General features: G+C 45.8%; 6 protein-coding genes and 1 pseudogene across 8 annotated transcripts; 1 reads left to right on the top strand and 6 right to left on the bottom strand.

Moving 5' to 3' along the window:
- Positions 1-8,090: 8,090 nt before the first annotated feature.
- On the bottom strand, positions 8,091-12,360 carry RRP8 (ribosomal RNA processing 8). Its single transcript, XM_024569338.4, has 7 exons — positions 12,149-12,360; positions 10,620-10,986; positions 9,951-10,404; positions 9,731-9,860; positions 9,474-9,580; positions 9,299-9,395; positions 8,091-9,076 (listed from the first exon to the last, which is right to left on the bottom strand). Exons 1-7 carry the CDS (start codon positions 12,245-12,247, stop codon positions 8,957-8,959), a joined length of 1,374 nt encoding a protein of 457 aa, XP_024425106.2. The 5' UTR covers positions 12,248-12,360; the 3' UTR covers positions 8,091-8,956.
- A 22-nt stretch (positions 12,361-12,382) lies between these two features.
- ILK (integrin linked kinase) lies at positions 12,383-19,245 on the top strand. 2 transcript variants are annotated; one of them, XM_024569339.3, is made up of 13 exons: positions 12,383-12,535; positions 12,953-13,087; positions 16,406-16,571; positions 16,753-16,848; positions 17,049-17,145; positions 17,245-17,328; positions 17,428-17,513; positions 17,668-17,777; positions 17,890-18,017; positions 18,103-18,224; positions 18,320-18,419; positions 18,525-18,655; positions 18,836-19,245. In XM_024569339.3, exons 2-13 carry the CDS (start codon positions 12,999-13,001, stop codon positions 18,983-18,985), a joined length of 1,359 nt encoding a protein of 452 aa, XP_024425107.1. In that variant the 5' UTR covers positions 12,383-12,535; positions 12,953-12,998; the 3' UTR covers positions 18,986-19,245. The 2 variants fall into 2 exon arrangements, with proteins under 2 accessions (XP_024425107.1, XP_045058779.1); XM_045202844.1 differs by lacking the exon at positions 12,383-12,535 and having other exon boundaries at positions 12,952-13,087; positions 16,377-16,571.
- On the bottom strand, positions 19,220-20,650 carry TAF10 (TATA-box binding protein associated factor 10). The gene is made up of 5 exons (XM_053924032.2): positions 20,380-20,650; positions 20,085-20,239; positions 19,789-19,853; positions 19,586-19,700; positions 19,220-19,384 (listed from the first exon to the last, which is right to left on the bottom strand). Exons 1-5 carry the CDS (start codon positions 20,603-20,605, stop codon positions 19,295-19,297), a joined length of 651 nt encoding a protein of 216 aa, XP_053780007.1. The 5' UTR covers positions 20,606-20,650; the 3' UTR covers positions 19,220-19,294.
- Positions 20,651-21,175: 525 nt separating this feature from the next.
- On the bottom strand, positions 21,176-28,184 carry TPP1 (tripeptidyl peptidase 1). Of its 2 annotated transcripts, XM_024569357.3 has the most exons (13): positions 28,121-28,184; positions 27,934-28,005; positions 27,540-27,679; positions 26,007-26,157; positions 25,673-25,800; positions 25,345-25,523; positions 25,002-25,200; positions 24,667-24,855; positions 24,378-24,447; positions 23,835-23,955; positions 23,586-23,744; positions 23,304-23,429; positions 21,176-23,131 (listed from the first exon to the last, which is right to left on the bottom strand). In XM_024569357.3, exons 1-13 carry the CDS (start codon positions 28,135-28,137, stop codon positions 22,991-22,993), a joined length of 1,692 nt encoding a protein of 563 aa, XP_024425125.1. In that variant the 5' UTR covers positions 28,138-28,184; the 3' UTR covers positions 21,176-22,990. The 2 variants fall into 2 exon arrangements, with proteins under 2 accessions (XP_024425125.1, XP_024425124.1); XM_024569356.3 differs by lacking the exon at positions 28,121-28,184 and having other exon boundaries at positions 27,934-28,114.
- Positions 28,185-28,940: 756 nt separating this feature from the next.
- On the bottom strand, positions 28,941-67,422 carry DCHS1 (dachsous cadherin-related 1). The gene is made up of 21 exons (XM_053924916.2): positions 67,171-67,422; positions 46,851-48,758; positions 41,745-41,933; positions 41,428-41,659; positions 41,064-41,300; positions 39,706-40,731; positions 39,287-39,480; positions 38,980-39,076; positions 38,722-38,879; positions 37,668-38,532; positions 37,340-37,579; positions 37,103-37,228; positions 36,246-36,455; positions 34,386-35,264; positions 34,150-34,263; positions 33,779-33,990; positions 33,536-33,690; positions 33,220-33,350; positions 32,826-33,109; positions 32,346-32,484; positions 28,941-32,012 (listed from the first exon to the last, which is right to left on the bottom strand). Exons 2-21 carry the CDS (start codon positions 48,636-48,638, stop codon positions 29,401-29,403), a joined length of 9,888 nt encoding a protein of 3,295 aa, XP_053780891.1. The 5' UTR covers positions 48,639-48,758; positions 67,171-67,422; the 3' UTR covers positions 28,941-29,400.
- Positions 67,423-85,580: 18,158 nt separating this feature from the next.
- LOC123480633 (phosphatidylinositol N-acetylglucosaminyltransferase subunit Y-like) lies at positions 85,581-96,062 on the bottom strand (annotated as a pseudogene).
- A 1,716-nt stretch (positions 96,063-97,778) lies between these two features.
- MRPL17 (mitochondrial ribosomal protein L17) lies at positions 97,779-99,284 on the bottom strand. The gene is made up of 3 exons (XM_024569341.4): positions 99,044-99,284; positions 98,682-98,750; positions 97,779-98,346 (listed from the first exon to the last, which is right to left on the bottom strand). The coding sequence occupies exons 1-3, from the start codon at positions 99,215-99,217 to the stop codon at positions 98,071-98,073; spliced, it is 519 nt and encodes a 172-aa protein (XP_024425109.2). The 5' UTR covers positions 99,218-99,284; the 3' UTR covers positions 97,779-98,070.
- Between the last annotated feature and the right edge of the window lie 19,130 nt (positions 99,285-118,414).

The raw sequence follows: 118,414 nt of genomic DNA, 5'->3' as shown, positions 1-118,414 counted from the left end.
GCCTCAGACTGCGATCATGGACTTGTCTATTTCTCCTTTTAGTCATATCAGTTCTCATGTGTTTTGCACCCTGCTCTAGCATTGTTATTCCTTCACGCCGCACTGACCTATCGTTATATAATGTCCTTCTCTGACAAAATCTTTTCCTCTGAAGTCGACTTTATCTGATTTAATATAAGCACTCCTGTTTTCCTTGGAGCAATGTTTGCATTATGTATCTTTTGCATCCTCTTCCCATTTGCCCATACTGTTATATTTAAAGTGAACTTCCTGTGGACAATATCTAGTTAGGTTGCTTTTTACTATTCTGCCCAATTCTGTTGTTTAATTGATGTATTCAGATCATTAAATATACTGTAATTGTTATGTTAGGGAATAAGTCAGCCATTTTATTTTTTGTTTGCTCTGATTGTCATTTTCTCTTTTCTGCCTTCCTAAGGATCAATTAAATATTTTGTAATTTCATTTTGAGTTAACTATAGTGTTTTTGAGCTTATATCCTTGTGTAGCTTTTTAGTGGTTGCTCTATGTGTCTATATATAACCTTAACATGGTCTACAGGTGTTATGTTACCAGTTCAAGTGAAGTAGAGAAAACTTACATCTTCTTTATCATTCTGTATTTATAATGTAATTGTCTTAAATAGTTCTTTTACATACATTTAGAACCACAGCACAGTGTTATGGTTTTTGCTTCAACCATCAAACACAATTCAGGAGAGCTAGTTGTATTTGCACGTTTTTGTTTACTGTGCTCTTTCACCCTTCTCGATATTCTCAGATTCATCATTTCCTTTGTTTAGGCAAGTTCTTCTAGCCCTTTTTTTTAGGGTAGGTCATCTGGTGACAAATTCTACTTTTCCTTCTACTGAGAACGTCCACATTTCCCCCTTCATTCCTTCAGGATATTTTCACTGGGTGTGATTCTGGGTTAACAGTTTTATTTGAAAACCTGAAAAATATTGTGCCATTTTTCTATAGCTTCCATGGTTTCTGATGAAAAGAACTCTGTTGTCTTTCAAATTGTTCTTCCTCCTTTAGGTACAGCATCACTTTTCTTTAGCTTTCAATATTCTTTAGTTTTCATAAGTTTAATGATGTTTTGATATGGACTTCTTCATGTTTACCCTGTTTAGAGGTTGTTCACTCTGCTTCTTGAGTCCATAGGTTTTTTTGTCTCTTACCCAATTTAGAGATATTTCAGCTAGTTTTTCACCAGGTGCTTTCTCAGCTCCATCCTCTGTCTTGTCTTCTGGGATGTTGATGACACATTAGGTCCTTTGTTATAGTGCCACAGGTTCATGAGGCCCTGTCCATTTCTTTCAGTCAATTTCCTGTTGTTCAAGTTGAGTACTTTACATGTCTTCTTTTCTTTTTAGTTCTAGAATTTCCATTTGATTCCTTTTTATAGCTTCTGTGTCTCTGGCAAAGTTCCTCCCTCCTCTGTCTATTCCTTGAGCGGTATTTTCCTTGAATTTCTTATACTTTCCTTTCATTATTTGAACACATCAGAAACAGCTACTTTAAAATATTTGACAGCCAAATCCAATACCTGAGCTCACTGGAGTCAGTTATTATTGTCTTTTATTCTGAGTAAAACGTACTGTTTATAGTTTTATAATTATTACAGGATTATCATTTCCTCTTTCTGTGTGGTAATTTTGTTGAAACCTGAATATTATGGATATAAGTTTTCATTTTGTTATGTTGTGAAGATCTGTTGTTGGCGTTACAGTGGGCATTTTGGGGAGGGGGGTGGGTTCAGTTTGTGAACTGCCTAGTGATCACTTTGTGGTTCCTACAAATAGTGCTGCTGTGAACAATCTTGCAAATGCCTCTTGTACAGGTGCACACATTTCTGTTGGAAATACAACTAGGGGTAGAACTGTCCGGTTACAAAGTGTGTATACCCTTAACTTTAGTTGAAATGCCAGTCTGTTTCCAAAATTTTCCGTTTATACTCCCTTACCAGGGATATGAGAATTTTCACGTAATCCACACGAGAATTCACTTTACTTCACATCTTTGTATCTGATGGCATCCCCCCCCCCAGTTCCAGTGTATGTGTAATGTTGTGTCATTTGGTGTTACTTTGCATTTCTCTGATTCCTAATGGGAATGACCTTTTCATGTGTATACTGGCTGTTTAAAAATCCGCTTCTATAAGGTGCCAGTTCCAATCTCCTGCCCATTTTTTTTCTGTTGGCTTCTATCTTGTTGCTGTTGATTTTTGGAGTTTCTATATAAATATATACTGAATTAAATGAGTTATTGACAGGCTGCTCAGACATGAGAAGGGGTGGGGGAGAGAATTAAACGTTTGAAATGTTAATATTTTAGATTAGTCTCAGCTGTTGTAGGGAATAATGGAGCATATTTGCACCAATGTATTAACAATGTAGAAGGACCCTTGAAGAGGATAAAGACCATGGCAATCAGTGAGACTCCCAAGAGGAGTATAGTAAATAGTACATTGGGTATCTCTGCTTAACCAAGAACACATCACCTTGTGAACAAGAGAATCAGGAGACCAAGAGAATGACAGAGACCTAACGGCTAAATCCTTGATTTCCCAAATCAAATGCCCATAGCCACCCACCATCAGGTATTTTCATTCATTAGTGGGATTCTTTGTCATAATCAAAATGTAACTGGTAAAATAAGCATCTCAACTTCCCGATTTTGGCATCCCACCTCCCTCCCCCAATTAAGATTAAAATTCATGGGACCGGTGGTGTTGACCAGCACCTGGTAAGATAATTAAATGTTTAAAGCACCAAAATGAAACAAAAAGCCTTTTGTGATCAAGAGTAAGGTAAGGGGGATAGGATACCCAGAGGAGATACATTAGCCAGGATATATAATGCTAACTGCCCTAAATCTCCCCCAACAGGCTAGCTTATTGCAATAGAAGTTTATTCCTTGTTCAAAGTTCAATGTGGATGTTATTAGTCAAGCAGCTTTCCTCCCAAGTAGTTGACTCAGGTATCCAGACTTTCTATGTTTTTACTCCGTCACCTTCAAAATATGTGCTTCAAGGTCACCCTAGAAGGTGGAGGAGGCAGGTAGAAGAATAAGGAGAAGGTTCATCTGCTCTCTAACTGCCTTGGTCTGGTAGTGAAACATCACTTCTACTCCCTTTCCATTGATGAGGACTACTTACATAGCCCCACCTTGATGTAAGGAGTTGGGAAATGGAGTTTAATTGTCCAGGAAAAGGACATTTTGGTGAGCACCTAGCCAGTTTCTTCCACAGAAAAGGTGATGTTGGTGTAAAGACCTAGAAGATGAACATGAGGTCATCAGGGAAAAAGTACTCTAGGAAGATGGAGCAGCATGTAGAAAACCCCGAAGCAGAATTGGCTTAGAATGCTGGAGAATGAAAAAACCCCTCCGTGGCTGGAGTTTTGTGAGGAAGAAGTGGGTTAAGATGCAGTTGAAGAGGGAGGCCTGGGCTAGATCACACAGGGCCTGGGAAAGAGGTTGTCTTTTGTTTTCAGAGCAATGAGAATCCATTGAAGAATTTTAAGCAGAGAAGTGACAAACCTGATTTACATTTTAAAAAGATCCCTTGGCTGTGTGCAAAACGAATTGCTTTGTGGGGCAGGAGTGATTGCGATTAGACCAATAAGGTGCTTAGTGCAGCTGTCAAATATCCTCGAACCAGGTGACCAGTCTGAGAAGTCACCTGGGAAGGAGGACAACCTGGGGACTAAAAGCTCTAATTACAGGTCTCTAAAAAGCTATAAAGGGCTTTGTGCAATTACAGAAATGGCTGAGTGTTTGGAGCTGAGCTGTGTCTCTGCCAAGATCATGTTTTTCCTTTTGGAATTGTATTCCTTTAGGACTGTGTTACAGGAACAAAAGCAGAGGTTCACCAGTAACAGCAGAAGCAGTAAGTCTCTAAAGGGTATGCTAACAAGCATGAGGCATAGAATGCTATCCAAATCCAACTTTATTCTTGTCTCTCACCACCACTCCAAACTTTTTTCATTCGGGGGTACTCTTCCCCTGCTGTGGAAAAAAATTGCAGCAAGCCTGTGACTTTTCAGCTCATTCTTAGTTCATAGTTTTATACTCATTTTAAGATACAGTCTCAAGTGATTAGAATGTTTAATCCTATGTAACAATAATCTGCACCTGTTGTAGCTTTTACTATTTTTCCCTCCCAGCTCTGCTCCACTTAAGTCAAAGAGCCTGCAATGAGGAAGGGAGGAGTAATCTGTATGCTCTCTGCTCTTCTCACCTCCCTTCCACCTAATAGCTGCTGGCTGCTCTGGCCCAAAGTGCAGAGAAGTCAGGGAATAAAAGTTCTTGCTTGACTGGGTGGTTCTGTGCCCTGAGGTCCAGGCAGAACTTTAAAGAGAGCATTCCTGTTGTTCCCCTGACCCTGATGAATGCAACTAATTAGGGGTGTCCAACCTGCAGCCCACAGGCCGCATGCAGCCCAGGATGGCTGTGAATGCAGCCCGAAGCAAAATTGTAAATGTACTTAAAACATGAGATTTTTTTGTGATTACATGTCACAATGTTTTTCATGTGTGGCCCAAGACAGCACTTCTTCTTCCAGTGTGGCCCAGAGATGCCAAAAGATTGGACACCCTTGTTAAAATCTGGGAGTCTACTGCAACTTCCTCTTCAGTCCACAGGGCACGCACACTCCTAGTTTCTTTGTGTTGAGGTCTCCTTGCCTCTTCAAATGGTTCTACCGGACAGGACCTAAGACCACCCACCCTTCTTTGTCTCCTGGAAAGGCGAGTAGGACATACCGATACATTAGGTGCTATGGCAAATTCTGGAAATGCAGGCCAATGCATAAGCAGCAGCCTTTATCTGGCTCCACCATCGAAACAGTCAGTGAACTTCTGCTTGCCTTCTACGTTTCCAGAGCAGGAGTCAGACTCCAGGCGTATCATTCCTTGGCTGTGGGATTAAATACTTCAAGTGTCCCCAAGGTCCCAGTGGAGTCCCCAGTTAGACTTGAGGTAAAAGGTCAGAAACCAGCCCACCCCTCAAGAAGTGAGCAGGTCCTGACAGTCCAGCTATACTGTCTCACAGTGACAAGCTCTCTAAGAAAGCCGTCTTACACTGGTCTCCAGTTCAATCCTCTGACCTTAAACCTTAAGTGTGCTACCAATACTACTAGCAATCGTACTCACTGTACTTTCCTAATTCATTCATTCTTGCTCCTAGAAACAATATTCATGTTCTCCTCTCCTTAAAACTCCAGCCCCTTTCCCCCTATTCTCACTCTCAACCAGAAGTCTATTTCCTGCTTCACTGAGAAAAATCAAAGCAACCAGAAAAAAACTTTCCAAACCCTATCTTGATCTTCTGAATCAGAAACTGGGGGAGGGCTTAGCAATCTGCATTATAACAAGCCTTCCAGACAATTCTATGGTAAACTTTGAGAACCACTGCCTTTCACAGTGGGGCAGCCTCTCCCAATCCCATTTGCCTTTTATTAAATTTCTTGCCACTCCTTCAATCTGTTTTCAACTTGTTCCTTAAGCTGGTCTCATTGTTCTTTAAATAGTTTCCATGCTGTTATTCCTCAAAAGAATATATGTTCTTTCTACAGTCTAGGCTCTCAACATTAGACGCTGAAGTCCAAGCAGGGACTTGAACAAAAGCTTGTCCTGAAGCTGATGACAGGGCAGGGAGGACCCAGATCCGGCTCAGGAGAGTGCTGCTCTCAGATCCGGGTGACTGATGGAGCCACTAGTGGGTGCCGGGCTGAGATAGACTGAGCTTGGGGCCTGAGTCACACTCAGAGAGATATTTACTCAGGTGGCTGGGGCTAGAATAGGCCAAGGAAGAATCCAAACTATAAGGGGGAAAGCAAAAGAAGGAGGAGAGCAGACGCCAGCTATTCTGCTAAGAATGTTAAAAATTCTCTTTGTCTGCAAATCTCCTGGATTTGTTCTCTCCCTCAGGAGGTTGGCACCTGTTCCATGCCAGTTTCTACCACCATCCTGGACAACTGGAAAGTGCATGAAGACAACAGCTCACATCCTACACAACATAATACCTGAGCTCTCAGTCCATTATCCAGTCTCTAGGCAACCTCCCTTGAATGCCTTTCAGGCACTCACCCCTGTAGCTGTACTCTAGACTTTGCCAATCACCTGCAGCTGCTCTGCTTCCAATATTTGTAATTCAAGTATTCCAATTTCTGACCACAGCCTCCCATCCTCTCAGGTCAATTGTTCAATTACTACCAGTGTAACAACCTCACTTACTTACAAATCGTTTGAAACTCCTTCGTTTGCTTTCATTTCTTTTGCAAGTCAAGGTTTCAACTCTGAATGATTGCTTAGTGCTCAGTTTCTCCAGCTACATAGATCCCTGAGTACGCAGATAGCCATACCACTGGGCTGACCGGTATAACTATAAATTCATGAATAATACCTATATTCAAAAAGGCCATCAATATTACTCAGCAATCTTCATCCCTCCACAATCAGATTTCTCTCTCACCTTAATAGATCTCTCAACATTTGACAGCTGGCAACCCTCCCATCCTTCCATATTAAAAAATCCACTCTCCTGCTTTGGCTGGGTGGCTCATTTGGTTACACAGGTGTCTCGTACACCAAAAGGCTGCAGGTTTAGTTCCCAGTAAGGGCACATACCAAGGCTGTAAATTTGATCCCCGGTTGGGGCAGGTACGGGAAGCAACCCATCGACATTTAATGTGTTTCTTTTCTCCTTTTCTTTCTCTCTAAAATCAATAAACACATCCTTGGGTTACATACATACATACATACATACATACATACATAAAATCCATTTTCCTGGCTTTACCTCTCCATCTTTAGCCCAACCTTTTCATCCTGTCTCCCTCCTTACTGGCTCATTTTCCCTTATGCATCCAATTAAATGCTCCTCAGAGATCCATTAGAGGCATTTTCTCCTCTCATTATCTTATTCTGGATATCTTATCTATTCCTATGATTTTAATTACTACCTCTTGGGCTGCTGATTCCCAAATCCCTAGCACAGATCTCTCCTGAGGCTTTTATGTACCACTTCCAAATGGCATCACCAGCTTACCCAGTTGCCCAAACCAGAAACCAGACTCACTTCAGATTCCTTTCTCTCACCAATCCTCAACATCTACCAGTCCTACCTACTGATTCTCCCGTATGCCTACTTCTTTCATCGTCACTAGTCCACAGTGGCCTTCTCATGTGCCCCAAACTGGGGTTCCTGCAACACCCCTGCTCCCATCAATCCCACTCCGCTGGACCGTCATTCCTTATCATCTGCTTAGGTAAACTCAAGTTACAAGCTCTGGGACTACCAAGATCAAAGTGACTTAAGACTGCACCCTAAAGCACACAGCAATCACAGTGCAGCATTTAAATGCTGAAGCTGCACACTTTAGGGAGTGCTTTTAGAGTGCAGATGAAGACAGTCAGTCTGCTTTGGGCCTGATGGAGTAGGAAACAACTAGGCTGTTTGGAATCATGAGTAAGACTGCCAGTCAGTCGAGTACTCAGCAGACAGAAGAGTACATGCAAAGGCCCTATGCAGCCTCCACACGTGCCCTCTGGCCGACAGCCTGCCTCAGAACCTACATCCCCTTCTGGAGGCATCCAACTGGCTCAGAACCCTGAAACCTGTGTCGCAGTGGTCACGCTCAGTTCTTTTCTCGGAAATAGGTAAAAAAGGTAGTATCTTTATACCTGGGATCATGGCAGATTCCGTTTAGGAACAGCCAAAGATCTATCAACCCACTTCATTTTCTCCCAGCGCTAACCTTTCCTGAGTACAGCTTTCCTAGAACATGCTGACCTGGGCCCACTGCTAGGCAGAAATGACAGACCCTTTTGCCAATAAACAGCCCAATAACCATTAACTGATGGTTATTTATGAATAGACCCAATTTCCTCACCAACCCTGTCCAAAGACAGCTCAGATTCTACCAAGAATCTCTAAATGCCCTATTGAATGAGCCTGATCAAAGGCTTACATTAAGCTGAGTCTTCCTCAGTCAACAAATCTATTCTTTATCCTTCAACCTCCAACCCAGCCTCAAGAAGGTCCTTAGAGAACAATGAGGCTGACAAGACACAACAGCCACAATAACAGTTTATTGAGCATCTCCTCAGTACCCAGCCGTGGCTATCGATTTCCTCGGGTGGCCCACACAACAATCCCACGAGACAGGAATCCTACCATTTTCCAAATGAGGAATGTGACATTCAAAGATTAAATGATTCTCAGCAGTAAGTGGCAGGCCAGGATTTGAACCCAGGCCCACCTGATTCCAAAATCTGTGCTCTCAGCCAGACAAAGACCAAGGCTACACAGGACAATAAATGCTGTAAGTTGTCTGGACCATGTGGTTCCAATGATGGAGAAGGGGACAGAGAAAGAAGTGCTTAATACAGAGACAAACACAGTCCCGACACAGAAAGCGATTGATGTGTTGAGCCAGGATGTTAGTGGGCCACCAGCTTTCCCAGAGCCAAGAAGCAATGCCTGCCTGTCTGAAGCCTTGAAGACCTGAGCAGACCAAAGATGAAGGAGTATAGATACGAGTAAGCAGAGGGAGCTGGTCTGCAAACAGGTCAGAAGGGAAGAGAATGGAGATGCCAGGACAAAAAGACCATGTAGCTCCTGAGAGATGGAAAAAGGAATCAAACCCAGAGATGCCTTGAATTCCAAACCATCTAGTTTCCATGACACCTAGGGGATCCATAATTTCCGGACGGCCCCATGTTCTTACAAGAAACTCCTTATTCTTTAGCCAGTCTAAGTGATTTAATGCTTCTTGCAACCAAGAATCCTTCATTAGAGAAGGGCCGAGCCAGGAGTTTCATCGCACTCTGTTCCGGGGCCAGAGGAAGGGTGGCATCAGGTCCTGGGGCATAGCCTGGCTGGTTACAGTCTTCACAGTTTTGAACCTGGAGTTCAAGACTTGTCTCCCCTTTCAAGGAGTCCAGAGATCACCTGCGCTTATAGAGACATGGCTGAAGCTTCAGGCCTGAGAGTTGAGCCTTGGGCCCTACCCGAGGGGGCCCAGTCTTTTCAAAATCAAACAAGAAGAAGTGGCTGTTGGTCATGTCCTAGGGCAGAAAAGACCCAGTGAGCCCCACATCGTCAACCCATTCTTCAAAACATTTCAATCTATGTCCCACCCCGTCTCAGAAAGCTTCCCAGGGCTTTCCCATGAGTTGTGCCTTCAAGTAGCAAATGTCTGTGCCTAAGGCCTCCTTCCTGATCACCATTACCCTGAAGAGGGCCACACATGAGACAAAAATAGGGACAAAACTTTGTGGGGCCCTCACCTTGGAGATGACCTTGAAGCCCAGTTTGGTCACAGCTCCCAGAAAGGTCCGAACATCTTCAAAGCGGCTGCTAACTTCTGCCACTTTCAGGAGACCACTGAGAAAAATGGGAAGTTCCGTGTAAGTAGACATGTATGGGCACACATCCATGCATCTGTGTCCTGCAGGCTCTTACCCTGTCTTCAGCACTCGATTTGCCTCCTCTAGGAAGTCCCTGATGTTGGTTCCCATTAGTGAAAGGCAGAACACAGCCACATCTACAGACTCATCCTCCAGAGGCACCTGCGGGTAGTGAGGTTGTCGTATGAGGCACAGAATATGGGAAGGAGAAACAATAGGATGAGGGTGTGGGGGAAGGAAGGAGAGAGTGTTAAGAGATTAGCACATGCAGGCTGGGCCTAGAGCATAGGCCAGATACATAAAGGGGTTTACCTGGGCCATGTCACACACAGTGACCCTGGGGTCCAGCGAAGCCAAGTCAAAGCAGTGCACAGGGTTCCGGATACTTGAAGCCAGGCGGCAGTCCCCACAGCCAAAGTCAGCTACCACCAGGGATGCAGGCCTGGGAGTGGAGGGGAGGGATCACTCACTGCTCTAGTCTGAGCCCCTGACTGACCAACATTGCTTCTCACGGTGCCCAACCCCCATTCACCGCTGGCGAAGATCCCTGGCGATGCGGTCCACTGGCTGTAGTGGCCACTTCTTGACTTGGCTCTGGAAGCCACGGTGGTAAAGGAGAAAGGCCTCAGGGTCTTCCTGGAAGAGGCGTTGTGCAGCACTGCTGGGCCCTGAATACAGCTGTTCGTTGAGGTAGCGAAATCGAGCACCATCCAGCCGCTGTGCCATGCGGGCTCGCAGAGCTCCTGCCCGAGTCTCTTGGCTGTCTTGAATGGGAGCAGAAGGCACCTCTGTCTCCTCTGTGGGGGCTGTGGCTAGAGCCAAGTCTGGTGGCTGAGGTGGCCGAAACTTGTTCTTGTGTCTACGCTTGTTCTTCTGTCTGTTCCGCCACTGCTTGCGACTCAAGGTACGGGAGGGTTGGGGAGAAGTGGTCGCAGAGCTTGACTTGGGTGGGTCATCTGTACCACTACTCTTCCAAGCTTTGAGACCTGTAGGGAGGGAGATGGGAAGGTATATCTGGGGCAAGACCCGCTGAATTCAGAGTCTCGGTAAATTCATCCTGGACAAAATAGAGACTGTGGCCCGGATGAAAGTACTTCTAATTGCATAATCCCAAACCTAATGGCGGCAAGTAACCTCTGTCATATGTATGAACAGATGATCCCCCTCCCTGTCCCACATGTTTACACACATCCACTAATACCTGTTTGGTCAACAGTGTCCAGGTGCTGAGCTGGGTTTGAAGGGGCCTGTTTCTGGCATTTCCCCTTTCTTTTCTCTTCTGCAGCAGAGTCACTGCCACGAAGAGCCCCTTTGTGACATTTCTTCTTTTCTACTTCCTTTTCCTCAGAGTCACTGCCAGGTAGGCGCTGTTTTTTACGCTGCTTCTTCCTTTTCTTCTCTACTTCAGTAGAAACACTGGCAAATGAGGCCTTTCTTGGACGTTTCTTCTTCCTTTCTACCACCTCCTCCTCCTCGGAGTCACTGCCAGGCAGGCTGGGAGGTTGCTGGGAAAGAGATGCTGCCTCCAGGGCCCGTAGTGTGGCCAAGAGCTGGCGGCACTTGGAGCCCTGGGGGAAAACAAGGGATGAAAGCAGGGGTGAGAAGAATGGATGGGACCCAGGGAATAAGGAGGCAGAGATGGGGACCTGATTCAGATGCTGGCAGAGGGGGTTCTATTCCTAGCTTGTCATGAAGCATGCCAGACCCTGAACAACTTCCCAATCATCGTTCTAACCTTTGGGAGGCAGGACGGCAGAGAAACCACCCATCCACCCCATTCTCTTCAATGTTCAGAGGAGGCACTGGGATTCCCCAGAAGAACGTGGTAAGACCATGCACAACAGGACCAAGGCCAGAGACCAGGAGTTCCAACCCTTCCAGCTGATAAAAAGTAGGACAGTTTCTGAGATCAAGAGTGACAGGACAGCATGTGCGTATTTCAAATGACTCAAGCTGCAGTGTAGAAAACAAACTGAAGGGCAGAAACTGCAGACAAAGGGGCCAGTGGCCTGGATTGTAGCAATGGGTTAAGGAAATGAAAAGGAGGCATAAAGCAGACATACTTCATGTTGGAAGGTCATAGAGGGTAGGAAGAGCCTGAGGAACTACAGCAGCCTTCACATCAACAAAGGCTTAAGGAGGCCTTCTGGGCTGAAGTGGTACTGGGCCGTCCTAGAGCAGTATTTAACTGAGAGGTTCTTAGTACTCTCTACACACCACCTTTTGAAATGGTAGTACTTACACCCTTTATTGTCACTCCCTTTTGCTCTCTGAAATCCAATCTCCACACTGCAATTCTGAAGGTATCCTTCCCCTGCTAAAACACTTCATTGGCTTCAGTCTTTCCTTAAAATATGTAAAACCACTAATTTACCTCTCCAACTTCAACGGCATCCCCTCTCATTCTCTGTGCTCCAATGACAAGGATTATTTTGTGTGTAACCCTAACACGACATGCGTGCTCTTTCGACCTAGGACGTTTATCCACGTGCTTTTCTTGTCCAACAAGAGACCCTATTCGCACCACTAACTTCCACTTACCGATGCTCAGATCCAATGTCATTTTTCTTTCGAAAGTTCTTAGATTCTCGTTCTCAGTCGGCCGCAGCGCGCGCGCGCACAGACACACACACACACGAGGAGTGCACGCGCGGCGCGTCCAACGCTGTGATCCACCAGGACCCGCTCCAAGGCCTGAAACAGCTCCCAGTGCCATGCGGGACCACTCACCTTGATTTGCGAGGCTGCCGCTGGCCGAGGCCATGACGCTACAGGCCGGAGGCACGCAGCTATTGGGGTCTCCTCGGCCCACTCCGGCTCCTCAAACATGCGGATGGCGCGGGGTGAGGTCGCGGAGTCACCGCGCCTCTTCACGTGCAGAGGGCGTCTCCAGAAATCCGAGCACAGCGAGCCGCCGGAACAGAACCGGAAACCAAGGCGGATAGAGCGGCCCCCGCCGCGCCGAAAACCATCGAGTTTACACACTGGGTGGGCTAGAAAGGCAAGGAAGAGGGAGGAAGGGAGGCCCGCGTGGCCCCGGAGGGCCAGGGGTGGGGCCAGGAGGCGGGTGCGGCCGGACGGGAGTTCCCCGGAGAAGGCACCTACGTCCGAGTCCCGGTGAGTGCGTGGAAACCTGTGCCCCCTCCCCCAAGTCGCGAGCCCTGCTGGCCCGTCACCCCTAACTCAGCCTTAAGTTCCGAGATGGGAACGAGGGCCACCCCCAGGAAAGACCACTGATCTCCTCCCCCAGGGAATAGGGATCCTGAACTTCCTCCCCCAGCTCTGCTAGCGGATTGGGTTCCAGTGCTTGCTCGCTGACAACCCTTCACTGGGGACTACCTTCTAATCACCCACTACCTCGCCTGGACTTGTCTTTCGCTTACACGGTTTGGGATCATCCCGTTGCCCTGAACTCCTTCGCAGACCTCCACTAACTGGGGACGCAGCACCCAGACCCCCATCCCAACACAAACACTTCTCTGCTTCAGGGGACAAAGTTTGGGGCTCACTCCCGTTCCCTGGATCTCTTCACAGTCCCCAGGCTTCCCCAATCCAGGGGACTCAGGGCCGGGACGCTGCTATGGACGACATTTTCACTCAGTGCCGGGAGGGCAACGCCGTTGCCGTTCGCCTGTGGCTGGACAACACGGAGAATGACCTCAACCAGGGGTGAGCTGAGGTGGGGGGTGGGTGAGAGGAAGAGCAAAGACATTCTCCTCTCGGTGATGTGAGGTGCTCATGTCTGGTGGAGCGGCTGACTTTCCTAACCAGGGTGATGAGTGCCCAGCACAGCCTGTGTACGGTGGTGGTGGTGGTGGTGGTGGTAGCAGCAGCACAGGTCACCACAGAGGGAGCTTGTTTGAGCAGAATCTTGACCGCAAAATAAGAGTTTTATTGGCAGAGGCTGCAGAGAGTTTTCTGGCCTCGGTGAATTGCATGGGCGAGGAGGCAGGACAGAGCAGAGTGCCTGGAAAGTGTCCAGAGTTTCATATGGCTGGAGGATAGAAATCCTCTTTGGGCTTCTGTGGCCTGAAGCGTTCAGTACAAGTGGAGGAAGACAGGAGACTGGAAAAGTCTGCAAGGGTCAGCCAGATCATGCAAGGATATTTATTCAGGCTATATTAAGGTTTTTATTCTAAGGAGCAGGGTTTAAAGCCATGTAGTGACATGAGATTGCCCACTTGTGACGTGTCCTCTTGGATGCCTTTTGAAGTGCGATGTGAAGAGAGGCTATTGCATAGTTCATTCCCAGAAGTGGTGGTGGCTTGGACTAGAATGCGGGTGGGTGAAAAAGAAAGATCAGATTCCTGAAATCTTTATGATAAAGGATTGGTGAAAATGTCAGGGGAAACACTTTGTAAAATATATGATTGTCCAATCACTATGCTGTATAGCTGAAACTAATACACAATAATATTGAACTATCATTGGAAACTGTAATTGTAAAAAAAAATAAAGAAAGATTTGGTGAGGCTTGGTGTGGGAAGTGAGGAAGGCCAAAGACAGTGACCAGGGTTTTGGCTTGGGTACTTGGGTAGATGGTGGTTCCTTTTATTGAGATGGGCAAGACTGAAGGATGATGAGCTCCACTCTAGACATGTTAGAGTGACAGGACAGTGAAGTAGAAATGTTTAGTATGTTGTTGGTCATGCAGATGAGTGCCCGGCACAGCCTGTGTGGTGGTGGTGGTGGTGGTGGTGGTGGCAGGTTTAGATTTCAGGAGGGAGGTCTGACTTGGAGACCAAGATTTGGGAGATATTAGCATATAGATGATACCTGAAGATATGGGTGTGAAGGAGAGGAGAGAGGAGAAACCTGTGAGAGTTAAATGGAACAACTGGAGGTTGAAGGAGAAACAGGAGAATGTTGGTGAAGCTTAGAGAAGTGAATGTTTCAATGAAGGGGGAGTGGTCAACAGTAGTATAGGCTCCTGAGAGCTCAAAGAATTAGAACACTTTGAGGTAAACATTGAATTTACAATTAATTAATGATATATTTGATGATCTCTGTGAGGGCTATTTCAGAGGAAAACAGGCAAAGAATCCAGATTACACTAGGTTCCTTCATTTAAGGAACTCTACTAAAATGAAGGCTGGGAGCTAGAGGCAGGGAATCAGACCTAATGCCTGACCTCAAGGCAGGGGCCTTGTGCCAGGTTATACGAGGTTGGCTGAGATGGGAAGGCAAGAAAAGCGGCAGTGATGTTGACTCAGGATGATGAATTTTAATTTTTTTATTTTAAAATTTTATTTTTTAAGGTTGGCAGAGTTGAGTTTTTAGGTTTGAGAGGTAAGAATCGCCTGTCATCTTCATCCAGGCTCCTATTAGGCTCACTGGTTCCCATTAGGCTCTGTAGTCCTCCATAATTCCCAGTCACTTGTTCCATTATGCATGTAATTCCTTACAGGGTGCTTTCATAGTGGGCACTGCTACTCTTCTGCTGGTGGTGTTATAAAGGCTTAGGCGAGGGTGTCCAGTGGGTGTCATATCTAGACTCTGCTGCCAAAAGGTGAAGGGGTGGCATTGGTGACCCTGGAAGGCTTTGTTGGTTTGAGGGGATAGGTTTTGGGGGACCAAGCTGGCCATATGATGGAGTAGAGGTAGAGATGAATTCCCTGCTGGCCTCTGGGATTAAAGTCTAGGCCCTGAGGTGACAGGCAGCCTGACAGTGGGCAGAATCCTACCCATACTTTTTGCCTTAGGGCTCTGGCCTGCTCTGGGGCCATAGGCTGGGGTGGGAGGTGGGGGTGGGGGAGACTGTTAAGCCAAGGCATAAATTAAAAAACTGACTGATAAGCAGGGGGAGGAAATTGCTTTGGGGAGGAGGAGGATCCCTACATCCCAGGAAAGCTTTTGGCTATCTCTGTGAGCAAATGAAGGCAGCTGTGGAAGGAAGTCATTTAAGTTAAGGGCCATGCCCCCCACCCTCATTAGCTGTTGGGGCATCTGGGTGGCCTGTGGTGGCCAGACCCCTGATCAGCTCCAGGCTCTGTCTAGAGCTCCCACACGGGAAGTGACCACAGCACTAAGGCATCCGGAGGCAGCCTGCCCAAACCACAGACCACCCCTTGCTCCGCCCCTTGGATCTGCCTCCTGGACTGGAGGGAATTTCCTTTTATGGCCCCAGGCTGTCAGGCAGGCCCAGCTCCCACCCAATTGTTTGGGGTTTTTTTGTATACTTCCTTTACTTTATAAAATACACATCCTTGGGGGCAAAAAAAAAAAAAAAAAAAAAAAGTCAGGTACAGTTTCATTTCTACAGAAGCCATTCTTATTTTCTCATTTTCTGTACCCTGGATCACATAGAGGAATCCTGTTTTATGTGCAGATGTGCGGGTTGATATCTGCCTCATCAGTAATGACTTATCAAAAGCATTTGTTTTTCATTACAATCCCTTCCAAAATGTCATTTTAATTCCATTACATTTTTAGATTTTAGTTTCAGTACCAGAGCCAATCAGTAAGTTTGCTCCCTCTCCCCTGAGTTGTGGCTTTCCTTCTCCAAGACCACACCCCTCAGCAGGTACCGAATGCCTCCCGTCAGTCCATTCTCTCAAGAAGCTTACAGTCTGACAAGACAGCATGTTAATGAAGTTTTACAATCCAGTGTAATAAGTACTATAGTAGGGGGACGTACAAGATGCAGTGGAAAACAGAAAGGACCAACAGATGTTGCAAAAGGGATACAGAGGACACCAGATGAAGAATGCTACCATTTAATGAGATAGGGCATGCCAGGGAAGAAAGGCTGGTGGTAGATGGTGTTGAAAACCAAGAATCATGGACTTGTTGCGGGCTGGAACTGAAGCTTGGGGAAGGTCTGAATAGGACAGCTTTGGGAGTTGTTGGCAAGAATAAGAATTAAAGTCCTGCAGAGGTAAGGTTTCCCAGGGTAAGTAAAGCAGAGGGACTGTCAGTTTTTCCTATACTAAGGCCCTTGCTCCCATTCCACCTCCAGATAAATGACCATTGCCCCTTCCTTCAAAGGGACGATCATGGCTTCTCCCCCTTGCACTGGGCCTGCCGAGAGGGCCGCTCTGCTATAGTTGAGATGCTGATCATGCGCGGGGCACGAATCAATGTGATGAACCGTGGGGATGACACCCCCCTGCACCTGGCAGCCAGCCATGGACACCGTGATATTGTACAGAAGGTATATATGATCCCCTTCATTCCCTACATTCATGTACATTCCTAGAAGTCAGTCACAGGCACTATAACATAACTGGGGAAAGCATGTGTACTCTTCCCTCCTTATATGCCTCACCACCCATCTCTCCTTTGGGACTGACTGTGCCTTCTGTCTCTTCTGTCTGTCTGGCTGTGGGGATCAGTTGCTGCAGTACAAAGCTGACATCAATGCAGTGAATGAACATGGGAATGTGCCCCTGCACTATGCCTGTTTTTGGGGTCAAGATCAGGTAGCAGAGGTAAGTACTTAGGCCCCAAGCCCTGGGGTGGGTGGGAAGTAAAGCCCAAGCCTCAGTAAAGTCAAGTCTGGAATCTTGAACCTATCCTGTGAGCACTACCAAGTATATGACACAGGGTTTGTATTGCATCTGTGTTCATGGTTGGTTGTGACTCTGAGGGAGGTAGTAGGGCCCTTATCACAACCACCTTTTTGTTCCAGGACCTGGTGGCTAATGGCGCCCTCGTCAGCATCTGCAATAAGTATGGAGAAATGCCTGTGGACAAAGCCAAGGCACCTCTGAGAGAGCTGCTCCGAGGTCTGTCCTCCACCCTTCAGCTGTGTTCTCTTGTCCTGTCCCTGCTTGTCTCCTCCTGTATCACAGCTGAGGCCAAGATCGTTTGTCTTTCTTCCCCAGAGCGGGCAGAGAAGATGGGCCAGAATCTCAACCGTATACCATACAAGGACACATTCTGGAAGGGGACCACCCGCACTCGGCCCAGTGAGTCAGTTGTGAGGGGAGGGGTGGTTATAGGGAATAATCCTGGGCTCTTTGGGCTGGGTTGGGAAGCTGGGTATCTGACCCACTCAACTTTCTCAGGAAATGGGACTCTCAACAAACATTCCGGCATTGACTTCAAACAGCTCAACTTCCTGGCGAAGCTCAATGAGAATCACTCTGGAGAGGTGACCCCTGCCTTTCATGCTCCTCCCTCCCCAAACCCCCGCAGATTATATGCTCTGCACCACCTTTTGCACCATTTTTAAGTTTCTATTGCAGTTAGTGGGCACAAAAGTGATAGTCTTAGTTAAAGCCTCCTAATCCTTACCTGTCCCTCAGCTATGGAAGGGCCGCTGGCAGGGCAATGACATCGTGGTGAAGGTGCTGAAGGTTCGAGACTGGAGTACGAGGAAGAGCAGGGACTTCAATGAGGAGTGTCCCCGACTCAGGTGGGGCAAGGCCTAGACCGGGAGCTGCTGCTTCCAAGGAAACCTGACTAGTACCCAAGAGGGAGATGTTTTATGCTGGGTCTCAGCCAGGGACACTCTCTTCCTCTCCCAGGATTTTCTCGCATCCGAATGTGCTCCCAGTGCTAGGTTTCTGTCAGTCTCCACCTGCTCCTCACCCGACCCTCATCACACACTGGATGCCATATGGATCCCTGTACAATGTACTACATGAAGGCACCAGTGAGTAGGGGATGCCACATCTCTGAAGTGGGGAAGAGGGTGTGTGAGCCTCTCCAAACTACTTGACTCTTGCCTCCTCTCCTAGATTTTGTCGTGGACCAGAGCCAGGCTGTGAAGTTTGCACTGGATATGGCAAGGGGCATGGCCTTCCTACATACACTAGAGCCCCTCATCCCACGACATGCACTAAATAGCCGTAGCGTAATGGTGAGGTCACAACTTCACTCTGGGCTGTCCCCCAGAAGACCATTCCCTACCTAGAATAGAACCTACCTCCTTCCACATATCTGCCTTCTCCTCAGATTGATGAGGACATGACTGCCCGAATCAGCATGGCTGACGTCAAGTTCTCCTTCCAATGCCCTGGGCGCATGTATGCACCTGCCTGGGTGGCCCCTGAAGGTGAGTGAGGGCATGTAGGTGGAGGAGGGCCAGCTCAGTAGCAGTGGAAGGAGGCAGGGACAGGACAGGACGGGAAGCTGGAACAGATAAGTCCTGTCCCTCCAGCTCTGCAGAAGAAGCCCGAAGACACAAACAGACGCTCAGCAGACATGTGGAGTTTTGCAGTGCTTCTATGGGAACTGGTGACACGGGAAGTACCCTTTGCTGATCTCTCCAACATGGAGATTGGAATGAAGGTGAGAGCATACTTGTCTTGGGGAAATGGCAGTGGTAGAAACAATAATTGTGGAGGGGCTGGGCTTTTCCCACATTTTGTTGAAATATACATACAGTAATCCCATCCTGAGGGCTGGAGGTCTCTTCCCTACGTAAGACTCAAGTTCTGAGACCCATCTTGTTTTTCCATGTATTTACAGGTGGCACTAGAAGGCCTTCGGCCTACCATCCCCCCGGGCATTTCCCCTCATGTGTGTAAGCTCATGAAGATCTGCATGAATGAAGACCCTGCTAAGCGACCCAAGTTTGACATGATTGTGCCTATCCTGGAGAAGATGCAGGACAAGTAGGGCTGGAAAGTCCTTGCCTAAACTTCAGAGGTGTGGGGACATAGTTAGGGGAGTGCACCTCCCCAAAGCAGCAGGCCTCTGGTTGCCCCCTGCCTCCAGTCATGGTACTACCCCAGCCATGGGGCCCATTCCCTGCCCTCATCCCTACCACTGTGGCCCCAAAAGAGGTTGGGCCCAGAGCTTTGTCACTTGCCACACGGTGTCTCCCGGCATGGGAGGGATCAACCCTGCCTGTCACAATAAAGTTTATTATGAAAACAGGCTGGTGTGGGGACGAGGGAACAGAAAAGTACATATAGGTTGGGTGGCTCAGGTGAAATAGTGCGGCTTCTTCACATTGATGCCATATTCGCTGAGGGCAGGGGTCAAGTCCTCCATGGTTAGAGTGTACTTCCGGTCCTGAGGGAAAAGGGAAGAATACCGCTGAACACAGGAATCCTGATTTCAATCCTAGGTGGGTGACCCTGAATAGGGTTTTTCCTTTGGTTTGTTTTTTTGGTTACCTCCCCTAGGGCTTACTTTCCCCAAAGGGGTTTCAGGATACTTAAGCCTCCACTGTTGTAGGAGGTAATAACTGATTCAATGAGCCTCCCCTCACACCTTGCTCTTGCTTCGGGAGCTGCCAGAGGCTGTGCCCTTCATTTTGCAGTGCTGTAGTGCATCGTTGGCAATATCTGAGATGAATTTCTGGGCAGCTAGGGAGATGAGCCGAATTCTAGAGAAAGAAACAAACTGGTATAAAGAGATGGACGGCAAACTCCACACAAACACCCAAGGTTCTAACCTGTTTAGAATTCACTCACATGCGAGGGTCTGAGGCCTCAAAACCAGCGCGGTTCAGGTAGTAACCAGTCACTGCATCTGGAATCTGAGAAATCAAGTAGAGAACTGTCAGGGTCAGCTTTATGCACTGCTGGGCTGAGACTGACAGGGTGAGGGCACGCGAACAAGCCTGGCTGTCAGGAACTTCAGACTTTGGGTGGGTGGAAGGGATACATCACCAGAGCTAGTAGGGGAACAAATACAAGAAAAGGACGCTGGTGGTGTGGCAGAAAGCTTGCGGGACAGTCCAATAGCCGTGTTCAGGCAGGAAGCCCACCGTAGGTGTATAATCCTCCAGCTGCATCAGGAAGTCCACCAGAGGCGTGCTGGACACCACCGGCTTCACGTCTCCGTTGGCCGCACTCGGCAGCACATACACCCCGTTAGACATGGCCCCCTCTGGGGGCGCCGCGCCGCCCGCCGACACCGGAGCTGGAGGAGAACCAGAAAACTGAGACACACAGGAGGCAGGCGCAGGGCCGCAGCTTGGTCTGCCTTATACCCTCTGCCCTTCCCCGCCGATGGGCACAGCCCAGGGTGCTGCCCTCACCCTCACCCGTCCCGGACCTCACCCGCCCCACGCCGCTCGGCTGCCTCCCCGGCCCGCGCCGCCACGGGTCCCGTGCCCCCTGCCGCGGCTCCAGAGCCCCCTGCTGTTCCCGCGGGGCTGGCCTTGTTCTCCGTAGCGGTGCCGGCGGGCACCGCCGCGGGGGCCGAGACCGCGGGGGCAGGGCCCGGGGCCGAGGCGGCGCAGGCCGGCGCCGCCTCGGGGTCCGCGCCGGAGCCGCTGCAGCTCATCAGGCCGGTGGGAGAGGCGGCGAACAGAGCCGCTTCCGCTTCCGTTCACGTTACGCACACACCAGGGTGACGTCACACACCTCGCGCTGCCCCCCTTCCTCGTAGTGATCACTTTCTCCCTGGGGCTTCTGGCCTCCGGGTGCCGAATTACTGAGCTAGGTGACACAGACTGAGGGGTGGAGACCAAATCTTGGAGAACCGCGCCGGCCTAGGACGTTCCACCTCCCGACCCGCTGTCCTAGGTGCCTCCTGGGAACCCCTGGAATGTCGAGTGCTGTCTTTTATGGGCCTGGGACCTTCATTCAGCCTGACTCCTAAAGACCTTGCTTTGGACTTTACGGGCCGACACCGCTCGACCACCGGTTGCCTGCCAGGCTGCATCCTTTGTAGTTCCCCTGTTCAGCCTTTTAAGGGTTCGTAGTGGAGGTGGGAAGCCTCCGTCCCCGCCAGCTGCCGAGAGAAGTGAGGGCTACAGGAAAGTGCACGCAGTGCTGCTGTTAGATGGGGAGAAAGGTACCGGTATTTCAGCCTGAGTAAACAACATATGCAAAATCACAGTGAGTGCAAGAGTGAGGTTTTCAATGTAGCAGATATTTATTCAATTCCTATTTGCCGATCCTGGGCCTGGGAATACAAAGTTAGGTAAAACAAAATTCTAATCCTCTAGGCACCAAAGGTCTTGGAAAAGGAGGCAAACAGATCAGCTGGCAATTTCAATACTACATGGGAGTTACAATACTAGAGGTAGACACGGAGTGTGCAGTGCAAAAAAAAAAAATTAAGGGAATTAACATCTGCAGCCTACTTCTGTGTATCAGGCACTCTGTCACCTTTATTCCATTTAATTGTTCACTGATTATTATGAGAGGCATAGATATCTCCACTTAACAAATGAGGAGTAGGCTCAGGGAGATAGACTTAGTTGCCCAAGATTCTCCACTAGTTTGGGTCAAGGGCTAGTTTGTATTAGAAACAAGAATCAAATAGGTTTGGTTTCAAAAATCTAGGATTTTTGTGCCATATCAAAATAAACTAGCTTCAGGGAGCCAAAAGGTTCAGAACAGAAAGTGGCTTCTGAGCTGAGTCTGGAAAGAATCCTGGAAATCAACCCAGCAAAGGGGAGTCAGGGGTAGTGGTAAGGGCACAGTATATCTTGAGCAAAAGTGAAATATGTTTGAAGGGAAAGCAGGGGAGGATAAACAATTGTTATTACCCAGAAACAAATAGCAAGGAAGGGATCAGGTTTGTGAGTCATGATAAAAAGCCTGAACTGTATCCAATAATCTTTAAAGGGTCTTAAGTAAATGGCTTGATGAGATTTTCATCTTACTCTGGAACATGGTTTAGGGAAGGGCAGGAACAAAGGTCATTTTTTCCAAGAGCATCCTACAATTCAGAGGAGAATATGGCTTTAAGCTAATTTAGTAGCAGTGGAGATAGATGATTTCTAGATATACATGGTGAATATAATTGGCAGGACTTGTGGATTGATAAAGATATTTTTTAGAGGTAAGTCAGTAGGGCTTGTTAATTGAAGGGGAGAGGTGAAGGAAATGGGAGTCTAGAATGACTTAGCTCTCTGACTTGATTGGAAGAATCATAATATCGTTTAGCAAGGAGAAATGAGGGAATAGTCTGGGATTGGGAAGGAGGAAGGGAGATGAAGTGTTGAGAACTGCACATCTTGCATTTGAGGTATCAATCACTGTTGGATAGAAAGTCTGATTTAGTGAGATGGTGATGGCTGTAGATGACAATGATTGATTTGCTCTAGGGGACAATTAGGAGAGTGAGAAGAGCAAAAGACTAAGGTTGCAGTAATGAAGTACACCAACATTCAATGAGGAAGCAGAGGAAGATGGAATGGCCAGAAAAGAACGTACGCCCTAGAAGCTAAGGAAGGAGAGGGAGTGGGCAACTATGACAGAGGGCCATAAAGCAAAGATTGGGAAGTGTGCACTTGATGAAGCAGCAGGGAGGCCATTGTTTCTGAGTCAGGGGAGGAAAGAGTAAAAAAGTGAGAGCAGAAGTCCTATTGCAATGAATTGAGGAGCAAACACAAAGTAAAATCATGTTCACAGTGTAGATAACCCTTTGGAAAAGCCTGGTTGCAAAAAGAAAGGAATGGGGCTGGGGAGGGGGATGCTCCCAAACAGTGCTGGTTATAGCATAGCTCAGAGGAACTGAGGTGGGAGTAGGGAGACCTGAGTATCATGGAAAAGGGTAGGGTTGGGAGTCAAGTCACACGAGTAGTACTTCAGGGTTAGGGAGATAAGCTTGTCTGCAGCAGGTGAGGATTCAGCAGGGCTTCCAACTGTGCAGAATGAGGAAACAAGCTACCAGCTGTGGGGCCAGGGATAGGCCCACTCTCCTAGCAGGAAAGGGTCAAGGGTTGACTAATGTCTTCAGCAGAGCTGGGAAGTTGGGTGTTCCCCAGCCTGTCACAGGATCCCAGCCAGGGCCAGAGCAGAAACCCTGACCCTGCACCTCTTCATCCAGACAGGACTCATGGCAGCCACGGGTTACCTAGGAATAAGATGGGCATCAGATCTGGACCTGCTGGTTCCAGTACTAACAGTACCCCCTCACCCTGTATTCACATCCCAGAGGCTATCATACCCCATCAGGACTGCTCTCAAATTTTCTTAGCATTCTCCATACTCATGGAAATGTCCACACCCCTCCCTTTCACACTCACATCAAAGAGTCCAGCCCCGTGCTTCTGGTAGAGCCTTGGGTTGAGAAAGCCAAGAGGAGGGCGGCCACTGAGAATTCTGTGTTCATTTATCAGGGATAGGATCCCTCCAAACACTGGAGTAGAGGCCTGCAAGGGTGAGGGTACAAGTAGAGGTTAGGGGTTCAGAATAATTGGACTTTTGGGGAGGGATGTTTGAAAGGATCAAAGGTCTCTGAGGAGTCAGGGGTTCAGGATACAGGCTAAGGGTAGTTCCTGAAGGTTTGAGGCCAGGCTGATTCTCACCGAGGTGCCAGACACCCATGGAATAGGAACATGGTTGCTGACCACCCAATAGCCATCAGAGAGTGCAGCCACATCTGGGTAGGCACGGCCACTGGCATTGAAGTAACTGGATGGTGGCAAGTGGGGGCTGGAGCTCAGGAACTGGGCTACAGCTTCCTCCTGAAAGGCATTGTTGAGTGAGTATGTCTCTTGAATGGAGGATTCCTGACTCCCCACCTCCCCAATCCATCCTCATAAACAACCACATACCTGATATGAAGGCCGTGGGAACACATTGCTGAAGCCTCCACCACTGATATAGTCAACAATCTCATTTGTGACTTGGAAAGGATTCTGGAAGGATGTGCCTCCCACTGTGGTGACATAAGGACTGAGGGCAGAAGACAGCACTTAGACGGTAGTTGTCCTACAGATTTCTCCAAAATGAGTGAGGGTGGGTGGGTATGGTCTGTGGGTTGCTGGAGGGGCTGGGCTCTGTGGCGAAGCATGTACATGGCAATGACTAAGGTTTTGAGCCCTGAAGGCTTGGCCTGAGGTCACTGTATACTTTTCCTACAGAACACCCACCAAATCTGCCATTAAAATGCCTAGGGACTGACACTGGGAGCTCTGTCCTACTCAGGAGACTTGGGGCCTGAGACCTACAAGAAGAGGGGAGTGCAGCAACCAGGGCATGTAAAGCTAAGGCTGAGCCATAGGGGCACCTGGTGGGGTCAAGGCTAAAGTTCCAGATCATGAGGTCACAGATGAAAGGTTGGTGGTCAGAGATAAGTGGTGAGCTGGGGCGCTTGCCTGGAGGCTGGGAAGCTGGGACGGAATTGGTGTCTTCCAGAGGCAGACCAACACCCAGCCCCACTGTCACCTGGGAGAGAGACCAAGTTTAGTACTCAGATTAATCGGTCAGAGCTTGGTGTGTAGATTCAGCTGTCAGAGAGAAAATTCAATTGTTAGTCATTACTGCAAGAGGTCAGATTTTAGAGGTCAGGTGAGTGGTCCCTGTTAAATTCAGATTATGATTCAGAGATCAGGATTAGGGGTCACTGTGGGGTCAAAGGTCCCAGGTTGGGTGAGGGGAGGTCACCTGAGGCAAAGAGCAGGGTAAGACCCCGAGTGGCAGCCTTCATGAACTCGGTGTTGACCCTCTGCATGTAAGCACTGCTGAGGGAGTCCTCGTCATCTCCGTAGCTCACAGTGTGCACAGGAGGCAAGGCTGACTCGTTACTGAGCAGTAGGAGCCACTGCAGGAAGGGTTCCTGTGTTTCATGCCGGCCTGGATTTTTTGTGGGGAGGAGGGGCACAGGCAGTCATCTGGGGGTTTGTCAGAACCTCCCTCTAGTTCATGGGATTCTCTTGGGGGAGCAAGGATCAGCACCGACCCCTACCCCTCTCCCCACCAACCAGCCCCTTGGGCAGTACCAGGGTTACTGTAGACCCAGGTAGAGATGTTGGCACCAGCACTCATCAGGTACTCCACATCTAGACTGGCCTCAATCCCGGCCCGGCCCCGGCCCTGTTGTCCAACCACACGGGCTACTGATGCCTGATGTGCAAAGTTTCCACCAAAGAGACGCATGAATTGAGCCAGGTCTGAGTCATGGAAGTACTGCTCCAGGAACTACGGACAGAGTCAGAGCAAATATCATGGGTCAGAGGACATAGCCCCAGGTGTCATGACAGGAAATACTATCCCAGATCACAGGATAGGGGATAAGAGCACACCCTTGGCTGGTCAGAGTCTCGGGGCTCCTGTATGGCTCACCTGGGCACAGGCTTGGCTGTTGTTGGTTGTGCCAGAGCCCACATCTTGTGCTGTCAAGTTGTATCGCTTACGGATCACGGATGGGGTCACCCCCAGGTGCAAGCCAACAGCCCCTGCCACCTGTGGCTCAGGGCGCTCCCTCAGAGATGATGTGGGGGGAAAGCGGTGCAGACCCCCCACTGTGGGAAGGAGATCAGGTTTAAGGAGGAGATCTTTTAGACTCCAACCCGCACTTTACTATTGATCTTCCCTACTTTCCCATGGCATCTAAACTTTTCCAGCTCCTGACTCTGCCTGCCCCAACCCCACCAACCCTACTGGGTGTTACCAAAGTCCACATGGGGGGCCAAGGCCTTCGGGAGCCGGTAAGGATGTAGGGACCTTACAACATAGGTCTTTGCAGGTCCCCCCACATAGCGATGAAACTCAGACCCAGAGAGTAGCAGCTCTGCCTGTCTGGAGGTCAGAGATTAGAGAACAGAGGTCAGAAGGCATGGAACAACGCAGAGGAGGCTGTGTGAGCATCACTGGGCAGTTAGTTGTCTCCCCATGCATTAGCTCTCACCCACAGCCCCCAGCAAGCTCTCAACTCCCTCCCATTGGGGTGACTAGTGTTGCTGATGGGGTGACTGGTACCCTCCATGGGGCAATCATTCTCTCACCGGACACTCATCCAGCAGGTCAGAAAGTCCTGTGTGGTCACTGAGTGGCAGTTCCGGACTCCAGCAGCCAAGAGCCATTTTTGGACTGTGTGGAGGGTCAGTGGTGATGGCTGGACCAGTTCAGCCACATCCTCTAGAGTCAGGTATTTCCCTGCAGGAATTCAGTAGAGGCTCTTGACTTCATTCATTGCTTTTCCAGCTTTCCCAAGCTCGAGAGACTTGGAATGCCAGGGCCAGGCATATGGGTTTACCCTAACGGCTACTGGGTTGCAGATGCTGCCCCACAGCATGCACTGCCGTGATTATGAAAAACAGATGAGGTTCATAAACTAAAACTTATCTTATTTTAAACTTATCTCCAATAAAAGTTTTCAAAATTTTCAGAGCCAATTATAAGGTGACATCTAATTCAGCTCAAATTTTCATCCTTGTTGATTTTAAGGTTAACGTGATGGAGTGACTGTTTTTCTGCATGGAGCCATGCACACTAGTCCTTGCCTTCTGGGTGCATCTGAGACTGCTCCCCACCCCCATTCCTCTACACACTTTGAAGGGCTGCAAGCAGGGAAAGGACACAAACCAGCCTGAAAATTGGAGGAAAACACTGACTGTTTTGGAGCAGAGTGTGGAGGAGAGTGGAGAGTGGGGTGGAGGGGAAGGGACAGCCAGGGGGCTGGGCAGCAGCCAGGTGAGAAGATAAACAAATGAGTTTGTGGCAACAAGGGATGATGAGAAGTGAACTCCTCCAAAGGCTACTTCAGAGTTAGAAGTAGCAGCCTTAGTATGTGAGCGGAGGAGTAAATGGAAGTGGATTTGAGGAACTTGAGTTGATGAGGACCTAGATACACAGACAGTCCCTGACTTACGATTTTTCGACTTTACGATGGTGCAAGACTGATATGCATTCAGTAGACACCGTGCTTTGAATTCTGAGTTATGATACTCTCTCCTGATGCTGGGCAGTGGCGGGAAGCCACACCTCCCACTCAGGCACAAGATGGTGAGAGTAAACAACTGGTGCTCCACCAGTTTTTGGATGTTGTGTTCTGAGCATATTTAAGGCAGGCTAGGCTAAGCTATGATGTTTGGTAGGTTAGGTGTATTAAAAGCATTTTTGACCTAATAATATTTTCAACTTATGATGGGTTTACTGGACATAACCCCTCTTGTAAGTCAAGGAGCATCTGTACTAGAAGCTACTTCCCCATTTGTCTGGTAGCTGGCAAGCAGCAGAGTCATAATTTGAATCCCGATCTGATCACAAAGCCTGTGCTCTTTACTGATACCCGCTTTTAGGTTTCTTGCCTGACAAACAAAGGTGGAAAGGTTTGGGGGAATGTAGTTTTGGACAGTTTAGCTTCAGTTCACTTTTTTATTCAGAAACTCTTCAGCGAGAGCCACTGCCATTCATCTGCCCTATGTCACTTCCTCGAAGGCCCTGAGACCCTGACATAACCTGCACTGTTCCAGGCTCAGCCCAGCCCTGTGTCCCTGCACTGCATCCCACATCCTGTCCCCAGTCCCGACAGGCACCGTATCGAGGAGAGCCAGGGTCCGACACAGCCTGCACCAGCTCAGACAGTCTTTCCAGGTTCTGCTGTCTTAGGGCAAAGGTGAGACTCAGCTCTTCCTCAGGGTCCACACGGCCCAGGGAAGCCCAGCCTGGGGGCAGCCTGTGGGGTGAGGAACATGGTCTTTGTTAGAGTGGCAATAGGAAATAGTGACGGAAGATTCAGAATTAGTGGCTGAGACTTTGGGTAGGATCCCAGCAGCACACGTGGCTCATAGAAGTGGATGATAGACAACTGAGCCTGGGAACCTAGGGATGAGACTATGGAGTGAGTACCAGGAGCTTGTTAGGTGGTGAGGGAGGCTAGGTGTAGGACAGGGCATGGGGAAGGGGGTGGTCAGTGCTAAATCAACTCACGTCCGCTGTTGGTCAGGCTCCGGGGTGTAACTGCATGTGCCCGCGACGAGGAGGGCTAGGAGCCCTAGGAAGCTGCAGGGGTGGCAGGTGGGTTTCAGCAGAAGCGGGGTTGTCATTTTGTCCCCACCCTCCAACATGTATTCCCTTCAATGTGATCCCCTTCTCCCAACGCCTCTTAATCCCTCACCAGGATCGTAGTCCCATTCTGTCCTCAGCAGATCTGCTGTCATGTGACAGATCACATGAACCCCCTTCCCCCATCACAGTACTACCTTTCTGCCTAGAAACTAGTGACGGTGCTGGCTCCTCCCTCAAGTGGGTGGTCCTGAATGCCGGTTGAGGCTGCCACTTGGATTCTCCCTCTGGCCCATCAAGCCCTGGAATAAGCCTAGGGTTCCTTCCCTACTGCCAGAGTCCAGCCAGGACTCACCAGAGGGGATAGGGGGTGTTAAGAAAGGAGCCCCAGAGGCCCACAGACCCAACACCCGGGTTCCTCCTAGCAGTATATCAGGAAATACACTTAATCTCTCAGAGCCCAGGTTTCTTCATTTAGAATACACAGTAATATTAAAAGGGGTCTGTCTTATAGTTGCAGTGAAAATGTACAGATAAAACATGCAAATTGCTCATCAGAGTCTGACAGCAAAGGCTCAACAAATCTGAGCTCCTATTGCATGTGCATATATAGTGGCCCCAAGAAACACATATAAACTACCTGGCTGTTCCTGTATCCACCTCCCACCTCCTTGAAGACCCTAAAGCCTAGAACTAGTCATCCCTAAGATCTCTCCTCACCCAACCAGTCTCTCTGCCGGTCACTGCCTGCCTTCTCCTGGCCTCCTGCCTGTGTGAGGGAAAGGCCGATTGCAGAGATGGCTCCCAGTGACATCCCCATCCTAGATGCCCATGTCCACCACCCCTCTGTGCCTACTGAGATGTCCACAATGTGCCAGGTGTCTTCCAATCACCCCCCCATTCCTCTGGCCCCCACAGAACTGAGCCAGACGCTGGATACAAACTGCAGTTTATTAAGGCTCCAGAGTGAGAATTGGCACTTGGTTCTGGGCAGGGGCAGGGACATCAGTGGAACCCAAGGAGCTGGGCCCCAAAAGGTTGGAGGGCTTCCTCCACACCCCTACCCCCCAATAAATAAAGTCTCAGCTCCATCTCAGGGTGCTGTCACAGGACAGGAAGCCCTCACTGAGGAGAACCCAGGGCTACTGCCTCCTTCATATTTCTTCCCACATTGGACCTGGCCACAGGTCATCGCCCACAGGGCCTCCGTGGTACTGGTGCTCTGATAAGGCCGGGGTGAGATGCAGCTTGCCCTCACTGGAGGAGTTTGGGATGGGTAGCTGGCTTCCCCTGTGGCCAATCAAGGTCTGAGGCTGCCCAGGGCAGGCTCAGATGGGGCCTGCATTGGGGACACTATACGCGTCCCAGGTCAGGGCCCAGCCCGGGCCACAGCTAGATGTGCAGCTCTGTGTCATCGGGTGGCTCCAGGCCAGACTCTGCGCTGAGTGCTGAGGCTGAGGGGCCCTGGGCCACCCCAAATGGTGAGACAACAGGTGAGCGAGCAGCCAGAGGAGACAGTGAGGGTGAGAAGCTGGGGGACATGGCAGCTGACGACAGGGAGCCTTCGTGACTGATGGGGGAGCGGTGAGAAGCCGGTGGGAAGATGGCCCGGGTTGCAGCTGTGCTGGCTGGCTTGGGGGGCACAGACTTGGCTCCTGGGTGGGCCACGGCAGTGATGAGGGGTGGTGGGTCAATACGGGGAGCCGGGGGACATGGCCGTGCTTCGTCCTTGAGCCGAGCGATCTCTGTGAACACGCTGGCCAGTGGCTGAAACTGAGGGCACCAGCTCAGTAGGTAGTCCCAGTTATAGCTGCCACGGAGCTCTTCTTCACCAGCTACAATGGCCGTCAGTGCACCTGCCACACATGGCTTGCCATCTGCTGGGAAGCCATAGTCCCCGGTGGGTGCAGGGCTCAGGCCACAGCCCCCCAGGAAGGCCGTGGCAGTGGCTGGAGGGCCCTCTTCTCGGTACAGAGTGGCTCCTGCACCTGGCAACAGGAGCCCTGCCTTTCGGCCCTTATACCAGGTATCAGGGGCAGGTGGTTCACAAGATGTGTCACTCAGTCCATCTGCATCCTGCTGGATGCCTGAATCGGGGCCACGGGCAGCCAGGGAAGAGGCCACACTGGCCACACGGGGAAACTCGTTGATCATGCGGATCTCGTCATCCTCCGCAGCCTCTGCTGAGCCTCGGCCGCTTGAATGGGAAGGGTCCAGGGAGCCACCCCGGGGATAGGGGCCTCCAGCTCCTGGCCCACCATAGCTGGGGAGAGTCTGGTGATATAGGTGCTCTGAGGGGGGTGGGCTGGGTGGCTCCCGGCCCAGCTTCTGCAGGGAGCCACTGGCCAGGGGTGCTGCCTGTGACATCGGGCCAGGTGCTGCCTCCGCTTTGCGGCTACGAGCCCGCACCAGCCCGAGGACCAGGGCTGCCACTGCAAGCACCACCACCACTCCCAGGGAAGCTGCCACAGCCCCCACCAACAGCAGGTTGAGGTCAGGTGCCAGACCCAGCGCAGTGTGGGTGATATCCACAGTCACAGGCACTGTGGCACTCCTTGAACCAGGCAGAGGACCCCGTGCCACCACTTCCAGCCTCAGCTCCCGAGGTGCCTCTCGCCGGGTCCGGCCCCCACCTCCAGAGGGGCCTGTCCCACTGCCTGGTGCCCGGCTGTCCACACGCAGGTACAGGGCACCTGTAGTCTGGTTGATACCAAAGTAGGGAGAAGAGGTGGCAAGGGAATAGAGCACCAGGCCATCAGCACCTCCATCCTCGTCTGTGGCCTGCACGTGACCCAGGCTGTGGCCACGCCGGGCACCTTCTGGCACTTGGAAGTGGAAAGCTGGAGCCAGGAATACCGGGTCATACTCATCCTCACCAGTCACCAGCACTGACACAGTGACTGAGGCTGAGAGATTCCCAGCATCGGCAGCACCCACCAGCAGCTGGAAGCTTCCAGTGTGCTCATAGTCAAAGGCCACTCGTGCCCGCAGCTCCCCGGTTGAGCTGTTCAGTGCAAATACCTCACGTCCCTCAGGCCCTGGCCCGGCCTCCAACAGGCTGTAGTGCAGCCTGCCGAAAGCCCCGGCATCCCCATCAACTGCATGCAGAGTAGTCACAAGAGTGCCCGGAGGCTGGTTCTCTGCCAGGCTGGTGCTGAGCAATCTCAGTGGGAAGGCTGGGGCATGGTCATTCACATCCTGGACCTCAATGGTCACTGGTGCCAGAGCAAAGTGTGCCCCCACAGGATCGGCAGCTTGCACCACAAGCTGATGTCGAGCCTGGGTCTCACAGTCCAAAGGTCGGGCCAGTCGCAAGGCACCTGAGTCCTCGTCCAGTTCGAAGAGACCAGAGGGGTCACCCGAGCTGAGGGTGAAACGTATGAGGCCATGAGGGCCCGGGTCAGCATCAGAAGCCTCCACATGCAGCAGCTCAGCTCCAACAGGCGTGTCCTCGGATACTGCCACACGGTAGGCTGCTTGGGTGAAGACGGGTGGGTTGTCGTTGACATCCAGCACAGTGATGGTGACCGGCACAGCTGAGCTGCGGGGTGGCTGTCCCCGGTCAGCTGCAGTCACAGTTAGATTGTACTGGGTTAAACTTTCAAAATCTAGAGGCTCAAGTAACACCAGGCATCCCAGCGCCTGGGGGCCTAGTCCACCACTCTCCCCAGCTTCAGCAAGCCGGGGCTCCAGCTGGAAGACTCGGCCCCGGTTGCCACTGATGATGCTATAGTCCACAGTGGCATGGGAGCGGCTTCCATCAGCATCTGTGGCCTCCAGGGTGAGCAGGGTGGAGCCAGGGGGCAGATCCTCAGTCACAGCCACGCGGTAGTGTGGCAATGTGAAGCTTGGAGTGTGGTCATTCTGGTCCTGCAGCTGCACATGCACTGTGGCTCGGGCTGCCCGGCCTGGCATCCCTTGATCTCGGGCTTCCAGCACCACATCCACCACTCCTAGCCCCTCATGGCCCAAGGCCACTGTTCCCACTGTCGTGAACAAGGTCCCTGAGATGAGAAGGGAATGGAGAGAAACATGCATTCAGCAGAGACTATGGGTGAGCAGAGGAAGTAACCCTTCAGGGCCCAGGAAATGGCCTCAGAAGTCAGACTCCAGGGAATAGCCTGTGTGCTGGGAGATTATGGGATGGCCTCCAGGATTCAGGGAACAGCTTCTAGACATGCAGCCAGGACAGGCCTTAAAATAGAGATAAAGGAGGAAAAACATCTTCCCTGGGTTAGAGATCCAAGAGTTAAGAGTTCGGGCAGGAAATTGCAGGAACGAGGTCAGAACATGGCCCACAGTCAAAGATAAGGGGTCAGATCCCAGGAAGGACGCACCATTGTTGGGGTCAACACTGAAGCCTTCGGCAGGGGAAGCCAGGTGGTAGGAGATGTGACCGTTGGCACCCGAGTCCCGATCAGTGGCAGAGACGGAGAGAATGGCACTGCCTGGGAGTGTGTGCTCAAGCAGCGTCACCTGGGGTGTGAGCACAAATGTTTATGGCCATGCTGCCCTGCTATCCATTCAGCCTGTGCTCTGGAGATTGGTCCCATGAGCCCTACTTGGCATCCATTCCAGCATGGAGCCCATACTTCCTAGTATTAGAATTGCCCACCTTCCCCCATTTTGGGGCATGGGACAAAAAACCTGGGTACAGTTCCCAGGAATTGCAAGACTGGTGTGAGATGGGACATCCCACCCCCAGAGCTCCATCCTCAGGTCAGTTCTAAAGTCCAGCCCATCTCAGACTCTTCTAGCCTCCTCGCTTCTCTCCAACATGAACAACCCTGGGTTCAGATGTGGGGACTTCTAGGTACCTGGTAGAGGCTCTGTGAGAAGACAGGGGCATTGTCATTGACGTCCTCCACAAACACTGTGAGGTTGGCACGGCCCTCGTGAGGCCCATCATGTGCCAGCAGCTGCAAGTGGTAGCGGTCACGCTGCTCAAAGTCCAGGGGCCCTGTGAGGGAGACACGGCCTCCATAGCGGCCTATGCTGAAAGGATCCTGGGGTCCAGATGAGCTCAGCACATACCACAGCACGGGTCCAGAGTCCACGTCGTTCCCCGTGACCTGTGCAATCTCTGAGCCCAAGAGTGCATCTGCAATACACAGGACAAATGTGTTCGGCATGGTCCAAGACACCTCTGGAGCCCCAGAATGCTGAACAGTGCTGCCCTACCACCCGTTGCACCTCTTGCGCAGCCCTCACCTTCAGATACTCGGAGCTCCCAGGGCTGGGGGATGGTGGGGTGATTGTCATTGGTGTCGATGACCATCACCGTGAGGGTAGCTGAGCCCACCAGAGGTGGGCTTCCTCTGTCTGTGGCCATGAGTACCAGCCTGGACACAATCAGGGGGAGCACAATCAAGGGAGGAGTCTGGGGATAAGGACGAACACTGGGCAGGGCTAGGGTGATTCAGGATGTGGTCTAGACTGAGGGGGACTCAAGGCAGGGTCCCTTGCTGGGGCTTGAAGCTGGATGGACCCAGAAAGGGGTCGTGGGGTCTGTAGAGCCAGGGCTCACCATGTTTCTGCCCAGATCTCACGGTCCAGGATGGCTGTGGTAGTGATAGTGCCTGTGGCTGGGTCTACATGGAACAATCCCCGTGCTGGCTGGGATGCAGCCAGACTATAGGAGATCTGTCCACTGGGGCCTTGATCCAGGTCATCTGCCTCCACCTGGTGAAAGTAGGAGGCTTCTGGCACTGACCTGGGCACAGACAAGTCTGATCAGTCCTGCCCCCCATCTTCCCATCATATCCCATACCTGCAGCAGGGGCCCATCCAACGGCCTGGACTCGGGCAGGAAGGCCACATAGTGGGGCTGCAAGAAGCGGGGAGCATTGTCATTGGCATCTTGCAGGGTTAGGGTCAGTACGGAGAAAGCAAAGGCTCCTCCACTCTCTGCCTGCAGCACCAGTCGTAGCCGTGGATTTGCCTCAAAGTCCAGCCCCTCTGCTGAGCGAACTGTGATGGCACCTAGGAGGAGGCAAAATGCATCTTCCTTGCCCTGGAGCCTCCCTCTCTGAGGCCTCTTACTCAAGGGCAATCCTTCCCCCACCAGAGCCTCCTTAAGCCCAAAGGGGAGCTCCCCCAGGAGTCTGCCCCTTCATAGAGCTCCCTGTTCCTGCCCCTCACCTGTGCTAGGCTGGATAGAGAATGTCCCTTTCTCGTTCCCACTGAGAATGCTGTAGGTAATCGGTCCACTTGAGCCCCCTGCATGGACAGCCTTGGGGGAGGCGATGGGAGTCCCTGCAGAAAGAATGGTATTGGTTGGACTGTGAGCACTAGACTGAGGGAGTTTGGGGTCATTTTTAGTGAGAAAGCCAGCCCATGCAGAGATATAAAGCTAGGAGACATGGTTGGAGACCCACCTGGAGGTGCATTCTCACGGAGCACAGCTTCGCTACTAGCACGGGGAAAGCGGGGTCCACGCTCAGACTCCCCCTGAAGCCCAACAATGACCACACCGGTGGCAGAGCGAGCAGGTCGGCCAAGGTCAGTGGCCACAATGAAGAGAACACGATCCCGGGGGCCCAGGGATACAGGGGAGCGGGCCACACGGATTTCACCAGTGTAGGAGTCCACAGTGGTGCCAGGAGGGGGTGTGCCGGCCAGCCGATAGAGGATGGAGGCATTGGCACCAGCGTCACGGTCTTCGGCTCGCAGAGTGGCCAGAGGCAGGGTCGGGGTGCTGAGGCTGGGGCCTGGACGGGGCAGGCGCAGCCTCAGGGGACTGGTGGGGAAGGTGGGTGTATGGTCATTGACATCACGCACTGTGATGGTGACAGGCACCGTGGTGCTTAGGGGCCCAGCAGCTGCACCATCTACTGCATTCACAGAAAAGGCATAGCTGGGACACTGCTCTCTATCTAGGGCTGCAGCTGTGCGCAATTCCCCAGAGCTGGGCTCCAGCAGGAAGATTCCTGCTGCACCTGCACCAAGGTAGTAGGTCACATGGCCATTGGCCCCAGCATCAGGGTCATGAGCCTGTAGCTGCAGCAGGACAGTCCCTGAAGGTGCATCCTCAGGCACTTCCACAGAGTAGGCAGGCACAGGAAAGGCTGGGGCATGGTCATTGGCATCCAACACTGTCACTGTCACAAGCAGAGTGGCACTGAGAGCTGGCTGGCCTCCATCCCGGGCTTCTATCCGCAGCTGGAATGCTGGTTCCACCTCCCGATCCAGCGGTCTCATGGTGCCAAACTCCCCAGAGGCTAGATCTAGGATAAAGGCTCCTGATGGGTCTCCATCTGCAGAGGAGGGCAGGAACACATAAACATACATGTATCAGCCCATGGGAATGCAGCTGATTTACAGGCAATAGCAAAGAATGAGATAGAGGGGAGGGAAGGGAGAGGAAGGAGAGGGGAACATAAAGAGACGGAGAAATAAACTGTGAGAAAGGCAGAGAAACAAAGCAAAACACTGAAGGTAAAGACACTATAAAGCAGCTGATCTTCGAGTGTGGTCAGGGAACTCCTGGGAGTCCCCTGACACCCTTTCAAGGGAGTACATAAGATCAAAACTATTTTTATAGCCATACTAAGACATTACACGCCTTCTTCATTCTCATTATATCACAAACGTACGGTGGAGTCCAGATGGTATGAGACATGTGATGACATCATCACTTGGATGGTTAATGGAATGTGTGCATATACATTCTTGTATTTTCTAGAATATTCTTGGTAGAAAGTTTAGAACATAAATATGTTCAGAGATTCGTTCAGTTTTTGCTGGCTTACCTTCAGTTACACCTGCTATAATCTTGGCAACCTCATTACTATGCAACAAATTGTTATTTGAAACCCTAACATAGTATACTTCATTGGCTTGCTTTGCAATCTTTTATAATCTACTCAACTTCAATATCTAATATGGTAAATATTTATATACTGATATATTATGTATTTATTACAATGTTATAACACACTATTATATAAACAAAAGCTCTTCAGATATCTCAAAAATTAAGAATGTTAAGGGTTCCTGAGACCAAAAAATTTGAGAACAACTGCTCTACAGGGAGAGACAAGAATGAAAAAGAAACAAAATTTAAAAACGGAGACACAGAAGATGATAATGACCTGGAGAAACACAGGAGACTCTCAGAGTCACAGATATATACATGAAAGAAAAAGAGGAATACATAAAGAGAAGGAAAAGGAGACCCTGACACACTGACGGATGAGGAGTAGAGCTGGGCATGTGGGTACTGGGAAGGTGCTCACCCAGGATGCGGTACTGCAACCGCCCATTGGCTCCCACATCTGGGTCAGACGCCCGCAGTGTGGTAAGGGTCTGGGGGTCCTGGCCCTCAGGCACTTCCAAGGAGAGATGGGCACTTCCAAAGGTTGGGGCATGGTCATTCTCATCCTCTACAGCCACACGCACTGTGACATGGGTCAACAGCGGGGGTGATCCTCTGTCCCGGGCATACACTATGAAGAAGCAAAATCAATGAGCTCTAGCCTGCTCCCATCCCCTGGAGAAGTCCACACCACACAGTGTCCATATGTGTTCAACAGGTGCTCACAGAAAACATAAAATGTCCATCTCTCCACACCCCGCAAGTGCACAGGTACCTACATGTGGACATGCACACATAAATACACAGGTGTCAGAGATGTTATTTTCTTCCCACCTCCCCTGCTTGATGCATGCAAGATGTACCTTGGATTAGTAGTAGTGTGACAGAAAAGGCATTAAATGAGGTATCAAAAGGTCTGGGTTCAAGTTCCAGCTTTGCCACTGTCAAGCTGTGTTAGCTTAAGCAAGTCACTTCACCTCTCAGGTACTCAATAATGATATGCTCCTCTGTTAAATGTCTGCAGTATAATCTCAGTCAGTCCTACAGGGCATAGTTGTGACATTATGCATTTAAGAGTTAGTGTGATCCCACTGGTGACAGCCTAGAAATCAGATAACTTTGCCCTCTGCCAAACTGTTGACTCCCCAAAAGGATCCAAAAATGTAACAGAAGCTGTGTTGTAATGGGTGGAAGCTTCTAGAGGTAATTGGTGTTTCGGCCTATGCAACACTGAGCTGACAACACCTCTCAGGCTTTCAGGGTCCTGTCAGTGTGTACCTGTCAGGTTGATCTCCTCCTGTTCCTCTCGATCCAGGGCTCGAAGAGTTGTGAGAACACCAGTGTCTGGGTCCAGGGAGAAGCTTTCACCAGAGATACCTCCATAGGTCACTTGCCCATTAGCCCCTGAGAAGGGGCAGCATGGAGGGTGATCAGATGATATATATATACACATACAGTCCTTTCTTGCCCCAGTACATCCCTCTCTCATCTCCCCACCTCCACTCAAGGTCTTACCCAGGTCAGGGTCGGTTGCCCGCAGAGTTAGAAGAGAGGTGCCAGGTGGGCTGTTCTCCCGCAAGATGACGCTGTACTCCTGCTGCTGGAAAGTAGGTGCCTCATCATTGATGTCGATGACACTGACAGTCAGGAGCTGCGTGGCTGAGCGCGGAGGGGAGCCGTGGTCGGAGGCCACCACCGTCAGAACGTGCTCAGCTCGCTGTTCACGGTCCAGGGGACGCACCACGGACAAAGCTCCTAGGTGGGTAGGGCAGGATGGAAGAAAACCTCCTTACTCCCTCCACATTCACACCCTCCTTGTCCCCAGCCACCAGACCTAACTCACCAGTGCTAGAGTGTAGCCGGAAGTAACCGTCCCCGCCAGCTGCAAGGCGATAGGTCACCCTTGCGGCCTCACCCAGGTCTGGGTCCCAGGCTACCACGTGCAGTGCCACCAGCCCAGATGGCTGATCTTCCGGGAGGCGCACACGTGAGGGCGAGGCGAAGACGGGTGCATTGTCATTCTCATCCGTGACAAAGACACGAGCGGAAACACGCGCTGTGCGGCGGCGGCTGGCATTAGCAGGCCGGTCAGTGGCTTCCACGAGCAGTAGCATCGCAGGTGTGGTCTCGCGGTCCAGGCCCCGCGGGGCGCTGAGCGCCCCGGTGCGCGCGTCCAGACGCAGCGCAGGCGCAGGCGGCTCCTGGCGCAGCAGGCGGTAGCGCACGTCGCTGTTGGGGCCTGGACCATCGGCGTCCGACGCGCGGAAAGTGTATAGCGCTGCTCCTGGCTCCGGGTTCTCCGGCAGCGCCAGCGCCAGCGGGTCTCGGGGGAAGGCCGGCGCGTGCTCGTTCTCGTCTTGCACGCGCACCTGTACGCGCAGCAGTCGCGCGCCCGCGCCTCCCAGTCCCTCGGCACGCACTGTGAGTGCGCGCCACGCCGGGCCGGCCTCGAAGTCCAGCGGCCGGGCCAGGTATAGGCGCCCTGAGGCTGCGTCCAGCGCGAAGGTGCCTTCTGGGTCTGCGCCGCCCACCAGAGTGTAGGTGAGTGTTCCCACCCCCACTGGCTCTGGCTGCGCCACCGAGCCCAACAGGGAGCCGGGCTGCAACCCCTCGGCTGCTGTCACTGTCAGCACGACAGGCACCGGTGCTGCGGGGTCTGGCTCTGAAAGATCTGGCGGGGGCTCAGCCAAGTGAGTTGAGGGCAGCACCTGTTATGGACCGAGGCAAGAGGAAGAAATCGGGGACCCACGTAAAAGGGGGCCTGGACTGGCCCGGTGGGTAGTAGGGATGGTGCTCAGAGTAGCCTAGGAAGAGGGGGAAAGGACCCACTGGAGGTGGAGCTATTGGAGAAGGCCCACAGCAGTGGCCAAGTGGACAGATCTGGGGGGCAGCCATACCTGCACCAGCAACTGGAGGCTGGAGCTCCGAGGAGGGCTGCCTTGGTCGTGAGCACTCAGCATCAGCACATAGTGGGGCCGTTCTGCCCGGATCAGGGGTGCTGCAGTGAGCAGCTCCCCTGAGTGAGGGTGCAGAGAGAAGAGCTCTGAGCCAGGACCTGGGGACAGGCAGTGGAAGGGTGAGGGCCTGGGTCCCAGAGTGGGGCAGGTCATGAGGGTGTGCCACACCCATCAATTCCCTTCTCTCCACCCCCTTACCAGTCAGAGTGTACAGGATGGTCCCATTCTCCCCCTCATCTGGATCCTTGGCCTGCAAAGTGGTCACCAGGGTTCCTGGAGGCACACGATCTGGCACCTGTGGGGACACACAACTCATCTACAGTTGTCTCTTCCCTGTTCTTGAGACAACTCAGGATGGAGTTCCCCTCACCCATGTGCAGGCAGAGCCCCTTTTTTGCTCTCACACCTGTTCCAAAAAGCAGTCTCTTACCCACACCTACATCTGTATGGAGAAATGCCCATTCCCTCTTACTTCTTCAGAGCAGGGTTCTTCCACCTCATATACCTGTACAGGAAGGCCCCCGCCAGCAGCCCCTGAAGCCTGCAGGAAGGTGGGGCTGTTGTCGTTGAGGTCCAGCACTGCGATGTGCACGGTGCCTGTGGTACTGCGGGGTGGGCTCCCCCCATCCTGCACCTGCACCAGGAGCTGGTAGCTGCTCTGCCGCTCGCGGTCCAGGGTTTGGAGTGTGGTCACTTCTCCTGCGTGTACAGGAAAGGGATCACATATGAGATAGCTAGGGATGCAAGGCCAGAGGCCTCTGACTGAGAAGCTGGGGTTTGGAGAGTGAGGGAGGGAATCCCAGGGTGAAACTCCAGGTTCAGTCCTGGTCTTTGTGACCAGGCTCTGGGAGTCCTGCCTGGGTGTTCATCAATCTGAGGATGAGGCAGTGGGGTCTCAGAATTTATCTGGGTGCCAGTACTCACCAGTCTGGGGTTGGATGCGGAAGGCCTTGCTGTCTTCTGACATCTGTCGTAGGCTGTAGGCCAGCCGTCCATTGGGTCCCGAGTCCCGGTCAGTGGCAAAGACCCGGCCCACACTGGTCCCTGGGGGCTGGTTCTCTGCCACAGCCAGGAAAGTGGGCTCCTCAGACAAGCGGGGACTGTGGTCATTCTGGTTGAGGATGCTGACCCTTATGGTGGCTGTGCCTGTTTGCTGCCCCAACTCAGCTTTGGACCCAGACACTGCCATTACTTTCAGTGTGTACAACTCCTGGGCTTCACGATCCAGTGCTGTCCTCACCCATAGCCACCCACTCTGTGGCTCTAGGCCAAAAGGGCTACTTGGCCCATCTCCTGAAAGGTGGTAGGTGATGGAGCCCCCATCAGGTGCTCGAGCCTGCACTTGCAAGACCTGAGTTCCAGGGGTGGTGCCTGAGGGCAGGTCCACACGATAGCTAGGGCTGTCGAAATGGGGAGCCAGCCCACGGATCCCCAAGTCCTGTACCACCACCTGTAGTCGAAAGTGGCTGGTGCGGGGTGGGGAGCCCCCATCCCGAGCTTCCAGGTCCAGCTCATGCGCTGGCCCCCCTGGGGACCCCAGAGGTCCCATAAGTCGTACATGGCCCGTGGTGGGGTCCACAGTGAAGACCCCACCACCTCCAGCAAGAAGGTTAAAAGTGACTCGACTGTTAATGCCTGAGTCAGGGTCCAGAGCACGCAGCGTATAGATGATGGTCCCTGGGGCAGTGCTTGGTGGCAGCAACACTGTGTCTTCAGGTGCAGGGAAGGCAGGGGAGTTGTCATTCACATCATCCAGCAGCACACGCACCCGAGCTACGGCGAAAGCTGGGGGCACTCCACTGCCTGCCTGCACCTCCAGCTCCAGCACTGGCCCCAGCAGCTCCCGGTCCAGAGGGTGAAGTGTTTGTAACAGCCCTGAGGCCCCATCTAGGGAGAAGAGTCCTCGGGGATCTCCACCTGATAGGGCCATGGTCACAGGCCCCAGGCGACCTAGGGAGGAGGAGGGAACAGGAAAGAGATGGAGGGGCACCTATTGAGTTGGTGTCAGACTCTGATCCCAAGACGGGTTACACAATGCTCACACCTGTGTCTTTCAAAGGACTGGGGGGAGGGGTAGCTGTTGGCAGAGAAGCTAGGTGGCACTAGGTGATATTCATGTGCCTGGGGGTGAAGCAGAGGAGCGCCTGCACAGGCCCAAGGAGTTGTCGGAACTGGAACCAGAGTTTTGTATTGGGGCTATTTGGGGTACTCTGAGATGTAGCTTGAGGGTTATATTGGGGTGGTTTGGTATGGCACCAAGTGGGTATAATGAAAAATGATACCTGGTGGGTTGTGTGCCCGGACTATGCCCACGCTGGTGCCTGGGGCCACATCCTCTGGCACAGAAAAGACATACTGTAGTTGTTCAAATATGGGTGGTATGGGGGTTCCAGGCACAATGCTGATGTTGACTCGGGCACGGGGCTCTGCCTGCAGGCCCCCTCCATCCTGAGCCCCAATCTCCAGCTGCACCACAGAGTTGGCCTGTCTGGCCAAGGGCCAGGCTACTGTCAACAGCCCTGGGAGGAGGGAGAGAGCAGAGATGTATAAGAAAACAATAGAGTTGGAAGGAAGGCAGTACTTCATTTAGGCAGGTGGGCAGGGGGTAGGGTGGGAGACAGATTCTGGATATAGCAGGATCCTCACCTGAGTGCTCATCCAAGGCAAAGAGTGGGGGACTACTGCCAGCCAGGATATGGTAGGAGAGTCGCCCGTGGGGCCCCTGGTCAGGGTCATGGGCACGCACCCTCAGCACAGCGGTGCCTGGTGGACTCTGGGCACTCAAGCTGGCAGAATACTCCCGTGGATAGAACTGAGGTGGGTTGTCATTCTCATCTGACACAAACACCTTCACATACACAATGGACTTGAGACCTCCCTGGTGAGATATGTAGCCAAAGTCAGGTGGGCCTTGTCTCGCCCTGGTGAATGCCCTACCCCAACATCCCAAGCTGCCCACTCACCCCATCCACAGCCGTCACTGTGAAGTCGAAGCTTGAGGGCCCCTGGTCACGGTCCAGGATCTGCGTCGTGCATACGTCACCACTGTGGGCATCAATGCGGAAAGGGGGAGACCCCGAGGCCCCAAGTCCAGCACCCAAGGAATAGGAGAGGAGGCCAAATGTGCCACTGTCTGCGTCTGTGGCTGTTACCTACGGAGAGGCTGGGGTGAGTGATGCCCCATCTTTTTGGCCAGGAAAGCCAGAGCTACATGGCGATTAGAAGGAGCAGACCCTGGCCCAGCTGGGGCTCAGAGTCTCTGGATGGCGGACACACAGAGGGGCCTAGTAGGACATACATCAAAACCCAAGCCTAGTCCAGACCTCGTCACCTGTGTTATATTCCTGTAAGCCTCTCATCACAACATATTTGTCAACTGGTCAATACATGACCTTGTTTTAGGTGTGTTTCTGTTGAAAGACACCTGATTTAACATATATTTTTGCTTCATTAACATTGAACTCATGGCTAATGGCATTACAACTCTTATCTGAATGAAGTGCATCTAAACACACACACAAGGGTGGGCAAAGTAGGCTCACAGTTGTGAGTATGTGGAACGCAGAGCTTATTCTTGTGTTACGGTATTATTTATTCAACCCGCATGTCTTTGCTGCACGAATGACTGTAAACCTACTTTTGCCCATGCCTGCATTTTCTCCATAAGGCATATCACAACCTTCTTGTTCTCAGGAACACTAGACAGTGTTTCAGCACCACACTTGGGGACCATTTTTAAACAGCAAAATCGCCAGTGAAAAGCACATAAATGTAAAAAAACGTGGCACTCAACAGACTGTATAAAGGGCCCTTGTTTATAGTATAAGAGCTAAAACATGAAGGCAGAGCCTTGCCACGTTCGACCTCAGCTGGGAATGTGCGTTAGGTGACTTATCGCTCTACACGTGTCTGAAAGTAACTGCAGAAGTTCCCTGAGTATTGATTTTTGGGTTACACATAAATTTTAGAAAGTCAGCAAATTCACAAATAGAGAATCTACAAAGAATGAGGACCAACTGTATTTATAAAGAGTGCTAAAGAACAGTGACCATAAATTCTTGGTGGATCACAGGGAGTTAATAACCCTCACTAAATCACTCCAAGTAGAAAAACTGGCTGACTGATAGAATTATAGAGGCTAGTGTCAGAGGGCCTACTCTTTATTGAGATTGGTCATTACAGAGTGAGATCTGATTGATACTGGAATCTGATCACTGGAGTGATCGGGGTCTGCTCTACGGATTTGTGGATGTGACTCATGCACCTTTAGCATCCCTTCACCTCTCAAGCCCACCTCACTGGGAGTAGGAGGGGGAGAATTGCAGGTCTATATCGCAGGTCCAATACTGAGGTCTTTCAGTTGTGGGGGCTTCCCCAAACTAAGGAATAGGGGAAGGCTTTCCTGGTTAATTCTTGGGCATCTCCCTGACTGGTTCAGAAAAAGTTGAGTGATTAGACACCAATATCAGGAGCCTCTGGACATTTCAGAGCCAGATCAGCAGGATACACCATTCTGGGAGCTCCTGAGCCTGGGACAGGGCCACGCACACCCTAGGTCCTCTATGTGTATTTGTTCATTGAGTAAACGGACACTCTGATTGCCCTGTCTTACAACAAAAACTTCTTTCAAACTGAGTTTTATACCATCCATGCACATTAGGGCCTCCATAGTGGGTTAGCTGGTGCTGACTGCTGTAGCCTGTGACAAAGTGCTCTTTGTGGATACAAGGGCCTCAGGGTCATAATATGCTGTAAAAGGAACCTGGAGAGTTCCCCTTTCGGAGCCAGAAAATGTTGCTCAGGGAGAAGGCTGGCCAAGGACTGCTAATGGTTGCCCAGGCCCTTGACAGAAGTGATTTGTGCCATTGTTTACCCTCCCGAGAGACACTATGACCCTGCCATGGCTGGACCCTGGAAACAGCTCCCGCTGCAACTCTACTGTGGCTGTGGGCCCGGATATCCCAGGAGACAAACTTCCCCTGCATTAAGCCTGCAGGCTGCAGCACAGCTGTGGAACCATCTCCAGAAGCTGTTACAGACCTTTGCCCTCTGACTCGCTGCAGGGAGAAAGCAATAAATAGTGGTCAGGGGAAGTTGTCAGGAACCGGCCCCAAAAGGCGCAGAGGCCATTGACTGGAAAGGACCAAGGCAGAATTGAATTTCCCAACCTATATGCAGCCCCTGCTCAGAGGTTCCGATGGAAATGCAGAGTCTCCATTTCAGCAGGCTGTCTGCCCTGCTGCACAGTCCAACCGTGTTAGCAACCTCTACCAAAAGCCATAACTAACCTCATCTCTCTCCTCTTGTCGCCCCCACATCCCTAGCTCTCAGCAAATGCACTATTTCGAGGAGAAATTAAAGACTCTTATCTGTGAACTCTAAACTTCTGAACAGACCACAAACACTGCAGTAGCCCCATCCTGACTTCCTTCCCTGGTGTTTCTCCCACTTTGACTTCTTGACATTATTCTCTCCTGCTTCCCCCTCACGCCCCAGTCTTCCTTTGCCTCTCCTTACTCTGTCTGGTCTCACACATTTTTGTTCCCTGGGATCTCTTCTTGGCCTTTTTTTGCTGTACACACTCGCCCAGGGCCCTCTCTTCCACTTCCGCAGCTTTGACCGTCATTCCTCTTTGACCCAGTCATTCCTCTGAGCTCCAAACTTGTACATACAGATGCCTGCTCAACATCTCCACTTGGACATCCCACAGGCACCTCAAATCCAACCTGTCCAAAACTGAAGTTGTGAACACTCCAAACCCCTCTCTAATGTCTCTTCCATCCACGCAGTTGCTCAAGCCGGAAATGTGTTCTTCCCTTTTCCTCTCCCGGTATATCAATCAACCGGGGACTAAGTAAATCCTCATTATCTCTCCTGTTTGTCTATTTCTTTCCACCACTATTATCACTGTCCTGACCCAGGCCTGAGTGGTCTCCCCCTGGACTGTTACAATTCCCTTTTCATAGCTGCCTGACCCTCCCATCCTTCCTCCACACCAGGATTTCCCAATCTCAGCACGACCGACATTTCGGACCAGACAGTTCTTTGCTGTGGTGCTGTCGTGTGCATTACAGGATCCCTGGTGTCTCCCCACTCGATACAAGTTGTGACCATCAAAACTGTCTCTGGGCATTGCCAAAAGTCCCCTCCAGAGGGCAAAACCGCCTCCAGCTGTGAACCACTGTTCTACGCTGATTGTCAAAAGCATTTTTTGAGAAAACAAATAGGATCATGTTACTCCTCAGAAAGCTTCAATGTTCCTTAAAGAAAAAGCTCAAACCTGTTGGCTTGGCTGGACTTTCCACTGTCTGTCCCCTCCCTGTGCACAGTCTCATCTCCCACCTTAAACTCCACGAAGTCACTGTAGGCCCTCAAACAAATCAGGCTTTCCCACGCCTGTGTGCATGCCACTTCTGCTTGATCCTGTCTGGTCTCCTCATAAACTCCTGCGTATCCTTTAAGTCTGAGCTCAAGGCTCCTTTCCTTTGGGAAGACATTCCTATTGCCTAACTGTACTTCACATGTACTTCACCCCATCATGGAAGTTTTCTTATTGCAGTAAAACTGTTTCTTTGCACATGAATCTCCCCCTTAGAGTATAAACTCTATGAAGCATGCGTGTGTATTGAGGGAGGGGGTGACTAATTCATTACTGTATTTGTATTCTGTGTCCTTAATATTAGATACTCTAAATGTATATTGAGTGAATCAAATACTAAGACTTCTTTTTTTTTATCCTCACCTGAGGATATGTTTATTGATTTTATGTGAGAGGAAGGGGTGGGGAGAGGGAGAGAAAGAGAGAAAGAGAAAACCATTGACTGGCCCCATCTAGTACATGTCCCAACAAGGGATTGAACCCAGGTATGTGCCCTGACCAGGATTGAACCTTTTGGTTTACAGGACAATGCTCCAACCAACTGACCCATCTGGCCAGGGCTATTAAAATGACTTCTTGTAACCATTATGAATACCCACTGGTTATTTTTAACCCTGTTTCCCTATGGTTACTAAGTGAAAACTCCAGGAAACCACCTGGAGAGTTGCCCTCTTGCTTCAGGCACTAGTGAGGAGGAAGAAGTTTGGAAGCCATAGCCCGCTGGTCCTGGGCCAAGAAGCACAGTAAACACATGAGAGTGGGTGGCAACTGGACAGCAGCAAGCAGGCAAAAACCCAGAGTCTGGCCAGAAGGGAAGGGTTCAGCCAGGCCCAGGCACTGGCCTGGAAATCTAAGCCAACAGAGAGCCCCCGAGAAGGTGTTCAGGGGTCTGGTGGACTTCTGAGACATAAAGACTCCAAGCACTGGTCTCCTAAGAGGCCTCCCTGCCTCCAGTCTCCCCTTGTGCATCCATACTCCATGGTGCAGCCAAAGCAATCTTTCCAAAAGACATATCAGATTTCCGGGAGTCCCTCATTGGGTCCCTGTGATTTTTAAAACAAAGTCAAAGCTTGGATTCTCGTCTGTCTACTATCCTGTCTCATCTCCCCTGGGCTCTTTCTCATCAGCACAGCCGAGGCCAACCTGAACAATGCAGTCCCCCGAACAAGTCATGGTGTTCTGCAGCTCTTTCTGTAGGCCTGGGGTCCCTGTCCACACACCCCGTATTATCCACTTGACAAAATCTCACTAGTTTTCCAAAGCCTTGTCCTCTGGGCTCCCACAGCAGCTCACATGCCGCCTGCTATGGCAGTAGTTACTGGAGTGTCTCTCCACCTAGATTAGGGCCTGCCTGGAAACAAGCTTGTCCCCTTTCTTTGTTCCCAGGGCCCAGCACAGTGCAGGACTTACAGAAGGTGAGTTGATTCTTGATACCACAGACACATTTTCTCTAGACCCAATCTTAATTCCCTCAACTTCCAAGATTATCTGGTCCAGCTCTTGTGTCTGCTCTCTCATCTTTTCACTAACCCTCACACTCTGCACTGACTTTGGAGCTCACAAGATAGGACTAAATGCTCTGGCGTAAGTCACCATCAGTAGGTGCCTGGTTCTTGCTCTGAGCTCCCCCGTGGCCCTCTGATCCACTCCTGCCCATAGCAGCATCCCTCTGTGTGCAGGGCTTACCTACCTGTAGGAAGCAGGTTCCAGGCTGGGTGCCCTCAGGCAGTGAGGCATTGTAGAAAGTCCTCTGGAACTGAGGCTCGTTATCATTCACGTCTTGTAGGGCCACACTTACTGTGGCAGAGGAGGCAAGAGGGGGCAAGCCGCCATCTGTGGCCACCACAATCAGCTGTGGCTGGGGTTCTAACTCATAGTCCAGGGAGGCAGCCGTGGTGATGATGCCTGAAGTGGGGTCGATGGAGAACCAGTTGGTATGGGTGCCTGGGGCCAGGCTATAGGTGACCTGGCCATTGGTGCCCTGGTCAGGATCCCGGGCCATTACCCGCACCACGAAGCTGCCAGGCAGTGCGACCTCAGGCAGGGGTTCCGGTCGGTAAAGCTGGTGGTCAAAGGCAGGTGCGTTGTCATTGACATCAGTGACATGCAACACAAAGGCAGCCTCGGCCCGCAGAGGGGGTGAGCCTGAGTCTGTGGCGGTAACCCGCAAGTTATAGGCATCACGCTCCTCCCGATCCAGCTGTCGAGCCACACACACCAGATAGATGACGCTGTCCTGGGTGCTTAAGGCAAAGTGACCCTCTCCACCCTCCAGGGACACATTGACGTGGGCAAAGTCACCATCATCTGGGTCTGACACAGAGATTCGAGCAACAAGCTGGCCAGGCGGGGCAGCCTCGGATACTCGGGGGGAGCCATCAGCACTGAGGAAGATGACAGTCATGGAGGGTTGATTGTCATTGGCATCTCGGACGTGCACAGTCACAAAGGCTGAGCCCAGCTCAGGGTGAGCCCCACCATCCCGGGCCTGTACCACCAGTTCATGGACCCGCCGCTGCTCGAAGTCCAGTGGCCGCTCCAACCGTAGCAGCCCCGTGTGTGCATCGATGGAGAAGGGTCCATCACCCTCGCTCTGCCTGCGGTTGATCTCATAAGTCACAGCCCCATTGGCATCAGCATCAGCATCAGATGCATACACTTGCAAGACTGGGCTGCCGAGGGCCAGGCTCTCGGACACCACAGCGTGATAGCGGCTCTGATTGAAAGCTGGGGCATGGTCATTGATGTCCAGCAGTGTCACGTCCAGCAGGGCCTGGGCCCTCCGGGGCGGTGAACCACCGTCGTAGGCCTCCAGGTGCAGCATATAGTGTGAGCGGTTCTCTCGGTCCAGCTCCCCGGTGACTACCAGCTCCGGCACTGGGGCCCCATCTGGACCAGGGCGTGTCTCCAGCCGGAAGGTCTCTCCAGCCCCATCACCAGACAGTGCATAGCCCTGGGTTCCTAGGCGGCCAGCATCTGCATCACGAGCAGGCTCCAGCGGATAGCGGGTGCCAAGAGCTGTATGCTCAGGTATCTGCAGGGCAGTATGAGCCTGCGGGAAGGCTGGAGCATGGTCATTGATGTCAGCCACTCGCACAGTAACTTCCACAGTAGCACCGTCAGGAGTGACTGCAGTGAAGCGGTAGCGATCCCGCCGCTCGCGGTCCAGGACACGGGCTGTACGGACCACCCCACTGTGTTCGTCGATGGCCAGGTCTGTGCCCACACCGCTGCCCTCCTGCGCGGAAATGAAGTACATGGGGGGTGCTGCCGTGCCTGCCGGAAGCCCTGCACTAATGTCCCCGATAAGTGTGCCTGCCGGCTGCTCCTCATCAATCTGCAGGTCCAAGCTCCCCGCCTGACCCCAGGCACCTGGCCCCCTGGCCCCCAGCAGCAGTAGCAGCAGTGGGAACAGGCGGAGGGGTCTGGGGCTCTGCATGCCAGTGCAGGAAGGCGCAGTGCCTGGCTCCTTCTGCATGACAGGCGCAGTCCAGATGTGTCTTGAGCTCCAGCTCCAGGCCAGGCTCTGGGCCCAGCCTGATCTCAGGCTTTGGATCAGGTCCAACTTGGGCCCCGGCTCCAGCACAGGCTCCCTGACCTGGGAGAAAAGCAGAAGTTAAAAGGTCATGACACGGGAGTGATCAACAATTCAGGGAGACTGGGGTCTAGACCTTGTGCTGCCTCACACCCACCTTGGGCCCAGGAAACTGCACTTCAGGACTCCTCGGGCCCCAATCCAGTCTTTTCCTGGCAGATGTCCAATCCCACCCTGACCCCCCTTCTCAACAGATTGTTTTGTTCCTATTGTTCAGGTCTGACTGCCCTCAGACTCCCTTCCTTCCATCTCTAGACTTTAAAATATGGCCAGTCCTTTCTCATTTTTCTTCTTATTCAGAACCAACACTCACCTCAATAACCATATGCTTGAGAACCTCACGCAATTGTCAACCATTTCCTCTATGCTGAAGACTTCTATCAGCATTAAAATATGCCAAAGTCTCTCCATATATGTGTATATATAGTGTATACAGTATATATATTATATTCCCTTAGTCTCATTTTCCTCCCCATTCAACAAGAGATTGAGCATATACTATGTGGAGGCATTGGGGACACATCCATGAATAAAGAAAACATACCTGACTGGTGTGGCTCAATGGGTTGGGCATTGTCACACAAAGTGAAAGGTCAATGGTTCAGTTCTCAGTCAGCACACATGCTTGGGTTGCGGGTTCAGTCCCCAGCTGGGGCGTGTGCAAAAGGCAACCAATCGATGCTTCTCTCTTACATTAATGCTTCTCTCCCTCTCTTCCTCCCTCCCCCACCCCAAAGATACATAAATAAAATCTTAGAAAAAATAGTCCCTGGCTTCACAGGGTTTACAGTTCAGGAACTGGAGAAGTGATTACAAGTGTTTGATAAGGACTGTGAGGAAAAGTACAGGGCGCTATGAGGGCATAAGAGGGATTTAACACAGGGTGTCGGGGAGAGCTTCCGAGGAAGAGACAGTCAAATTGGGATCTACTTAATGAGTAACTGTCAGCTAGGCAATGGTGGACAGAGAAGAGGTTATAGGAAGGAGAGAAGAGTATTTGGAAGAGGGAAAAGACTGAAAAGGCTTACAGTCCAAATCAAGAAGAGGCTGAGTGTTTGGGGGATGGTTAGGGGACAATGTGTGTGAAGTGTAGAGTGTTAGGGGTGACAGTATAACATGGGGCAGAGATCCATAAGCCATACTGATGCTTTTGACATCCTAAAAGCAAATGGAAGCCACCAAAGTATTTTGAGAAGGGGTGTGCTAAGATATAGCCTATATTTTGTGAAGATCACGATCAGTCACATTGGGAAAATAAGGGCGTGCAGATAGGACAGTTATTTTAGAACAGTACTTGTAACACACTTGTGGGAGTCCAGGCGATGGCACTGCTTTGATGATGACTTTGATGAATGTTAGCAATGCAAACGACCAAGGTGGATAGGGCTGCAAGAGGTTTAGGAGGTAGAATAGACAGGGCTTGATGACTATTTGAAGGCAGGGGATAAGGTAATAGGAGAAGTCAAGTATCATGGGTAATTTTCTGGCATGAACCATGAGCTGGACAAAGGTATCCTTAAATGGCCAGAGAGAGAGACAGACAGACAAAAAACCAGAGAGGGGAGCTGCCTCTGAGGCTAAGGGGAGCCGGGGTTTCAAACACTGCTGAGTTCAATGAAGGAGGAAGCCTTATGAAGACATTTAGTGAGTAAAGGAGAGCAACCCTCTTTGAAAGGTTGATTCATTTCCTCCAGTTTCTCACTCTCACAGCCTCCCACCCTTTATGAAGTGAGGCTTCCTCTCCCATACACTACTTTCACTCAGCGTCCAATCATTTCTATGTTCTACATCAAATGGATGCTTTAAAAAAAATCCTCCTCTTACTGTATTGTTCTGGAACATGGGCTTACTGATCATTGACTCCTTGAAGCCTACTTGTCTTGGCTTCACATGGTCACACCCCACTTCTTGCTTCCCTTGTACTTCTCCGTCTACTTCTTACTCTCCTGTGCAAGTTCCCCCACCCATCCTTTAAAAATTGGTGCTCTTCAGAGGATCCAAAATGGTAGCAAATTAGGCGGAAGCTACACGAAACCCCTTCCAGGACCAAACTGGAATTACAACTAAATTATAGAAAAATCATCCTGAATAACCAACTGAAGACTAGCTGTAGAGAAGCCTTATACCAAGGACTTAGAGAAGAAACAACATCACCATAACAAGATTAGTAGGAAGTGCGGAGGCGCGAGTGGGCTGGCTGGGCTCCCATGGGAAGTTCCAGAGGGACTGGAGGGCCGTTTCCCCTGAGTTGTATGAGGTCTAAACCCCAAGCTGGGCTCCCCAGCCTAAAGCACCAGCACTGGGAAAGGCGCCCACAGCATCTGGCTGTGAAAAGCAGCAGGGTTTCTGTCTACCACAAGAGAGGGCTAGAGGTACACACACCCTTTTAAAGGGCCAATGCACAAAACTGAGTTTGTAACCAGTTTCCCTGGGCTCTGGTATAGGGAGGGCAGAGCAGACTAGAGCCGTGTGAGGAAACTCTGAGGTTGGTGGCTCTGAGGAGGGAGCTAAAGGGTCAGCCGCCAGGATACCTGTATTGCAGAAGCCATCTTTCTTGGGCAGAACACACCCTTCCATGTGGTATCAGCCTTGGGGGAAGCAATAGGCCCACCAGCAGGAATCCCTCTTGCCCCACCCTGTGGAGCTTAAGCCCTGCTGAGGAGTACAGTGGGAGGCTCTTTCAGGCAACCTACAGGCAGAAGCTGATCTCTGGGTACTTTGAAACTTTAGCTGACCCTCACCCTGACCCGGTGCTGGTAAAAGCCAGCATTGGTGTTCAGCTTAGTTCTTTCAGCAACCATCCAGGTCCAGCAGTGGGAGCCACAAGCTGTGGATCTCTGATAGCTTCAAACAGGTTGCTCAGAGCCAGTCACAGGCAGCATCTGACATGACTGCAAGAGTCTTTCCAGATCTATCTAGTACATAGAAACAAACACAAAGAGGCAGCCAGAATGGGAAGACAAAGAAACAAATCTCAAATGAAAGTACAAGAGAATTTTTCAGAAGAAAAGCTAAGTGAAATGGAGGCAAGCAATTTATCAGATATAGAGTTCAGAGTAATGATTATAAGCATGCTCAACAGCATGAAAAAAAAACATAGAAAACATAAAAAAGGACAAGTGATAAATAATGCAATATCTGAACTAAATAATACACTGGAAGGAATAAACAGTAGGCTAGATGAAGCAGAGGATGAAATCAGCAATTTGGAAAACAAGGTAGAAAAACAACACCCAATTGGAGCAGCAAAAAGAAAAAAAAATTAAATGAGGACATTTTAAGGGACCTTTGGGAGAATATGAAACTTCTGGTATCCCTATGATGTTAATAACATCCACATCATAGGGATACCAAAAGGAGAAGAGAAAAAACAAGGGATTGAGAACCTATTTGAAGAAATAATGAGTGAAAACTTCCCTAGACTGGTGAAGGAAAAAGACACATGAGTCCAGGAAACTCAGAAATGGACCCAAAGAGACGTACACCAAGACACATCATAATTAAAATGGCAAAGCTTAAAGACAAGGAGAGAATCTTAAAAGCGGCAAAAGAAAAGCAGGCACTTACCTACAAGGGAGCCCTCATAAGATTTTCATATGATTTCTCAACAGAAATATTTCAGGTCAGAAGGGACTGGCATGAAATATTCAGTCATGAAAAGCAAGGACCTACAACCAAGATTACTCTACCCAGCAAAGCTATCATTTAGAATTAAAGGACAGATAAAGAGCTTCCCAGACAAGAAAAAGCTAAACGAGTTCATCACCATCAAACCAGTATTATGTGAAGACCAGTATTAAACGGTCTTCTTTAAGAAGAAGATAAAAATTATGAATAATAAAATGGCAATAAATACCTATCAACAATTGAATCTGAAAAACAAAACAAACAGAACAGAAACAGAATTATAGATACACAGAATGTTTTGACGGTTGCCAGATGGGAAGGCCCTCTGGGGAATGGGCGAAAAAGTGAAGGGATTAAGAAGTAAAAACTGGTAGTTACAGGATACTCATGGGGATGTAAAATACAGCATAGGGAATATAGTAGCCAAAGAATATGCCCTATTTTGTTGTGTATAATGAGCATTATTTTGCCCAAATTTTTGAGAGAAAAATAAGGATCTGCATTATACATGGGTAGTACTAATTCCATATCTATATAAATGTTTTTAATTATTTTATTTGTGCTTATACATTAAAAGTGTAACTCTAGAAAGCAATAATGACATCTGTATGCAAAATAATACCTTGAAATATGATAATCAGTTTTGTTTCTAAATATAAATAGATTAATAAATAATTGATTAAAAATTAAAACAAAAGATTTTTTTCCTGAAAGTTTGGGCCAAAAACATGGGTGTGCATTATACATGGAAAAATATAGTATATGCATGGCCCATGGACATGGACAGTGGTGTAGGGATTGCCTGAGGGAGTTGGGGATGGATGGTGAGGGCAAAGGGGGAAAAATTGGGACAACTGTAATAGCATAAACAATAAGATATAATTTTAAAAATTTAGGAACAGCAAGAATAAAAATAAAATTGAAGAAGTAACAAAGAGCTTCCCAGAGAAGAAAAAGCTAAAGGAGTTTGTTACCACCAAACCAGTAGTACAACAAATGTTAAAGGGCTTGCTTGAAGGAGGAGGAGGAAGAGAAGGAGGAGAAACAACAACAGAAGAACATAGTTAAAAAAATAAAATGGCAATAAATACACATCTATCAATAATCACTTTAAATGTAAATGGCTTAAATGCTCCAATCAAAAGACATAGGGCAGCGGAATGGATAAGAAAACAAGACTCACATATATGCTGTTCAAGAGATCATCTCAGAACGAAAGATACACACAGACTAAAAGTAAAGGGATGGAAAAAGATACTTTATGCAAATGAAAAGGAAAAGAAGCTGGGGTAGCAATACTTATATCTGACAAAATAGACTTTAAAACCAAAGTTACAGTAAAAGACAAAGAAGGACTCTATATTATGATAAAAAAAAAACCAATCCAACAAGAGGATATAACCCTGGTAAACATGAATGCACCCAACACAGGAGCACCTAAATATGTAAAGCAAATCTTAATGGACATAAAGGGAGAGACTGAAAGAAATACACTCATAGTAGGGGGTTGTAACACCCCATTAACTTCAGTGGGTAGATCTTCTAGACAGAAAATCAACAAGGAGATGGCAGTCTTAAATGACACGCTAGATTAACCACTGTGGAAAGCAGTATGGAGCTACCTCAAAAAATTAAAAATGGAACTGCCTTATGACTAAGCAATTCCACTTCTGGGAAGTTATCTGAAGAAACTAATTAGTATCCCAAACACTAATTCAGAAGAATATATGCACCCTTATGATCATTGCAACATTATTTACAATAGCCAAAATTTGGCAGCTGCCCAAGTGGCCACCAGTAGATGGGTGGATAAAACAGCTTTGGTACATTTACACAATAGAATACACTTGGCCATAAAAAAGAAGAAGATTTTACCCTTTGCGACTACATAGATGGACCTGGAGAACATTATGTCAAGTGAAATAAGCCAGTCCGAGAAGGACAAACACTATATGATTTCACTCACATGTGGAATCTAATGAACAAACTGAACTAAGCAGCAAAACAGAGACAGACTTACAGAGAGAGAGCAGACTAACAGCTCTCGGGATAGTGTTGGGGTAGAAATTGAGCAAAAAGAAAAAACTCATGGACATAGACAACAGTGTGGGGATTGTGTGGGGAAGAACAGTGGATGGAGGTGGAAGGGGGTATGGCGAGCATAAATGATAATGGAAAACAGAACAATAAAAAATGCTCTTTCTTTAAAAAAAAACTTAGTGCTCTTCAGCCTTGGCCAGTATGGCTCCGTTGGTTGGAGCATTGTCCGTGACCAAAAGGTTGCGTGTTCAATTCCTGGTCAGGGCACATATTTAGGTTGCAGGTTGAATCCCTAGTCCAGATGCATACGGGAAGCAACCAATCAGCTTCTCTTTCACATCAATGTTTCTCTCTCTCTCTAAGCAGTGATAAAATGTCCTCATGTGAGGATAAAAAAAATAAAATAAGTAAATAAATAAAATAAAAATTGGTGCTCTTCAGGACTTAATCCTGGCCACATATTTCCCACTCTCCACACTGCCTGAGGTCTTATCCACTCTTAAGCCTTCAATTCAAATGTATCAGTCAGTCAATTTTTAATGTACCATCTATTTGTTGATGACTTTCCAATCTCCATTTCCAGCTCTGGAGAGCCCTGGAGACATGTATCCAGCCATATACTGGACTTCCTTCACAGCACATCCCCAACCTCAAGCTGATTTTCTTCCTCCATTCCCTTTCCTGTGAACAGCACCACCACTTATCCAAAAGTGTCCAAGCCAGAAATGTAGAAGCTCTCCTGGCTTCCTTGCTTCTTTTTGGTCTGGTTTCCAATTAGTCATCCAAACCTAACCATCTCAACTAGAGGTATCTCAAATGTGCCCTTTCCTCTCTTTCCCACTGCTGCTGTCCTAGTGTAAACTTTGTCGTCTCTCCTTTTGATTCTACTACTCCTTACTCGTCCCCCAGCCTCCTGGCTTGGACCCCCCGATCCACAGAGCTATCCACACAGCTCTCAAAAAACCACTCCTGACAAAAGGCTTCCATTGGTTCCCCATTATTTACGGCAGAAAACTGCTGCCTCTCTAGGGGAAAAAAATACAGGAACACATACGCACAAACTGTGCCTGCAGTTTAAAGGGTTCATGGACACTAGGTATGGGATTTCTGGCTCACAATGTAAAGTCTAACTCCTTAATATATCTTCCTGACCTGAGCCCTGCCAACCTCTCTAGCATGCAGCCTCTTTCCTTTTTCCGGCATACCCTGCATTCCAACACCAAACCCATTACCGTGTTCCTTCTCAATTCTGCCTTGTATCAACTATTCCCTTGATCTGAGATATCCTCTATAAATCCTCTCCAAGTGGCCATCTGCTACTCAGACTTCAAGATGCAGTTCAAATGTCCTGTGTTCTGTGGAATCTTCCACGTCTTCCTCACCCCCTGCAGAACAAACTGCCTCTACTGGGCGCCCACTTCTTTTGGTGCACACTGACAATAAATTGCACAGAAGCCCTGATTTGTTCATGTGTCAGCCCCACTGCAGAATTGGAGGCTTCTTGAGGGAGCAACTTGACAGTCTGACTTAGTCTCTGAATGTCTTGCATTTAGTAGAGGTATAGCATCAGCAGGCCACCAGTGCTGAATGAATGCTCAGAGCCTCAGAACTACACACTGCCACACCCACTGACACAGAGAAACATCCATGTACATACCAACTAAGATGACATACACAAACACGTGTGAGTGCATGCCCTTGAGGCACAATGGTCAGTCCTTTGGCCACATAAGTGTGTCCTTGGGTCTTTACAGATTTGCTCTGCTCTAGGACTTCCTGTCCTCCGAAGGGAGTTGAGTTTCTGACCCCTCTCTTACACTTTCCAACCCCATCTCTCCCATGCGTGTGTGTCAATAAAAAGAGCAGGGACTCCCGAGTTTGAACTGGATTTGAGTCCCAATCTCTGTTATTATCCTGATCTATAAAATGGTTATGGTAATTCCTACCTTGTGGGGTTTTATGAGAATTAGAGACAATGGGAGTAAGGAGGCCAGAGCTGGGTGTTTGGTAGATGCTCTCTCATCAGTTCCCAGCACCGTTCCTGATGGGCACCCTCATCCTAGCTTCCGAGTTCTGGGATTTTATATATGCACTAAGATCCTCAGGGCTCAAGTCTGAGGAGCCCATGGAGCTTCCCTATGGAATAACAGGTCACACAAACTCAGAACAAGGAGGCCAGAGTGAAGACAGGCCTGACTCAAACAGGAGAGAGGCTGAGTATTCAGGGATGGCCCAGGGGCCCAGGTCAGGGATCTAGGCCTAGAGACTGGGTTTGACATCCAGGGTTAAAAGTTGCTCCTGTTTACTTAATCACCCAGTTGAAAGAAAGCAGTTATGGTTGGTGGGGAGAAAAGATAATGGACAGTAAGGCCGATGTACTTATTACACGATGTATAACTCTCTGTCTCCCTACCCAGAGACAGCATACCAGCTATTTGAAGGCCAGGATTGTATCTTATTCACCTTGTGTGTAGCACAGAGCATGGCATATAGTACCTGATCAATAAATTTTTTGAATGAAAGATATGAGATAAAAGCACAGGTGAAAGATCAACCTTAGCCCCCTGACTGGTGTGGCTCAGTTCACTGGGTGTTGTCTTGCAAAGCAAAAGGTCACTGGTTTGATTCCTGGTCAGAGCACATGCCTGGGTTGCAGCTTCAGTCCTGGTCAGTGTGTGTACAAGAGGCAACTGACTGATGTTTCTCTCTTGCCTCGATGTTTCTCTCCTTCTCTTTCTCCCTCCCTTCCCCACTCTCTAAAAATAAATAAGTAAAATCCTTTAAAAAATAAAAGATAGACCTTGAAGAGGAGGGATTCAGACCCAGGCAAATGCCCCTTCTTCCAAACTGTGTAGACCCCAGCACACTCCTTATCACCCAGCCTGGGTCCCTTTCCAGTGCAAACTCCCCCAATACACTCTTACAGTGGACACACAACAGTGTATACTCATAAAGTCACAGACCCACCGATGCACTAGCTTACATGCAGACAAGCACACTCAACACACACTCACACCCACATGGACAGGCTACTTTAACAGATACACAGCCAGTGCACCTACTCAGATACCCCTCCTCACAAATACAGAGAAGCATGTTTTTTCACACACAGATGGACAAATTCATTCACATGGATGCCCACAAACACACATACTCACATGCAGGCCTACATACAGACACACAAAGACACCTTCTCACGGGCCTCGCATGGACAGGCTCATTCCCACAGATAGTCCCTCCTCCATGTATGCACACAGGCACACTCCCACACAGCCTCCCATGCACACAGGCCCACTTTCACACATGCACAGACACACAGACAGGCACACGTGCACACACTTGCAGACCCACCCACACAGGCATGCTTTCACACATGCTGCCGGGGCACTCGTGGTCAGCTCTGCGGCTGCAGCTGTGACCTCTAGGTCCCTGGGGCCTCTGTCTGGACTGTGCCTCATCACTTCCTGCTCCAGGGCTTCTAGTTCCAAACTCGAACTCCAGACTCTCTCCCGAGACCGTCTCATCCTCTCCAGCTCTTTTCTCAGCACCATCTCCCCCATCTGTCCAGTGTTCCTCACTGCCTCTTCCCCAAGACTTGCTCCTCCTCCCTGTTCCTGTCTCTTTTCCTCTCCAGGTCTGTCCCATCCCTTCTCCAGATCTGGTCTAAACATCCATCTTGTGTCTTTCCCCAATCTGTCCTGCCTCCTACCCAGATCTGTCTTCTTTCTCCCCCTACATCTGTCACATCTCTTCTCCCACCCAGTTCTGCCATGCTGTATGCCCTCACTCTGTCCCGGTCCTGTTACTCTGTCCTCTGGCTCCATCCTGCTCTCCCCCTCTAGCCCCACATCTGGGCCTCTGGAACCACAGCTGGTTCTCATTAGGAGGGGGAGGGGCAAGACTGTTCATTGGGGCCTGCAATGTGATGTCAATCCTCCCCCAACCCGCAGCTTGTATGTCTATAGGACCTGCGAGCAGGGGGGTACATGGGAGAGGAAGGAGAGGTGGGTTGGGGGGAGGGATGGGGGACCATAAGGGAAGGGGATACTACAGGAGGAAGTAGAGGAGTGGCTCGAGGTACAGAAGGGGAAGTAGGCTGGGGGAGCTTGCACCACCCAGGCCTCCTCCCTCAACTTCCTGTCCCAGGGCCAGGGAGGGGTAGAGACCAGAAAGACAACAGGGTGAGGAGGGGAGCTACCAGGCAGACTGGCACAGAAGTGGAAGAAGGAGAGGGTGGACTCTGTGAGCAAAGGGAGGTGGAAATAGAGGGCCAGGCATAAAGGAGACAGGAAAGAGTTCTGGTGGGTGGATGACAGGGAGCAGACTGGGGGAGAGTAAGTATGCAGCAAAGGAAAGAGTGAGTGGAATTAATGCATAAAGGGGAGGTAAGTCAGAGACAGGAACAATGAACCTGGAGAAATGGGGTGGGGGGTGGTAAATAGAAGCAGGAGACAGAGCTGGAAGGGTTGGGAGCAGAAAGGAGAGGGGACTGAGGACGGGAGGAGGGAGGAAAAGGCTGACAAAGACAAACTGGCTTCCCTGGATAGCCTTGGGACAACCCCATGGGACTGTGACTGGTGGCAAAGGCAGTACCCAGGGCCTGGCTCTCCAAGGACTGGCTCCCAGGAGGCACTTCAGGGAGAGGCTGGAGAAGGATGTGAGCAGAGGAGGCAGAAATAAAGTCTATTTTCTGAGCTTTTATAGTGTGCTGGGCCCTATGCCAGGCAATTCACAGACAGTATCTCGTTTAATCATCATAACAACCCTGTGAAGAAGGTGTCCCGCCTTCCATTGAGGAAATTGAAGCTCAGAGTGAAACAGCTTCCCTCAGTTAACAGCCTCAATTCGATCCCAGGACTATGCACTCCACACTGCCTGGGATTCAGGGAGAAGGGATAGATGGAAAGAGGAAGAAATTATAGGGGGAGTTGAGGGGAGACAGTCCTAGCTGGACAAAGGAGACCTGAAGAAGTCAGAAGCAGTGGGATCGAGGATACAGAGAAGAGAGAAGAAAGTGAAGCTGACAAGTCTTGACCCTGACTGTTCAGGAAGGGTGAGGGAATAGAAGTGCTCTAGACTGACTCCTTGGCATCCCACCAGGCTACTAAAGTGGTGCTGTTAGGGTACCACAGAGGAGAAGCCATTTTTCAGGTGCCTGTTGGAACCCCCACATGGAGTTGTTCCAAGCACAGTTGGATCTGGAGCCTAGAATAGAGATCTGGATTGGGACAAATCAGGGAGGTACAAAAAGCCATGGGTGTGGGGACCGTGAGATAGGACGTGTAGAGTGGGAAGAGAGTCTAGGACAGAACCCTGGCGAACACTCACATTTAAAGTGAAGTCTGAGGAGACCTTTATTCTTCTTAGAGAAGGAGGCAGTATCACAGAAGTTAAGGGAGGAAACATTTCAACAAAGAGGGAGAGATTAATAGCATCCAATGCTGCTGAGAGTTAAGTAAATGAGGGTGGAGAAGTGGCTGCTGACTTTAGCAATGAGTTCACTAGTGGCCTTGGGGAGGACAGTTCGGGAGAGCCATAAGGGTGCAGTCTTCCTGCAGTGGCAAATGAGATGGAATGAACTGACAAACAACTAGCCATAGAAAGGACTTCAGCATAGATTCACTCATCAACTCACACTTAGTGGAATCCTAGAATAGGAAGACAATATATTATAGGGAAGCAGGACAGGATAGTGGTGAAGATGTGAACTCTGGGGCCAAATCAACTGGATTTTCTGCCCAGCTTCACACTTACCAACTCTGTGACCTCGGGCAAGCCACTTAATTTCTCAGTGCTCCCATTTCTCCACTTATAAACTAAGGGCAATACTGATACTTACTGCACTATGTTTGCAGTACGAACACTGTCTGGCACACAGGACATATTTTGTAAGTGTGCAAGCGTGAATTACTATGACAGTGGTTAAGAAGATGGACTCTGCTGTCAGGCAGACTTAAGTTCACATTCTGACTCTACCACTTAAAGCGTAACCCTTGGGCAAGTTGTTTAACCTAACTAACTCTTGGTTTCTCCTTCTGTGAAATGGGGATTAAAGGGCCTACTTTATATGGTTGACACAAGAGCTAAATGAAAGAATGCTACAAAAACTTAGCACAGTCTCTGGCATACAGAAAAGGCTCACTAAATATCAGCGGCTGTTATTGTGTGCCAGATACACACAATAACCCTGGGATAAATGTTATTTCACAGATGAGAAAACTGAGGCTCAGAGCAAGTAGCAGAGAGACATCTGCAGCTCTGACAGACTCCGAAACCAGTGCTTTCTGTTATACCATGTTGCTCCTCTGCTGGAGGGCTTGGAATGCCCTAATAAAGGGTCATGGCAAGGCAACAGAATAGGGAGGGAGAATGAGTAAAGTTCTGCTTTAGGAGAATAACTGGCAGTGTGGACAGGGTGGATTAGAAGAAAAGATCAATGATGAGGTAATTGCCAGTCCAGGTAGATGGTCAGGTGGACATGGAGTCAGGTGGTGAGAGGGGAAGGGATCAGAGGATGCTTAGAGGTCTCCAGGAGACAAAAAGAAAATGGGGAGAGGCAGGCCTAGGTCATGCTTATGAAATGATTCACTAATAGATTCATTCAACAAATATCTACTAAAGACCTACCATGTGCTAAATACTATATTAAGCAGGAGAGAAATAGCAGTGACTTGGAAAGATCAAGTGCCTGCCTTTGTGGTGTCCACAGGTAGGAGGACCTGGAAATGGTGAGGGAGCTAGGAGTGGTGGTGATGGGCAGCAAGGGCCTGGTCCTAAGCTCTGATCCTGACAATCAGAGTCCAGACTGCAGAGGGCATGGTGCAGTTGGAGCTAGCAGAGAAGCTGGAGGTATAGAGACCCAGAGATGTCAAGAGGAAAGAACAAGTTTGGGGATGCCAAGAGATAGGAGGTTGAGGGGCGGGCAAGCACAGTAAAGAAACTGAGACATTGGAAATAAAATGAACTAAATTGAAAGTTGAGCACTTAATAATTGTTTTCTTTTGGAATCCTCAAAACAACTCTTTTAATGTTACCTCCATGTTCACCTGAGGAAAGGGGAGCTCAGAGAAGCCAGGGTCATCTCAGTGGCAAATGGTGTGGCTGTAAGGTCTGATGTGTACCCCTGCTCCCTCCATTCCTCCCTCCCCTCCTCCTTCCTCACCAAACTTATGGCATTTCTAGGCCCTAATAGACAATAGCTTCTTCTTTTGAGCAGCTTAGAGGGGAAAACAAACTTCTAGTGTGTTAAGCAGAACATAGAGGGGCATCCTGACTCAGGCTTAAGGGTTCCAGGGGGACTTCTGGGAGGAGGTGTCCTCTCACCAGGATACAGGAGAATTAAGAAGCACTTCCCCTGTGGCATCAGTTAAAAATTCCTGGAAGTCAGAGAGTTACCCGGGAAACATGGACACTGGAGCTGAAGGAAGGGGTAGGCAGCAGGAAGCCAGGAAAAAGATGGGATCCAATAGCATGAACCACTGGGAAGGACTTTTGCTTTGCAGGTCCCAGGGCATTAGAGAGGGAGAGAAGAGGGCAAGAGCACATGTATCTGGGAATCTGATTGGAGAGGAAAAGAGGCCAGGGTGCCAGGAGCTGGAAGGCTGGGAGCCAACATATGTGAAGGGGTGTTAGAGGAAAGAGCTGCCTATGGCACCTCTAGGGAAGGGGGCCTGGTGGAGTGGAGAGGACGGCAAGGCACTGTAGCACCTTATGGCCTGATGGCAGGTGACAGCTTCCTCATTTTTCACTCCCTCCAAGAACCCCAGCAGACACCTGGTCCAACAGATTTGGATCTGCAAATTTCTGGAGGTCCTTAAGTATTTGCTAACTGAATGAAAGAGAAATAAAGGCTATTCACATGCTATTGGAGGAATGGGTATATACAGAGAAACTGGAGACATGAGTAAGACACAGAATAATTAATCAAGTGAGGTCCCTGTGGAGGCGGGAGGAGGTGTGATTCTCAAATAGAAGAGCTGACTCTTCACTATCACAGGAAAGCAGAAGAGAGGGGAGAGGAAGAAGATCCAGGAAAAGAGAAGCCCAGGTGAAAGGGAGAGAGGAGGAGAGAGCATAGGGTGAGAAATGATATGTTGTGAGAGAGGGGAGTGGAAATATCTCCAGTGGGATAAGTGGGTACATGTGGAAATACCTCAACTGTGTGGGCAGCTGAGCCCAGAGGTGAGTCTTTTGAAGAGTGAATGAGGGTGAAGGATATGCTGTGAGGTGCCTCATTCATTCATCTGTTCATTGCCAAGAATCTGTCAGGGGCCCTGGGCACATGAGGATGAATAACACGCAACCTTGCCATCAGTGAAGTCCCAGAGCAGTCAGAGACAGAACAGAGAAGAGGCAATGATAATAGAAAAACAAGAGAATCCTAAGCCTGCCTGATGGAGTCAGGAAAGGCAGGGTTTGAGACTAGATCTGAGGATGGGAAGGAGTTAGCCAGGAATAGGGAGTGAAGGGCTTTTAGGGTAGAGAGTAGTATGTGCAAAAGGCCAGAAGCATGGAAGAATGCGGTGTCTTTGGGGAACTACAAGGAATTCAGTATGGCTGGAACTTGCAATATGAAGGAGCTAAAGGAACAGGACAGGTAATGAGGCTGGGGAGGCTTGGGAGGGGGTGGTCAGATCATGAGGATCTAATAAGCATTGTTAAGGTAGAGGTTTCACCCAAGACAATGGAGGATGGACACTGAAGAATGTTGAGCAGGGAATGACGTGGTTGGATCTGTACTTCAGGGAGATCCCTCGTGCTGAAATGAGAATGGATTGGCAGAGGGAAGGGAAGAAGTTTAGGGAGACAAGTTAGAAGGCTCTTTCAGTAATTTATGTTAAAAGATGGTGAGGTGAGGGCAGTAGCTGATGTCATCAAGAAAAGGGATATCCGAGATAGCTGGAAAGATGGTAGAACTAACTGGTTCCAAATACTTTCTGGGTTATGGGACATGTGGAGAAGAGAGTGACTACCATTAATTTCTGGGTTTGTAGCTTGATAACTGAGTGGGGATGGTTTAGGGGCGGAAGAAGTGATGAGTCCAGGTTTGGACATGTTAAGGGGCTTGTGAATTACACAGTAAAGATCAGGTACAAAGCAGATATTAAGGTCTGGAGGTCAGAAGAGAGGTCTGGAAGTGGCACATATTTGGGAGTCATCAGCTTAAACAGATGATAATTAAAGCCCTGGAAATGAATGAGATGAATCACTCAGAAGGGTGTGTACAGCAAGATGATAAGAAGGTCCAAGCCAGAACCCTAAGGAACAGTAACATTTAGGGGTCACCCAATAGAGCCCCTGAAGCAGACTGAGAAGGAACAGCCAGGAGCAGTTCTGGGAAAGAGATGCACAGATTCCCACTGTGCTGTAATCATCTGTTTATTTGCCTGTCTCTCCTATTGAGGGTTAAACTTCTTGAGGGTAGGAATAGTGTCTTCTACCATAGTATTTGCATCACCTAGCAGTGTGCTTGGCACATGAGAACGCATTAAATGTTTATAGAATAAAATAATGGCTCAGAAGCCATAAGATGGTAATGATTCAAACAGAAAAGAATGGTCAACTGCCAAAAGGTCAAGTAGTTACAGACTTTTGAAAAGAGCCCATATAGTTGGCAGATGAGAGGTCACTTTTCCTTAGGGAGGGCAGTTACTTTGGAGGGGCAGGAGTAAATGGGAAGTGAGGAGGTGAGACCAGCTCCATGCAAAAGTATGGCAGTGAAGCAAGTGAGAGTTTCTTAGTTAATTGGGTATTACAGGGTTAGGGAACAAAGGAGAGACTAGAGGCCATTCACATGCTCACAGAGAAATTGGAGACATGGGTAAGACATGAACTAATTTGTCCAGTGAGGTCCCTGTGTAGGCAGGAGGAGATGGGACCCACAACATAGGTGGAGGATGGGTCTCAAATAGAACAGCTGCCTCTTCATTATCACAGGAAAGCAGAAGAGGTTGAGGAGGATGCAGATAAAATTTGAGGGAGGAGGCGGAAAGCTGAGGAATTCAGACTGAATGGCCTTAGCTTTCTTAGTGTTCAAGTAGACCAGGTTATCTGCTCCTACTTCCTCCCTCTCCTTAATCTCCACATCCATTCTATCACTGAGCCCTGCTAACATCACTGCTTAAAGAACTCTTGAAACCGTCTACTTCCTCCCTCTGTACTGCCACTACCCCAGTTCAGGCCAGCGCTATCCCCTCCTGGGTCCCTGCAACAGCCAGCCACCCTTTTCACACTCCTTCCTCCAGTCTCCACTATGCTGTCGGAGAGGTATTTCTAAAACAGGTCTGAGTATATCATGCCACATCTTCAAAAGATTTGGTGATGTTCCATTATTCTTGGGTTAGGTACTTTTCATATGGTCTACAAGAACTGTATGATAGCACTAACCCTCCATGGACCTCTCTCTCGCAGACTCTTACCTCTCCTCACACCATGCTGTTAGTGACAGGTTCACTGGCCTGCTTTACACCTCAACATACATCACTTTCTTCGTATGGGCTTTCTCATGCTGCTTCCTTGGCCTGAAGTATTCTCCACTCACCCCACCTCACTCACATCCAACTCTCCTTTGTTTGGTTGACTCCCTATTTATCCATCAAGCTGAAGTTTAAATGTCAGTTCCTCCAGGAAGCCTCTTCTGACCTCCCTACACTGGTTTAGGTCTCCCTGCTATGTGCGGCCATGTTACAGCACTCACACCATGTAAGCCCCATTAGGGGTAAGGACCATGTCCTTTTGTTCATCCTAGTAATGCTAGCACCTACCACACTGCCTGGCACAGAGTATGTGCTTAATATGTATTTGCTGAACTAATGAACCAGTAAATTGACTAATTAATCTGCTGAAACAATGAGATGAGGGATATGAGGTAAGGATGTGACAAAAATAGGGGGAAAGTCATCTATTTATTTATTTATGGAGGACCCAGTTGAGGGTTGAATTTATAGAAGCATGAATTTATAGAAACATCACTTGGTGTGGTTGAGAGCTCATTGTAGCTAGGGTTGAGACTTCGTGGAATGGGTGGGCTCAAGAACAAAGTAACCAAGAGTGACCAAGGAATGGTTGAAAGGATGGTTCTGGGTGTATAAAGTAGAAGAGCATAAAGCCAGCAAGGATTAGATTAAGAGAAAGCAAAGAGGTCAAGCGCAAGAGGTCACTATGAGGCTGAAGAATAGGTATAATGCGAACAACTGCATCTGAGAGCAGGAAGGACCTGGGAGGCTCTGGGCCAAGTGGGATACAGGAGTTTAGAATTTTAGGGATGGACCAGTGCTACAGAATGGTCCTAGGAGGGTAGAAGGTAACAGGAGCTAAAGAGCTCAAGAAACTGTGAGGCTGGGGTTTGAGGGACACTTAGAACCATGGGAAGACTGATCCACATCCCCGAATTTTCAGGAAACAAGAGGGTAAGCCTGGCAGTCTATGGATAAGGAGTAATGCTGTGAGTATCGTAAGTCAACAGGAGTTTACTTAGCAGCTGGGACAGCTCACTCTGGTGTGTGCATGTCACCTAAAAGTGTGTCTCCTATGGGTTGTGCAAGTGGCTGTGTGATAAGGGTGATTGCAACACAGCCTCCTGTTAGTGTCAGGTTCCTGGGACACCTGTTTTGCATGGGCAGCTCTGATGAAGTATAACCGAGATGATGGGTTGACTGTGACAATGTTTCCAGTAGATGTGTATTGCTGTGACAGTGCCTCCTATGGTATGTGTTGGTCTTGACAATGACCGTGTGGGAATATATTGGCTGTGTCATTTCTACTGTGGTTGTGTGTTGTCCTGAGGGCATCATCTTCCCTAGGTGGGTGTTGGCTCTGACAGTGCTGCCCTGGGGAGGGGAGGGAGGGTGCATGATGGCTTTGAAGGCACCTCTTGTGAATGTGTTGCCTGGGACTGTGTCCCCTGTGGGCTGAGTAGGGCCATGACTCTGTCCCCTGTGGGTATTTGAGGAGTTGACATAAGCAACAATATTTTTCTGGCCTATGACCCCATGGCTGCAGGCCCAGCCCACGCCACAGTGAGTTCATTGTGCTTCTAGATCTCCCTCTCACCACCCTCTCCACGTGGAACCAAGCCGGTGGTGACCTCCGTCGTCCCCTGCACAGGATTCTGATAGAGGTGTCCTAGACACAAACTCAGAACACCGGCCTGGGTGACCAGCCTCCACTTCAGGCTTTGCCTCTCTCTCCTCGGCTTCTCTTTACTTCTCTCCGCTCAGTTTCTTTGTCTCGGTCCCAGTTTGTCTGTGTCACACACCCAATCCTGACACATGGCTCCCACAGAGGCAGCAACACACACACACATGTGCACACGCACGCGCGGCCGCACATACACACTCATACTGACTCGCTCAACATGACACACACTCATTCTAACCCACACATCCTCGGAGTGACACGCACATACACACGCAGCCAGCAGACATACAGGCACACAACGTCCCGGTGACACGCACTAACTCACACAGCCCATGCACTCACACTCGGAGAACATACACGCCCTGCCCGCACCCCGCACACTCTCCCTCCAACACACCCCGACTCGATGACGCACACAAAGACCCCCCCAGGCCCTGCCCCCGCTCTCACGTTCACGCTCGCCCTCGTCCCGCAGGCCCAGGCCCCCCCTCCCCCATTGTCTCCAGCTCAGAACAAAGCCCCCGGTTCCTCTGCCGCCGCCGCCACCCCGGAGAGGCTGGCCGGGCCTGGTGGCCGCAGCCGGAAGGGCCGGGCGTCCGCGGGCACTGACCTCCGCGCGGCGCGGGCTCTCTCGCCCGTTCCAGGGGTGCCGTCCGGCCGCGGTCAGCCCCCCGGGCAGCGCCCGCCCGCGCGGGGCCTGGGGCTGCGCATCGTCCGTCGCTGCTGTCTCGGGCCCGCGATCAGCTCGGAGAAGACTGCCGTCGGTCCTCGCGCCCCTGGCCGTCGGTCGGTCCGTCCGCCGCCACGGCAGGGGCGCCGCCTCCTCCACAGCCGCCCCTCGGAGGATGGAGCTCCGCCGCGGCCCCGCGCCCCCTCCCCTCCCCTCCCCTCCCCTCCCCCGCCCTTCGCGCGGTAACCCGAGCCCCCGCCCCTCCGCCCGCGGAGCCCCCGCCTCCGCCCCCACCCGCGCTCCGTGCCGCGGCCCCCCCAGCACCAGCCCGGCCTCCTCCGCCCCTCGACTTCCCGGCCCCAGTCCCCGGCGCCGGATCCGGCCCCTGCTCTGCGCCGTCCCAGTTCTCTTCCCTTCTCCCGGTCACTGCGCCCCGTCCCCTCCTCCCCTCCCGATCTTTCTGTCCTCTCTTCTCCTCCTCGTCCTCCCTTCCACCTTCGATCCCACCTCCTACTCCCCCTGCGTCCCTTCTTCTCCCTCACTGTCCTGTTCTCCCTCTTGCCCAACCCTTCTCCCTACCGACGCTTTCTCTCCATTCCCCTCTTTCTCCCCATCCGCTTCTTCTTCCCCCTCCTCCCCATCCCTTCTCCTCAGTCCTCTCCCCCCAGCTCTTACGCCCTTCTCCCTTCCCTGTCCCGTCCCCCTTTCCCCCTCTCTTCATCTCCTTCTCCTCAACCCCTTCTCCCTGTCCCTCTCTCCCCGTATCCTCACCGCCCCCTTCTCCTCTCACCTTTGCCCCATTCCTTGCTGTCATCCCTCCTGTCTCCGATCTCCTCTTCCCCATCTTCTTCCCTCTTAATCTCCCCATTCCCTCCCCCAGCCACTTCTATTTATCCCATTCTCTTTATCCCTTTTCCCCCTTCATTGCCTAGCTCTCTTTTCCTCACTTCCTCTTTCTTCCCAAATTTGAGGCTAGAGATTGGAGGGTTATTGGAACAAAGAGATGGGGGCGGGGGCGGGGTGGTCTAACTCATAAACTCCCCAGAAAAGGAAAGAGATATGGACACTGGGCAGGGAGATGGAAAGGGGCGCGAGGGGCACCTTGGTAGAGGAAATGGGAAGAAGTAACAGGGGGAGAGAATATTGAAAAACTCCGAAGAGTTTTGACCCCTCCCCTTTGTCCTTATGACTGAGTAGGTATGAGTCCAAAGGTATTGTGGACTCGACACTTCGTCAAATGATACAAAGAAATCAGGAACTCTGGGGAGAGAGAAAAAGTTCCAGTTAAAGCAGAAGGAGTGTGATTTTGAAAGACAGGAGTAAAGGAGAGGCTGGAGTCCTTGATAAGATCCAGGTTTCTGGCTTGAGCAGCTGGGTGGATGGTGGCGACATTCCCTGTGCTAGACAAAAGGAGGAGGCTTGTAGGGGGGATGATATAGAAAGATGATGACTTTCCATTCGGGCTGCTGACTTTGAAGTGCGTGTTGGGTAGGTAGGTTTGCAGCTTAGAAGAGCGGTCTGAGATGGACATAAATATTTGGGAGTCATCTGCAAATACCGTATAAGCTTGAATATAGGGTGAGGTTTTTCCTTTTTTGTTTTTCCAAAATCATCCCTCAGGAAAGAGGGAGTAACCTTATATTTGAGTTCTTACAAAGTCTCTTATATTACAGGGTTTGCTCTCATGTACTTTATTTTGAACAACAAACCACTGGATAGGGAAGTATGGTATGGTGACTAAGCTTGTGGACTCCGGAGCCAGACTGCCTGGCTTGGGGTCCAGACTCTGCCATTTTCAAGCTGTGTGGCTTTTGGAAAGTTACTTAACCTGTCTGCTTCAGTTTTCTCATCTATACAGTGGGGCTAAGGATTAAATTATTTAATATATGTAAACATAATTTAAGTGTGCCGATAAACAAAATTATTTATTGGCACATTGTAAGTGCTCACAGAATACTATTTTTACTGTTTGGGCAATACTAGTTAACCTGAGATGCCCTGGACAATACTATTTTGGATGCTTGTTATGGGTCACGTGCCACAGAATCCATAGTCAAAGTTATTTAACACAGCTTTGGTAACTATTCCTGGTAGTATGACCTCACAACTGCATGTGTTGGATGTTTCTATATACACTTTTTAAAAGACTACTTTAAAAAGCAATACAGCAGTACTTGGGAGGGGCTTCTGGGATGCTGGAAATGTTCTATTTCTTGACCTGAGTGATGTTATATGGGTGACACTTCATTAAGTCAAACACTGGTGACTTCTGCCCTTTTCTGTATGACTGTTATACTTCAGTAACACATGCAAGAATCAACCAATGGATGTATAAATAAGTGGAACAACAAATCCATGTTTCTCTCTCAAAAAATCAATCAATAAAAAATTTAAAAAATTAACAATTAAAAATTATTTTAAAAAGCCAATTTCTTATGTGATTTTACGAGGCCATGAATATACTCTTGCAGGACTTAAGCCAAAAACCACTGCCCTAGTGTGATCCAAATGGGACTTGTGACTTGGGATAAAGTTTCCAATGACTGCATCTTGTGTGGGTTCAAATTGTGCTGTGTTCTCTCCCACACTGTTCACTTGGCTGAAGAGAAGGTCATTCTGGAAAATGTTTAAGGTGGCTGAAAAAGTCCACTAACTGATAGAGGTAAACTTTTGATTGTTTATCTTCATTCTTAAAGGTATAAATTTTCAGGTTTGGAATTTCTCATTGGAAAAATGAGGAATCACCTTAGGTTTGGGTAGATTAATGTTGCAAGTGATAAGCAAAGCTAAGAGAGTAAATAAGACTGCCCATTGAGGAGATAAGGGCATCTAGGACCTGGGGAGCCTCCACATTTAAAGGTTGAGGAGAGGAGGAGTAGACTTCAAAGGAATGTGAGAAAGATGACCAGAGAAGAAGAAGAAAGGAAGGCAGGCAAGTGGTGCCACTGTAGCCAAGGGAAAGGCCAATAAAGAAGCCATGAAGTGGAGAATGGTCATCAGGCTCAAATGACACAGAGGAGGCCAGGACAGTAAGGGCCGAAAGGTATCCATTGGGTTTGGAAAGAGGGCAGCCACTGGTGACCTTGAAGACAAAGGGAGCAAGTAGAGTGGTAGGGGTGGAAACTAGTAAGGGGAAGGGAACGGAAGACCTAGGGTACAGATCATTCTTTAAAGAAGCTTGGCTACTAGGGAAGGAGAGAGGTCTATACCAGGGGGAGGGGGCAGGTGTTTTAGGGGGCCAGAGAATTTTTTAAATGGAAAAACCTAAATGTTTTTAATTTTTCTTTTATTGAGATATAATTGACCCAAATGCATTTTCTTGCTTTATTCATTTATTGAAGACACATGTAGGTGTCCACTGTGTGCCAGCTTTATACTTAAAGTGCATAGTTAAGATATGACTGAGGAGCTTACAGTAAACTGTGAAGGCAGATGTGCAGATTAGCACTGGGGAGTGTAATGAGAGAGGAAAGCATGGGATTGTGAGCATAGAGGAGACTCCAGACCCAGTCCAGGGTTGGGACATTAGAAAATGGTGTTGCAAAGATGACACTGGAACTTGATCTTGAAGGATGTGTAGAAGAGTAGCAGAGGGAGAAAGTGGAGAAAGGACTTTCAGGCAGGATAAACAGCATCATGTTCAAAATCAAGGGCATGAAGGAAAATGGCTCCTGACCATAGAGGCTGGTATATACATAGGCGATAGTGGTGGTGGCGGTCCTGAGTAGACTGACTTATCTGGAGTGTAGGGCATACAGGCTAGTGTGAAGGGAGGAAGCAGGAAAGGTAACTAAAGCCAAATCATAGAGGATATTATATGTCAAGCAAAGGGCCCGGGCTCTGAGGACCCATTGAAAGATTTATTTAACAAGGGAAGCACAGTGATCGGGCTATGTGATACTGACATCATTTTGACTGCAATACTGAAGATCAAAGGAATTCAGATAGGAGTCAGTTTCAGTTGCCCAGCTTATATTGAAGATCTAAGCTAAGTGTTAATAGGGTTAGAAAAGAGGAGTGATAGATACAACTGCAATACTTGGTGGCTGACTAGAAGTGAGGAGTGGTGGCATAAGAGGATTCTAAGATGTCTTCCATGTTCCTGGGTTGTGCATTAGTGATGTTACTCATGAAGTTGGGGAAACAAAGGAGGAACAATTTTCAAGGAGAGGAAGAAGATAATGAATTTGTCTTTGGACATGATAAGTTTAAGATGTATGTGACATATCCAAATGAAGATGTCTAGTAAGTGAGTGAGTATAAAATTTGGAAAGCAGAAAAGACAGTTGAGCTGGGGATAGATATTCTGGAGTCATCAAGGTGAATGATAGGTGGTTAAGTGGAGCCATGAGAATGGATGTGTTCACTTATGGAGAACATGTAGTAAGAAGAGGGTCTGGGCAGCCTTTAAGGGGTAGTAACAAAAGAAGAGCTTTGAAGGAGGTTGGGAAGAAGCAGCCAACAAGGTAAGAACCGAAGAAGAGAGTGGAATCCAATGTGTCATCATAGAAGCCACAGAAAGAAATAGCTACTAGAATGAGAGTTGCCAACAGAGTAAAAAAATACTTCAGTAAGATGAAGTCTGACAGGTCTCCATTAGATTTGGGAAAGGATATAGCTGATGATCTTGGGGATCAAAAGAGAGGAGGAAAAGAAGAATAAAGCTGGAGGAATCACATTCCTGATTTCAAGCTATATTTCCAAGTTATAGTACAGTATGGTAATAGCATAAAAACAGACACAGTGGAACAGAATAGAGAGTCCAGAAATAAACCCATGCATATTAATGAATATTCAACGAAGGAGCTCAGAATATACAATGAGGAAATGATAGTTTTTTTCAATAAATGATGTTGCAAAAACTGGATATCCACATGCAAAAGACTGAAACTGGACTACTATCTTACACCTTACACAAAAATCAACTCAAAATAGACTAAAGACTTGAACATAAGACCTGAAACTAAAACTGAACATAAGATCTGAACTTCAGTGTAGGGGGTAAGCTCCTGGATATTGGTCTTGGCAATCAATTTTTTTTTTTTGGATTGGACACAAAAAACAATGGAAACAAAAGCAAAAGTAGACCAATGGGACTATATCAAACTAAAAAGTTCCTGTACAGCAAAAGAAACAATAAAAAAAGAGAAGCTATGGAATGAGAGAAAATATTTGCAAATCACATGTCTTATAAGAGGTTAATATTCAAGATATACAAGGAACTCATATAACTCAACAGCAGCAGCAGCAACAACAACAAAACAACAAATAACCCAATAAAAAAAAAACGGGCAAGGACTTTAATACATAGTTTTCCAAAGAAGATATATAAATGGCCAACAGGTACATGAAAAGGTGTTCAACATCATTAATCATCAGAGAAATACAAATCAAAAACACAATGAGTTATCACTGTACCTGTTAGGATGTATATTATATATTAAAAATACATGAGATGAATGCTGGTGAGGATGTGGAGAAACAGTGAACCCTTGTACATTGCTGTTGGGAATGTAAACTGGTATAGCCACTATGGAAAACAATATGGAGATTACTCAAGAAATTAAAAATAGAACTACCATTTGATCTACCATCCCCACTTCTCGATATATATCAAACAACAACAACAAAAAAGAAATCACTATCTTGGAGAGATAATCTGCATCCCATGCTCATTGCATCATTATTCAAAAAAGCCAAGACATGGAAACAACCTGCATTTGTTGAAAGATGAATGGATAAATAAAATGTTATGTATACATATATACGTATGTAGGAATATTATTCAGCCTTCAAAAAAGAAGGAAATCCGCCATTTGTGACAACATGGATAAATCTAGAGGGCATTGTGCTAAGTAAGTAAGCCAGATAGAGAAAGACAAATACTGCACAGTATCAATTATATGTGAAATCTTAAAAAAAAAAAAAAGAGTCAAACTCATAGAAACAGAGAATAGAATGGTAATTGCCAGGGGCAGGAAAATGGAGAAAATGAGGAGGGATTGGTTTCAAAAATGGTGGGGGGAGGCAAACTTTCAGTTATAGGATGAATAACGTTTGAGGATCTAATGTATAACCTGGTAACTATAGTTGATAATACTGTATTGTAGAAGTGAAATTTGCTGAGAGAGAGAGAGAGAGAGAGGGAGAGAGAGAAGGAGAAGGAGGAGGAGGAGGAGGAAGAAGAGGAGGAAGGAGAAGAAGGAGGAGAAAGGGAGGGAGGGAGGGAGGAAGGAAGGAAGAAAGGAAGAAAGGAAGAAAGAGAAAGGAAGGAAGGAAGGAAGGAAGGAAGGAAGGAAGGAAGGAAGGAAGGAAGGAAGGAAGGAAAGAAGGAAGGAAGGAAAGAAAGAAAAGAAAAAGAAGAAAGGAAGAAACCAGCCCACTGAGATAAGGAGGAGATGATGGTAAAACAGTAGCGACAGTGTATAAAAGAGACCTAGTTGAATTAATTTGCAAGAGAAGGATAGATTTTTGTTGGTCTAGATCAGCAGCTCAGCAATTTCCAATGCGTGCTGCAGAAAATTTTAAAACATGCAATACCTGACTATTCAGTCAGCGGCATTGACCTCTTTTCCCTTAGACTGTCAAATTTAAAAAAAAAATGACACTAGCCAACAAAACAATGGCTGTCTGGTGTGAATGAATCAAAATTATACACATATATGTCAGATCAGGAAAAAAATATATTTTGGGGTGTGCCGCAGAATTTAAGTAATTAGTTTATGTGTGCCACGAGATGAAAAAGATCAAAAATCACTGGTCTAGATTACCAAATGTGGGAGATGGCTGGCAAATGGAACCAGAAACTCAAATACTGTCAAGACTTTCTCTGTATCTCATTTCTGTCTTTCTTTCTTTTTTATTTTGCTTCATTCTCTCCTACTCATGTTTTACATTTTTACTTTGGAGTAATTTTAGATTTATAGAAAAGTTGCAAAGGTGATCTGGGGATTCCCATATATCCTTCACCTAGTTTCCTCTAATGATAACATCTTAAATAATTATGGTATATCTGTCAAAAATAAGAGGTTAATTTTGGTACATTACTATTAAGTAAACTTTGTTATAATTCCTCCAGTTTTTTCACCAATGTCCTTTTTCTATCCTGGGATTCAATCCAGGGGACCACAGTGCATTTAGTCATGTTTAGTTAGTCTCTTCTAGCCTGTGACAGTTTCTCTACCTTTCCTTGTTTTTTCATGACTTCGACAGTTTTGAAGAGTACTGGCCAGGCATTTGTGGAATGTCCCTTAGACTAGGAAGAAAGAGTGCCACAAAGGGGAAGTGCCCTTCTCATCACATCATATCAGGAGGTACACGATATCAACATAAATTGTTATGGTGATGTTAACTTTGATCACTTGGTTAAGGTTGTGTCTGGCAGGTCTTTGCACTGTAAAGCTACGTTTTTTCTCTTTCCATGTTCTGTTCTTTGGAATTAAGTCACTAAGTCTGATGCTCAGGCAGAGGGAGGCTAAACTAAGCTCAAGCTCCTGGACGGAGATTATATAATATGTTTTATAACATAATATGTACTATATTACTTGGAATACCTCTGTTTGGAGGATTTGTCTTTTCTTCCTCCTGATGTTTTAAATTACTTTTAGAACCAATATTATGTATGTATTTAATTAAAAAATGGTTAGATAAGCCTTATAACAATACCAACAAATTTAGAAGTCCTGAGGAAAACCTCCAGATGGCCAGGGTTGATGCCTGTGTCCATCCAGATCAATCTTCGGAGCAGAAGGCATGATTATTTAAGAAGATAGCAGCTCCCATTCACACTGATTGTTAAAAATGCTATTGCATAAACTAGTCCTCTTCCACAGGTCATGCTTTGGTCCTTTCTTCTGTTAAGTGATCTCTCCTTTACCCTTCAGGTCTCAGCTGAATTACCACTCCATCACAGACACCTTCCCTGACCTCTCTGACTAGGTCAAATCCCCATGTGGTGGGTTCTCATAGTACCTGGCACTTCTCTTTTGTGGCGGTTATCACAATTGCAAGTTTCTGATGTGTATTTGATTAAATGTCTATGTACTCCACTGAACAGTAAGTTTAGCTTGTTCACCGTCGTAGCACATATAAGCAGTGTGTGCTCATAGGTGATGTTCAATCAATACTTGTTGAGTGAGTGACTGTCGTGAATGGGCTGTTCCAGAATTAAGAAAGGATGTTAGTGAGACAGCAGAATCAAGGACCACTACTGAGTGCAGTAAGAAAAGAGAGAGAAGATAGGTAGTAAGAGGCTGGGAGGAGGAGTGGGGAGTGGAAGGATTGAGGGAGAGTTGCTTGGAAGAAAGCAGCAGGACCATGTTTAACACCAGAGATAATGGACGGGGAATGGCTAGTGGAGCAGGGTCCCAGGGGAGAGAGGAGGGACTGAAGACTTAACCAGGTCTGCAGGAAGGAATTGGTCTTTAACGGAGAAGAGGCACTACCTCCTTCAAGACTGAAAGGGAAGATGAGTGAGGGTGCAGAGGAGTGTGAGGAGGGTGTGAGGGCGGTGTGGGAGGAACCTGGACAGGGCAGGAATTTGATGCCTCCATTTGTGGTGATTCACTCTGTCTGAGGAGGAGTTGGGATTTTGTGAAAAATGGGGCAGATGGAAGAGATATGTTAGGGATCTTGAGGAAAGTGTTAAAAAAAGTGAAGACACTGTTGAGAGAAATGATGGCTGGTGGGCTCATTGGCTTAGAGGACCATGGAGTTGAGAATGCTGGTGAGAGAACAAATAATATAGGTACAGCTACACTAAATTAATTGAGAAAAAGAGAGGAAGTCATTTCATGACAACACTGAGGCAGAAGTGAAGGCTTGGATGTATATAAAGGGGCAGAGAGTTTAAGGCTTTTTCACCATGAAATAGAGGTTTCAGAACAGGAAAGACTGGGAGATGGGTCCACAATGTGAATTAACTAGGGGCAGGGAATCAGATCAATGTGGGGATGGAGCACATGGGAAAGGAAAGGTGACCCAAAAGACCTGCCTTGTGAACAGTGCTCCTGAGCGACAGGGTGGGAGGCTGAGTATTCTGGCTGGCTCTGTGTTTCGTTTGTGCCTCCTTAGTGCAGGGGGCAGCACTGGGAGCAGCAGTGCTTTGTTCCAAAGTGCTCCAAGCCTTGGTCTGTCTTTAAAATGCTCGCAAGGAGACACAGGTCATTAGAGCTCTTCACTACGGCCCAGCCCTGGAGAAAGTGAGCAGGACTGTTAAGAAATGGCCAGAGTCCAGCACTGTTTGAGTTGGGATCTTCCAAGAGCTAGCATGTTTTCCAGGCTCTGAAGGACTTCCGTTCTTTTACAGGCTCTAGGAGAGAAAAAAGGACACGCCAGGTTGTTTCCCACAGAGCAAGGGCCAGAGAAAGCAGAAGGGGGTGGCTGGGGCCTAGAACAGATGGAAGGGCTAAATGTGAAGACCAAGGACTCCCATGCTCTGGGATGGGAAGTAAGGAAAGCCAGTTCTCTGAATTTCAGTTCCCGGTGATCAATTTGCTGAAATCTACCAATTCTGTCAATTGACCAAAATTTTGTTTCTTTTAATTATGTATAAACTTTACAACAGTGCATGGTTGAATGGATTCTAACTACTTGTGAAGATTTCTACAAAGTATTAGTTGACTAATTTGAAGTTTAGTTTAGCTTAGTTTTAGTTTTAATTTATTTGCAGCTGTTTTAGTGAAGTTATTTTGCCATGGTTGGCCAAAGTTCAGGGTATTCTAAGTTTTTCCTTGCTTTGAATTATGACTTTTGGGAATGAGAATTTCTTGGGTATTTTGCTCCACAAGTGTTGTGCAATGACTCAAATGTCAAATATTTTATAGCCATTGGGGAGGAGGATTTTCCTTTTCCAAAGCATTTTCAGTCCCAAAATTTGCCATTCTTTATCAGTTTTTGCATTTATAATTTTAATAAATATATAGGTAGAGACTGAAATATGGCCATACTGTATTTTCATGTTGGTTGGTAAATGCTTTTAATAGTTATTACAATAAGTGATATAATTAATTATATAAATTCTAGCATGAACTCATTAGTTCAAGATAATTGTTCTTAGATGTCATGAAGACCAACAAATGGGCCCCTTGCCTTAGTAACATCTAAGAAACATTTATAGAGTTTCTGCCAGTTCCTTTCATATCACAGTAGGAAGACTACTTTAGGAAGAGTTCTGCTTATTCTTATCCTTGATTATGTAGTTGTTACTACTTGTATATCTATAGTTACTTTGATTTTATTTTTTATTTCTGTAAGTAACAGTTTTATTGAGACACAATTTATACACCATAAAGTCCATCCTTTAAAATTATATAATTTAGAGGGGTTTACTTTTTTTATTGTTGATGCTATTAAAAATATCCCCCATTTTGCTCCCCTCCACCCAGGCCTCACCTTCCCTTGGCCTTCACCACATCTTTGTTGTGTCCAAGGGCTATGCATATATGCATATATATTCTTTGGCTAATCACTTCCAGTCTGCCCCCCAACCACCTTCCCTCTGAGATCTGTCAGTCTGTTCCACGTATGCATGCTTCTGGTCATATTTTGTTTGTCAGTTTATTTTGTTCATTAGACTCCACATATGAGTGACATCATATGGCATTTGTCTTTCTCTGACTGCTTTATTTCGCTTAGCATAATAATCTCCAGATCCATCCATGTTGTCGCAAAGTGTAAGAGTTTGTTCTTTTTTGTAGCTGCATAGTATTCCATTGTGTAAATGTAACACAGCTTTTTTATCCACTCATCTACCAATGACCACTTTGGCTGTTTCTAGATTTTAACTATCGTAAATAACACTGTTATGAACATAGGAATCATATATTCTTTCTGATTGGTGCCTTGGGATTCTTTGGATATATTTCCAGAAGTGGGATTACTGAGTCAAATGGCAGTTCTATTTTTAATTTTTTGAGAAAACTTCATACTGTTTTCCACAATGGCTGTGCCAGTCTGCATTCCCACAGCAGTGCACTAGGGTTCCCTTTTTCCATATCATCACCAGCACTTGTTATTTGTTGATTTATTGATGATAACCATTCTGGCTAGTGTGAAGAATTTGCATCTCTGTGATGATCAGTGACATTGAACTTTTTTTTTTTTTTGCTTATTGGCCATTTGTATGTCGTCTTTGGGAAAGTGTCTGTTCAGGTCCTTTGCCCATTTCTTAATTGGATTGTTTGTCTTCCTGGTGTTGAATTCTTCCTGGTGTATAAGTTCTTTGTGTATTTTGGATATTAACCCTTATCAGATGTATCATTGGCCAATATGTTCTCCAATACAGTGGATCCCCTTTCCATATTCTTGATGGTTTAACAATTTATAGATTCAATGCAATTCCTATTAAAATACCACTGGCATATTGACAGGTAGAGAAAAAATCCCAAAAATTGTATGGAACAACAACAAAAGATCCTGAATAGCCTCAGCAATCTTGAGAAAGAAGAAAAAAGTTGGAAGAATCACAATAGTTGATATCAAACTATACTGCAAAGCCATTGTAATCAAAACAGCCTGGTACTGGCATAAGAACAGGCATATAGATAAATGGAATAGAATAGGAAGCCCAGAAATAAACCTTCACCTTTATGGTTAATTAATATTTGACAAAGGAGGCAAAAGCATACAATGGAGTAAAAACAGTCTCTTCAGTAAATGGGGCTGGGAAAATTGTACTAGTGCATACAAAAAAAAAAAAAAAGGAAACTAGACCACCAGCTTACCCCACTCGCAAGAATAAACTCAAAATGGATAAAAGACTTAAATGTAAGTCATGAAACCATAAAAATCCTAGAAGAAAACATAGGCAGTAAAATCTCAGACATCTAGCATAGCAATATCTTTGCCAATATATCTCTCAGAGAAAGGGAAACAAAGGAACAAATGGGACTACATCAAATTTACAGTGGTTTCTAGTACATTCACAGAGTTGTATATCCATTTCCACAATCAAATTTCAGAATATCTTCTTTGCTCATAAACTTCATACCCAGGAGCAGTTACTCCCCATTCCCTCCTTCTTTCAGCTTCTGACAACCAGTAATCTATTGTCTTCATGGATTTGCCTATTTTGAGTATTGCATGTAAATAGACTCATACAATATGGGTTTTGTGTCTGGCTTTTTTCATTTAGCATGTTTTTGAGGTTCATCTATGTTATAGCATATATCAGTACCTTATTCATTTTTAATAGTGAATAATATTCCATTGTATGGCTATATCACGTTTTGTTTATTCATTAATTAGCTAGACATTTGGATTTTTTTTAACCACTTTTTGGCCATTATGAATATAAGCTGCTGTGAATATTTGTATACACATTTCTGTGTGGGCATATGTTTTCCATTTTCTTGGGTATATATCTAGGAGTAGAATTGCCGGAAAGGTAGATATTATAACTCTACATTTAACTTTTTGAGGAAATATTTGAGGAGATGCTGCCAAACTTTTCTTTTTTATATGTGTGTATATATTTTTATTATTGTTTATGCTGTTATAGTTGTCCCAATTTTTCCCCCTCATCCCCCTCCACCCAGCCCACCCCTCACTTCCATAGTCAATTTCCACATCTTTGTGCATGTCCATGGGTCCTTCATATATGTTCTTTAACTAATCCCTTCACACTCTTTCACAGTCCCCACCTCCCTCTTCCCCTCTTACCGTTGTCAGTCTACTCCACGATCTTATGCCTCTGGTTCTATTTTTCTCCTTAGTTTATTTTGTTAATTAGATTCCTCTTATAAGTAAGATCATATTGTATTTGTCTTTCACCGACTGGCTTATTTCACTTAGCATAATAGTCTCCAGTTCCATCCATGCTGTTGCAAAAGGTAGGCATTCCTTCTTTTTTTCTACACTAGCTGCACCATTTTACATTTCCACCAGGAGCATACAAGGGCTCTAATTTCTCCCACGTACTCACCAACATTTGTAATTATTCACTTATTTGTTTATTTTTAATGTTTAAATTAACAGCTTATGTACAATATTAAATTAGTTTCAGGTGTACAGCCCCCATGATTAGACATTTATATAACTTATGAAGTGATCACTCTGATAAATCTAGTATCCAGTTGACATTATGTATAATTATTACCATGTTTTTGACTATATTCCTTATGTTGTACTTTACATTTATGTGACTATTCTGTAACAACCAATTCATATTTCTAAATCTCTTTACTTTTTAACCCCCCACTCCACCCACCAACAACTGTCAAAATATTCTCTGCATTGGTGGGTCTGTGTATATTCTACTTGTTTGTTTACTTTGTTTTTGAGATTCCACATATAAGTAAAGTCACTTAGCATTTGTCTCTGTCTGACTTATTCCACTTAGCATAATACCCTCTAGGTCCATCCATGTTGTTGCAGATGGCAAGATTTCATCCTTCTTGGTGGCTGAGTCATAGTCCATGGTATTTATACACATCTTCTTTATCCAATCATCTATTGATGGACACTTAGGTTGCTTCCATATCTTGGATTTTGTAAATAATGCTGCAGTAAACATATGGCTGTATATATCTTTTTGACTTAGTGTTTTGGGTTTCTTCGGGTAAAAACTCAGAAGTAGAGTTGCTAGGAACTTCTTTGTCTCTTGTTATAGCCTTTGTTCTAAAGTCTATTTTGTCTGATATAAGTTTTGCTACCCCAGATTTCTGTTCATTTGTTTTCATTTTCCTGAATATCTTTTTCCATCTCTTTTCTTTCAGTCTATGTGTGTCTTTTGATGTGAAGCGGGTCTCTATAGCTAATGGTCTAGTTTTGTCATCTGTTCAATCACTGTATGTCTTTTGATTGGATCATTTAATCCATTTGCATTTAAAGTAATTGTTGATAGATATGTATTTATTGCCATTTTTTAATTTATATTTTTTGTCTTTTTCTCTTCTTCTTAAAAAAGACCCTTTAACATTTCTAGTAATACTGGTTTTGTGGTGATAAACTCCTTTAGCTTTTCTTGCCTGGGAAGCACTTTATCTGTCTTTCAATTTTATATTGTAGCTTTGCTGGCTATAGTACTTTTGATTGTAGCTCCTTGCTTTTCATCACTCTGAATATTTCATGCCAATCCTTTCTGTCCTGCAAAGCTTCTATTGAAAAATCAGCTGAAAGCCTTATGGTAGCTCTCTTTTAGGCAACTAACTGCTTCTCTCTTGCTGCTTCTAAGATTCTCTTTGTCTTTAACCTTTTGCATTTTAATTATGACATGTCTTTGTGTAGGTCTTTTTGGGTTCATCTTGTTTGGTACTTTTTCTGCTTCCTGGACTTGTCTATTTCCTTCTCCAGGTTAGGGAAGTTTTTTTCATTACTCTTTGAAATAGGTTTTAAATTCCTTGTTCTCTCTCTTTTCCTTCCAGCACCCCCATGATGTGAATGTTGGTACACTTGAAGTTGTCCCAGAGGGATGTATTAGATAGAGCTTCTTTGTTTCCCTATCTTGGTGGAGTGGCCTTTTGTAGTAGGTGTCCTGTAGGGTCCAGGAGCAGTCTCCTCAGTCACTGAGCCAGGTACTCCAGGTGCACTCACTGTGTGGTCCACATGTACCCTCCCATTGTAATTGAGCCTTGATTGCTGTTGGCACATCACTGGAAGGGATTGAACCCCCAGGTCTATTGTCTGCAAGGATGATGGTCTGCAAGGGCTAGCTGTGACTACAGTGAAGAAGTTTCAGTGCAGGAGCTGAATCCATGGAGCAGGACTCCCTTCAGTGGGGCTTTGGTGTCCACCAAGTCCATCCCTTGACTGTGTTTCTCGTAGAAGTGGTTGAGTTGTAATGTGGCATGGTCTGAAGCTGTTCACCCAGTGTGCAGGGTTTGAGGCCTAATGGAAAGTGCAGGCCAAGGTCAGCCACTGCCTGTGCCCTGCCTGGGGACATCTGGTATAAGCTAAGAGGCAATTTGCTACATGGCTGCTAGTTCTGCTGGGTTTGGAGGTACCTGGAAGAGGCCAAGCTGTGAACTAAGGCTGACTGCTGCTTGTGCCAGGCCTAGGGCCACTTAGCAAGAGGTACACACAGGCCAGCTGCTGGTTGTCTGAGAGATTTTAGGAAAATCTGAAGCATGAGGCAAGAGAGGTAGTTTGTATGGAGAAGCCACTGGAAACAGCTCGGGTGAGCTCACAAGTTGGGTGAGGGTGGGGGTCCTAAGGAATCACCAGTGTGGGGTGAACAGTGATGACCAGGTTGATGGGTACTCAGATACGGTGCCTGCCTGCTGGCTTGTTGCAGGGAGGGCTCTGCAAAGGAACAATGGCCTCTGTCAGCACCCCTCCCTGGGAAAAAGCTGTCCCTCCAGCCCTGGCCCTGAAGCCAGACAATTTAGTTCCTCCCCATATGTCCCTGGAGCCTTTTGAGCTGCTGCCCCAGTGCTGGAGCTTAGAGCAAGTGAGCCTGAGTAAGTCAGTGCAAGGGCTCTTTCAGAGGAACTCTAGCAGACTCCATCTCACTCAGCCACATTCTCTGCTGGTTTTTACAGCCAGAGATTATAGGGACTTCTATTCCTGGCACTGAAAATTTGGGCTGGGGGTACTAGTATAGGGCTGGAATTCCTGGCTTCTCAGGGCCAATCTCCACAGCTGAAATATTCCTCTTGATTTTTAACCCCATATGTGAGTGTGGGATCAGCCCCTTCCATGCCTCTTCCCCTCCTACCAGTCTCATTGTAGTTTCTTCTTTATATCTTTATAACTAAGGATATAAAGAAGAAGCTACTGTTCAGCTAGATTCCAGGTTATTCTGAATGATGGTTGTTCTGTAGTTTAGTTGTTATTTTGATGTGGTCAGGAGAGGTTTTGAGTACCATGTTTACCTACGCTGCCATCTTGACTGCAAGCCTTTTCATTTTGTTATTGTAATCATCCTTGGGTGTGAAGTAGGATCCCTTGATTTAGATTAGCATTTTTTTAATGACTCATGGTATTCAGTATCTTTTCATATGCTGTTGGCCATTTGTGTATCTTCTCTGGCTTCTTTCGAGATTTTCCCTTTGTCTTTGATTTTCTGTAGCTTCGATATTTTCTGAAGCTTGAATATTATTCAGTTTTCTATACCTAGCTACGGAATTTTTTTTCTCGGTATTTAACCTGGTTGGTGTTCTCTGGGCTCTCTGTATTTGTGGTCTTTTGTCTAACGTTAATTTCAGAAAATTCTCAGCCATCATTACCTTAAACATTTCCTCTCTTTCTCTTTTTCTTTCTTTTTTCTGGTATTCTCATTACATGTATTTTTTTTATTGTCCCATAGTTCTTGGCAATTCTTTTTTCTCTTTTTATTCTTTTTTCTCTTTATTTCAGTTTGGGGAGTTTCCATTGACATATCTGTAGGCTCACTGATTCTTCCTTCGTTCATGACCAGTCTAGTGATTAGTTCTATCAAAGACATTGTTTATGACAATGTTTTAAATTTCTAGTACTTCCTCTTGGTTCTCAGCTTTCTTCTCTCTGCTTACATCACCAATCTGTTCTTGCACACTACTACTTTTTCTGTTACAGTCCTTAGCATATAATCATAGTTATTTTAACTTTGCAGTCTGATAATTCCGAAATCTGTGCCATATCTGAGTCTGGTTCTGATGCTTGCTTTGTTTTTCAAAACTGTATTTTTTGCTTTTTAGTATACCTTGTAATTTTTTGTTGAAACTGGACATTATATATTTGATAAAGCGAGCTGAGATAGGCTTTTAGTGTGAGGTTTTATGTTCATCTGGCTAGGAGTGAGGCTGTGTTTACTGTTTTCTGCAGCTGTGGATTGGAGACTAAAACTTCCTCTAGTGTCCTTGTTTGTGATTTCCCTGTTGTTTTGGGGTTTCTTTAGAGACCCCTTCTTAAGTGGGATCTGAGACTTGCAGTTATATTAGCTATAATTCCCATTTATTATACGGGAGACCTACTGATGTGATGGCAAGGTATGGGGGAGGCTAAGCAGGCTATAATCCTATGATTAAGTCCCAGTCTTTTAATGAGCTTGTGTCCTTGGCCTGTGTTCTTCACAAGTGCTTCCGAGTTTCTCTTCCCCACTTTCCACCTTAGCCTTTGGACACGAAGGCTAGAAGGGGCTGAAATTGGGTATTTCTTTTTCTCCATGTCACTTAGGCTTTGGTAAAACCTAAGATGGTTAGGATCTGGTAAAAGAGTTTCCCTTGAAGGCATGCCTTGCTATGGAGAACAGACAGGTCTGGGCATATTTCAAAATGGTTACTCTTTCTGTCCATCTGCTAAAAGCATATGGAAATTTTCCTGTATCTTCACATTGATAACCAGGTAGGGCTCCCAATTCCTGTCAAAACAGAAACCAGCTATATACCTTCTTTGGAGAGATGACTATATAAACATTTACCACATTTTAAAATTGGGTTGTCATTTTGCTGTTGAATAGTAAAGATTAGTTATATAATCTGGGTACAAGTTTCTTATGAACTATGTGATTTGCGAATACAGGGTCTGGCAGAAGTAACGTCTGCTTGAGTGTGGTTGGTAGGGTAATAATATGGGTGTAACAATTTATAGTTTTAACTTCAACACTTCACCTAAAATGTCATATGGTGTGCTTGAGTGTGATATTGTTATGTTATAGAATTAATGCTTATGATTTTGTAATAAAAAGGGGCATTAGTTGTGCTGGACCCTGTAGTTTCTCCCATTTTATGGATTGTCTTTTAAATTTCTTGATGATGTGCTTTGAATAATGAAAGGTTTTCATTTCGATGAAGTCTGTCTAATTTTTGTTGCTTGTGCTTTTGACTTCATATGTAAGAAGCCATTGTCTAATTTAAGGTCAAGATTTACTGTTACGTTTTCTTATAAGAGTTTTATAGCTTTAGCTCTTACATTTAGATCTATGATACATTTGAGTTAATTCTTATATGTGGTATGAGGAAGAGGTATAACCCTATTCTTTTACATGTGGATATCTAGCCCTAGCATCATTTGTTGGAAAGACTTTCCTCATTTAATTTTCTTGCCATCCTTGTCAAAAAATCAATTGACCCTAAATGTAAGGGTTTATTTCTGAACTCTTAATTATATTCCATGGTTCTATATATATAACCTTATTCCAGTACCACACAGTCTTAATCACTTTGTGGAAGATTTAAAGTTGGGAAGTATGAGTTTTCCAACTTTGTTCTTCTTTTTCAAGGTTATTTTGGCAATTCTTGGTCCCTGAAATTTCCATATGCACTTTAGTATGGTTTGTTAATTTCTGAGAAAAAGAAAAGCAGCCAAGATTTTGATAGGGATCATGGTGAATTTGTAAATCAATTTGGGGGGGTATTTCCATCTTAACAGTAATCTTTTAATCCATGAACATGAGATATCTTTACATTTATTTAGACATTTAAAAATTTCTCTCAATAATGTTGAGTAGTTTTTAGTACATAAATATTATACCTTTTTTCAAAGTCCATGACATTTCCATTTTGTTACAGTTTTATGTCACACTAGTTCAAATGTATTTCTCTACGTATACTCCAACATAGCTCATTTGGAATTATTTCAGTTATATATGTGACTTTACCAAAGACTTTGAATATAAAAGAAACATGAAATTTCAAATTGTAACTTGTAGGTAAAAGGGATAAGAAATAAAATCATGACATGATGGTTGAGGTCGTTCATTTCCTACAGGATACTTTGTTGAAATGTTTCCTCTCATACAACAGTTATAAATTAGAACCTTCAAAAAACAAGGGCAAAACCAAAGTATAATAAAAGGGTTTATTGCAGTTTAAGTCTCCCATAGCCCTAAGCCTCTGACAGAAGCAAGGTTACACATTTTTTTTCCTGAAAATTAAGTGGTGAAACTGGAAAAGTCGACATTCATGCTGCCCGTCACTGCCAGAACCAATAAGTAGAGACAAGGATTGAATCTTTATAGGTGCTTTATTTAGATACTGGTGATCTAAGAAGATAGCGGGTATGTACCTTGAAAAACTGTCTTAACATCTCATCTCAAGCCAACCTTTTTATAAGGAGAAGAAAGGGTAGGGAAGGGGTTTGGAAAAAAGTTTAATTGGATAACAGTTGTAGTCTTGCTGGTGATATCGGTTTATCTGCATCACTAGGCATTCCCTCCCTCCCTGGAACACAATGGCTCAAATACCATCTCCATTGCTCACAGACCCCCTGGGGCACAAAGGTTGAATTGCTTGTTGAACTCCTGGAATCACAGGTCATACATATCAGTTCCTGGAATAACAGCTTTCTACATGCATTAATCACTTAGCCTATCAACTATGACTGAAACTCAGATCTTTAACTCTGGAGTTTCCCAATCAGTTTTCCAGTATTTCCATGCAGTCGATCATTAATATATAAACTATCTTGGCTCTGGTTGCATTAACTATGCCTGAAGAATTTAATACCCATCCAAGTCCAAAGGTGGAGGAACACATATACTGTTATGGTCATGGGCTAGAGCAGACTGTAAAAGCACAGCCTGGCTGTGCTAGTGCAGCCCTGTGGTAAATTTTCTCCCACAGAGGCTGAGTAGAACAGTCCTGCTAAAGAGACCAATGGAATAAGGATGGTCAAGGTAGGAAGGGACAGAAACATTCTTCTCTCCCACTTATTACCTGACATCCTGACTTTTAAAAAGGTAGATGGTGTTAAGAAAATTTAGTTGTGTGTGTTGTTTTTAATTATGGTCTAGTGCTACTCCATATTTTCTTCCTTCATATTTGGTTGTGTCATCCTAGGTGACTGTGGTATTATGTTAGGAATCACATCAGTAATTAGATAGGCCATTTTCAACTCTTAGTAGAAGTTTAGGAGAAGGAGGGGTGGAAGGGGGTCTGTAATACTTGCAGAAAAGGCTCATAAGTAACTTTGATTATCTGCCTGTATCTGTTTTTAACAGGATAACAAGAGGTGGTCTGGAGCAAGATAAAAATCTGAGTTAACAGTACTCTACCCATGCTTATGCTTAGGTGGTGACACCCTCCCTTGGAAGACAATGCTCCACTTTCTCCCACCAAATCCATGTGTAATTCCCTTACCCCACCCCACAAATTATATAAATTCTCAGGACCAAGAGACGTAGCACTTACGCTTTCTCACCCGCCTCAGCTAGGCCATTTTCTTCCATGAGAAGGTATCACTAATAAACTTTGCTTACATCCTAATAGGCTTGCTGATTGGTAATTCTTTACTGCATCTGCAAGAAGAACCAAGCCTCCCACAACATTATTTAATCAATTGATTTGTCAATCTGAGTGATTTCCTGAAGAGTGGGCACTCAGAGAACTCCGGCAGCTCCAGGTATGAGACACGGGGCAATTCCCTGGCCTTCTAGCTCTTGACAGCCTACTTGCCCCAATACCCCACATGTGCAGGCACCTGTGGGCTACTGTGGATGGTAGCACGTGTGTCTTACACAGCTCTGAGGGGTTCCCACTGCACACTGCACTCAGCATGATCTGGCAACCCATGACTGCCCCTCACTGCCCTCTGCCATGCCAAGCTACTCAAGTTCACCAGAGCACCTTCATCCTGGCAGCCAGGCCCCCTCCCCTCCTAAATCTTGTACTTTTTTGTTAAATTTATTCCTTAGCATTTATCCTTATTGATATTACCGTAAATAGAATTTGTTGACTTCGTTTTTTGATTGTTCCTTGCTGCGTATAAAAGTTGGTTTTTGTATAAAATTAATTTTTGGAGATTGATCTTACATCTTTTAACCTTGATGAATTAATTTGTTAGTTTTAATAGTTTTTTTTTTTTCCCCCTGGTGGATTCCTTAGGATTTTCTATACACAAGACCATGTCATCTACAAACAGACAGTTTTACTTCTTCCTTTTATTTTAATTTTTTTAAGGTTTTATTTATTTATTTTTTAGAGAGAAAGAGAAACATCAATGTGTGGTTGCCTCTTGCGTTCGCTCAACGGGCCCGGACCCAGGCATGTGCCCTGACTGGGAATTGAACTGGCAACCCTTTGGTTCACAGGCCAGCACTCAATCTACTGAGCCACACCAGCCAGGGCTTACTTCTTCCTTTTAAATACAGGCATCCTTTGTTTTTGTTGTCTAATTGCCCTGGTGGAACCTCCAATACAATGTGGAATGAAGTAGCAAGAATGGACATCCTGGCCCTATTCCTGGTTTTAGAGAGAAAGCATACAATCTTTTAGTATTAAGTATGATGCGAGCTGTGGGCTTTATTATACATGCCCTTCATTATGTTGAGAAATTCCCTTTATTCCTAGTTTATTGATTGTTTTTATGAAGAAAAGGTGTCAGATTTTGCCAAATTACTTTTCTGTGTCAACTGAGATAATAATCGTGTGCTTTTGTTTTCTAGTCTATTCACATGCTATGGTGTATTATTGTGTATAACTTGATTTTTGAATGGTAAGCCAAGATGTATTCCTAGGATAAATGCACTTGGTCACAGTATATAATTATTTTTCTATGTTGTTGGATAGAGTTTACTAGTATTTTGCTGAGTAATTTTGCATTAGGGATAGTGATCTATATTTTTCTTTCCTTGTTATTTTTTTCTGGTTTTAGTATCAGAGTAAGTCTGGACTCACTGAATGAGTTAGGAAGTGCTATATTTAATTCATAGATCTATTTATCAGCTAGATTAAATGAGAATAATCAATTTGTCATAGGCATCTGTATTTTGAAATCAGTATCACATACAAAAGTGACATTCAACAAAGTTTGATTGAAATACATCAAACTGAAACTAATTGAAACCTTTTAAGATGACAATCCACAAAATTATTAAACTTTTCATGCAACACAATTACTATAAATTTTGTAAATAATATTGGTAGAAACAAATTTTTGACAAATTGATAATTTTACCAAATTGGATTTGGGTGCTCAAAAGCAAATGTTTTCAAAGTTGGTAAATTTGGAAAACTTGGTGAGTTGGCCTTTACATAACTTGATCATTGGATGTAGTGTCTTCAGTAAACAGATATTCAACTAATTGCCTAGTTTCTGGATGCAGATAAGGGTCAAGAGGGTAGAAAATTGAGAAGACTATGCCTACAGACTATGCGCTTTTCGCGGGGGTGGCGGGGGTGTGCTAATAGTAAGAGTGAAGATCTAAAGAGTTTAAGGAAAGTGAAGAAAGTTAGCTGGAGTCAAGGAGATGACAGGCTTGAGCAATCCAGGCTTACTGAGTTTTGTTCAGGGCCCAGCTCTGTTGATTTCAATTCTATTGGTTTTGTGATATATATATCTATATCTATATATAGATATAGATATAGATATATCTCACAAATATATATATATATTTGTTCACAGGTGTCCTCTCCTTGATGAGGGCACAGGAATAGAGAAATCTGATGATTTTTGAGTGGGTGGGAGAGAAAGACATGGGGTTGAATACGGGCTGCCATGAGAATGGATGAAATGTTGGATCATAGGTTGAAAGGAAGAATGACCTGATACACTCAAGAAGGAAAAGACAGTTGAAAGGACTAGTTATAAGAGTTTGAAAGTTTGATATGTGTGCAAGGGAATGAGAGAGCCAGAGGCAAGAAAGTGGGTTTACAGAGTGAAATTCTAGAGGATAAAATTTCATGGGTAAAGCAAATCTGGTCACGAAAGGGTTAAAGACCTGGTAAACAGAGTGGGCTGAATGGATGGGTTTCAGGAGGGGAGAAAAATGAGGAACTATGGGACCAGAGTCTTGAATGGGGCATGCACTTGGATAGGGTAAGCACATAAATGGATGATAGCAGGTCTTGGGATGGTGAACAAGACTCTGGTCCTAAGACTTCACTAAATATGTAGCCAGAAGCTGTCTTTCCTCACCTCCACCCCCAATTAGCCCAGCATGAATCACCCAGCATGTTATAAAAAAGGGGGGAGCTGGTTCTCAGTTGTAAGACTCCTGCAGAGAGGACTTTGACCTTTCTGTACTTGCTTCTAGCTCTGTAGCCCCATGTTGACTTCTCAGTTGTATTTGGAATGAATAGTATTCTAGCTCATCCTTTTAGGTCTCTCATTGACTGAATTTAATGATTCATTTTGTGACTAGCTCAGGGCTGTTTTCTCCTCAAAGGTATATGGCCTTGGACTGCAAACTTGCCAACTTACTTCCTGTGGGTTAGGCCAGCAGGTGGTCTAGGCCTTAGTAGCTAAAGCCAAGACTATCAGGAGAAGGTGGTAAAACCAATGTCGATTCCCAAAAGAGAAGGGGTTTACTTAGAGGTGCAGGAGACATGGAAGCCACAATGAGGAATGAGAAAGCTCTCCTCTCTCCACCCTTTGCCTTCAACCTATGATTTTGGACTTTTCTCTCAACCTGTAGTGTCTATCTGTGTGACTAAGGACTGGCAGAAATACTCATTATAAAATTGTCATAGTGTCTTCATGCTGCTATAATAACATACCACAGAATAGGTAGCTTAGAAATAACAAAAACGTATTTCTTATGGTTCTGGAGGCTGGGAAGTCTAAGATTAAGGTGCCAGCCAGCAAGGCTGCATTCTAGTGAGGGCCATTGTTCTTGTTCATAGAAGGTGTCTTCTCATAGTGTCCCCAATTAGTGGATGGGGCAAGGGATCTCTATGGGATCTCTTTTATAAGAACACTAATCCTGTTCATGAGGACTCTACCCAAGGGCCCCACCTCCTAACACCATCACATCGGGCATTAGGATTTCAACATATGAATTTGGGGGGGAGACACAAACTTAAACGTTTTCCTCTCAAGGTGCTGCATATCTCTGTCCTGTCTTCTCTTCTCATTGTCACCTAACTTCTTGAGTTGTCTTATGTTTTTTTTTTACCTTCTCAAGACACTGCTCTGTCAGAGGTCAACAGTGAACACCCTAATAATTCCCAAGTGCAGTGGCCAAAGATACTCATTAAACCACTGCTCTGGAGCCTGGCCAACATTAGGTTCTGACAATACAAAAATTATCTAGTCTGCTCCCAAGAATTCACAATCTACTGAAGGAGATAGACACAAATAGATGTTTTTGACATTCTCCTCCCCTAGATTTTGAGACACCAATGTTCTAGTTGTAGTTCTTCTTTTCCTGTCCTAGGAGGGCTTTCTCTTTCTGTCTGGTCTTTGAATGTTGGCTCTATCCTAGGCCTTATTTTTCTCGTACTCTGTATTTTTTTGTTGGTGGTGGTGGTGTTGTTGGAAATCTTATCTAGTCCAATTGCTTCTATTCCCAAGTACGAGTGTGTATGACTCTCACATCTGTATTGCTAGCTTACATATAGCCTCTAAGCTCACACAACTGTTACGTATATCCTCTGTTCATAAGATAGGTCTTTACCACGAATAGTATGTTTTCAACAAAGTTCATCATAGTAATTTCAGATCTGCTTCTCCTCTGCTATTCTGTTAATGGAATGAATGGAATTATCTCACGTAAGCAGAAACCTGGTGTTATCCTTGACTCAACTTCTTCATCTACCTCATGTAATCATATCTATTCTATTCTATGTCACATCTATACAACAATTTATTCTATTTCCTCTAGTGCTATCTGATCTGTCAGCTTCTACCTACCCTGCCTCTGGCCTAGTCTTCAATCAACTTTCCTTGAATTCCTAAACTAGGCTCCTATTTGGTATCTTTACCTCTCCCTCTAACCCATCTTCCAGTCTGATACAAAAATGATCTTTCTGAAATGTAAATCTGATCCCTTTTCTCTCCATTTAAAATCCTTCAGTGGCTTCCACTGGTCTTCAGGATAAAATCCAAGCATTTTATCATGTCTTACAGGCCCCTTTGTAACCTGATGTTGCTTGGCTTTCCTGCTTCATTTCCTCTGCTTCTTAATCAAATACTAAATCCTGGCTGTTCCAACTTACTTGGACTTTCTCAACCACTACATATGGCTTCATAATTCAGTGTACTTATACCTGCAGCTCTTGCTGCCTGGGATGCCCTCACAGCTGACTTCTCTTTCCCATGTTGGTAACTACTTTCTTCGATTCAGCTGTAGCATTGCTTCCTCTGAAGTTCTTTACTGACCTCCTTCTTTCTTGGTACTCCAGTCAGCCTTGTGTGTATCACTTTCAAACTGTCTACTGTGTTGTATTTGTTTATGCTTTCCCTCCAATTGGCCTGTTGGGTCCTTGAAAAGTCATCCCTGTATTCTGTATCCTAGCAAAGTGCCTTGAATGGAAAAGGAATATACTTGCTGAATATATTTGATTATTTTTTGAGGGCCTTCCTATGCACAAGGAAGACACTGCACTAAGTACTGTGATGAATTTTGCAGGTTCTCTTTCCTCTTAGAAGGCAATTTCTCAGTCTCCTTCCTAGATTCTGTACCCTGTCATCCCCTAATGTCTAACCTCTGCCTCCTTTTCCTTGGGAGTCACCCCATCCATTTCCTTAGCTTTAATTGCTGACAACTCCCCAATCTGTTCTCCCAGTAAAGAACTCTTTCCCAAGCTCCAGATGCTCCCAGGCATCTCAAACTCAGCACATACAAAATTGAACTATTTTACCTTTCATTTATCCTTCTGGGATAAAAAGATAACTGTAGGAAAGTTCCTGAGACAATTTTAAGGGAAAACAATTAGAAATTATGTCAGGACAATGACATTAAGTATTCCATGACACCCCTAGGCACAGCCTTTGTATTTTCATTGCCTTGAAGTGAACAGGAGTAAAGCTTTAATGCTCTGCTTCCCATGCTGGGCTACACGGTGGTGTACCGAGGTATATGTGAAGACACAGTGTTAACAAGTCCCATTTTCCTAGAGCGTCAATTATGACAGAAGTTCATGTGTGTATGTAATGTACAATGCTTAAGTACTAATAACTGAAAAAATGATTTTTATATTGTGGAACATAATGTAAAATGCCAGAAAAGCTTAAACCCCTTTCCCTTAAAATATAGGCACACAGATCATTTCTATTATTAGAGAACCTCAAGTATACCAGAGTCAGAGACATGGGTTATAATATGCCTGTGTGTTTAAGGGCAAGGAGAGGAAAGCAAGCCTTCAAGAGTACACTCAGTAGTGAACAATGGGAAATCAGCATTGCAGGAAGTTCTTTTTCAGATGAAGAGGAAACTGGGGAAGGGAGGAGTTAGTGAGCTTTACATACCAAGCTAGGCTGAAGAACTTTGTTCAGTGCATTGACACAGTCCATATTTTTAGATGCCTATTTTGTCCCATGTTCTCTACTGGATGGCACAAGAGCGAAGTACTTTGCCTAAGCTCAAGGAGTTCGCTATCTAGTGAAGGGTGTACAGTGTGAAACTGGGGCACTGGAAAACGACCTAGCTTTGTTTAGGGAATTCAGTGAATACTTCACAAAAGATGCATCACTTCAGCTTTTGGCTAAGTCTTGGAAAATGTATAGGTATTTTCTGTCAGTAGATTGGTGAGAAAGATTTCAGGGAACAGGAACATGAAACGTGTGGGAAATGAATTAGAATCATGCTTACATTTTTGACAGTCATTATGAGCACATAAGTCCTTGGAGAGGAAGAAGCCCATTTCCTTAGCCTTGGTATACTCAGCAGTGTAGCTTAGCACTGTCCCTGCACACAATACAGTGTTTATTGTTTTGTAAAGCTCAGCCAGAGAGCTGAATATGTCATGGATAACATGTAGCTTACTCCTCCTCCTTTAATAAATTTATATTGAGCACCATTATGAACCTGATCCTTTGGTAGGAAGTTACCCAGAAGAATGAGTTTCTAGCAGTTTCTAGCTTCAGGAGCTCAGATAGTTGAGTGAAGGAAATCAGTCAAGCAGACTGGCATTTATGATATAGTATGATGAAAGCTTTGGTAGATATAAGCCCTGAGGACTATACCTGCACACAGGTAAGGGACCTAGCCCCATTTAGAGGGTGAAGTGGAATTTGGAGTCCTCAAGCCACTTCTGAGCAGAGGTATGACAAATAGGAGGTAAATCGTGCACAAAAGTATGTGTTCAGAAAGTAACAAGTAGCTTCCTATGAAGAGTAAAGGCAGATAATGGTAGATGAGAGGTAGCTGTATCTGGGGCATAGAAAGCCTCTGTGTCATGATATAAGCCTGGATTTTATCCCAAAGGCAACAGTGAGTTACTATAATGCTGGTTGAGATCAGTGTTTTTTCAGGAAAGGTTGAAATCCACTAGTGAGCTGTAAAATTAATTTAGTGAACTGAGACCAGTATGTTTTATTTTTAAAGAGCCCTTTTCTTAAAAATAAATTTTTTTAGAGAGGAAGGGAGAGGGAGAGAAACGTTGACGTGCAAAAGAAACATCTATAGGTTGCCTCCTACACACCCCCAACAAAGGACTTGGTCCGCAACCCAGGCATGTGCCCTGACGGCGAATTGAACCGGCAACCTTTGGCTTTGCAGGAGGCCCAACCCACTGAGCCATGCCAGTCAGGGCAGGACCAGTATTTTTAAAAAAGTAACTAGAAAAGAGTAGAAATATTAGTGTGCATATTTATAAAGGTAAATGTTTTGTAATGCTTTTGTTTCAGTTATATATGTGAATAATGTGTTGAGGTAAAATGTTTATCTGAAGATCACAATAAAATTTTTTTCTGAGAAACACCAGTTTCAACAGAAATTAGTTTAAGGCCTGTTCATCACTGGATCAGTAACAAGGGGACAGAAATACTATGACTGCTTTATAGTACTGGTAATCTAGGAGGGATGTTTGGGAACCAGCCCACTGTAGGGAAACTGTAATACAATGTGGTGAATTCGGAGGATCATTTAAACATTGTAGTGCACCTAGGTTCATGAAGTAATGAACTTAGGTGTGTGGTCGGTCAGAAGAGCCACCCAGGAGATGCCGTGTTTGTGCAAAAAGTTAGGTGGGTAAAAGTGGGAGGAGGGTTTTCTGAGTAGTAGAGACTGCATCAACCACAAGTGGTAAGGGGAGCAGTGCAAAGGGGACAGTCAAAATGAGGACTTCCATGCTTCTGGAGCTTAAAATTAGAGGTGAGGGAAGTAGCTGTAACAGTAGGTGGATGCCTAGTCATTGAGGGAGTCACGATAAGGAATCTGGACTCCTTTCCTACAAGAAAAAAGCCACAGGAGCTATCAAGCCTAGAATTAAGATATCAGGGTTCTATTGCTCTGGCTGCAGTGAGGAGGGAGGCAAGTTACATTAATCCATGATAGAGATGTCATCAATTTCAGACTAGGGAGAGATGTGACTGCAGATTTCAGAAACATTGTGGAAATAAACTCAACATGATTTGTTAATCTGACTGTTGATGGGTACAAGAAAATAGTCCCTGGCTTTTGTAGTTGTCTTGTCTTCTTTGGACAATGGGCTTATACGGTGTCACTGATCTGTTGAGGCTTGAATTCATTTTTTGAGGTAGGCACAAACTTGCAGTAAAAAAGGATTACTGCAGGTTTCCTTGCTGCAAGCTTCTGAAAGTGGAGAGAGAATTCCCACGCACCTGGGCATCTCTCTTGGGGGTTTGAAATTTGTTAAAGAGGTGCCTAGATGGACTTGAGGGCATATTCCAACAACTGGGGTGAAAAGTTATTATTTGCAGCCAGATCAGTAAAGTCAATAGTACAGGGACTGGCACAAATAATGCCCCTTCTTTACTACAAAATCATAAGCATTCAATTCTGTAACAATATCACAGTGAAACACACCTTTTAAGTGACATTTTAAGTGAAATATTCAGATTAAAACTATAAATTAACTACACCCATATTACTACTCTACCAACCACAATCAAGCAGGTCTTACTTCTGCTGGACCCTGTATTATTTCCCGTGTTGTCCCTGAGCCTTTAGTAAGTGTTCTAGGGTTCATGTACTCTTATTTGGGCCAAAATATTAAGGGGGATGAAGCTGTCCTTTGAGGCCACTGTGGTGTTAGTGGTGGGCCATTAGATTGTGAACTCCTTGAAGGGAGAGGTTGTTTTTCTCTGTAGCCCAGAGCCTGACATATGGCAAGGACTTGGTAAAGACTGTCCCTAGTGCCTAAATTGATGTGTACTAGCAGATGCTTAATAAGCACTTAGGAAACTGCTGAAAGCTCCAAAGGGGATATATTTCTGGGGCAAAGAGTAAACACTATGAGAGTCAACCATAATCCACCTGTTACCAATAATACAAAGATGTGGTTTTAAGATTAAGAAAAGTACTTTCTCTAAGAGTCAGGAATGGGTCCGAGTTATCTAGATGAGGTGAATGTTCATGCCGAAAAGACAGGAAGGGTTGAATTTTGGGGCAGAAGCATTCACAGTTACAAGTTTATTTAATAAATGCTTTGAGTATTCAGTACATCACTCAAAATAATGTCAGGTTTTCTAGTAATAATGTGTGGACAAACTGGAGCACAGGGAGAGATGGAGAGCCTTGTTGGTTGTAAATGAGTATCAGTAGAGAAGGTGCAGTGAAATACCACCAGAATAGCTGTCACTGAAGTTATCTGCTACAACAGTGACCTCTTTACCTTACCCTTATTATCTCAGACAATGGGTGAGTTTAGGCCCAATACACTCTAATGTCCAGCCCAAAATGTCTTCTTTTCATCTTATTGGGGATAGGGGAGCTGTTGGGCCCTGCTACCAAGTGGTTTGGCCTGGCAGACAGCACCAAGTCTTTCTGTAACTACCACCCTAGTCAAGCCTCTGAGCCTTGAGTGATAGGCAGCCTGCCTGGGCCAAGTTTAGCTTCACAGTAATTAATGGATATAAAGGAGCTTACTACTTCTCATTCGCCCTGGCCATTCTTATGCCGGATTTCCCTTTTTTTAAGTTCTGGGCCTTCCCAGAGGCCCAGATTTGACAACAATAAAAAATTTCCAGGGAATTCCCAGAAGGTTTAATATCCTAATCCTCCTCCCACTTCAACCCTCTCCTTCACTCCACTCTCCCCTTCTGCCCTCCTCCCACCCCAAGAGGAAGGATATCCTGGAGTCCAATATCCTTTGTTGAATGTTTGCACTCCTTTGGCCAGGACAGTAGTACATCTGAGTCCTCAGGTCTTCTCCTTTGAGGCCCATTCAGGGCTTGAGAGGAGCACATGAGGGTAATATGCGATGCTGCCTAGCAACAGAGGCTGTAGTGTTCCTCGAAGGTTCTTAGGGTACCAGATTCCACAGAAGTTTCACTTCTAGATGTTCATTCTCCAATCCCTATAAGGAAGTACCATATTTTGCTGTGTATAATATGCACTGTTTTTGCCCAAATTTTTTAGGGATAAATAAGGATGTGCATTATACATGGGTAGTACTAATTCCATATCTATATAAATGTTTTTAATTTTTAAATTTATGCTTATGTGTTAAAAGTGTAACTCTAAAAAGCAATGATTTCCATATGCAAAATAATACCCTAGAATACAATAATTGGTTTTGTTCTAAATATAAATAAAAAACTGGATTAAAAAATTAAAACAAGATTTCTTTCCTGCAAATTTGGGCCAAAAATATGAGTGCACACTATACATGGGAGTGCATTATACACAGCAAAATACGGGAATTTTTCTCTAAGAAATCCCAGGGGCTCCTCTATACATGTTATAACTCAATCACATTAGGGGCCAGTTTGGAATTTTAGTGTACATGCTCCATATAAACCAACATTAAGAAAAACAAAACTGTGCTAACCAAATAAAACCCAGATTTAGAGCCAGAAACACATGCCATGAATTTACTATCCCATGGAGAATGATCATTTGTATAGTTCTCATTCTCAGAAATCTCAAGGGGAGGAAAAAAACCCCTGTTTACATATATTCATATAAGGAATTTTGTCTATTGTGCAAAGAAAGGGTTGTCTGGCTCCTCAGCAGGTTCTGGGCTCCATTAAGACTGTCCATTTCACAGCTCTAGCTCCAGTTCTTCTTAGAGGTTAAGAAGTCCAAACATCTATGATATTAGGCACTGATGAGGGCTACACACCCTTTGGCTCCAGTTAAATCCCTGGTTTTTGAGATGTGTGGGAGATGTGGATAATTGCTTCCTGGTCCTGCCGTAGCCCCAGAAGTAGTTGGTTTAGGAGTGTAAGATTGCTGTCTCTTCGAGGCAGGGGCAGGGGTGGGAGGCAGTTTCCTTTATACTCGATCACTGCCATCTTGGCCCGATCCTGCTCATCCCGATTAGGGATCTGTAGCATTCTCGTGTAGCCCCCATTCTGACCTTGATACCGAGGGGCCAGTACTTTAAACAGCTTTGGGATCAAGTCTTTCTCCTAGAGGGATAGAGTTATACAGAAGAGCAAAGTCAGGCACCACCGCAGAGACATTTAGCTTTTAGCATTCCCAAAGGTAGGGTCTCCAAACACACACACTCAGACCTCCCCCACCATCTAATGTGGTAGACTCTAAGTTAAATAGAAGGTTCAGATGTGCAAATTCGGATTCGCATCGAATTCAACTTACTTAAGGCACACATTTCTAATTTAGTTCATAGAATTTGTCCATACATGAGTGCCTTACCTTAGTTCTTCCCAGTCCCCTTTCTGTGACAACCCCTCCCACTCAAGGACCAAAGGATGAGACTTGGTGTCAAGCAGGATGCACTTACTGTGAGCCAGAAGTCAGCCATGCGCATGGCTCGTTCGTTGGTGTCTCCCAACTTCCCATAGTCGATGAGCTGCGAGGACAGAAAATCACTGATCCAACCCGAGCAGGAAAAACGGCACCAATCTTACTCTTCTAATTCCACTAGCCAAGGTTCCATCAAATTCAGGCCACCCCTAACCTAGCACGCAGCCCTAACCTGTCTTCTATTTGAGGGGCCGGAGGAATAGGCTCAGCTAAAGATACTGGAGGGATTCAGACTTCGGGTAGGGTTTACCAGGGGCGATCTTACTCCTTCCCCAAGATCAGCCAGACCCCGCCCCCTCAGGCCAGACCTGCGCGGTCGACCAGAGCGTCCCGCCTGACCTTCTCCGCGTAGCCCCTCATCTCATCCACGCGCGCCCATGACGCCTCGATGCGTTCGTGTCGCACTAGTCCCGTAAGCAAGTTCCGCAACATGTGGATGCGGGACTCGGGACCAAGGCCCATGCGCCGGAATACGCGGCCATGTGAGATGGCCACAGCTACCGAGAGCCGCATTTCTCCCCTTCTCTCCGACTCCAAAGAGGCCGGAACTGGAAACTCACGGGGAAACTGCGCGGAGAGGCGTATTTGAGAGAACGCATGCGCTGTACCTAAGTGCGTGGTGGACGTGTTTGCGCATGAGCATCAGAGCCTGCCTCGTTGGCAACCTGGGGGAGGGCGGAGAAGGGGTGTTGACCTTTTTGAGAGGAGGCTAGCCCGGCGGCAGGCCGGTGCCGGGTGCGCTCCAGTCGGCTGGGAAACAAACGCCCTCTAGTGAGGGTTGAGCCCGCCGTCGGGGTTCTCTGGTGCTGCCTCAGGCTCCTTTTGTGCTTGTAGAGTGATCGGAAGCACCGCCGCGGGTCCTGCTGGGAAAGCGAGTATCTGAGGGGAAAGGCGTCTGGAGGGGGCGCGCTCTAGCAAGCTGGCAGCCTAGCCCCTCCCTGAACGGTGGTGAGCACGCGTGTACGCCACCCCGAGGGAGTCTTTTTTGACAAAATTATTTTTAGTAGTAATGGTGAAATGAAGGGAATAGCAATTATGTTCAGTTAAGAAAGGCAGATGGTGACAATTTTGTTGAGGTAAATACATCTAATTATCCTAGTTAAACAAAAATATAGCCCTCAAAGCAAAATTAATGGATTAATACTTTTAAATTACATTGATGTATTTTTTACAAGGAGAAAATATACCTACGCATATATGTGTTAAAGAAACATACAAAAACATGAAAGCTTCTGCTTTGGGGCCTTAAGGTCTGCGTTAATAATGTCAAAATTGCTCTTTGTTCCGGCTGGAACTGTGGTTCCCACCACATCCTGTAAAATATATGTTATGTTACATAAATATATGTAAAATATATGTTTCACATATGTTAAGTCCTAACTCCCCACTCCCAACCTCCTCCACCTCCCTTCCAGTGTCTCAGAGTATGGCCTCATTTGGAAGTATGGTCATTGCAGATGGAGTTAGTCAAGGTGAGGTCGTACTGGACTAGGGTGGGCATCCAATCCAAATGACTGATGTCCTTATAAAAAGAACTCAGGTGGAGAGACAGAGAGGGCCATGCTGAGTGAAGACAACCTTGTGAAGATGGACACACACTGGGAGAACCTGTGTGACCAGGAAGGCAGAGATCTGAGGCAGTTGCAAACCAAGGATCCTAAAGGATTTCTGGCAAACACCGGAGCCTGCGAGAAAGGCATGGAACAGATTTTTCACTAGGTCCTTCAAAGAATGTATGGCTCAGCCGGCACATTGGAGCTATGAGAAAATATATTTTATTTGTTTTATGCTGCCCAGTTTTGTGGAAGGTTTTCACAGAAGCACTAGGAAAGTAATGCACTCATTTTCACATATTCATGTTCAATAGATAGCATTCTTAGAATTTGTCACCCTGTCTTCGCTCATAGATGACCAGAGAACACTTCTTGTTAATTTTAATTTTGAAAAGTTGCTTTTGTTTGAAGCAATGGATAACAAATAATTAGTAAAAATCTTAAGCATGGATATGTTGGAAGAGATTTATACAAATCATACTTCATAATAAATTCCAGAAATTACAATACTGTGTTTTGTTTCTTTGGGGTCAAATCTTGTAGCTTTCAATGATCTCCACAATTGAAAATTCACCATAAATTTCTATTAGTAAACATTTCTGGGATTTCCAGTCAAGATGGAGGCATAGGCAGACATGGCTCGCCTCTTGGCACAACTACATCAAAATGACAACTAAGATATAGAGCAACCATCACTTAGAACCATCAGAAATCAAGTTGAATGGAAGTCTGACAACTACGGAATTAAAGAAACTATATCCATCCTGATTGGTAGGAGGGGCACAGACTCAGAAAGGGCTGGTCTGTCACCCACATACGGTGGATAAAAATTTGGGAGGGATTTCTTGGGAGGGAAGAGTCCCAGCCCAGGGTTCCAGTGCTAGGAATTTATGTGTCCACAGCTTCTGGTTGCAAAAACTGGCAGGTTTGAGTTGGTGGAAGAAATTTCTGGAGCCCCAAGCAGTTCCTCTTTGAGAACCCACACATAGACTCACCTCAGACTTACTCCCTCTGAACTCCAGCGCTGGGGTAGTAGCTTGAAAAGCACCAGTGGTATGTATCCAGGGAGGAACTGAAGTGTCTGGCATCAAGGTGAGCAGAGGCTGTTGTCCCTTTTCTAAACCCTCCTCCAACAGAGCTGGCAAACTGGTGCCATATCTGAGACTCCATCAACCTAGTTAACACTGTTTGGTTGGTCTTGGAGATCCCCAGAGACTCCACCCCACCCAAATTATGGGCCCACTCAAGCTGCTTTTCCATATGAATGGCTGGCCTAGGTTCATGCTTCACCACTTCCTAAATCCTGTCAAACAAGCAATAGCTGGCCTCAGTGAGCCCCAGGAACTGCACTAGAAGCAGCCAGCCTAGATTCACAGCTTGGCTTTGCCTGGGAATCTCTAAGCCCAGCACAAGTAGCAGCTATCTTGGATGCTTTATAGCTCAGGTAGGTGGTCCCAGGCAAAACATAGGTGGGGGCTGAACTTGGCCTGTACCACCCAGGAAACCCCAGGGCCAGTGCACCCTGTGGACAGCTACAGAGCACATCAGAGCATCACCACCCTACCCCTCCATAGCTGATCCTCCATGGGGTGTGGATGTTGGTGGTTAGTGCTCACAGCCAATCCTTGCAGGTGACTGGCCTGGATAAATCCCTCCCATTGATCTGCCAATGGCAACCAAGGCTCAACTACAGGAGGAGGGTATACTTAGCCCACACAAAGGGTGCACCCTGATAGGGGAAGCTGTACCACTGGACCCTACAGGACACCTACTACATTAGGCCACACTATCAAGACATGGAGTCAAAGTAGCTCACCTAATACATAGAAACAAACACAAGGAGTCTGCCAAAAAGAGGAGACAAAGAAACATGGCCCAAAAGGCCCAAAACTCCAGAAAAAGAGCTAAACAAAGTGGAGAGAAGCAATCTATCAGATGCAGAGTTCAAAACACTGGTTATAAGGATGCTCAAGGAACTTAGTGAGGACCTCAACAGCATAAAAAAAGATCCAGTCAGAAACAAAGGATACACTAAGGAAATAAAGAACAATTTATAAGGAAACAACAGTAGAGTGGGTGAAGCCAAGAATCAAATCAATGATTTGGAACATAAGCAAAAAACAACCAATGAATAAAACAAGAAGAAAAAAGAATCCAAAAAATGAGTATAGTATAAGCAGTCTCTGGGACAACTTCATTTGTATCATAGGGCTGCCAGGAGAAGAGAAAGAGCAAGAAATTGGAAATGTATTTGAAAAAGTAATGAAATAAAATTTCCCTAATTTGGTGAAGGAAATAGACATGGAAATCTAGGAAGCACAGAGAGTCCCAAACAAGATGTTTGCAAAGAGGCCCACTCCAAGACACATCATAATTAAAATGCCAAAAGTTAAAGACAAAGAGAATCTTAAAAGCAGCAAGAGAAAAGAAGTTAGTTACTTATAGGGGAGTTCCTATAAGACTATCAGTTGATTTCTCAAAAGAAACTTTGCAGGCTAGAAGGGATTGGCAAGAAATATTCAAAGTCATGAAAAGCAGGGACCTACAGTCAAGATTGGTCTACCCAGCAAAGCTGTTATTTAGAATCAAAGGGCAGAGAAAGAGCTTCCCAGACAAGAAAAAACTAAAGGAATTCATCACCAAACCATTATTATGTGAAATGTTAAAGGGACTTATTTAAGAAAAAGAAGATCAAAACTATGAACAATAAAATGTTATAAAAATATATCTATCAACATTTGAATCTAAAAAACAAACTAAGCTAACCAGAATAACGGAGACAAAATCATGGATACAGAGAGAGTTTTGATGGTTGCCAGATGTGAGAGGGGTGTGTGGGAATGGGTAAGAGGTGAGGGGATTAAGAAGTACAAATAGGTAGTTATAGAATAGGCATGGGGATGTAAAGTACAGTAAAGGAAATGGAGTAGCCAAAGGACTTATGCGCAGGACTTATGTGCAAGAACTTATGGACATGAACAATGGTGGGAGAATTGCCTGAAGGAGTGGGGGGTGCTGGGTGGAGGGGGCCAAAGAGAGAAAAATGGGGACAACTGTAATAGCATAGTCAGTAAAATATAATTTAAAAAACATTTCTGAAGATCTTTTGAAAAGTTGGGGAATATTAACATTGCCACTGACATTATTTGATCCATTGCTTTAGAGCAGGGGTTCAAACTCATTTTCACCTGGGGCTGTGTCAGCCTCACAGTTGTCTTCAAAGGGCTGAATGTAATTTTAGGACTGTATAAATGTAACTGCTCCTAAACAGTTAAGCGAGAGCTTGGTGCTGCCACCGGGTAGAAACAAGGTGCTGGGCCATATAAAACAAGGTGGAGGGCCAGATGTGGCCTGCAGGTCTTGTGTTTGCCACCTGCGACTTAGAGGGAATGTCCATTTGGTGAAAATGTACAGAATCAAACACTGCCCTTCTTTCTTATTTATTCATTTTTGGCTATATAAGACCATCATCTCTTGTCTCTTTTGGCAGTCTTCAAAATTTGATTCTTTTTTAAATGTCATTTTCTTTATATTTTGCATAGTTAATGGGTTCCTCCACAATTTCTGTGGATTGATTGGTGTTGAAGGGACAGTTTTAAACCTTGTTGTTTAACTGTATGTTGTTCAAGGCTTATTTTGGCTATTTGCTGACTTCATCTGAAACTTCACCTTACTAAAAAAAAAGTAAGTCAGAAAAGAAAAATATCATATAACTAAGATTGTTTATTTTAAATTTACTACTATAATAGCAGGGTTATATTCTCCCACAAGGATTGGAGTCAGAAAATGCACCACAGGTGAATTTGAAAGATTGTTAATTTTTATGAATTTACTGTGAAAAGTAATATATATGGCTGGACTTGACTACATATCTGTCAATTAACCTCCATGTAGAATGAAATAGTTTTTAGCGGGTTAGTTTTAAAAAGTTATAATATGAAGCCTACATATATAGGAATTGTTCAGAACTTGGACCAACAAAATAATTTTGTGTGAGGATTATTGCCTCACTAACACTGCATTGTTGCGCAAGGCGAGGAGGATCAGATGGACTTTTAGTTAGCTTTATTACTACTTTTAAGTTTTGTATGGATGTTTCACCTCCTTATGCTTATGCTTGCATCAGGACAGACTGCTTTCTCCTTTCGACCCTAGGTATCCTGTGGCTCCAAGTGTCCAGCTGAGCCTCCAGGGAAGATACTCAGATGGACCTGACAGTTCTGGGTGAGTCAAGAATTGGAGTAACCATGACAAAAGGCTAGTGTGAGCCTCTGAGGAGGTGTTGGTAGTGATTATAGTTTTGGCAGAGGTGAGGAAAGTGGTCCCAAGCAATGTTCTGGGAGGCATGTAAAGAAGAAAGATCCCGGCCTCTAGAAAAATATTGTACATAAAATATCATAGCTTCTGCTGGGAGAAAGGAGTTGGACCTGACCATACTACTGCAGAGAACCCCTGTGTGATTCTGTGCTATAATAAAAAATGTATATTTGTTCTTAAATTCTGGTTCCTGGCAGAGTTCATAAAACCCTTGGAATATCCTTAGTGATAGGGTTAAAGGAACATTTTTTTGTTATTCATAAAAAGTGCATTTCAACCATACCTGAGTTTATGCTAATGAAGTGACTCTTGGAGGATGGAGACTGGTTACTAGGGTAATATAACCACACAATTAGAGTGATTAGGGGGTTGGAGCTCTCAGCACTCCCCTGCCCCCACTTGCGTGGAAGAGGTCGGAGATTGACATAATGACCAATGACCAGTGATTTAATCAGTCCTGCTTCCATAAAAATGCTAAACAGCAGGTTTTGGAGAGTTTCTGGGTTGATGAGCACACTGAGGTGCTAGAAGGTTTAGTATGCTCAGAGAGGGCATGGAAGCTCTGCAGCCCCTGCTGCATACCTTGCCCTGTGCATTTCTTCCATTTGGCTGTTATGGAGTTGTATCCTTTACATAAACCAGAAACAGTAAGTAAAGCATTTGCCTGCCACTCTTGCAAATTGTCAAACTTGAGGAGAAGATCATGGGAACCCCCAATATATAGCTGGTTGTGTAGAAGCATAGGTTGGTTTCTGAACTGGGGGTCTCCATTACTTGACCTATAGGGTAGCACTAACTCCAGGTAGTTAGTGTTAGAATTGAATTTTAGGGCACCTAGTAGGTGTCTACAGAGAATTGCTGAAGTGCTCGGTGTGGAAAAACCATGTATTTGGTGTCAGAAGTTGTAAGTAGAGAAATAAGCTCTTTGTTTTACCCTGTATGACGGCATCTTATTGTGCAGAAGCCTCCATGAAGCAGTGTCCTGGGAGCCAGTACAGGGACACCAGCAAGTGTTCAGTCAGGGATTTAGTGGTGATGGTGGGAAGCAACTGTCTGTTGGACCTCAAGCCAAGTTTTGGTTCTATTTCTGAAATAATGAAAAGCTAGCAGTGTAGTGACTGGCTCCTTCTTAAGATCTCTCTCTCTCAATATATATACATATATCTCAATCTCTCTCTCTCTCTGTATGTATATATATGGGTGTATATGTACACACACATACACACATACATACATACACACATATATAAATTACTCTCAGGTCAGGGTCTTGAAACCTCTCTAGATCCAATGTTCTGGGACGGACTAGACAGAGACAGACTGTCTTTGGTATCAGATGGAATCACGATCATATTAGGATCAGTTCAAATGAGTTTTTCACAGTTGGAATCATCACTAGAATATTGACAATAACAATAAATTAGAAACATTCCAAGTGGAAACAAGAAACCTTGTAAGTGGTGGAATTCAGGAATATAAATTCTTGATCTATATGCAGCTAAAGTTGAGGTGATCCAGGGCTGTAGAGGGGCATGGAGTTTGGATAAAAATCAGCATAACCTTCTATGGTGAGGTTTCCCTCTCAAAATGGTGACTGGCTATTTCCAACCTGGCCTATGTTCTTCATGTGGTGTTCTTTCCCTTCTTTGTTTCATTTACTATTATTATTAATGAGATGAGCTGTCTGCTGCTGAGATTATAGGTCTTTTAAGGTCAGAGAAGGACTCTGACTCATGTATCCCATCTACTGTCCCTCTCTGTCACCTCCAACCTAGTGCTGTGCTTTTTGTGCTAAAGTCTTTCACTGAAGGTTTGTAAAAATAAATAAATAAATTTGATTTCTTTTTTTGAGTGTGTCCCTTGATAATTTCATTTTTACTTGCAACAATTGTTTATCTTCCCTCTTGGGAGGAAAAGACAAGGAAACAGACTTTCCCCTAGAGCCTCCAAAAGGAACACAGTCCTGAGAATAATTTGTGTTTTGTCCCATAAGACCCAATTTTGGACTTTACACACCCTCAAATGTAAGATAATTAATCTATTGTTTTAAACCACCAGCTCTGTGGTAATTTGTTGTAGCAGCAATAGGAAACTAACAGTGGGTTTCACATTGTACCAGTCAGAGTACATTGCACATAATATGTGCCCTGTGAGTGTGTATTGAATGAATGGTCAATCTTCCAAAATATCTCATTCTTAATTATGATGAAGGGATTATAGAAATAAATAAGGATATTTCTGTGAGAATTCCAGACTAGTATCATATGCTGTGTGACCAAGCAGTTTTTTTCCAGACCAGGCAGTTTTCTTCCAGTCTTTCTCCCTTTAATCTTCAAACCGCCTTAAACTTTCCAGGCGAAACTGTGTGGAGATCAAGTGAAAAGAGCACAGTCTTTGTAGTCATCAGACTGCATGAAGTTTGGGATGAGGATGTGGGTGAAGATGGCATGGTTAGGACTTTCCTTTAGTCCATGAGAGGCATTCATTTGTCAAGGGGGAGATTAAAATTCTTTATAAAGAAATGTATGAAGAAAGAAGTCTGAGGTAATAATCTGGGTATTCAGGATGGATTTGGCCATGCTTCAAGTTGAGGACTCAGTCACAGAAATTTAGCACATCATGGTCAGGTAAAAAGTGGTCCTGGGTTTTTCGTTGCTGTGAACCCAGTGGGCTACCACAGGCCTACCATAGCAGAGTGAGTTCACTCAACTGTCCAGTAGCGTGACAGTAAACTCAGGGGTTGTGCAGGCAGCAGAATCCTTGGTGTAGCGTTAGCAACTCAGGAACATTATCCATTCCAGAATTTTAGACCCAAGTTAACTAGTCAGTTCAGCAGTGGTATCTTACAGAATGGTGAGCAATTAGGTGCACAAAGGAGAGTGCTCCAGAGACCAGCAGGTGGCAGCCACCACAACAGGAAAACCTTTTTAAATGCCAGGAGATTGCAGGAGCGCACCTTCCCCACCATGCTTTGGGGAGACAGGCAGGGGAAGGAGAGGCTGTCTGAGTGATTATTAAGCCTTACTTTTTCTAATAGAGACCAAACACTTCGTAAAAGAATATTTAAGTTGTCAGATTGAATTAAATTTAAATTAGATTGAAACTTTAAATTTTTTATCTGGCTAACCAGTGGATGGGATTTGGGAGGAGTGTTAGATTCTAGACTAAAATACATCATCTGAATTGTAGTATGCTCTTCTGCAAAGTGAGATGTCTTCTTGGATGAACTTTTCAGAAGAAGAAAAAAGCATCAGAGAGGTATTTACCTTTCTCTCTTCCTCTCTGTTTTCCCCGTCCCTGTTTTCTTGTCTGTCTTTGAGTTTGGAAAGTTGATAGGGATTTTGAACTAGTATCTATAGCCTATTTGCTCCTGTGTGATTTTACCTTCTCTCCTTGCAGGAGAATGCTCTCCAGACTGGAAGGTTTCCAATAAATACCCTCATTTAGCAAACCTTTACTGAAAATTCAGTGCATATCAGGCCCTGTGATAAATACAGTGTATATGAAGAAGAAAAAGCTGGCCTTCACCTGCATACAGGGCACAGGGGAAATAGGCATTTAAATAGACGGTGTTATAAATAACCATCTGAAGAAAAAGGAGCAGAGAATAACTTGTATAGTGACTCTTTGTAGGTCCACATGTGTAAAACCACCCGTGACCCCCAATCAGTTATATTCTATCTTTTGCTGACAGTTCTTTCTTGAATTTCCATGCCATTTATCATATTTTGTTTTATCCTCTGTTCACTTATCCATACCAGTCTGTGTACAACTTTGGAACAAGATCTATGTCTAATTTACTTTGTAAAGCTCTGGGTCCTGGCAGAATTCTAGATACACAGAACTGTGTAGTGTGAAACTTTGTCACTCTCAGCCTATGCAAAGATGTATGTTCAAAGATGTCAATTGCAATGCTATTTATATAGTGAACATTTAGGAACCTGGATGTCCACCAGTAGAGATTTGTTTAAGTATAAACAAAGGGATATTATGTAGGCATTAAAATTATTAAAATAGACCAATTTTGTTGATCTCAAAAAGATGTCCATACAGAATTTTGAGTGTAAAAGGAGATTATAGAACAGTATGTATACTATACATTGACATATCTGCAGAATTATACATATTTAACTATGTATCCATAATCCTACAAGTATGGTCATTAAACTTCACAGAAGTTTATCTGATGGGTGGGGTTTTGTGTGTTTTTAATTTCCTTTTGAATGTTTTATCACATTAAATTTTTTTCAATGAATAAATGTTAAGAAAAAACAAAACTATTAAAAAATTCCCTCAAAATCAAGCAGTTTATTCACATTATGCACAAGACAGTCTCCCACAAAAAAGAATAATCTGGTCTCAAGTGTTAACAGTGAAGTTGAAAAATTTATCAGACTTAACCTGATATAGTTCTTTACCACCATCTGGTGGCAAGAAAAGGGCCTGCAACTTCCTTGTAGCTTCAGAGGGAATTCAGATGAGAAATAAAATGGGAGGTCATAAGATGGATAGGTAAGGTTTGAATGGGAGGCAGGGGAAGAGCAAGGGAAATTTGTGGTTGAGAGGGTCTTTGACTCTACAATATTATTAAGACTAGTATTTGGTTGCTTGGCTACTATTCTGTATTTGTACACCCTACATTAAGATGTCCAGTTTCCAGTTTCAGAGATGCAGAATAACTATGTGCTGACGCAAGAAAGGCATTTATTTGCAAGGACTAGGCTTTCTTATTTGACCCCACTCTTCTTACTGTTCCCACCCCTCAAGGCCATGCAGAAAAAAAAATCTATTCTTGCTCCTGCTCATCAGTTTTACCTCTCTTTATTTTACCCTCTAGATTTCTGTTTTCTAATTTTCACTTACTAAGGAGCTGCCCACCTGGTAGCTATGTCTCATGCTCCTCTTCACTGCCCTCACTGGGCTGTGGGCCACTGCTTACTTTCCTGCCTGCTGGCCACTTCTGGGAGGCCTGTCTTCTCTCACCTCTTGAAAGGATGTGTCTGTTTTCCGATCAGTGTAAGAATCTTATGCAACCCTATTTTGTTTCTGTACTCTTTCTTTATTATCTACAATTCTATTGTACAAATCCATTTAGATGTAGCAATCTTTGTCAAGACCATGTTCTATTAGCCATCTTTCCAACTCCCTCTGAGTAATGGGTTTTGGCTAACCCTCTTGTCCTCTTGTTAGGGTAATTGCAGCCTCCTGGTTTCTAGTGGTTATGTGCTTGCACATGATTTCTATTACTTTAGAGCTCCATCATTCCCACAGGTGTTAATGAGCAGAGAGCCACCACTGAACTTCTTAGTAAGGTTGGTGCCCCTGTCATTGGCACATTCCTAATGCCTTGGTGAGTGTTGTGTCCTTTAGGCTTTTTCATGAAATGTAACCCTTTTGTGGGTCTTACATAATAAAACCCTTCCAACATGCCCATCTCCCTGTCACATTATATGTTTTATTTTATTATCTTCCAAAAATCTCAGATATTTCTATTCTGCTCAGTCAGTGTGGGCTTTAGAACTCACTAAGATTCTAAGGGTCTCCCTACTTTTTGGTGAGTTTTCTTACTACAGTGAGCATGTCTATTCCCCTGAGGTCCTTGACTGTGCATTAAATCTCATAGCCTAAGAATGTGTCCCCAAATCAATAAATTCTTGTATATCCAGTCTTATGTACTAACTTAAAAAAAAATCTCACCTGAGAATATGTTTATTGATTTTAGAGAGAGAGGAAGGGAGGGAGGGGGAGAGAGAAAGAGAGTGAGAGGAATATGGATGTGAGAAACATCTATTGCTTGCCTCCCGCATGTGCCCAGACTGCGGATTGAACTTGCTGCCTTTTTCATGTACAGGACAATGCTCCAACAACTGAGTCACTTGGCCAGGGCAGTTGGAGCTTTCTTGAACAAGAACCATCAAAATCTAATCTTAGGGGCACTCCCTTGGCACCTGCTGATATATACTAACCAGTTCTTGTGGCTTTATGGGGGTGAAATCTCTCAGTTTTTTCATTATTTTTATGGTTGACAGATGTCCTCATTTCCTCTCCGCCCCTCCCTGCTCCCACCCAGCCCCACTCCTCCTTCCCTCTGGCCATCACCACACTGTTCTCTGTGTCTATGGGTTATGCATATATGTTCTTTGGCTAATCCCTTCACCTTCTTTCATGCAGTCTTCTCTCCCTGCTCCCCTCTGACAGCTGTCAGTCTGTTCCATGTGTCCATGCCTCTGCTTCTGTTTTGTTCACCAGTTTATTTTATTCACTAGATTCCACACATAAGTGAAGTCATATGGTATTTGTCTTTCTCTGACTGGCTTATTTCATTAGCATAATAATCTCCAGGTCCATCCATGTTGTCACAAAATGTAGGGTTTACTCCTGTCCTACGGCTGCATTGTATTCCATTGTGTGAATGTACCACATCTTTTTTGTCCACTCATCTACAATGGGCACTTGGGCTGTTTCTAGATCTTGGCTGTCGTAAATAATGCTGCTTATGAACATAGGGGTGCATATATTCTTTCAAATTGGTGTTTCGGGATTCTTAGGATATATTTCCAGATGTGGAATTGCTGGGTCAAAAGGCAGTTGCATTTTTAAAATTTAAAGGCAACTCTATTCTGTTCTCCATAGTGGTTGTACCAGTTTGCATCCCAACCAATAGTGCATGAGGGTTCCCTTTTTTCCACATCTTTGTCAGCATTTGTTTGTTAATTTATTGATGGTAGCCATTCTGGCAGGTGTGAGGTGATGTCTCATTGTGGTTTTAATTTTCATCTCTCTGATGATTAGTGATGTTGAGCATTTTTTTCATATATCCATTGGCCATCTGTATGTCCTCTTTGGAGAAATGTAAATTCAGGCCCTTTGCCCATCTTTAAATGGATTGTCAATCTTCCTGGTGTTGAGTTGTGTAAGTTCTTTCTTTCTTTATTCTTAGAGAGATGGGAAGGGAGGGAGAAAGAGAGGTAGTGGAACATCAATGTGTGAGAGAAACATTGATCAGTTGCCTCTTGCACACCCCAACCTGGGACCTGGCCCACAACCCAGGCATACGCCCTGAATGGGAATGGAACCAGTGACCTTTTGGCATGCGGGACAACGCCCAGCCTAATTAATGAGCCATACCAGTCAGAGTGAGTTGTATAAGTTCATTCTAGCATTTGGAAATTAACCCCTTACCGGATGTATCATTGGCAAATATGTTCTCCAATACAGTGGGTTCCCTTTTCATTTTGTTGATGGTTTCTTTTTCTGTGCAGAAGCTTTTTAGTTTGATATAGTCCCATTTGTTTATTTTTTTTCCTTTATTTCCCTTACTCTAGGAGACATGTTGGCAAAAATATTGCTACAGGAGATGTCTGAGATTTTACTGTCTATGTTTTCTTCTAGGATTTTTATGGTTTCATGACTTACATTTAAGTCTTTTATTCAATTTGAATTTATTCTTCTGTATGGTGTAGTTGGTGGTCTAGTTTCATTTTTTGCATGTACCTGTCCAATTTTCCCAACATCATTTATTGAAAAGTCTGTCTTTACTCCACTGTATACTGTCACCTCCGTTGTCAAGTATTAATGAACCATATAGGCATGGATTGATGTCTGGGCTCTCTGATCTGTATGCCTGTTCTTATAACAGTACCAGTATGTTTTGATTACAATGGCCTTGTAGTGTGGTTTGATATCAGGTATTGTGATCCCTCCAACTTTGTTCTTTCTCAAGATAGCTGAGGCTATTCGAGATCTTTTTCTGATTACATATAAATTTCTGGAATATTTGTTGTAGATCTGTGAAATATGCCATTGGTATTTTAATAGGAATTGTGGTGAATCCATAGATTGCTCTGGGTAGTATGGACGTTTTAATGATGTTAAGTCTCCCAGTCCATGAACACGGCATATGCTCTCACTTACTTGTATCTTTCTCAGCTTCTTTCCTCAATCCTATAATTTTCCAGGCACAGGTCTTTTATCTCCTTGGTTAAATTTATTCCTAGGTACCTTATTTTTTTGCTAATAATCCCAATAGTAAAAGGGATTATTTTCCTTGTTTCTCTTTCTGACAGTTCATTGTTGGTGTATAGAAATGCCACCAATTCCTGAATATTGATTTTGTATCCTGTTTCTTTGCTGAATTCATTTGTTAGCTCTAGTAGTTTATTGGTGGAGTCTTCAGGGTTTTGTGTGTACAATAGCATGTCATCTGCAAATAATGACATTTTTACTCTCTTTTCCAATTTGGATGCCTTTTATATCATCTTGGCTGATCGTTGTGGCTAGGACTTCCAGTACTATATTGAATAAAAGTGGTAAAAACAGACATCCCTGTCTTGTTCCTGATCTTAAGGGAAATGCTTTTCGTTTTTGCACATTGAGTATGATGTTGGCTGTGGGTTTGCCATATATGGCCTTTATTGTTTAAGTATGTTCCCTCTATTCCCATTTTGCTGAGAGTTTTAATCATAATTGGTGCTGGATTTTATCAAATGCTTTTTCTGCATCGATTGATATGATTATGTGGTTTTTATCCTTCATTTTATTTGTGTTGCATATCGTGTTTGTGGATGTTGTACTGACCTTGCATTCCTGGAATCAATCCCACTTGATCATGGTGTATGTTCTTTTCTAATGTATTGCTGGATCTGGTTTGTTAATACTTTTAGGAGGATTTTATAATCTGTATTCATCAGGGATATTGGCCCATAACTTTCTTTTTTTGTAGTGTCTTTATCTGGTTTTAGAGTTAACATAATTCTGGCCTGGTAAAATGAGCTTGGGGATTTTCCCTCCTCTTGAATTATTTAGAATAGTTTGAGAAGGATAGGTGTTAGTTCTTCTTGAATTTTTGGTAGAATTGACCTATGATGCCCTTTGGGCCAGGACTTTAATTTGTTGGGAGTTTTTTGATTACTGCTTCAGTTTCACTGTTACAATAAGTTTATTCAGATTCTCTGATCTTCCTCATTCAGTTTTTAAGACTGTATGTTTCTAGGAATTCATTGATTTCTTCCAGATTGTTCAATTTATTGGCATATAGTTGTTTATAATATTTTATTACAGTTCTTTGTATTTCTTTGGTGTCAATTGTTACCTCACCTCTTTCATTTCTGATTGTATTTATTTGGTTTCTCTCTATTTTTTTTCTTTGTGCATCTGGTAAAAGGTTTGTCCATCTTGTTTATCTTTTCAAAGAATGAGCTCTTGGTTTCATTGAACTTTTGTTTTTTTAGACTCTAGTTTGTATATTTCTGTACTGATCTTTATTATTTCCTTCCTTCTATTCACTTTGTGGGTTTTTTTTAGTTCCTTTAAGTGTAAATTTCAATTTTTTACTTGAGTTTTTCGTGTTCCCAAGGTAGGCCTGTCGTGCTGAGTTTTCCTTTTAGGACTGCTTTTACTGAGTCCTGTACATTTTGGGTTCCTGTGTTCTCATTCTCATTTGTAATCAGGGAACTGTTGATTTCCATCTTGATCTCATTGTTAACCCATTCATTTTTTAGTTGCATGTTATTTAGTATTTATGACAGTGTGTTTTTCGTTTTTATTTTTCCTGGCGTTGATATCCAGTTTCATACCATTTTGGTCAGAGAAGGTACTTGATATAATTTCAGTCTTATTAAATTTAGTGAGACTTGTTTTATGTCCTAACATGTGTTCTAGCCTAGAGAATGTTCCATGTGTACTTGGAACATTCAATGATCAGTGAAAAGTTCAATGAAAAGAATGTATATTTGCTGCTTTGGAGTGGAATGCTCTAAAGATATCAATTAAGTCCACCCGATACAGTATATCAGATGGATTTAAGGCCACTGGTTCCTTGTTGATTTTCTGTCTGGAAGATCTATCCACTGATGTCAACGGGTTGTTAAAATACCCTACTATGACTGTATTACTGTCTCTGGGTTTATGTCCAAAATGATTTACTTTACATATTTAGGTACTCCTATGTTGGGTGCATAAAACTTTACCAGAACTATATCATTGTTAGATTTGTCCTTTTATCATTATGTAGTGTCCTTCTTTGTCTCTTACTATAGCCTTTGTTTTAAAGTCTGTTTTGTCAGATATAAGTATTGTTACCCTAGCTTTTTTTCATTTCTATTTGCATGAGATATCTTTCTCCATTTCTTCACTTTTTAAGCTATTTACATTCAAAGTGATTATTGATAGGTATGTATTTATTGCTATTTTTTATTTATTATTTTTTTTTATTCCCTTATCCTTTTTCACCCATCACTTCACCCTAGTCCCCTCTGGCAACCATCAGTTTGTTCTCTATATTTATGAATTTGTTTCTGTTTTGTTTTGTTTGTTCATTTATTTTGTTCTTTAGATTCCACATATAAGTGAAATCATATGGTATTTGTCTTTCTCTGACTTCATTTAGCATACACTCTAGGTCTAGTCATGTTGTCACAAATGGTAAGATTTCATTTTTTTAATGGCTGAGTAATATTCTATTATGTATATTTACTATATCTTCTTTATCCATTTGTCTATTTATGGATATCTAGACTGTTTCCATGTCTTGTCTATTGTAAGTAATGCTGCAATGAACATAGGGGTGCATGTGTCTTTTTAAAAAATATTTTAAAAATATATTTATTGATTATGCTATTACAGTTGTCCCATTTCCCCCCTTCATTCCACTTCATCCTGCCCACTCCCTCCCTCCCACATTCCCCCCCTATAGTTCATGTCCATGGGTCATACTTATAAGTTCTTTGGCTTCTACATTTCCTATACTATTCTTACCCTCCCCCTGTCTGTTTTCTACCTACCATTTATGCTATTTATTCTCTGTACCTTTCCCCCCTCTCTCCCCCTCCCATTCCCCCTCCATGTGATCTCCATTTCTGTGGTTCTGTTCCTGTTCTAGTTGTTTGCTTAGTTTTCTTTTGTTTTGGTTTTAGGTGTGGTTGTTAATAATTGTGAGTTTGCTGTCATTCTTACTGTTCATATTTTTTATCTTCTTTTTCTTAGATAAATCCCTTTAACATTTCATATAATAAGGGCTTGGTGATGATGAACTCCTTTAACTTGGCCTTATCTGAGAAGCACTTTATCTGCCCTTCCATTCTAAATGCAAGCTTTGCTGGATAGAGCAATCTTGGATGTAGGTCTTTGCCTTTCATGACTTTGAATACTTCTTGCCAGCCCCTTCTTGCCTGTAAGGTCTCCTTTGAGAAATCAGCTACAGTCTTATGGAAACTCCTTTGTAGGTAACTGTGTCCTTTTCTCTTGCTGCTTCTAAGATTCTCTCCTTCTGCTTAATCTTAGGTAATGTAATTATGATGTGCCTTGGTGTGTTCCTTCTTGGGTCCAGCTTTTTTGGGACTCTCTGAGCTTCCTGGACTTCCTGGAAGTCTATTTCCTTTGCCAGATTAGGGAAGTTCTCCTGCATTATTTGTTCACATAAGTTTTCAATTTTTTGTTCTTCCTCTTCTCCTTCAGGCACCCCTATAATTTGGATGTTGGAATGTTTAAAGATGTTCTGGAGGTTCTTAAGCCTCTCCTAATTTTTTTGAATTCTTGTTTCTTCATTCTTTTCTGGTTGGATGTTTCTTTCTTCCTTCTGGTCCACAGCGTTGATCTGAGTCCCAGTTTCCTTCGCATCACTATTGGTTCCCTGTACATTTTCCTTTGTTTCTCTTGGCATAGCCTTCATTTTTTCATCTAATTTGTGACCAAATTCAACCAATTCTGTGAGCATCTTAATAACCAGTGTTTTGAACTGTGCATCTGATAGGTTGGCTCTCTCTTCATTGCTTAGTTGTATTTTTTCTGGAGATTTGATCTGTTCTTTCATTTGGGCCATTTTTTTTTGTTTTATTTTGTTTTGTTTTGGTGCGCCTGTTAAATAAAGGGGCAGAGCCTTAGGTGTCCACCAGGGCAGGGTAACGCTGGTTGCTGAGCTGCAACCCCGTATGTGGGGGAGGGGCCGAGAGGGAGCAGTGGCGCTTTCTCCACTCTCTGCCAGATTTCAGTCACTCCCTCCGCTACCCACAATCAAATTGGGCCCTTTTGGTGCTGATTCCCGAGTGGGTGGGTTTGTGTATGTTCTGGGACCCTGTGGGTCTCTCCAATGAACTCTCCTGTTTCTCCTGGGAGAAACTCTAGGGAGTTTCTCCTGCTGCCGCCTCAACCCCCATGGGTGTTTTCAATCAGAGGTTTGAGGCTTTATTTCCCCACGCTAGAGCCCTGGGTTGCGAGGTCTGCTTCGCTCCCCCGCCATTCCTCCTGGTTTATCTATGCGCGAATGTGGAGCCGCAGGGTCTGCCAGCTGCAGCCTGGCCTGCCCAGTTCCACAATCCGCCACCTTGTCTCCGCCTTGCTGCAAGTCCTCTCCGCCCTGGCTGCCCATCTCCGCCCTTCCTACTGGCCTGGGTGAATGTTTCTTCTTTATCTCCTTGGTTATCAGACTTCCATACAGTTTGATTTTCTGTCAGTTCTGGTTGTTTTTTGTTTGTAAATTGTTGTTGTCCTTCTTTTGGTTGTGCGAGCAGGCACAGTGTGTCTGCCTATGCCTCCATCTTGGCTGGAAGTCAGAAATACTGCAATTACTATTTTCTTATTCAAAGTATATGTTATTTAACACTGTCTTTAAAAAATTAACAGATTGGGAATTTTCTCTTTTTTCCATACCTGTGCAAAATATTCAGCTAACTAAAGGTTCTGAATAAGAACAAATGAGCCCTTTATTCATCAGCATCTGATGCAAAAGAAATAGCAGCTCAGTCTCCCACATGCAAAATCTATTTCAAAAGGTGTTTGGCAGAGTTTACAATAGTGACCAAAGAGTGGCTTCTTTCAAAGGGTAGTCTGCAGCTCTGAAATAGAATGTACTCAAGATTCCTGTAAAAATCTACACATTCCAAAGGGATAAATAAAGGAAATGTAGTGAAGGGACAACTTATAAAGGAAGGGCCAGGCCTAAGTGATACTGAAGTGCTCTGAATGCAAGAAACATTCACACCTGTAGATAATTTCTATGAATTTATTTGAGCGAAACTGATGACAATTGCTGGGAAGCAAAATTCCCACATATTGAGAAAGTGTCCTGGAAAAATGGCCATTTTGCATCTTATTTTATACATTACAATTAAATGAAAAGAGGTAAGTAGGTTACACAAAATCCACTGGTGATTGATTAGGGAAGCTGGAAAAGCAAAGCTGGGAAACCACGGGGGCTGGATAAAAAGTAAGGTGATAGACACGTACTTCTTTTACACTGAAGGTACAGGGTAGTCAACACTGAACACGATAACAATAACAAGGAGGGGATTTGTGGTCTCCCCTCTGGTGCATGCCTGTGCTTTGAGGGGTTTGGAAAAAAAAAGTTACTTTGACATTCCAAAGGTATGTTATCCTAGATGCAAAAGACACTAGACAGGCTCAATTAAAGTAAATTCTGACTTTTGTCAAGGAAGATTCTAGCCTAGGACATATCTACCAACCATAACCTGCTTTTAGTTCAAAAGTTTTCATTTCAGACGTTTCTATGTGGTGACTTTAGGTCTCTGAGTTTGTAAGGCTGCCACACAGGCCTTCCCTGAGCTTGTCAGAGTTAGTATATGGACCCTTTTTGTCCACAGCACCATGGGCTGGCAGGAGTGAAAGGGAAAATCTTCAGATAACTGTCTTTCAGGAAAGGCTCACCGGTAACCTGAGTCTGCCAAACAGGGAACAAAAAGGACAAATATTTGGATCTTCTCCCAACCCCTCTTCCCTGCCAGTCACCTGCATAAACTTCCCACTGGCCACACTCAATCTGTAGCAGAAGCTTGGGTGATTCAAACCACTACGATTAGCCTCATGGTATTCGATGCAAAGTGAGAGT

The sequence above is a fragment of the Desmodus rotundus genome, chromosome 5, assembly GCF_022682495.2.
Source record: "Desmodus rotundus isolate HL8 chromosome 5, HLdesRot8A.1, whole genome shotgun sequence".
Taxonomy (NCBI): domain Eukaryota; kingdom Metazoa; phylum Chordata; class Mammalia; order Chiroptera; family Phyllostomidae; genus Desmodus; species Desmodus rotundus.
The sequence above is the reverse complement of the archived record's forward strand: the minus strand, read 5'-3'. Positions and strand labels throughout refer to the sequence as shown.

Bases quoted from the DNA above. Each gene is read 5' to 3' on its own strand.
- TPP1 (XM_024569356.3), bottom strand. From the start codon at position 28,070: ATGTTGGAGGGTGGGGACAAAATGACAACCCCGCTTCTGCTGAAACCC. The intron at 25,801-26,006 runs GTGAGAGAATGA...TCTGACCTCCAG, and splicing joins ACCTGCTGGATGAGTGTCCG to ACAGGCAGAGCTGCTACTCT. The intron at 23,132-23,303 runs GTGAGTGTGAAA...TCTTATTCCTAG, and splicing joins ACGGGGCTGGACTCTTTGAT to GTAACCCGTGGCTGCCATGA.
- DCHS1 (XM_053924916.2), bottom strand. From the start codon at position 48,638: ATGCAGAAGGAGCCAGGCACTGCGCCTTCCTGCACTGGCATGCAGAGC. The intron at 33,691-33,778 runs GTATGGGATATG...TACTTTCACCAG, and splicing joins TGGATGGGCCCCTGCTGCAG to GTGGAGGCAGATGACCTGGA. The intron at 33,351-33,535 runs GTGAGCCCTGGC...GATTGTGTCCAG, and splicing joins GAGATCTGGGCAGAAACATG to GCTGGTACTCATGGCCACAG.
- TAF10 (XM_053924032.2), bottom strand. From the start codon at position 20,605: ATGAGCTGCAGCGGCTCCGGCGCGGACCCCGAGGCGGCGCCGGCCTGC. The intron at 20,240-20,379 runs GTGAGGTCCGGG...GTTCTCCTCCAG, and splicing joins AGCCGAGCGGCGTGGGGCGG to CTCCGGTGTCGGCGGGCGGC. The intron at 19,385-19,585 runs GTGTGAGGGGAG...CTTTTCCCTCAG, and splicing joins GCTCCCGAAGCAAGAGCAAG to GACCGGAAGTACACTCTAAC.
- RRP8 (XM_024569338.4), bottom strand. From the start codon at position 12,247: ATGTTTGAGGAGCCGGAGTGGGCCGAGGAGACCCCAATAGCTGCGTGC. The intron at 10,405-10,619 runs GTATTAGTGGAT...CCCTCCCTACAG, and splicing joins GGACACTGTTGACCAAACAG to GTCTCAAAGCTTGGAAGAGT. The intron at 9,861-9,950 runs GTGAATGGGGGT...CTCCACTCCCAG, and splicing joins GCCAGGGATCTTCGCCAGCG to GCCTGCATCCCTGGTGGTAG.
- ILK (XM_024569339.3), top strand. From the start codon at position 12,999: ATGGACGACATTTTCACTCAGTGCCGGGAGGGCAACGCCGTTGCCGTT. The intron at 16,572-16,752 runs GTATATATGATC...TGTGGGGATCAG, and splicing joins ACCGTGATATTGTACAGAAG to TTGCTGCAGTACAAAGCTGA. The intron at 18,656-18,835 runs GTGAGAGCATAC...ATGTATTTACAG, and splicing joins ACATGGAGATTGGAATGAAG to GTGGCACTAGAAGGCCTTCG.
- MRPL17 (XM_024569341.4), bottom strand. From the start codon at position 99,217: ATGCGGCTCTCGGTAGCTGTGGCCATCTCACATGGCCGCGTATTCCGG. The intron at 98,751-99,043 runs GTCAGGCGGGAC...CTGTCCTCGCAG, and splicing joins TGAGGGGCTACGCGGAGAAG to CTCATCGACTATGGGAAGTT. The intron at 98,347-98,681 runs GTAAGTGCATCC...CTATCCCTCTAG, and splicing joins TGGCTGACTTCTGGCTCACA to GAGAAAGACTTGATCCCAAA.